At 43.8% G+C, this 144,179-nt stretch overlaps 1 long non-coding RNA gene across 1 annotated transcript; it reads right to left on the bottom strand.

Moving 5' to 3' along the window:
- Nucleotides 1–65,826: 65,826 nt before the first annotated feature.
- LOC106504591 (uncharacterized) lies at nt 65,827–142,929 on the bottom strand. Its single transcript, XR_002346566.2, has 4 exons — nt 142,552–142,929; nt 141,968–142,018; nt 77,239–77,318; nt 65,827–69,010 (listed from the first exon to the last, which is right to left on the bottom strand). It is a non-coding gene; the product is annotated as an uncharacterized LOC106504591 (long non-coding RNA).
- Between the last annotated feature and the right edge of the window lie 1,250 nt (nt 142,930–144,179).

Genomic DNA, 144,179 nt, shown 5'->3' with positions numbered 1-144,179 from the left:
GCATCAGCCCCCAGCTTATTCTAAGAAAGATGGCAGGGAGCAGCGCTGTCCAAGAGAAATAATGTGAACCATGTAGGAATTTTAGCTTTTCTAGTACACAACTGAAAGAGTAAGAAGAAACCGGTGAAACTGATGTAATAATATTTTCTTACATATTGTTTAATTTTATCTTTATCTTAGTATATCTAAAACATTATTTCACCATAAGACCAATATAAAAGTTAATATTATTATATGTTACATTTCTTTGATACCAAGTCTTCAATATGTGGTAGGTATTTTATACTTCGAGCACCTGGCACTTTGGACGGGCCATATTTCAGGGGATGGAGAGAAGAGCCACCTGCAGCTGGCGGCCACCGTCCTGGATGGAGGCGTCTGTGCTCAGAGGAGGAACAGAAGGAGCAATGTCTTGTTACTGGGGAACTGGGGTCCCCAGGACAAGGGGAGGACCCAGGCCTTGAAGCTACTCCGTGGGTGGGGGCTGGGGTCCACTCTCAGATGTGACGCGAGAGACAGAAGTGATAGGAATGGAGTCGGCACAGGTAGTCATAGAAGTCCCAGTAAGGGCCCATAGACAGAGAGGGAAACCTAGGGGACACTGGGAGACCAGAGTAAGTTAATAAAAATTGCTCAAAAAAGCCAATCAGCACAAGGCAGGCTTGCTTGACTAGTGGAGGCACGAGAACAGCCTCAGGTCATTGGGTGGGGGATGGGATAGGCCTGCATTCAAGTTCAGTCCAAGGTCAGGAGTGCGAGGACCGCCCTTCTGCTCATTTGAATACACACCTTACCAGATACGAAGGAGGAGCTACTGCTCCCAGAGAGGAAGAGGTGGGCTTTTCCAACCCCCACTCCCCTCGGATGATAAAACTGTAGCCCACTAGATCCTCCGGGCAGAGCCTCCTTGCCTGCCTGCTTGCATCTCTCACAAGCGTCCTATCTTAATACATCTATTTCTTGCCTATCACGTTTGTATTCCTTCTGCGCGTGCGGCATGAAGAACCTGGACTTCAGTGAGTCCAGACATCGGGTGAGTGATTCTAATTTAAAACTGTGGGTTCAAGTCCCCATCTGGGTTCTGGCTGGGTTCAGACCATTAGTGCTGTCAGTTTCAGAAGGATGGAGGTGGGGGGAGCCCATGGGGAGAGACCAGATGCTAAGCACAGTGACCCCAGGGGACCAACCAGTGGCCCTGAAGCATGGAATTGTTGACTTAAGAAAATGCCCGACCTGGGATGGAAATCCTGTGAAATCAGATTGTTATGATCATTATACAACTACAGATGTGATCAATTCATTTGAGTAATAAAAATAGAAATAAAAATAAAATGCCCAGCCTCAAAAGTTGAGAGTTAAGTTTGATTTGGAGTGAATTTAGGACTTAGGCCCAGGAGACAGCATCTCAGGGAGCCCTGAGGAACCGCTCTGAGGAAGTGAGGGGGGAGCTGGGACATAGGAGTTTTGACCACAAAGGGATGGTATTAGGAACAGAAGATTTACAGAGTACCGGATTTACAGAAAACCAGCTTCTAAGGGAAAATGCAAGGGTCTGGGCTTATGGCATCACTCCTTTGATACACCCCAGCCTGGGCCGGTTCTCTTTGTTTCTTTCCCGAGTTCCCTCAGGGCTCACTGGCCCACCCTTGGGAGTGACTATGCTCACAGACGACGGCGACACCCTTTGTTTTGTCCACTTAACTACTTTTGCTTTGTCCCAAGAGGAAAGGGGCACTATCAGGATAGACACGATACAGGTGAAGGGGAGGGGTGTGCAGCCAGGCACGCGTGTCACAGACGGTCGCTGCTGGTCTCCTGAAGGTGCCTGCTCATCACAGACATTGGTCATCTTTGCAGGATTTTAGTGTTTTCCTAGATCTGAGGAGATGCAAGAATTGGGCTCATAAAATCTTCTCCTGAAAATATCTGACTCTCTGAAGACCTGTTCTGCCCATTTTCCCACGCACAGAGCGCCTCTCTCCTGGTCTCCACCCTGAGCTCCACGCAGGGGCTGCTGCGGGTCAGCAGCTGCCATGGCTCATGCATGATTCAATCCGTGTAGAGGCGGATGGTAAGCGCCAACCTCCAGTTCACAGAATCCATCCCATGAGGCATGTCTTGAAGGTCCACGGGGAAAGAGAGGCTGAGAAGGATACTGAAGAGCAGCTTCTGACCCCTGCATTCTGTAGCAAAGGAGCATGACCAGGGTGGGCTGGTGTCTAAAGCACCTCCTCCCCCCCATATTGCAGTGGGCAGAAAGCCCAGAGCAAGCCCTTTCCAGTGGCTGTTATGGAGCTTCTCATGGACCTTGGGGTGAAGGGACTCTGAGCCAGAGTTGATTCAATTTAGACAAATTGAGAAGTGTGACATTTTGTCCACCTCCAAAGTTTGGAGTAATTTATACCTGTTGTATAGGTCCTAAAGTCCTGCCCCACATCGTTGCTTTTCATCCAAACAAACAGATGAACAAAACAGACAGCTGAATGTTGACACAGATCCAGGAATGAGAGCCTCACCCCCATCTGACACGGACATCTAGTCCTGCCCTGCCTCCCCTCAGGAAATTCTCACCTAGGATTTGTCCAGGCACCAGAAGCATCAAGGACACTTCCCACTCAGAGGTTTTCCTTCGGCTGGCTCCGTATTCTTCCTGCTGTTTTTATCTCATACACACAAGATGTGGTGTGTGGAACCAGCCACAGAGCAAGTGGTCCTCAAAGGCTCAGAGAAACAGCCATGGTCCCAAATTCCCTCACCTCCACCTACCACCTAGTGTTGTAGCCACCACTGATGCAGGGGAAACACTTTAGGCAAAACCATTCCCCTGTTGTAGGCAGAGATCTGGTCCAAAAGCCCTGTAGGGAATTCTCCACTGGGAGAGTGAAGAACCTCCACACAACGATGAAATTCCTTGACCTTGACCCCTTTAGCTTAGGGCTTAGGTTGAGATTGTCAGTGCTGGCCTCATGGTAGAATTGATTGGGTAAATTTTAAAACATACTGGTCCTTATTTCCACTCCCAGACTTGCTGGTTTCATTGGCCTTTGGGTGATTTTAATGAATGACCAAGGCTGAAAACCCTGACCTAAAGCAAAAGTGGGGGGGGGTCCCCTCTCCCCTTTTCCTTCCTGTTTCTTTTCCCTATAGACAGGAAGCAACCTCTTCCGAATGGGTGGAGCTCCAGATCATGGTTCATTAGGGCCCCAAAGGCCTGTGAATGAGAGCAGGGCTGCTCAAAATGAACGGCCCATGTAGGTCTCCTGTTCCTTAACATGCAAGAGGCCTGAGGTAGCTCAAGATTCTGCACTTGTGACAATGTCCTAGCAATGCAGATATCATTGGGCCACACTTTTGAGTAACAAGTGCATCCCAAGGAATAAAGAATTTGTCACCTCGTCTCTCTTTAAGTCCAAGCTCCTCTACTTCACATCATGACCCAGTTGTTCCTTTGGCCTTGAATGTATCCAAGTGCTTCTCCCCCAGGGGTTAGAGAAGGTTGGTAAGTTCCATAGCTTGACTGAAGATCTCAGTGGGTCTCAGCTGGAATTCACATCCACAGAACACTGCATCTGCCATCCACCTACCAGCTCCTTCCATCATCTCTTTTCCCATCTCCCCAAAGACACCTGAGTCACAACTTAGGTCTTCTCTGGTTTCAGCCAAAACAGCTCCACCCATAAAACAGCTCCACCCCGTTCAATCTCACTTTGAGGTCTGCCTTTCTAACCCATGAACTTTCCTGAAGTCCCTCCTAAGAGAAATGCTGGTCAATGATACAGTCTCTACCTTGTTGCATTTAAAGCAAAGGAGCTCTTATGGAAAGAAGGGGAAATGTGTGGGAGTGCTGTCTCCTATAACCCCAGTGGCTCTAAATTGGCTCTGCAGAGCCCCCTAGAGGGGAAGCTTAATACTTACACTGGATGGTGCCACAGGCTCTGGTCTAAATATCCTCTATTGTGGCCAATTATAACTCCCATGAATTCTAGATACTTTACCTTCATGAGCCCCTTCCTTCACATGCACAAAAAAATACAAATAATAACATTTGCTTTATAGCACAGGGAACTGTATCTAGTCACTTGTGATGGAACATGATGCAGGATAATGTGAGAAAAAGAATATATATATGATGGTGTCACTTTGCTGTACAGTAGAAATTGATAGAATACTGTAAATCAACTATAATGGAAAAATAAAAATCTTTATCAAATAAAATAGAAATAATAATATAAAAGTATACTTTATGACTGCATTGGTATAAACATAAATATATTAATACTATGTATTAAATACTTACTTCCACCATAAAAGTTCACTCTTTTTTTCCTCTGGTATTGCAAGAAATTAAAACATTATCCTGGGCCCCTAAAATTTAATGCTGTGGCCCCCAGGCAGGTGCCTATAATGTCTAATGGTAAAGTTGGATCTGCTGCAGACCTTCTCATCCATTTAATACTCCTAACAACCCATTTTACAGGTGAGGAGGCAGAGAGCTGACCTGTCACTCAGTAAGTGACAGAGCCTGATTCAAACCCAGATCACCTGGCTCCGTGCCCTAGTCATAAGCACCATGCCACATCACCTCGCTCCTTCAAATGAATGGAAACAGCTCTCTTATCCTCACATCCTCTTCTCCAACAAACTTTCCCAGTTCTTTCAGACCCAGGAGAGCATGGTGTAGGGGACACCAAGCAGAAATATGGACTAAACCTGAGGGGTTTTTGGTATTTTTGCCCCAAATCGGCTCTTTTAATTTTCTTGAATCACTAACTCCCAATGAGTTTTGGTTGTTCTATCTGCCAAACTGGCACAACGATGCCTGCCATAGTAATAATATTCACAGGGTCATAGCAAGATCATAGGTATTGAGGAACGCTGGCAAATATTCCTAGCCATTATCACTGTTTATAAATGTTTGTTGAATTGAATGTCAAGCTAGCTGATTAGCAAGACATACTAATAACAATAATATCCTACCAGGAACTGCCATTTATTAAGTTACAGAACAACTCATGGGCCCAACATTCTCTCTGTAAAGCCTCACAACTGGCAAATCAGGTGTATACATCACATTCATTCCCCAGTGTCACAGATTAGGGAATGGAGATCCAGAGAGGTTAAGGTTGCTTCATAGACATATGGTCAACAGCAGGACCAAAATTTAAACTCAAGCCAGATCTCTGCTCTAAGCCCCACACTGCATTTGGACAGTATTTTGATTTCATAAAGCCAACATCAGAATATTACTAATATCTAACTTTCATGGAGGTACTGCAAGACACGGCTCTATATGGTTTCCATGAAAGGAACTCACACCAACACTATGAGCAAACTCCTATCATTATGCTCAAATGATAGAGGAAAGGGAAACAGACATGGAAGAAACTCACTGTCTTAGGTCAGAGTCCCCAGGAAGAGACACTGCAAGGGAGGATTCAAGTGCAAGTGATTTAAGAAGAATTGCCTTTCGAGAACCAGAACAGGGCAGGAGGGGAAGACAAGCAAAAGGCAAGAAATTCAGGAAGATTAGAGATCCAGCCCTTTGCAGTCATCTGTTCCTCAGTCATTGGCTTAGGGTCATTCAAGAGATCTCCTGGGAAGGGATTCAAGGATATGAGGAAGGAGCACCAATGTTGTCCCTGCACTTGGCCAAGAAACATCTCTGAGTATGGAGCTGGGATTTGAACCCAGCCAGCCTAGCTCCAGCCTCCATTATCTTAACTTCTAGTAAATTTCCCTTTAAAGAACAAAAGGAGGAGTTCTCGGCTCAGTGAGTTATGGATCTGGCATAGTCACTGTTTGGCTCAAGTCACTATTATGGTGCAGGTTTGATCCACGGCCCAGAAATTTTTTTTTTTTTTTTTTTTTTGTCTTTTTGCCTTTTCTGTGACCGCTCCTGCGGCATATGGAGGTTCCAAGGCTAGGGGTTGAATTGGAGCTGTAGCCACCAGCCTACGCCAGAGCCACAGCAACGCGGGATCCAAGCCGCGTCTGCAACCTATACCACAGCTCACGGCAACGCCAGATCCTTAACCCACTGAGCAAGGCCAGGGATCGAACCCGCAACCTCATGGTTCCTAGTCGGGTTCGTTAACCACTACGCCACCAAGGGAACTCCCATGGCCCAGAAATTTTTATATGTTGCAGGCACAGCCAAAAAAAAAAAAAAGGGATAAAGAGGGATAGCAAACTATTATATATAGAATGAATAAAAGACAAAGTCCTACTGTATGTATATTCAATATCCTGTAATAAACCATAATGGAGAAGAATATGAAAAAGTATGTATCCATACATACAACTGAATAACTTTGCTGTACACCAGAAATTAACACAACACAGGAAATCAACCATACTTCAATAAAATAAAACAAGAAAAAAAAAGAATAAAAGGAAATGAAAAAGAAGCAACACCAACAACTCAGGACCATGGGCTTATCCAGCCCCAGTGCCGCACCTGCTTGGCCTGTTATTCTGAGCTCATTAAATTTTTTTTAAAAACCTGAATTAATTGAATCCCACAAAACTAAAGAGCTATGAAGGGGAAAAAAAAAAAGACTTCTAATTTATTTATGCAGATTATATGTTTCGGCATCTGCCAGCCCAGAGCCAGCAGACGTAAGCGTTTATTCAAATGGGCCCACATTTTAGAGTTGTTACAATACCTGCAACTTACAAGATGAGCATAATTATCCTATTTTTACAAACTCTAATATGATCTCAACTGGTGTCAGTAAGTTTTGATTGAATTTACTGCTGATTAGAGTTGATCGTCTCTTTGAACAACAAGAAATTACATCTCATTCAGTTCGTTAGCAAGACTAGTGTTCAGCTTACGAGCCATAGCACCAGCGGTAATTATCAAGGATAATTGATTTCTAATGTGGACATATTAATTATGTAGCTATTGGAAAATTAAAATATTTTACTCTGCCAATTATTATTATGAAAAATAAACAAGCTGTAGATCATAGACAAGAAAGTTTCGTTTACTCTGCCAAATTACCTCCCCTCTTCGCAGAAAGACTGTACATCCCAGGAATGTGGTTATGGCACAGACATACCACAGAGAGTGGCCCTAATGGGCTGGCTTGGAAATGCAAACCCCAAGGGAAGCTGAAGATGACCCTCTGCAGAGTAAGAAGATGGACATGGGAAGAGAAAATGAATGTCTCCTTCTCATCAGAAAACAAACAAAAAAATGTGCCTGGTAATGGCAAAGGAGAGCTCATTCAATCAGCTACTCAGTCAACAAACAATTATTGAGCATCTACTATGTACACTAGGGTTAAAGTACTGATGCCTGGATGCTCTCATGAGCCTACTGCTTAATGGGAAAGTTAAGCATGACCCATGAAAATACCTAAATACCTACATAAATCTAAGACCTATGAAAGAAAAACACAGGCTGCTATAAGAGGGACTGACAGTGGGCGCTAGTTTAGATTGGAGGTGGGGAAAGAACCCTTGAGAGAAGTGGCATCTACCCTGATATCTGATGAGTTGGAAAGGTGAAGAGCTGAGAAATATGAGTGATTGTTGAAAAATCTGGGTGCATTGGAGAAAACAAAAGATGGTTTGTGTGGAGGTTTCTCAGAAAACGAAAAGTAGACGTACCGAATGACCCAGCAATTCTACTCCTGGTTATATATCTGAAAAAAAAAAAAACACTAATTCAAAAGGATACATGCACCCCAATGTTCATGGCAGAATTATTTACAATAGCCAAGACATAGAAGCAACCTAAATGTCCATCAACAGATAAATGAATAAAGAAAATGTGATACATATACACAGTAGAATATTACTCAGCCATGATAAAGAATGAAATTTTGCCATTGCAGCAACACGAGTGGACTTGGAGGGCATTATGCTAAGTAAAATAAGTCAGACAAATACTGTATATCACTTATATGTGGAATCTAATAAATACCACAAACTAGTGAAAATAACAAAAAAGAAACAGGAGTTCCCTTGTGGCCTAGTGATCCAGGATGTGGCGTTATCACTGCTGTGGTACAGGTTCACTCCTTGGCCTGGGAACTTATGCATGTCACAGACACAGCCAAAAAAAGAAAAAAATCAACCCCCCCCCAAAAAGAAGCATATTCACAGATATAAAAAACAAACTAACCAATGGTTGCCAGTGGGGGGAGAAAGGGGAGAGGAGAAGTATAGGAGCAGGGGATTAAGAGATACAAACTGTTAGATATAAAATTAGCTATGAGGATATATTGTACTATAAATGAAGTACAACCTTTAAAAATTGTGAATCACTATATTGTACACCTATAACTTATATAATATTGTAGAGCAACTGTATTTCAATTTTAAAAAGATGGTCTGAAATGAAAGGTGCACCATGGTGATGTTATGAGGTAGTGTGGGCTAGACTCTGTAGAGCAGGGCCATCCAGTAGAACTTTCTGGAATGATGGCAAGCTTCTATATTTGTACTGTCCAATACAGATGTGGCTTTTCAGCACCTACAATGAGGCCAGGGGTACTGAGGAATTCAGCTTACAATTTTAAGCTTAATTACATCAAATAGGGACATGTGGCCAGAGGCCACCATATTGCAAAAAGATCAGGAGCCTTATAGGCTCTGATAAGGACTGCAGATTGTGTTCAAAGAGCCATGAGAACTACTGAAGACTTTGTAAGCTCAGGAGTGCTGCAGTTCCACATGTTTTTGACAGTTACTCAGTCCTTAGAGCCAGGAGACTCATTCACAAAGCCACTCAATCTGGGAAAATAGAAGTGGGATTTGTCAGATGCCTGTATGAACCAAGGGTATCATGTTATACTGTGTGCTTATTGATTCAACCTGTTCTTCCAATTCTCTTCACTATAAGGAAATAAAATGGTTTAATGCTAACTATAGTGATCCCAATTACAGTGATTCTAACAAACTACATACAGCAAGATATTTCATGGTGTTCTTAACCTTGACCTAGAGTTGCATTCTTGAGCTGACAATGGCAATGACCTGTGAAAATGAGAGGGGATGCTTGACTTTCCACATGGGTGTAGCCCCCCCTCCAAGCCAAAATTGAACTTAAAGTCAGTAGGATTGAAAATGCCCTCTAGGAGAGTGGTTCAGATGACTAGAATTGAGTCCTCCTGGATTCAAATCTAGCCAGTATCAATGAGATCCAAGGAGCAGGCAACTGAGCCCAGGAGACAGGGCTACCCACTTGGGCCACAATTTCACCACTGCCGTGAGGAGGAACAGGCCAGGTTACGCCAAGGCCCCTGCTTCTTTGGTGACTCACTCCTCCTAGCCCTACTCCAGTTCATAGCCAACAGGCTATCACACTTCCACAACATTTCTTAGGTGTCAGACACTGTTCTAAGCAATGGAGATGATAATGGTACGGACATTGTGACAGTGTGAGAACAAATGAACCTTATTCTCAAATGTACGTACAGGTACTTATATGGGAAGAGAAAGTGTTTAGTGCTAATATATGCATTTTCCACTTCCTTTACTCTCTATACATTTATATTTAGTTTTCATGATACACATATTATTATCCTCATTTTTATCTCCATTTACCTCCACTATCCCCAGTAATAATATTGACATTGTGAAAATCAATAAACATTATACACACACAGTGTTTAGTCCTTACATGTAGAAAAGCTATGTATAGATATAAAGATATAGACAGGGACATCACAACGTCCATATTATTCTCATCTCCATTTTCAGATAAGTGACAGATTGGGCACGAGGGGTTAAATAACGTACCCAAGACTGTGCAGCTGAAAAGAAGCCCCAGGGTCTGCGCTCACCTCCTCCTAAGGCCTCCACAATAGGTGCAAAGCAGGTGCATGAACCCAGCCCACCGGCCTCAGTAATTGGTCTGAGGGTAGATCGTTCACCCAGGCTGGCCCAATAATTGGATGATGGTCCATGGCCACCAACGGGTCCAGACTCTGTGGATATGGTCCAGGTGTGGTCCTAACGGAAGATTTCCTGAGAGTTTTTGTCTCTCCAGAGGCCAGAATGAGAAAAAAGAAAAGCAAGGAATTGTGGATGCATTGAAGCCAGTCTGGTATAGAAAACAAGGGGAAGAGCGAGGCCCAAAATCAGAGAGAGGGAAGAGCGAGAGGAAGAATAAGTGAATCTTGGGGGAGCTCAGATCCGTCTGTGCCTATATCTGCCCTTCTTTCCCAAGGCTTGGATTTCAGCTCTTCCGTTGACTCTGAGAGCAACTTGGAAATCTCTGGCTGGGCTGGTTCTAGTTGGGTTCCCATCCCTTGTTACCAAAGTTGCCCATACCAACAGGCTGCTGGCTAGTAGAGATCAGCACAGATTTCCTGCCACCACCCCGCCCACTCAGAGCGAGGTGCCAAGTGCCAAAAGTAACCGTAAATAAGTCTAAGTGTTTGTGTCCCCTGAGGGACTTTGAATACAATGGTTAAGTTCCAAGGAATCATTCATTCAACAGCTTCGGAACATCTGGGTATTATCTGAACTCAGTGAATCTCTGCCTTCTGTTACTTAATTGGAGCAGTTGCCCTCAGCAGCCACCAGCAGAAAGTGGGGACCATGGCTCAGTATGCTTTTTCCTGGCTGCCCATCAGTCTGCATTCTCCGTGGTGCTCATTGTCCTTTGAATCTTTGTCCATGAGGCGTCTACTCAATTTTAATCATCGATAATAGTATTTCTATCATCGAGAGGACATAAGTCATCTGGAATAGCATAGAGCGACCTTGGCCAGGTAGGTAGGTAGGGGAAAAAGTGCTGTGAATTTTACGTTGATTTCCTGCATTTGGCTCAAGTGCTTTTTTTCTCTGACGTTGTCTTCTTTCTAGGTTATATATAATGTTATTACAATTCCGTCACTCAACACATTTTTCCTGCATGTCTACTCTATGTTAGCCAATGGGCTGGGTTGTCTGGAGTGTGAAGATGAAAGAGGCAGCATCATAGCCTTCAAGGAGATTCCTCTAACAGTGGATTCAAGTACAGCATAAGACACTGTTGATGGCTTCCTCAGCATCTAGTCCTTCTTTCTTCTTCACAGACACCTGCTATTGCTCAGCTACCTGTCTTGGGCTACCTACAGGCCCTGGGACAAGCTGACCCCATTCCTGGCTTGAGGACTGGGCACAAGGCTCCTGAGAACCCCCTTCACCTTGCCAAGAACTGGTTACTGCAGGAACCCAGGACTGACCTGATCAGCCCATGGCCTTCCCATCTAGCAAGACTGACTCAGAAGCAAAGAGCTGAGCTCAAAGAGGTCACTGAGATCAAGAAGGAAATTTTGCTGTCTCTTTCTGGCCCTGGGATATAATGAAACCATTACAACTGTCACATGTCCACCTTGGAGATGGTGCCAGCTCCCAGAGGAAGGACAAGTCAAAATGAATTACAGAGAAACTGAGCAAAAGCATCCTGATCAAGCCAAGCCTGAAGTCCAACCAATCTCTGCCTTCCCAGCAGCAAGAGTCTATATTCTATTTCTTCATTACTTAAGGAAGTTTGAGTTGATTTCATTCTAATGGATAGAGACAGAGGAACGGACACTCAGCTAGCAATGTAAATAGATCCAGAGAGCGTTAAAGGAACTCTGAGGAGGGGTACCTGCGTATCCCAGTGGGGACGGGGTTGCATAGACAGGTCAGGGAGGGCCCTCTGGGGAAAAGACACCCAAGTGGAGCCTTAAAGGATAAATCGGAGACAAACAAATGAGGGAAGGGGTTAGGGCAAGAGAGCCTTTCTGCCATAGAGGGAACCATCAGACAGAAACAGAAGGAAAATGGCACAGGATCAACATGCCCAAGTCACAGATTACAACGTGGAAAGTAGACAGTGAGGCTGGAGCCATATCACGAAAGATTTGGAGGCCATGAAAAGGACCATGAACTTGACCTGCAGATGACGGGAGGCAGGCTTGGCATCGTCAGATTCACATTGTAGACAGGTCCCTCTGATACCCTGGCAGAAGACAGCCCGGGAGGTCTGAGACAGCTTCTCCACTGCATCTTTGCAAAAGCAGCCAGTGGCTCTATGTAAATTAATGAATGTGGCTGGGTTCCAGTAAAATGATTTTTATAAACATAGGCTCTGTCTGACTTCAGATTTCCAGCACCTTGGAATTTCATAAAAAGCACACATCCAAGAGGATGAGTCTCCTGCTCATAATCTTCCTGTGAACTCCCATCACACTTAGAACAGATCTCAACTTTCCCAAAGCCTCCCAGGCTCCGAGCAGCCCGCCTCCCTTACTGACTTTGCCTCCGGCCGGTCCTGCCCTTATGAAGGTCTTTCCAACTACACTGGCCTTCGGCTGACTCTTGGTTGCTCCTAGTTTATTCCCACCTGAGGTCCCCAGCACTAGCTTCTCCCTCTGCGTGGAACGCTCTTCCCCCAGCAATGCGCATGGCTCCCTCCTTTCTATGATCCATGTCTCTGTTCAAATGTCACTCCCCAGAGACAGTTTTTCTGACTACTTTTTTTTTTTTGGCCATATGTGTGGCACATGGAATGTCCCAGGATAAGGGTCGAATCGGAGCTGTAGCCACCGGCCTACACCACATCACAGCAATGCCAGATCTGAGCCACATCTGTGACCTACACTAAGCTCATGGCAATGCTGGATCCTTAACCCACTGAGTGAGGTCAGGGATCAAACCTTTGTCCTCACGGATACCAATCATGTTTGTTGCCGCTGAGCCACAACAGCGAGTCCTGACCACTCTTGCTAAATTAGCCCCCTCTCCTCCCCCAGCAAGCTCTGTCCCCTGAACTTGATAAATTCTTCTCTTCACAGCCGTTATTACTTCCTGACTTTACAGGGTATGTTTGTTTGTTTACTGATTTCTTATCTCTTTTTCTCCCTGGAAGGTAGCTCCATTAGAGCAGGTAATTTTGTCTTGCTCATGGTTACAGCCCCAGTCTAGAATATTGCCTGGTATATGATAGACAAAGAGTATCTATCAAATAGCTGAATGATTCCATTTCTGCCTTAGATCACCAGAGCAACCCACAGGGCGGGGACCTTTTCGGGAGAGATTGAAAGCCTATTTGAGATTGTGCCCATCATTTCCTATGCAGAGACCTTCATGTTTCTCACTGAGTGCCTTCAGCTCTTCTCACGGCCTCTTTGCATCCTATGACACCTCCCCTAGCCTCATCCTAGGAAAATCCAGAATGCTCTTATATCAGGATTTGCAATAGCCAGCAAAGTCAAGTGTCCAAAATTAACAAACAGGCCTCTAGTTTCCCTAAAGTCGAAGGAAGTTCAAGATGTTAGTGTGACATAGGGACAGAGGCAAGAAGGATGCAGGTCAGGAGGGGGAAGAGTCCAGTGGAGGCTGGTCTGATGAGGTTTAAGGATCCCAACGACATCACCGAGTGTTCAAGAGCAATGGAATCTATCCTCGACATCGTCTAGCCCTTGTGCTGCGTTAGCTGTGGGTCCTGGACCAGTAGCATCCCATCACCTGGGAGCTTTTTAGCAGCCCACCATCTGGGGTCTCAGGTTCCCGACCTCCTGAATCAGACCCTGCGTGAGAGCAAAGCCCCAGGCAATTTGTGGGCACATCCTAAAGTCTCACTCTAGCCCATCCGCCTGACAGTTCAATTTCTGAGGTTTTTTGTTTTGTCCACCAAGCTTCATCTTGGTCAGAATTATTACAGGATGTCATTTGTTTCCCACATTTAAAAAGACAAGGGGTGTCACCAAAAAAAAAAAAAAAAAAAAGATCAGATCTCTAACTATCGTTGAAAAATCCAAAATCTGGTAGCCCTGGTGTGTGTCCCCCACACAGCACCAACTGGGGACAGATGAGCAGTGGCTCCTCATTACCTGGGGCAGGTAAGCTCCAACTCATCAAGGCCTACAACTCACCAAGCCCTCACCCAGCCTGCTGTAATCATCAATGAGACTTGTCTGCTCACCTCTCATGTAGTCCAATGATCTCATTTTACGGAGAAGGAAAAGACGCTCAGAGGGTTAAGCATCTTGGCTAAAGAGTCACAGCCAGAAGGATGCTTATTCACTTTTCATTATCCTGCCTGAGAAATGGGTAACTTTACTGTTACCTTGAAGATGAGCAAGCTGAAGCATGTCAAAGAAGTTCACTGGCTGTCTTAAGCAAAGAAATAAATAACAAAAATACCTCCCCTCTCCAAGACTGGCAGGAGAGGGAGTCTCCCCAGTGCAGGAGGCTACTGAAGGTAGCCCTGCGCCCCGTACCTCCCAGAGAGGGCAAATGCTGACCTTGGACATTTGCTCAGGACTGCTTCACCTCTCCCTCGGGGAAGGAAAGTCTTGGGAACCAGAGAAACCTCTTCAGCAAATGGCATTATCCCGAAGAGGAAGGTAAGGCTGTGACACAGCGACCTTGTCAACATGGGACAATCACTGATCGCCTCAAGTTCACATGAGCACCAGAGACAAAAACCAAAGATGGAAGTTTGAATTCTGAGTCCAGATTAGGCCGCTGAACCCTATAACCGTGGGTGATTTTTTTACACTTCTGGATTTATCAAGCCCCCAATGCTCCCATTTCTCACTCTCCAAATGAAGGCCAAGGGTCACAAAAATAAGTCATTGAATAGTAACAAAAGTAAACCATTCAGAGTAATAAAACGAGTTATTCTGCAGGGTATAGCGATTCAGAGTTTACACTGAAACGTCACATACCTTATCTCCTCTGAACATCACAGTAGCTTGGCGACTCTCTGACTTCATAGATGAGAAAAGAGCCCATCCGAGCCCACAGAGTCAATAAGTGCTGTGACATTCAAACTCCCATCCACAGGCTTTTGAAAACTGTGTGGAAACAAAGTAACTGAAAGGAGACCATGTAGACATGAAATGGTGCAGAAGCCTATGGTTCCCACCACCCCCTGATGTACTTTTGTCTGTAGAAAAACTTCAGCCCAAGAATAAGTTTAATCGGAGAAATGAGAAAATGTAGGAGCAAAGGAAAACCATCAAACAAGACCAAATAGTAATAATATAATAATAATTTGCTTAAAGCCAGGGACTTTTAGTTCCTCCTCAAGGGCTGCAGATAATATTCTGAGCCATGTCCTGTGAGCTATCGATACTGAAACCCCCACCAGGTAGAAGTTACCTCCATGATGCTCTGTAGACATAAGCTACCACAATTCCAAGAACTGGCCTCAAGGAACTGGGAATAAACCAGCCCTGGAACCAATAATGAGCTCTATTGAAGACAATCAGGATGATACTGATCAGACCACCTCATGATCAATTCCAAGACGACTGTCAGAGCTGACTGTGCTGCTTCTGCATGTAGCCCCCTCCCTCCCACTAAAAAACTCTTGCCCTTTGTCAGTGGGGCAGTTGGCCTTTGGACAGGAGTCCACCTTCCCCGTTGGTAGGTTACTGGCACCCGAAATAAAGCAAACTTTCCTATCCACCAAGCTTGCCTCTTTATTGGCTTTAGAGGGGCAAGCAGCCAGATCCCACTTTCGATAACAGATCACCTGAGGAAAATCATCAAACAGACCATGTGCAATGACCCCACTGAAGAGAGACAGAGCAGCAATTAAGAGTGCACATTTAGGAGTTCCGGTCCTGGCTCAGCAGAAACAAATATGACTAGTAACCATGAGGATGCAGGTTCGATCCCTGGCCTTGCTCAGTGGGTTAAGGACCCAGCATTACCATGAGCTGTTAGTGTAGGTCACAGATGTAGCTCAGATCTGGTGTCGCTGTGGCTGTGACCTAGGTCCGTGGCTACAATTCTTATTTGACCCCTAGCCAGAGAACCTCCATATGCTGTGGGTGCGCCCCCCTCCAAAAAAAAGGCAAAAAAAAAAAAAAAAGAATTCACACTTAGAGTGAAAAAACCAGAGTTCAAGCCCCAACTCTGCCACTTACTGCTGTGTAAATTTTTGGATGTTACTTAACCTATCTGGGCTTAGGTTCTTCATGGATTAAATAAGGTTAATAATAGCACTAGCCTTTTTCTGAATCAAACAAAATAATGTGTGTAGAAATGCTTAGCCTGCTGCCTAGCACACAGAGTAAATATTCAATAAATGAAAGCAATTATTATACATCAGCCCAGCAAGAAAAATATCTCAAGACAGCACCTAGAAAGACCTTAGAGGCTTGTAAACCAAAAATGTAGGTAAAGAGAAGAAATGGAGAGAGAGAAATCTTACCCTTCTAATCTTGCAAAAAGAAACTCCAAGGGGAAGCAGAAATTGTGATGTCTAAACAGCTTCGAGATTTCAATATAAATTAATCAAGGGAATTATTCTTCCTTTCAGAGGATTTAGACTAAGGCGCAATGGCCTGAAGCTACAGAAGAGGAAATGTGGGTTAGGTACTTCAAGACTAGAATGTTCTCAGCAGGGAAAGTAATTAGGAAATGAAATAGGCACCCTGGGGTTGGGATGGAGGAATCTTCCTTGGCAGTAATCAAGGAGAAATGAGGGGAAAAGGACAAAGCAGGCAAGAACGGCACAATATCCATCCATGGGGGGCAGGAGGTGTTTCTACACGTTTTAAGGGGTCTATCAAGTAGTCAATCAACAGGCATTCATGATGGCCTATTTCTTGGTGCCCCATGAGGTCTTAAGAGAGATGCCAAATAAAGGCAGGAACGGGAGTTCCCGTCGTGGCTCAGTGGTTAACGAACCCCACTAGCATCCATGAGGACTTGGGTTTGATTCCTAGCCATGCTCAGTGGGTTAAGGATCCAGCATGGCCGTGAGCTGTGGTGTAGGTCACAGACGTGGCTCAGATCCTGCATTGCTGTGTCTGTACTGTAGGCCAGTGGCTACAGATCTGATTCGACCCCTAGCCTGGGAACTTCCATATGCCGCAGGGGCAGTCCTAAAAAGACAAAAAGCCAAAAAAAAAAAAAAAAAAAGGAAAAGAAAGAAAGAGAAAGAAAAGAAGAAAGAAAGGCAGGAAAGATGCTGACCTCAGGGTCCTTGCTGTCTCCTAGAGAGAGCAGAGCTCCCAGACAAGAGGGAGGATGGGTGTGGGGGAGGGACTGCGACTTCTTTCCCCCTTGGGTAACCCTCAATTGTTTTCCGTATATTTAGTTTCTCTGACAAAAATGTTAATGGCTTTACACCATCATGAAATAAAAGTCATGAGTTAGGTTTAGCAATTGATTTGTTGATTTTATGCAGACAGTCAAAAAGTGCCTGTGGGTCCTGGTGATGTTACCTCCCGAGATGTTGCAGTGGGACACTGTTTTGGTGGCAGCAGGGTGGCGAAGTAGCATAATGTAGGGGAACAGAATACGCCACCCTCCATTATGTCACTTTGGCATATTGATTATTTTGAATTAAAGTTATTTGAGAAACAGCCCATGCAAGAAGAACATTCTGACTCTTCTTTGTTCACCTGAAAGCAGGACAGAAAGCACCCATGTGAAAGGTACCCTCCCTGTCCCAAGAGAGATGAAGAAATTGGGAATCACCAAAAATAGGAAGTTTTGATCCAAGACGGAGGAGCAAACCTTGTTATTTCTTCACTAATTTACTATCCCAAAGCCAAACCCCTTTTTCTCATCAATGCCTCACAAATATACTGTGTCTTTCTCCAAAAGGTACAAAAGCTTCCTGCTTTGGTCTCTTCTTTGAGTTTGCTGTTTTTATAGAGCTCCTGTATGAATGAAATTAAATTGGTCTTTCTCCTGTTACTCTGTCCTAAGTCAACTTTATGATGGGGCCAGCCAAAGAACCTCGAAGGGAATCAGGCACCATTCCTCTTCCTTTACAATCGTGAGCCTCTAATGTATAAGAGAAACATAGGAAAAGTCATACGACCAAGTTGAGATTGATGCCTCATTCTACTATAAAGAAATTCGCCTGAGAGGACCATCACGGCAGGCAACATGGGCAAAGATTTCTCCTTAGGATGAGGTGAGATTGAAGTTAGCCTTTAACCTGAATCACGATGCACATAAGACACGGAAGAGCCATCATCAGCTATCTGTTGCATAAGTGCTGCTTGGTAACAAAAATCCACCGCAAAACTCAGCAGCTTAAAACAATAGTTGTGCATGGATTCTTACAACCCTGTGGAGCAGCCGGGAGGTTTTGTTCACCTGGACAGGGCTCAGCTGACTTTTCCTAGGCTTGCCCACGGCCTGGGGTCATCTGGCATGTAAGGTGGGGCCTGGAGGGTCAAAGATGGCCTCAGTGGCCATGGGTCCCGTGTGCTTCACACAATTTCAGCCCCTTCCACAGGCTTCTCGGCCTGTCCTTGTGACCAGAGGCAGCAAGGCCTCCAAAGGCTTGGGCTCAGAACTCAGAACTCCTCCTGACACCCTTCCCTATCAACACACACACAGCCCTCTGCTGTTGCAGGAAGAAGATTCTGGTAAAGCACACTCCTGGCTCTGCTTTGTCTGGCTCCATCCAGATAATGAAGGGTCCCCGGATGGTTTTGATTGACATGACAGAGACCTGAGCTAAAAGAGGGAAGGGGAAGGCACAAAAGAGTAAGCGTCTGCCGTGCCCCCATTTAGAGTTTTAGGGAGAATTTGGAGAGAAGCAGCCGTTGAGAGTGGACTATGCCAGCAAAATCTGGCAAAAGATGGAAATCGTAGGATTCACAATGTTTTCTTGGGAATAAGACTGAGACCCTCTTTGGAATTCTTGGAGAGGCTTTGGTAGAGGTTTAATTGCTTTGCACTTCGGGTTTGGGATGGGCACTGCTTTGGGTGCAACTCTGGGCCGCCTGGCAGAGCATTGGTGGGGGCAGGATGGTGGGGTCCCCTGGGAGCAGGCTCACCATCAGCCTCCTGCTCCAGCCTCATAAACATCTCACATACACTTTGGTTCAAGTCTGACTGTGTGGCACTTAACCAAGGGGATAAATCAACCCCAGCTCCAAATGAAGGCTGGAAATGAAATGGCCTTTTCTAGAAAGAGATGGCCAATTCACCCAACCGCACATAAATTTTGCCTGCATTTGAAATTGGAAAAATCTTGCAGACCCTTCTTCCTGATTAAGAATGTCATAAATCCGAGGGATCAGAGGGGTAACCAGATTCGCTGGCCTCTGAAGTCTAACGCATTCCAGAACAGCATCCGCCCCACTCGTAAAAGTCCCCTAGTATTTTGTTCCAAGACCTCAGAAAGCTTTTGCAGAAAATCACAACTTCCTAACTGAAGAGTATGTCCACATTATTATTGAAAACACGTCCTTATTTTGAGACTTTATTTCCTATGTCTTTGTTGTCTGTATGCAAGCGTTAATAGAGACCCATGGATTATTCATTTGTTTTCTAATCACACGAAGAAAATGCAATGCCAGGAGTCTGTTGGTCACATCAGTGTTTGAAGGACAAGTTCACAAATTAGCAATTGTCCTTATCTTGGCACTAGCCCCCTGACGATCTCTGTGCAGGGTGGGAACGGGATGGACCGAGGACATGGGGTGGTCTCAGAGGAATGTCCTTTTAGCATGGAAGCCTGAATCAAACAGAAAGCAGAGCCTGGGAGTTCCCACTGTGGTTCAGAGGGTTAAGAACCCGGCTGGTATCTAGTTGAGGTTCAGTGGGTTAAGGATCCGGCATTGCCATGAGCTGTGGTCACAGATGCTGCTCAGATCTGGCATTGCTGTGGCTGTGGTATAGGCTGGCAGCTGCATCTCTAATTCAGCCCCTCTCCTGGGAACTTCCATAGGTTGTAGGTGTGGCCCAAGAAAGAAAGAAGGAAAGAAAGAGAGAGAAAAAAAGAGAAAGAGAGAAAGAAGAAAGAAAAGTAAGAAAGAAAGAAAGAAGGAAAGAAAGAAAGAAAGAAAGAAAGAAAGAAAGAAAGAAAGAAAAAGAGAAAGAAAGAAAGAAAGAGAGAGAGAGAAGGAGGGAGGAAGGAAGGAAGGGAAGAAAGCAGAGCCTGTTACAGGCAATCAGAGTCAGAGACTTGGGGACTGTCCTTACAGGTCAGATCATGTCACCCCTGTACTTATGATCCTCCCAGGGTGGTCCCTCTCCTTAGGAACAACTTCTGCTTCCACAGACCGAAAAGGCTGCCCAAACTCAGTCCCCTCCCAGCATTGCCTCCATCCTGCCACCTGCTCACTGCCCCTTCACGTACTTGTGAATCTTAAAACCATCAGAGAGGCCAGGTGAATCAAAACAGTCCCAGAAACTGCTCATGGGTCTCTGCCTTCCACAAAACCTTCCCTGCTTCTGTGGGTTTGCAAGTTTGGTTTCCACGGCTCTCAAGGCTCTCTCTGCTGCTCCAGATAGTGGAGGAAACCCCTTAGCTCAGAAGTCATCCCCCTAGAAGCCTTGCTGGCCTTCCAAGGCAGCCATAGTTCCCTCCAGCCCACGTCCTCTGAGCCCTGCACTCCTTCTGTCCATAGCACTCACTTCTTTGTCCTGTAAAGCAGGAAAGTTTGCAGACGTCCACCAGGGAGCACTGATATAAAGATAATTGACACAGTGTGAATAGATAGAACTATTTATGTCAGCCCCGCATACACTCTATTGAGCAGTCATCAAGTGTACAGCCACTGACCTGGCCTCGCCTGCTGATAACCTGCACCTCTTTAGAGGGGAGGCCAGGTACATCCCTTCACTTAATCATCATCAATACAATTTGCTGACTATCATCTATTTTCCATCATATCAGTTATCAGTTGTTCTTATGATAAATCACTTCAAAACGTAGTAGACGAGGAGTTCCCACTGTGGCTCAGTGGTAACAAACCCGACTAGTATCCATGAAGATTCGGGTTTGACCCCTGGCCTTGCTCAGTGGGTTAAGGATCCGGCGTTGCCCTGAGCTGTGTTGTAGGTCACAGCTACATGACTCAGATCCCACGTTGCTGTGGCTGTGGTGTAGGCTGGCAGCTGCAGCTTTGATTCCACCCCTAGCCTGGGAACATCCAAAGCCATGGGTGCAACCCTAAGAAAAAAAAATTTTTTTAATAGAATTTAGAGGCTTCAAACTTCCACAAACATTCATTTGCTCAGCACTCTGTAATTTGGGCAGGTCTGGGTGGAACACTTTGTGTGTGTTCCCTGTGCGAGAGCATGTCACGTCTATATCTAATGCCTCTGCTCGGATAACCAGAAAGGCTGGGGTCTGGTGGGTCTCTCTTGCCTCATGGTGCCCCATCCCCCCCAGCCTCTCTCTCTGCAGGCGGTACCTCTAGCAGGATGGACAGGACCTGGTGTCTCAGGGTTCCAAGGGCGGGAAGGCAAAAGCCACAAGGCCTCTGAAATCCAAGACTCTTAAGACGTGCGGCATGTCACTTCCTCTGATCCTATTGGTCAGAACAAGTCATGTGGTCAGCCTGTACGCAAGCAGGAAAGAAAAAGACTCCACCTCTTGATGGGAGGTGCAAAGGGCTGGCACAAGAGAAGCAGGCTTTACTGGGTGCCTCATATAAAGTCCGGGGATCCCAGGGCGTGGCGGGTGCTGGGAGAGCCTTAGTGAATAAGAAATAGTTCCTGTCCTCAAAAAGCTCACATAGGGGAGATAATAGATGGTAACTAAATGCTAAAGGAGGGGCCCAAACAACTGTAGGTTGGGCCTCTTTTCACCCTTACTTATCAAACACGATATTTGTTTTTTTGGTTTTGTTTTTTTTGTTTTTGTTTTTGTTTTTGTCTTTTTGCCATTTCTTGGGCCACTCCCGCGGCATATGGAGGTTCCCAGGCTAGGGGTCGAAACGGAGCCATAGCCACCGGCCTACACCAGAGCCACAGCAACGCGGGATCCGAGCCGCGTCTGCAACCTACACCACAGCTCAGGGCAACGCCGGATCGTTAACCCACTGAGCCAGGGCAGGGATCGAACCCGCAACCTCATGGTTCCTAGTCGGATTCGTTAACCACTGCGCCACGACGGGAACTCCCTCAAACACGACATTTGTCAGGAAAAAAAAAAAAATGGCTGTGCTTCTCCCAGCTAATGAAGGGGTGATGGGATGGGGGGGGACATATTTACTTTGTCTTCCCAAAATATGTACAGACTCCTCAGAACCTTTAAGACATCCCTTCTCCATTTAGATTTCCCTCTCCATGGGTTTGTCATCTTCCCCTCACCCAAAAAGTCTGCACTCACCTTCCTATTGTCAGGCCCCAGGTAAACACACCCCAGGAGAAACTGTGGATGCTATCACATGGGGCCGTCTTTGAGAATTTACTTTTTTTTTTTTTTTTTTTGCTTTTTAGGGCTGCACCCACGGTATATGGAAGTTCCCGGGCTAGGGGTTGAATTGGAGCTACAGCTGCTGACCTACACCACAGCCACAGCAACACAGGATCCAAGCTGCCTCTGCAACCTACACCACAGCGCACGCCAATGCTGGATCCTTAACCCACAGAGTGAGGCCGGGGATCGATCCCCGCCAGGGATCCTAGTCGTGTTCGTTACCGCTGAGCCACAATGGGAACTCTGAGAATTTATATTTTCGCCAGCACATCTCACCACCACCCTTCCAGACTCAGAGCGAGTTGATATATTCTACACTTTACGACAAAAGCCTTTACAATTAATGTCTCCCACCAACAAGCAAGTTTTCAGCTTTTGAGAATCTGATCAAGGCTACATATCCTCACTCTAGATAAATGCATAGAAGCATATCCTTGGCTTTTGCTTACAGTATCAGGGTGGCCACAGAACTCTCACATCCAGGTAAGGGCCCATTTTGGTTTTTAATCTGCTTTGCCATCGCTCTGCACAACGCCTGACACAAAAACAAATGAATGGTGAATGAATGAATCCATCCGTGTGTTAGGACCACCCTTACATCTTTTTCAGGTTTCTCTGGTGAGAGCAGAATGAGGTCCATTTCTTGCTGAAAGGTACATTGTCATCTCAATGGTTAATTAAGAACAAGGCGGAGAGGATTCCAGAAGTATTCACAGTCAAATCCCTCAAGCCTGCGGGCGAGAGTCAGAGAGTCTGAGCATTTAGAAGCGGCTTTCTCTTTACAGTAACTCAGCAATCCTTGTCTCAGGCCGGATCACCGCCTAAGCCTGTGTCAAAGATGGGAGCTTAGCTGCTGATCACGTGGTCGCAGGTCCTCTGCCCCCTGTTTCCAGCTCTGCAGATTTCCACCGAGTAGGTGGTGGAGGAGGAGAGTCTAAGAGTGGCCAGAAGGAAGGCAAAACTGTCAATCACTTTCCGATTCTTTCCCCTTGCAGGGGAAGCCCGGAGAGGCTCTGAGCCCTTTTGTAAATAAGTGGATGAATAGTTCTGGCCAAGGCTGGATCCAGAGCTGTTTTCCTCATGGGGCCAAGACTGATTATTTAACGGTATCTTTTCTCTTCCCTTCATCTCCCCAGGGAACAGAGAATGCTTTGTGGACTTGCTTTCTTTAGTTTTCAGAAAATCCAGGGGGACAGACTGGGGGCAGGGTGCTGAATCCCCTTGGGCCAGGGAGACCGTGTCCAGGGAGATGGAGAGGCTGCCAAAGTCACAGGATGCTCAGATTCGAACGCTAAAAGCCGGGCTCCTACTGTAATCCAGCGCTGTCCAAACTGCCTGGCCAGACGCCAACGGTTCTGAAAGGGGCTTGGGGCACCCACTGGGTGCTTGGTGGAGGGAGTGTTAGTCACCCATATTCTATCCGGCTACCCCAAACATGGGCATCCCCAAATAAAGGCTAATTAGTGTCCCACACCCAACCTCTATCTAATAAAATCTGTACAACCTATGTTTAATAAAAGCCCATAATAATCATCTATAACCTGGAATATAAGATGTATTATGCATAACTGTTATATATAATATAAGCTAGAATAACTCGTAAAAATAGTAAGCTACATCAAAGACCTAAACTCTATCTTTTAATAAAAATGTGCTATTTAATTATAATTTAAGGCCAGATTTCTGCCACTCCCCTCTTTACAACCAGATTAATGGTCCTCGTCTTCTTTTTTCTTTTTGTTTGTTTGTTTGTTTGCTTGGTGGTTGTTTTTTAGGGCCACACCCATGGCATATGGAGACTCCCAGGCTAGGGGTCAAATGGGAGCTACAGCTACCAGCTTACAGAAATGCCGAATTCCCAACCCACCGAGCAAGGCCAGGGATCGAACCCACATCCTCATGGATGCTAGACAGATTCATTACCTGCTGAGCCACCACGGGAACTCCCTAATCTTTTATATTGACATGCTGAAGCCACCACTGCCTCGGCCAAGCAGAGGCTGAGGAGGAGGGACTCAGAGCTGCTTATGTATTAGGCATCTGTGTGCAACTTCATCTTGAAGAAAGGCTTCAAGTACCGCCTTTTTAAAGAAAAAAATAAAAATAAAAAGTCACTGCTCTTGACTGTCAAAAGAAGACCAAATTTGGCTACAAAGAGTATTCAACCGGAATGATAAAATTCTTAAGCCACAGCACCCCCGAGAAGGAGAACTGTCAAGGATTCAGAGCCTGCCCAGCAGGGACATGTGGGCAGCCTTTGCTTAGTTCAAGTCACCTTTTGGGCATCAGCAGTATTTCGAAAATTTGCTGATTCAAAGATAAAGCCTCCTCACTTAAGGGTGCAGCCTATATCAAGATCTTGGGTTTTTTCTTTCAGATTGAATCTCACAGCATAAATGACCCTGGCGAAGGTCAAAGTCACTACATCTCAGAGTCCACATTTGTGAAATGAAGACAGTAATATCTACCAAAATAAATGCCTCAGGAAAGCCCTGTGGTACCACTTTGCATGCAGGAGGCTCACGCGTTTCAAAATTTCTGTTAAGAAAGTGAAATTAGTTTTGTTCTATCCTCTATTCCTCTGACCTAACCGGAAACGACAATCTCAGTGTGCTCCTAATGTTTGCAGAAGGAATGAATACACTCTAAGATTACATAGAAATGATTTAAACACCGTACAATCTTATGGCATGTCTGCCTTATGATGTGGCGGCAGAGCACCGGTCATCGAGAACTGGTTATATGATCAGGAGGCAAAATGTCACCAGGATGACAGAAGATGCCAATTAAGCAAAGTAATTTATCGTGGAAACATGTTGAAAGATTCTAGAACGGTGTGCAAAGGGACCCCTCTATTATTTAGATCTACATTTTTACTGGTAAATTTATGTCAATAAAATGACATAAATTCATTCTCATTAGGCGTAATGAGTTCATCCAACTCAACTAATAATATGCAACATCTGTCAGAGTGACCTTCTAACAGACTCTTTTCAGTGATGTCACAGTGCTTGTTGATTTATGCTTTTTCAAGGGCACCAAGGTCAAGGTCAGCTGGCTGGTCAGTCCACAGTTACTGTGAGACCCACCTCTCGCTTGCTATGGTGGGTGGAGCCCTATTGCTAAAGCTGCATCACCCAAAGTGCATGCGAAACAAGTCTGGTGCTTTGGGATGTTGGGAGAAATGAAGGAAGGGAGAGGGGAGGAGGAGGAGGGAGGGCAGGAACGAGGGAGGGAAGAGGGATTCGAAGAATGAATTCTCAGGATTCTTTATGTTTGGCTGACGCAGGATTAAATCTTTATTGCAAAACTTCTCAGAGCCTTTAAAATGTACCGATGCCTTATGACTTTCCAAGCGGAAGACTGGGTAGTCAGTGTTTAGAATTCTGTTCTCGTGACTATTGGAAAGAATGATGCTCATGAATATCGCTCAGGAGAAAAACCAGATCAATACCCCAGCCCTGCTCCCTTTTCACTGAGTGTGACTCAAGTCAATGTTCTTTGCTCGGGTTCCATCAAAGCCTTCCGCTGTGCCCACAGCAAATACCTTAGGTACTATGAGAAGAACGCTCACAGCGTGCTTTTACTGCTTAGAGTCCTTCAAACCAGAATGGAGGGTCCCTTCAGGACACTGCAGGGAGCTGGGACCAGCACTCACTTCCCAGGTGGAGCCCCCAAGTGGAGAAAGACCTGAAATGAGACTGTACACAGGAGTCCCATCTTTAGGCGGAGCCAAGGCTAAACTAAGGGGTCTTATTGGAACATAGCTTTCAAGTTCAAGGAGCAGAAACAGCAGAAAAAGCTTCCAAGTTCATCTATTCACTAAGGATGAGCAAGAGACAGGACAAAAGGAATGGGTCTAAGGCATTGCTGAGAATGGCCCTAGGGACCTGGGGGGTGAAGGGGTCAGCCTGTTTTGAAAGCCATGGTCCTGAGCAGGCTCTAAACAAGGCAGGCAGTGTGGATGAGGGGGAGGCCAGGCTCACAGGAGAGCGGCTTCTGGAGTTTCTCTTGCTCTCACAGTCCTGGAATCAACAAGTCCACAGTAAGCCTTTTGCCCCCGTGAGCCCACAGACCCCTAATCACCATGGTGTCTGCCTTAACTTCCAGTAGGACTCCTGATAAGCACTTCAAGGCACTGGAGGCTAGTGATCTGCCTCCTTCCTGCCAGACCCTTCCCCCAACCATGATTTTGCTTTGATGCCCCACTTGCCAGAGGAGTCTTGTATCAAAACAAGAAAGAACATGCAGAAATGCAGAACAAGAATATTCTGACCCTCCCAACTACGCCAACATCCCAGCTGCCTAGAGGTTCCTGGTTGGGTGGGGGTGGGGGATGGGCAAGAGATGGTCCCAACAGAAAAATGAGGGGTTTCCGCTGCTTCTTCTGAATCTTTTCTTTTTTTTTTTTTTTCCATTTTGGCCTCCCTGCAGCATATGGAGTTCCTAGGCCAGGGATGAGATCTGAGCTGCAGTTGTGACCTAAGCCACAGCTACAGCAACACCAGATCCTTAACCCAGTGTGCAGGGCGGAGGATGGCACCTGCTGTGTCCCAGTGCTTCCAAGAGGCCCCTGATTCCATTGTGTCACAGTGGGAACTCCCTTCTTCTGAATCTTAATTTCTACTTTTTGCACTGGATGGTGGTATGCGAACCTCAGACATGCCTGTGTTTCCATTTCTTCTAAAAATATTGCATTATGATAATATTAATGTACTATTTTAATATTAATTTTATAATTAACAAAATTATAATTTCTAGTATTTACATTACTAATTCAATAGTTGACATACTGGAGAATAGTTTATATATAAAGATATAATACATATTTATAATTTTAAGAATAATAAGACTAAAACTCAGTATCCATTTTGCAGGTTAACAAGAGAATAATGCCAGAGGCTGTGAAGTTCCTGAAAGAGTCTAGTATGTTGCTTCACCCTCCTGACTGTAAGAAACTCTATCCTTGGAGTTACCGTCATTGCTCAGTGGAAACAAGCCTGACTAGTATCCATGAGGATTCAGGTTTGATCCCTGGTCTTGCTCAGTGGGTTAAGGATCCTGAACTGCTGTGGCTGTGGTATAGGTCGGCAGCTGCAGCTCTGATTCAACCCTTAGTCCAGGAATTTCCAAAGCCACAGATGCAGCCCTAAAAAAAAAAGAAAGAAAGAAAAAAGAAATTCTATCCTAAATTTTATGTTAATCCTTCTCTTGCTTTTCTTTATAATTTTGCTATGGTAAATCCCAACAATATAATGCTTAGTTTTGCCTGGTTTTGAACTTTAGATCAAAGAAATTATATTGTGTATATTCTTTTGTAATGTGTTCTTTCACTCAACTTTGAGAACCACAATGCAAAATAAAACCCTCATTTCTTAAATTTCATGGCTCTATGGTATTCCATGGTTTGAATGCATCCTACCTGGTTTCTTAACTCTATTGTAAATTTGATTATCTCTAGCATTTTGCTATGATGAACTAAAAGCATTCTTACAGATGAGCCCTACTGTGCAAAAATTTGCCTAAGGCAAAGTTTCTCAAAAAAAGAAAAAGTAATAAAATTTTTTTGACTTGAGTATCTGCTAAAAACTTTTGACAAGCGAAATATTATGTCAAATATTTTTAAGGAAGTATCTGCAGTTTTTCAACAGAGGCTTAAATATTTGCAAAGGCTATTTTATCTGTCATGCTGCAAATATGGTACAAACTCTGTGATAAATGCACATTCAAATATAAAGCAAGGAGTGGTTGGCACATTCTCCCACCATTTCCTATCCTCAGAAGAGGTGTTACCTCCCATAGGAATAGGGCAGAGAGAGGAGCCAAGGAAGGAAGGAAGCTGGGGAAGGAAAGAGCAGGCACATAGGATGGGCCGTGGACGTCTGAGTCTGTAGTTATCACCCAGCCTGGGCTCCCTCATTCCAACACAACAGGCTTCAACTAACAGATTCTCAGAATTGCTGTCACTTTTCTGGACATTTTAGAAATTTTCAAGACAGAAATACCCCATTGATACGAAAGTTGGAAATGGAAGGAACAGCTCAGCAAAGTCATTCAATTCTTTGAATGCTTCCTAACTTGTGTGCAAAAAGGCACTTAGTAATCGAACATCTTCAAGAATTATTTTTAATGACCCCTCAACTGACCACTTGACTAGACCCTTTTGCGATTTGGTTGAAAGTAAAGAATTGTAAACTGTTCGATTTATAAAAACTTTTCAGGCATGTGAGTTATCCATTTTTTTCAGTTTCTGGGAAAGAGAATAAAGAGGCTTTACCAATTGTATTCCAGAAAGATTTATCAAATTCATCATACTTGAAATTTTTTCCCTTAGAGTCCCCTCGCTTAACCTAATGGAGGTTATATAACCTGGAAAGGACTAGGAAAAGGAAATACTACTGTTAATACAATATATTTAACATCATATTTTTAATAAAATTATTTTCATTCCAACTTGTGCTTTTAAAACATTTTCATCTAAAAGTCAGAAATAAGAACAGAACCTATTTAATTTGTGGATAAAATCCAGTATATAACTGAACCAGCAAAACTAATCTTTAATTTTAGCCCATCATCTAACCCAGACTTAGTGTCAGAAAAAAAAAAAAAAATCTGACATCATAGCTTAAATTTTTAAAATCTGGTACTATGAAGCCCTAACAGACTTTTAACTTTTGCATTATAATTCTACCACAGATAATACACAGTAGGGAGTTCCCGTTGTGGCTCAGCAGGGTAGGATCCCAACTTCATGTCCCCAAAAATGCAGGTTTGATCCCTGGCCTCAATCAGTGGGTTAAGGATCTTGTGTTGCTGTGGCTGCGGTGTAGGCCTGCAGCTGCAGCTCTGATTTGACCCCTAGCCTGGAAACTTCTATATGCCATGGGTGCAGCCATAAAAAAAAAAGAAAGAAAGAAAAAAGGAAAAAAAAGATAATACATAGGTAGATAAGTGGATGAATGGATGAACATGTGATAGAGATAGTCTTTCTCGAAGTTTGTTACCTGGAGAGTTCCCACGGTGGCTCAGCAGTAATGAACCCGACGAGTATCTATGAGGACGCAGGTTCTATCCCTGGCCTTGCTCAGTGGGTCAAGGATCCGAAGTTGCCATGAGCTGCGCTGTAGATCACAGGCATGGCTCGGATCTAGCATTGCTGTGGCTGTGGTGTATGCTGGCAGCTGCAGCTCCGATTCAACACCTAGCCTGGGAACTTCCATATGCTGGAGCTCTAAAAAGCAAAAAAGAAAAAGAGAAAAAAAAAGTTGTTAACTGGATGAAATAAGGCACTGCCACCTTTAAAATTCACAAGAGTAATGCATTTTAGATAGTAGTTGGAGATTTCAAGAGGTCAGGAAAATTGTCATCACTCCCACTGGATTCAAAATATCCTGATGTGAACCAAAATATTCCATTTCTAACACAATACTCTGCTCTCAACAGAAAAATTTATAAGACCACAAAAATCACAAAGCCCTACCACAGGTTAATGTTATCTTGATTGAAGGAGGCTTCAGAAGGGCAACAAGATCGTGCATTGCCTTTTTGGTTCTCCCCAAGGATCTGCACATCCCAGAGTGATGCATCAGAGGAACTGAAGGTCAGTGAGAGATTTTCTTTTTTAACAATAGACTAAGGATGATTGTGCAAAGGGAGTTAGAAAAGGAGAGCCAACAAGATGTTTTTATCCAACAGGTGTTCCCAGACAGAACAATTTTAGAAAAGAATACCTACAGAGATTGCAGGTCTAAAAATTAATTCACTTAAAACCCCCTATGCTTGCAGACCCCCTGAAAAATCGCTACGAAGCCCCAGGAAACACTTGCTCTAAAGTGTGAAGACCAGTGCCAAAGAGTAAAGACTCAGGCGTAGAACTGGGGTCACAGGACGTGTGTATCTTCAACTTTATTAGACAATCGCAAATTGTTTTCCAAAGTGATCAGCCCAACGTGCAGTCCCACCTGCCGCCTGCAAGGGTTCCCATCTCGCCACATTCTTGCTGGCAATTGGTATTGCCAAGGCTTTTTTCTTGCCCATCGAATAGTTGTAAAATTTTATTTCCTCTTTTAATTGGCATTTCTTTCAGGACTGAGATGATCTTTTCTTGTGTTTATTGACCATTTATGTTTCCCCTTTTGTGAAATTCCTATCTGTGTCTCTAGTCCATTTATCCACTGAATTCATTTGGCTTTTTTCTTATTGATTCTCAAGAAATTTTCTTTGAACATACTGTATATTATAGTACTCCGTCAATTATATACATTCAAAATAGGTTCATTGGTTTCGGGATTACCTTTTTACTCTGTTTATAATGTAGTTTGATGAAAAAAAGTCAATTTGGGGGAGGAGGAGATTTTTAGGGCCACACCTACGGCATATGGAAGTTGCCAGGCTAGGGGTTGAATCAGAGTTATAGGTGCCAGGCTATGCCAGAGCCAGAGCAACACTAGATCCTAGCCATGTCTGCAACCTACACCACAGCTCAGGGCAACAGCAGGTCCCCAGCTAACTGAGAGAGGCCAAGGATTGAACTGGCATCCTCATGGATCCTAGTCGGATTCCTTTCCACTGTGCCACTACAGGAATTCCAAAAGTCAGTTTTAATGTAGTTGAATTTATCAGTATTTCCCTTTATGGCTTGTGCTTTTTGTGTATCTTAGGAAACTCCTGCTCTCTCAAGATCATAAAGACACTCTCCTAGATGTTCTTCTAAAATTTAAAAATTTTGCCATTAAGTACTCAATCCATCTGGAATTGCTTTATGCATCTGAGCCCTAGTGGTGATCCATTTTCCTTTTTTACCATCAAGATAAAAATTGCCTTTGCACCATTTATAGAATTTCCTATCCTTTCCCCCACTGACCTGCAGAGCCAGCTTGGTCATCTACCAGCTTTCCATGTATGTGTGGATCCAGTGCTGGACTCCCCGTTTGTCCCATTGACCTGCCTAACGATCCCCATGTCAACGTCACAATACCTGAATTACTACCGCTTTATTGCAAGGTCACCCTACCCACAAGGGCAAGTCCCCACCCAGAGGACACCTCTTCATCAAGAATGTCTTCATTGACTTTGGCACTTTGCCCTTCGTGCCAGCCATGAAGGCACACACACTACTTCAGTCTCAGGGATAACCTGCCAGGGGAAGGGCAGTCAGCCTCCACCCTCCAGCGGGAGGTGCCTTCAGAGACGACATCATCTTCAAGCCTGAGGCCATTCGCTCCAGAGACGTGCCCAGCGGATGACTGAGTGCAGGGGTGGGTGAGCAAGCTCTCACTGAGCGCATCCGGCCAGAGTGGGACTTCTCTATGGACAGTCATTCACTCCAGCTGCCCTTTGGACTAGTGGAGACGTCTCACGCTGAACCCAATAATGAGGCTCTCCATCCCTGATTCTCCTTTGCTCCTCCTATCTTTTCACAGGTCTAGATCAACATAGCCATCTGAAGGCTTTACCTGCCCCCTCCTACTCCCTCTTCCCTCTCTATCTTATGGGCATTCCACTCCCTAAACCTCTAACTCCATCTTCTTTTTTTTTTTAAGGCTGCACCTGCAACATATGGAAGTTCCCAGACTAGGGGTCTAATCAGAGCTGTAGCTGCTGACCATAGCCACAGCCACAGCAACGCCAGATCCAAGCCACCTCCGTGACCTACACCACAGCTCACGGCAATGCCCGATCCTTAACACACTGAGCGAGGCCAGGGATGGAGACAGGCACTCCTCTAACTCCATCTCGGAGGCTGCTTCCCAGAAAACCCAACCGTTGTACGCTCACGAAAACCTGAGAATGTTCCTACCGATCATGCTCCACAAGACAATTTGTTGAGGTACAATCTGGGATTGAACTGAATCTATTAGTCCGTGAATCTATGAATCTATTAACCAGTTTGGGGAGAATTAACATCTTTACAAAATGTAAACTTTCTATACATAAACATGTTATATCTGTTTATTTCAGTCTTCTAATATCTTTTAATAATGTTGTAAACTTGTTACCAAAAATAATAGTAACAGTAATGTGTAGGTCATTGCGAAAAATTTACAACTTGGACGTTTCATTTTTGGTTGGGATGATATCTGGATGCCTAAAATTTCATTTTCTGACCTTTTGAACTTTTTTTTTTTTCCTGGTCTAAAGAAATGCCATAACGGAGTTATGGCTCAGTGGTTAATGAACCCGACTATTATCCGTGAGGATGCGGTTTGACCCCGGGCCTTGCTCAGTGAGTTAAGGATCCAGCATTGCCATGAACTGTGGTGTAGGTCACAGATGCGGCTCAGATCCTGCATTGCTGTGGCTGTGGCGTAGGCAGGCAGTCGTATCTCCAATTCAACTCCTAGCCTGGGAACCTCCATATGCTGTAGGTTCGGCCCTGAAGAAAGCAAAAAAGGAAAAAGAAAAAAGGCCATAACTTTTTGTATCTTAGATCCACAAGCCTTGATAAACATTCTTACTAATTCTTTTGATTTCTTGGTATATTCACTTAGGTTTTCTTTGTACAGTATTTTCTGCTAATTATGGCAGCTTCCTTTCTTCCTTTCCAAATCTTGAAACTCATTTATCATTCTTATCTGAGTATAGGAGCTATGGCTTCTAGAAAAGATTGAAGAGAAAAAGTTAAAGGGTCATCCTTGTCTTGCTCTTGAACTTAAAAGAGAACACTTTAAATTTTCTACCTTTGAGGAGGGTGCTGGCTGTAGGTGTTTTTTTTTTGTTTGTTTGTTTTTTTGCTGATTCTTTAATTAATTTTAGGAAAATTTCCTCCTATTGCTAATTTCCTAGGAGGTTTTTTTTTTTTTTTTTTTTTTAAATAATGAGCAATGCATTGCACCCAATTGGACACTGCCCCATATATTTCACTACAGACACTGCAGTACAACCAGCTTTGCACAATGTAACTGAACAGAACTTGTATCTGATGCATCATGGTGTTTGATCGCTGAGTTTTCAAAACAATTTCCACTATTGTATTTCTCTTATTTTTCTATTTTTTCTCCATTCCACCACTTGAATTAATGGATTCCCCCTCTTCATCCCACAAACACCTCCAATTTTTTCTCCTTTACTAGCTTGAAATGTAGTGTTTCTAATATTTTATTGGTTCTCTCGGAACCTTTAAAGTCCATATGTAGCTTATCAAAGTGCAGAGAGATTTAATATCTTTATCTTCCTCCTGAACACTATTATTTTGAATGCTTTTAACTGCAAATATCCCTCCTGACTTACACAAAATAAACATGCAGAATTTTATTTCTACTTCAGTTTCTACCTGCATAAATTAGATATTGTCAATATTACCTCTTAGCGTCAATGTTTGTTTAGTTACCCACGAGTTTACCATTATCTTTATTTACATTTCCATCTTGCATTTTAGATATTCTGGGATTACTTTTCATCTCTCTGAAGTGCATTTTTTAGAAATTCCTTTAGTGAAAGCCTAGTGGAAATTAATCAGTCTAGGTTTTGTTCAAATTGCTTTTATTGCAAAGTTATTTTTTAAAAAATTCTATGCCTGCATAGAATTATGATCTGAGAATTATTTTCTCTTAACACTTTGAAGAAACTTTTTCCAGCCTTCTAGCTTCCTTTGTCCCTTTTTTTTTTTTCTGGTTTTAATGGGTATACTTGACCCACAGTACTGCATAAGTTTAAGGTGTATGCCATAATGACTTGACTTACATATATTGTGAAATGATTACCACAATAAGTTTAGCTTGGTTACCATTCAGAAATCAGTTTTCAGTCTAATTTTAGTTTCCTTGTACATTTGTATCTTTCATCTCTCACTGGTTTTAAGCATTTCTCCTGGTCTTTCCTGCTCTTCACTTTCACTCTGTTTCTATGTGTAGCTTGCATTTCGGATTTCTTGCTTGGGATTTATTTGGTCTTATGAATGCAAAAAATGGTATATTTTATTGATAGTAGAAATTCTTGGACTTTTTAAAATACGACTTTTCCTTCTTCTCTGTGATCTCTTTCTGGAGCTTCCATTAGACCTTCCATGTTTTTTTGTTCTCATTCATACTTCCCTTCTCTTGTCTCTCCGAGATGTTTTCTGTGTAATTTCTTCATATCTATCTCCCAGCTCACTTATTCTCTCTTTTGCTATGTCTAATCTACATTAATCCTTCCACTGAGTGCTAAACTAGTAGTAATTTTTTCTTTTAATACCAATTTTTACTTTTTTCTAGATGTTAAACATGTTTTATTCCAATTGTGATGGGTCAGTTATGGCAATCTCCTGTACTTTTATCATATTTTCAATACTTTCAGATTTTTAACATTTGAATGTTTCTTTTGTATCCTATATCTGAAAATTCCAAGTCAGGAACCTGACACCACTTTTTTTTCTACCTGCTGACTTGTTTGTGATAGCTTCTTTTGCTTGTGTTTTTTTTGTTTGTTTGTTTTTGTTTTTGTTTTTGTTTTTTCCTTTTTGCTTCTTAGGGCTGCACCTATGGTATATGGAGGTTCCCGGGCTAGGGGTCCAATCAGGGCTACAGCTGCCAGCCATAGCCACTGCCACATGGGATCTGAGCTGCTCACGGCAACACTGGATCCTTAACCCACTGAGTGAGGCCAGGGATCAAACCCAAATCCTCATGGATCCTAGTCGGATTCATTACTGCTGAGCCACAGTGGGAATTCCTGCATTCCTAGATATTAATCCAACAGATGTAAAAAAAATGATGTCCATGCAAAAGCAGCCTGTGGATGTTTATAGCATCTTTATTCATAATTGCCCAAAACTAGAAGCAATCAGCATACTCGCAATAAGGAAATGGATAAGGAAACTGTAGTACATCTATACCATGGAATAGTATTCAGCAATTTTTAAATGAGCAATAATACCATGAAAAGACAAGACATGGGTCAATCTTAAATATATACTCCTAGATGAAAGAAATGAATTGTACAAATGCTACATACTGTACGCTTCTAGTTACATGACACACTAGAAAAGGGAAAACTGTGGAAACAGTAAAAAATCAGTGGTTGTTAAGCTTTCAGAGGAGAGAAGGGAGATTTAAATAGGTGAAGCATAGGAGTTTTTTTTTCAGGGATGTAAAACCATCACGTATGATGTAGAACAATACTGTGAATATGTCATACTATGCATTTGTCAAAACCCATTGCACAAAGAATACTTTTTTTTTTTTTAAAGCCGTACCCTCAGCATATGGAGCTTCCCAGGCTAGGGGTCCAATTGGAGCTGTAGCTGCCAGCCTACACCACAGCCCACGGCAATGCCAGATCCTTAACCCACCAAACAAGGCCAGGGATCGAACCTGCGTCCTCATGGATGCTAGTCAGATTGGTTAACTGCTGAGCCACAATGAGAACTCCCAAGAATACTTCTTAATGCATGCAAATAAACACCTATTTGAGTGGTCAGAGGAATCCCGAGATGGAATGTAGAATGTGACAAAACCATCTCACTGTATTACAAATATGTGAAACCACCTCACTGAAGGGGTGAGGGGGAAATGGTGTTTACCTAAGCAAATGTGGAAATGAGGAGTCTGTAAAACTAAAGGCAAAATAAATTACACAGGTACAACCAACACTACACTCTAGTTGATAAAGGATGAAAAACCTCCTCCGAGTGTCTGAGTTAACAATTCTGATACTGCTATGCGTATATATTGGAGCTGAACAATTAAGGAAATAGATGGCAAACAGTGGTTTTCTCCCTGTTGGAGTGGAAGATGACAGCCAAGCCAGGGGAAAGGCTGGAATAGTTCCTAGGATAATCAGTGAAAGTGGAGACATTGCCATGAACTCATGTTTGGCTGAATATAGATACAGATGGCAACGTATAGAAATATTTATAGATATGTGCCCAAGCATGAATTAACATACACACACATATTCCCTTGTTTTGTCATCTGGGAAGGCCTAAAAGTAATAAGACTCCAATAGCAATGAACATACCTAGCCCCCAGAACTTGGTTTCTAATGCCATTCTTCAATAAAAGGAACCAGAGTTTCTTGGAGAAATGACTGATTCTAGCAGGGAATATACAACATGAGCCTGGATCATCTTACAGTGCTAGAAAGTAAGTACTAACATACACACAGTGGGGGTGTGCCAAAGAGAAATAGGAGCTAAATGAAAAAGCTCTAGATGGCCAAGGCCAGAAACAAATGAGCAATAATGAAATCAGCATTGGATTATAACCCAAGGTATAAAATAAATACGTTCCACATCGATACAAATAAATGATTGAATAAATAAGTGTGAGAGAGGAGTTCCCGTCATGGCTCAGTGGTTAATGAACACAACTAGCATCCATGAGGACGCAGGTTTGATCCCTGGCCTTGCTCAGTGAGTTAAGGATCTGGTATTGCGGTGAGCTGTGGTGTAGGTTGCAGACACAGCTGGGATCATGATTGCTGTGGCTGTGGCGTAGGCTAGCAGCTGCAGCTCCGATTCAGCCACTTGCCTGGGAACCTCCATATGCGGCCCTAAAGAAAAAAAAAGACCAAAAAAAAGTGTGAGTAGAGACAAACTTTCATGTAGAAAAATTGTGCATAGTATATGCAGATACTCTCCCTTAAGGAGATGGAGCATAATTTCCCACTCTCTAAATGTGAACTGTTCAAAGAGTTCCCATCGTGGCTCAGTGGTGAATGAACCCGACTAGCATCCATGAGGATGCAGGTTAGATACCCACCTCACTCAGTCGGTTAAGGATCTGGCATTGCCTTGAACTGTGGTGTAGGCTGGCAGCTGCTCCGATTCAAACCCTAGCCTGGGAACATCCATATGCCATGGGTGCAGCCCTAAAAAGGCAAAAAGATAAAAAAAAAAAATGTGAACTTCACATGATGAATTTCAAATAATACAGTGGCGTGGTGCAGGGGCTGGCAAGAGACAGAGTGAAGGAAGTAACTTTACAGTGGAAAAAAATCTCCCAAACTCTACCTCTTTCTAGGTAACCAAAATCAACGGCAACAATGATAAGGCATGTTGTTGGTATCTATTCTTGATGTGATATGATAAAATGGCATTTTACTTTTATCGTCTTTCTTTCAAAACCCTTTCTTTCTATTAATGAGAAAAGCAACAATTACCAATTGAAGGGCATTCTCTAAAATGTGCCAGTAGTCTTAAAAAAAAATCAAAATCATCAAAAAGAAGGAAAGTCTGAGAAATTTACAGCCAAGACAACCCCAGAAAATACAACATCTAAATATAATGTGTATCCTGGATGGAATCCAGAAACAGAAAAAAAGACACTGAGTAAAAATTAAGAAAGTCTGAATAACTTATGAACTTTATTAATATCCTATTGGTATTTGTTAATTAATGGTAACAAATATACTCTATTAAGATGATATTCATAAAAGAAACTGGATATACAGTTATATGAAAACTGCGCTGGCTTTGTGTTTTTTTTTTGGTAAATCTAAAACTGTTCTAAAATGTAATGTTTATAAATAAAATACTTCAAGATACTTTATTCTTCCTTCCAATCCTTCTGTATTTCTATAAATTTGTCCTTCGGTCCTTCCCTGCTCACAGAATGCAGTGACTTAATGTGGGATCTCAGTTCCCAGAGCAAGGCCAGGGATTGAACCCCAGGCCACAGCAGTGAAAGTGCCAAGGTCCAACCACTAGGCCACCGGGAAACTCTTCTATTCTTTATTGAGAGGTTTCTTTCCATATGTGATTTGTCCCTTGATTGGCATATTATTCAAGGTTCTCCGGAGAAATAGAACCAATAGAAAGGAGATAAATCAAGAGAGCATTAGAGAGATCTAGAGATCCACATGCATTTTTTTATTATATAGAATCGGTCCACACAATTATGGAGGCTGAGAAGCCCTGAGACCTGCAGTTGGCCAGTTTGAGGTGCAAGAGTGCCGACGGTATGGTTCCCATCTGAGTTTAAAGGGCTGTGAGGAGTCCCCGACATGGTTTAGGGGTTAAAGAACCTTACTGGTTACCATGAGGACGTGGGTTCCATCCCTGGCCTTGCTCAGTGGGTTAAGGATCCAGGGTTGCCATGAGCTGTGGTGTAGTTCGCAGACGCGGCTCGAATCCAGTATTGCTGTGGCTGTGGTGTAGGCTGACAGCTGTAGCTCCGATTGGACCCCTAGCCTGGGACCCTCCATATGCTGCAGGTGTGGACCTAAAAAAAGACAAAAAAAAAATAAATAAATAAAGACAAAAAATAAATATATAAAGGCCTGCAAACCAAGAAAGCTGATGCCACAGGTCCATATCCAAAGCTCCAGACCCAGGAAAGCCAAGGTCCCAGCTCAAAGCAGTCAGAGGGGTGGGGTCCTCTCTTCCTCACCTTCTTTGTTCCACTTGGGTCTTCTGATTGCCTGAGACCCACCCACATCAGAGAGGGCCCTTGAGTCGCCCTTGTGACTCAGCCAAAACGAACCTGACTAGTATCCATGAGGATGCAAGTTCAATTCCTGGCCTTGCTCAGTGGGTTAAGGATCCCACGCTGCCATGAGCTGTGGTATAGGTCACAGAAGAGGCTCAAGACCTGGTGTGGCTGTGGCTGTGGCTGTGGCGTAAGCTGGCAGCTGCAGCTCCAACTTGACCCCTAGCCGGGGAATTTCCATATGCTGCAGGTGTGGCCCTAAAAAGCAAAAAAGAAAAAAGAGAGAGGCCCTTCTCCTTTACACAGTTTATGATTCAAATATCAATCACAGACACACCCAAGGTCATGTCTGGCTGCCCCGCTGGGGACCCAGTCATGTTGACACCTCAGATGAACCATCACAGCTAGAGTCAACAGACCAGGCAACAGACTTGCACCCCTGGCAACTGGGATGCCAGCCTCTGTGCCACATTCTGCACAGGGAATTCAGCTGCAGGTCTGTTCGGCTCTTAGCCTCCCTCCTAGGGGAATGCCGTTGGGGGCACAGTTCCTCTGCAACCCCGAGGGGCCTCAACAGCCCCTGGCTGGGCCCATTGTGCAGACTGGATGTGATCTTGCGTGGGAACACACCGTGTGAGCCGATCAGTCTACAGAGATGAAGGGCTGTCATTATTCTGCTTATTTTTCTGGGGATTAGCAGCATTCACATTATCTTGATGTTTTCTCGACAGAAACGAAGCGATACCATATCTGAAAAGCTAAGCTCCTATGAATTCATAAAGAAAATAGCTGGCATTGCCTGCCTCAAAGAGAAGACTGGCTGCTCAAATTTCTGCTTCGCTTTTGGCACACAAGCCACTTTCTAATGCATTATCTCATGTAATCGTTACCAAAATCCTGTACAATGCAGGGTGTTATTATTCTGCTTTTTGTGGATGTAGAGAACGCCCGAGAGAGGTTAAGTGACTGGCCCAAGATAACACTGTTGGGAAGTAACTGATTTATATTTTAACACCAGGCTTCAAATTCTAAATCTGTATTCTTTTCACTGCATCACAATCCCTCTCCTGAGAGGGAACAGTGAACTCAACCCTTGGCGGCATAATTGCCTGTAAAGAGAGACCAGAAAACTTTGCCAACAGCTGAATAACAGGTTTCTGGTTTATCTACATTTAGGAGACTATATCCAAGTGAGGTGTGATCATATCTAAGGGATCTAGTTTCGTGTTACGCATTCATTCATGCCTTCCACCTCCAGCTGGCCAGCCAGCCAACAAATCAAAGGTCTACTGGGTGCAAACCACCCTTACAGGTGGTGAGATCCCAGCTGATGATCTCAGCCTCACCATCGTCATCATCAACATTCTCATCCTGGTGCCAAAACCCAGTCTCCGTCCACCGCTGCTGCATGGAAACTACGAGACAGAGTTTTGGGTGAAGGAGGAAAAAAAAAAAAATAGCTTTATTGCTCTGCCAGGCAAAAGGGCCACAGCAGGCTAATGCCTTAAGAGTCTGCCCCCTTTGGAAGGGATTAGGAGGTGGTTTTAGAGTTTGGAGAGTGGAAAATAGGGCTGCAGAGAAGGATCAGGGTAGAGGCAAGCTTGCATTTCTTTCATAATTGGTGTTTAGTGGCCCCAGGATGGGTTCTGGTGGTCCTTCTTCTCCCTGGAATAAAGAATGGCTCATCAGGTAGTTCTTCCATGTGCTGGGGGTTTGAGTTTGGCAGAAGGGCTCCAAGATACAATTATGTATATTCCTTGCGACCCTGCCCCAAGGCTGCACCATTGTCTCTTGACGGCTCCTCCCTGGTCTCTGCATCCCCTCCCTGCCCTGATGAGCAGCTGCCCTTTGGAGCTCAGGGAAGGTCATGGAGGCTGAGGCTCATTCCCTAAAAGCAAGAAATGGAGGACACAGAAATGTCTGGGTGCCTGGGAGCCCCGCAGGGCAATCCCAATTACTTTGATCATGTGCACGTCACAGGTGGCTAGGAAGAAGTCCGAGATTACAGAACTTGATGCCAGTGTTGTGTTGGCCATGACTTTAACACACACTCACCAAGGCAAATGCTGGAAGACAGAGTAAAGGAGACACAGTCAGCTGGGCAAAATGAAGATATGCACAATTAACCCACAATGTACACAGGGGAAAATGCACTTTGTGGGTGTGGATTGGGAAGAAAGAGTCGTGCTATCTGAATTAATAGCATCGTAAAGAACGCTTGTTCCTGAGTAGGCAGATTGATGAAAGCTTTTCTGATAAGAAAGCAGGGCTGTCTTTTGTTTCTTGTGATGTCTGGGAGAAATTTTCAGCAGGAAGTTCAGCATTCTGGACCCAACCATGAGAATTTGACTTGCTCCACTGGCACAGAGTAGGTCTTAAAAAAGTGTTGATTTCTTCTGTTTCCCCAGATTCAGAAGGGTATGTGTGGAATATTTTCCGGAGGAGCTGCTTTAATTTGGAAAGTAATCTAAATTCCCCAGAAGGGAGAATCACAAAAATAGAAACTCCCCTCTGATCTTTGCTCTACCTAAACAACGCCTCTCATTTCTCTCTAAGGTACAGATCAAATGTGGCTTCTGTCAAGGAGGCACCTTCCCACTCCAACAAGCATCTATCAGGGTCCACGCCTCTGCTTTGTAACCTCCCGGAACACACACCTGGGGAGCTAGACGCCTCTCACTGTAGCCTCTGCAGCTGCTCTTCTGTTGTTACTGCAGATGAAACATGCTGCTTCTGGCTCAGATGAATCCATTCATTTTGAAACTGATCGGATCTACACTCAACCACGTGGCTACAATAATTTTCCTCTCTCACTTATCTTTATATATGCACTTTCTGCTTGGTCATTCCCAACAGTAAACTCATCATCATTTCACCTGGCTTTCAAATAACCTCTGTCAATGGCACTTCCTTCTTTCTACCCCCCACCCCATCTCTGTCTCATCTGTGCTGTGTCCTTCATAGAATCTTTCTCAGCCAACAAAAACCAGCCCTTCCTCTCAAGAGGCAGATCACAGCCAGGGACTGACTCGCATGAGGCACCAAAAAGCTGGCCCACTGCCTTGAGGTGGGGGTGACTTGGTGATGCAAACCATTTTCCAAAGCATCACTCTTGAGCTCAGACTGAAGCCAATAGTCAGCCGAGACTACCACATTCCTGCTTAGCTTTTCTCTGCTCTGTCTTGCTTCACTTTCTCTGAAAAGTATCACTTATATGGGAGTACTCAACTTTGCGAGTGTATTCTGCTTCTAAAGAACACTCTGCTTCTCGGAAACCAAGCCTAAGACAGTTGGTACTAGAAGTGAGTGGTCTTAGGAAGCTCCAAGGATGGAGTCTCAAATTGGACCACTTTTTGGATGAATGGCAATGAGGACCCATCACTGGTATTACATGGAGTATAGACCATTCCTGGTTTGTTTGCTTGTTTGTTTTCTGTTTTTTGGTTTTTTTTTTTTTTTTGTTTTGGGGGTTTTTTTTTTTGTTTGTTTTGTTTTTTGTCTTTTTAGGGCCACACCTGGGGCATATGGAAGTTCCCAGGCTGAGCATCTAATCAGAGCTGCAGCTGCCAATCTACATCACAGCCACAGCAAGGCAGGATTCAAGCCAATCTGTGACCTACACCACAGCTCACAGCAACACCGGATCCCCAACCCAATGAGCAAGGCCAGGGATCGAACTCACAACCTCACGGTTCCTAGTTGGATTCGTTAACCACTGAGCCACGATAGGAATGCCAAGGAATGTATGTATATTTGTGGGACTGGGTCACTTTGCTGTACAGTAGAAATTGACAGAACACTGTAAACCAACTATAATGGAAAAAATAAAAATCATTAAAAAATAAACAAAAATAAGAGCAGAAAACATACCAACTAAACATGTTCCTTGGCATGGCTCAGAGGAACACTTATTTACCAAGATGACAAAAAAAATGCTCTGGTGAGAGATTCAAAGCAGTGGAAAACAGATGTAGCTTTCCTCTGTAGGTCAGGACTGATGCTGGCAGATGCTGCTTCAGAGCTGGGCTCCCTAATAGCAATGAGGATGACAGGAGCCTGAAATAGAAGAGGCCTGGTGGCAGCAAGTAACAATCAGAAACAAATTGAACCCGTTTACAGTAATGGATACCACGATTGCAACAGCAATCACAGGTATGACCAACAGGATTCTTGGAAATGGCTCATAAAACATAGCAATCTTGGAGTTCCCTGGTGGCCCAGCGGTTAAGGATCTGGCATTGTCACTGCTGTGGCTTAGGTCACTGCTGTGGCGTGGGTTCCATTCCTAGCTCGGTAACTTCTGCATTCCATGGGTACAGCCAAAAATAAAAAATAAAAAAGTATGACACCTTGAGGGACAATACAATATGGGTAGAGGGCCACCAAGTCTACTGCTTAAAATCCATAATCAAAACAGTTCTGAGAATGAATGATGAGAAGGATAAGGTCAGCTGCCCCAGTGGAAAGCCATGACTGTCCAGTTTACAGGCCAAAAGGGTTCTCAGGTCCAGAGCTCATTAACTGCAGGAAAGAACAGATCTCCATGAAAAACAAAAAACAAAACAAGGAGTTCCCTTTGCGGAGCAGTGGTTAACGAATCCAACTAGGAACCATGAGGTTGCGGGTTCGATCCCTGGTTTTGCTCAGTGTGTTAAGGATCCAGCGTTGCCCTGAGCTATGGTGTAGGTCACAGACATGGCTCAGATCCCGCGTTGCTGTGGCTCTGGCATAGTCCAGCAGCTACAGCTCCGATTAGACCCCCAGCCTGGGAACCTCCATATGCCACGGGAGCAGCCCTAGAGAAGACAAAAAAACACACACGCACACATACAAAAAAACACCAGCAACCACACAGTGTACAAAGCTGTGCTTCCTCAGTCCTTCCCCCTCCAAAAGCAAATAACAGCAACCAGAGAATTATAGCCATCTACTCAGATAATTGTGTACTGGTCACAAGCAAATAACCAGGTCCTTCAAAGACTGTAGAATACAGGGTGTGAAAAGACACGAACACTCGGGAACCAAAACCCAAATTGTCACTGTCGTCCCTGTTGGAATTGGGTTCTCTGGGGGGTCTTTAATAAATGAATTCTTGGCTCAGGTCCATCTCAAAGTGGATCCATTGGCTCTGCAGATTCACCTATTGCTGTTTCTCTGATTCATGAAGGTATCATCAAAATTGCCATACTTAGCAATTTGACAGAACTCTCAGATTAACCTTAGAAGAAGAGCTATAGTAAGAAAGGCCAAGAGAACGCCCATAAAGTTGCTCCTCCCCCCAAGACAGTACATCAAAACCAACAGCTTATCCTAGAACATGTATGATCCATATTAGTGTCTTCATCCTTAATAGACTGTCATATCCCATTTACTTCCCTGGTGCAAAAAACCAGATGGAGCATGATAGATATTCATGGAAAAATCACAAACTTAACCAAGTATAGTCTTGTTTGTAGCTGCTGTGCCAGATGTGGCGTCTTGACTAGAGGAGATTAATACCGTTTAAGATGTATTGGGCGTGCTACTGTGTTCTTTTCCATCCTCCTATGAGAGGAAGATGAGAAGTAGGCTTGTATTCTTGAGGGACAAATAACAGTTCACATTGACTGCTGCAGGGCTGTGTTAATTTTCCCATTCTCTGTCATTACGTAGTCCAAAAGCAGCTTGGCCATCTGGACATCTTAAAGATGGTAATGAGCACAGAACCGCGGAATCCATTAGTCCTACTATATTGCAAACTATCCAGAGGCTCTTGGCCTGATAGAGGGATGGAACAACCTTTTGAGGACAGCGGAGAGGCCGGATTGACGATGGCCCCTTTGAATAAGGGTGACATCCTTGATGGTGCGGCATACACGTTAAACCAAGGGCCATTACATGGTGATATGTGTCCAACAGGCAGACTGCATGAGTGACAGAACGAAGGACGGAAGTCGGATCAGCCACTTAGGAAGTGTGTGTTTCCTTTGCCTGTAACTTCAGACTCCACGGGTTCAAGGTCCCGGCTCCCAGAGAAGGGGATGCTTTCAGCAAGGGACCCGGACCGGTGCTACTTGGTCATTTGAGGATCCTCAGGGAATTAGACCAGCGGTCACAGAAAACAGCCACTATACCAGTCGGGGCAGTAAACGCTACTCCTCAAGAGGACAAAAAACTTCTGCAACTTAATGAAACTAGGAAAAAATAAATTTGGCATGGACCTGATCCTCCAGGGCAGCTCTTGGTAGTTCCATGTCCTATAAATAAGAGTCCTGTGGGACTGAAATCCTACATCCTTCTTGGGGACAGAGCTCAGTCGATGATGGATTAACATGGGGGTAAAAAAGACGCCCCCCCCCCCCCGGCCCGGGTCCCAAGGTGTACTGTACGTTATTTGTGCTTCCTCATAGGATCAAACTAAGGCTCCTCTCAGCTGAGACCACATTCAGGTTTGTCTTCTTTTCCTTCCTTATCCCACTTCCCTCATTTCCTTTTGGCATGAGCACTTCCAGGATAAATCACTTGAGCAAGCATAACTATTTCGGGCTCAGCCTCTGGGGAATCGTGCCTAAGACGCGAGGATTTCTGACAGGTTGGTTCACGGATGGATTAAAAATCTCTAGGAAGAAAATGCATAGCACGCAGTACGCACTTCGATGATATATGTCAAATAAAAGTTTAAGCCTTTACGCACTGAGCTGTCATGCTTGGTTTACTTGCTGTTATTTATTTATTTGTGATATATTTGATTCACCTACCGGACCTTTATCCAGTGTCTCCTGGGTTCGAGGCTGTATGCCAAATGTTGCAGATAAAGAAAAGCAAACGTCGGTAGCCCCTTCATAAAGGTACTCTCAGCCTCATCAAGCAGGCACATCAATAAACCAGCACATCTGAATACAGTGTAATATGTGCCATGAGACAGAGAGGGCCCAGATCTTCCATTGTTTTAACCTTAAAGAGAAGCAGAGACACTGGCTCACAGTAGGCACTCAATAAGTAAGGGAATATTAAATGAATAATTGGAAGTAACCTCTCCGAGTCTTGGGCAATGTTAAGACCTGGTTAGATCTTACACAACCTCAGCTGCATCTCAACAACTCAGAAAGATCAGTCCTCATGGAAATAAAGGCCAGCCCGTTCCTCTAGGATGGGTTATGTCTTGTTTACCGTGGACAATTCAGTTCTGACTTCACCTTCCCTGGAGCATCCTCTGACCGGGCTCCACCCTGAGATTAGACGTTGTTCCTTCTCTAACCCTCTGTGCCTGCATTTTCCATTGTACTTAGCATTTTGTTTGGCCAATTGTTTGGCTATGGTTTTCTAGACAATCAATTGGTTTTTCAATTGTTTTCATTGTTTTTTTTTGTTTAACAATGTAATTGCTTTTTAATATCTAAAGGACAATCCATGTGTGAAAAAAATATTTATCATGGCTTGGATTTTTATCAATAGTCATTTTTTTTTTCATCCTTAATTTGAAATCTATTCTTTTAGCCTTTAAATTCAATTCTCGAGTCCAATATATTTGCTTATAAATTTAGTAATTAGATGTGAAAATTAAAGACACTTGCCTTTGTTCGTTTTTTTTTTTTTTTCTCTTTGTCTTTTTTTTAGGGCCACACCCAAGACATATGGAAATTCTCAGGCTAGGGGTTGAATCAGAGCTGCAGCTGCCAGCCTACACCACAGCCACAGCAACTCAGGATCCAAGCTGTGTCTGCAACTACCCCACAGCTCAGGGCAACGCCAGTGAGCAAGACCAGAGGTCAAACCTATATCCTCATGGATACTAGTCAGGTTTGTTACTGCCGAGCCACAATGGGAACTCCCCACTCTCCTTTGTTCTATTCTCTGATTTCTACTAATTTAACTCATAAATTTTACAGGTTAATTTCCCCTAGGCATGTGAACATTAAAATTTGTCAAATTTTCTCAAACATATCAAATGAAAGTTACAAAAACTTATAAACTTGACAAATAAAAATCTCCCATGCTATCTAAAATTTCATTAATTACATTTCCTTATGCATGTCCAACTATGATCATATGTTGAATATATTTTATTTGCTCAAGCACTTCAAACAGCCAACAAGACAGGCTTATAAATCTACCAACAAAAACTCACTGAGCGAGGTCAGGGATTGAACCTGCCTCCTCATGGATCCTAGTCAGGTTCATTACCGCCAAGCCACAATGGGAACCCCCAAACCTCCTAACGTTTTAAATGAAACCTCAAGTCTAGATTCTCCAGAATGTCAGGTTCTCTTGTTTCAAACATTCCACAAAGTATCTCTTAACAGCACAATGAATACAAAACTTCCTACTACACGTATCTAGTCACAAGGTACACAAAGGTTTAAATATCAAATTTATTTCTTCATCATCTACATACTTATGTTTTTATCTTCCCAGGGTTACAAAGTCACTCATCCAAGCTACAATAATAGAATTACCATCTCAGACCACCTATGGTAACTGAAATTACAGATGAATGTTTGCCAGGGATCTGAGACCACAGAATTGCAAATGCAAAGGATTGGTCAAACACTTGGGACTGCACAGCCTGAACCAAATCAGGAGGAAAGAATCAGACAAACAAAATAAGAAACATTCTGCAAAACAACAGATTGTGCTCTTCGAAAATTTCAGTGTTGTTTCAAACAAAATAGAGAAAGACAAGAAAGAAGACCAAATATGGCTCAGCAGGTTAAGGACCCAGCACTGTCACTGCTGTGGCTTGGGTCCCTGCTGTGGCTCGGGTTTGATCTCTGACCAGGGAACTTCTGCATGCAGCAGGCTTTCCAAATAGACACAATAACTAAAGGCAATGCTTGATCCTGGGTTGAAGCCGGGACTAGAGAGGAAAACAGTGCCATCAGGCAGCACTGGGACAATTTGAATGCAGAGTATATATTGGATGATAGTTTATACTAAATTTAAGTCTCTTGAGTTTGATGATCCCATTGTGAGTATATAAGAGAATCGCCTCCCTTTTTAAGAGAATCATGCATCAAAGTATTTGGAGATGAGGTGTCAGAGCCTCATAACTGGCTCAACAAAATAATAATATTAAGAGTAAGAAGAATGGAAAGAAGAATAAGAACATGTGCATATTTACGTATGCGGAGAGAGGGCACGCAAAAACATGGCAAAAATGCTCAGAAACAGGGGCAGCCGAGGTGAAGAGGAAGTGGAGAGTGTTCTTGCAAATGTCTGCAGTTGCCTTTACAAAACTGAAAGGTTTCTTTGAAAATTAAAAATCAAAAGATTAAAAGTAAGATTTGGGATGAGCTCCTGTGAGTTTGGGTGTGTCTTTGAAGAGAATTCAACTTGGGCAGGAGATGATCAAAGCAACAGCAAGCCATGGGCAAATTTAAACAAAAAGCTAATCTACTGAAAGGAGGCTGGATTCTTTGGAGCTGAAGGAAGGCTGGGGAACAGCTTCTGTGGCTGTGCTTCTAGAAGAACATCTAAAATCATATTTCCTCCCCAGGAAAATAACATTGTCACTATTGTTCCATGGCACTGCAGGCACTGGACCCTGATAATGTCCTGGGCAAAGTGACCACCTGTCCTCCAAAGCTCAAAACTCCTGTCCTAAGTCTTTCACTGGCCACCAGGATGGAGTCTCCATGTCTCTGCTCTTTGTAGGAATTGCTCACCATTCAGCGTCGAAGGCATTTGCTTTTGATTACCTGAGTCTAAGGCATAAACCAAAACTGGGAAAGAAGCTAGGAAGTCTGAGTCTGATCTCCAGCTCCTGCCAAGGCATGCAGGCTCTGCTGCTGTCATCAGATGTCCTCGTGACAGGCTTCCCCAGTCAGAGGAATTGAGTTCATACGATGGTTAGAGAAAAGGAAGAGGATCCATGTCCACAGCACACAGTGCACCCCTCTGCCTGGCGTATCAAGGGTCCCCAAGGCCAAGTCATCCAGCTGGGCTCTATCTCCTCAATCTCAGTCTGGACCCATTCCTTTCTTAAAGTGACCTCTCTCAAATCTTATCAGTCATTCAAGGAGACAGAAGTCTGCCTGCCTCATCCCTACCTCTTTCAACTAAATACTTTGCTGCCTAATTACTTTATTGACTTCGATGAAACTCCTTCCCTCTCCCCCTCTCCCCTCCCCCATCAGGATTGCAACTAACATCTCCTAGTTATGAACTGTAGTAGGACCGTCTCCAGCCTCTTTCTGGCTTTCTTTTGACCTCAATCATCATTTTGTGACAATCTACTGTCACAATCCAGCACAAGGCCTAGGAAACAGTAGGCACCTGAGACACAAGGATGGGTAAATAACGGCACGAAGGAATGATAAAGAGCAAGGGGATGAGAGTTCCCGCTGTGGTACAGCATGTTAAGGATCTGACATCGCTGCAGCTGTGGCGTAGATTGCAGCTGCAGTGCAAATGTGATCCCTGCTCTTGGAATATCCACATGCTATGGGTGTGGCAATAAAAAAAAAAAAAGAACAAGTGGATGAATAAACTGATGGACACTATAGAAAATCACCTCTCTGGCTAACAATGATATAGGAAACACACAGATTCTGACATAAATACAATCTCAATCCATTTCTTGGAAAATCGCCTTTGTATTCAAACATGAAGGTTGATTCCACAACACTCCTGAGTCCCTGGCAGAGTTGGATCTCTGACCTCTGCCATCACAGGTGGCAAGGTCACCTGGACCGCTCCCTCCCACAGCAGCACTAACTTCTCTCCCTCCCGTGACCAACCCCCACCTTAGAAGGAATAACAGGGGGTTCCCATCATGGCTCAGTGGTTAACGGACCCAACTAATATCCATGAAGATGCGGGTTCAATCCCTGGCCTCGCTCAGTGGGTTAAGGATCCGGCATTGCCGTGAGCTCTGACGTAGGTCGCAGATGTGGCTCGGATCTGGCGTTGCTATGGCTTAGGCCGGTGGCTACAGCTCCAATTCGACCCCTAGCCTGGGAACCTCCATGTGCCACAGGTGCAGCCCTAAAAATGACAAAAAGACAAAAAAAAAAAAAAAAAGGGATAACAGGTGACTCATTTAACCCATAGTTCTCAGCCACCAGCCGGCCCCTGCCTCATTCTTGATTCCTGACTTTTTTTTAAGATGGGGAAGATGCAAAGGGTTAATGTTATCTTGCTATCACTTATGTGTTCAGAATCTGCACAGAGCAGCTAGTCCCTGAGCAAGATCTCCCACCCCGCCCACATTTTTCTCTCTTTCTCTTGGCCTTTCCTCTTCGGCCAGGGACCTTAAAACCTAAAGGCTGAAAAGCTCATTATCACTGGATAGAAATGTAAGTAAACAAGGCATTACGGTAATGAATTCTATGGCAAAAGGCAGGAGCAGAGGGAAGGAATTTTTTTTTGCAAAGGATTGGGCTGGAACTGGGCCATTTTTCAGCTACAATAACAATAAGAAGGCTTTTGTTGTTCTCCAGACATGTAAATCAAAAAGGATACTTCAAGACAAAAATGGAAAGGGGGAAACAGGCTTTGCCACTGACCCTTCAGCCTGCATTCCAAAACTAGCTTTAAGGCTAAGACGCTCTAATCCCTCAACCAAACAGAGGGAGCTAAAAAGATTGGATTTGAAAAGACCACAGGAAATGAGACTGGCAGTCTCTCTCCACACAGAGCTAGTCAAAAGACTTGGAGAAGTTAAAAAACGAGATGAAAAGAAGAGCTGAAAAATTATCCGCGGAATATGTATGAAACACGAGGCTGAAATCAGCTGAAATGCCTCCCTAATTTCTCCCAGCTCTGTGGATGCTTTAAGTGCCAGATCCAGGCGTTCCAGGGGCTGCCGCTGATGTGAACGGAAGAGGGGTGTTTCTGCTTGTGAATTTCAAGTGTAAATTGTATTAGCGTCAGCGACAGCGACGCTGCTTGCGATTTGATTTGCCGGAGCCGACTGTTTCTGATGTTTTACTAACAATTTGGGTAAATATGCCGAAACCAATATGTTCAGCCAGGTGCTGGGCAAATTTAGCCCAGCGTGGAACGAGGCCTGCACAAATCTGTATCCCCAGATGGAAGAAACGGAGTTACAAATTAGTGCAATTGAAACAGAAGAGGTTTGACCAAGGCGAAGCTTCAAGAGATCAAAGGGAGAATAGATGGGAAACTGGATACAGTCGCATGCCAGTTCTTTAGAAGGCAAAGGGTACTTAATTATTTTAGTCCAGTTTTTTTTTTCCCCAAAGAATTGGGTTAACGATTTCACTCTTCCAGTTTGGCCCTAAACTCCCCCAAATTATAAGACAGCTCTGTGTCACAGTGATATGCTAAATACATGGGAAATTTCCTGCATTATTATTAATCTGGGACCAGGCACAAAATTCCAAGCATATTCAAAATCAGAACCTTTTTATATAAAAAAAATATTTACCCATGAGTGTCATCAAAGAGATGTGTTTATTTATGTGAGGCACCATCATTTCTTAATATTCCCATCCATTTATTATTTTCCCCAAACAATACATTGTTTTAAAATCTCAATTAACCAACATAATAGCTCTTTAGTTATTATCATATTATTTTATTTCTCTATAGCCAGGTAAAATCACAATGATTTGCTCATTTACCTCCCAGGTTGGGGGATCTTGCCCAGAAATAGAATAATCACATTTTTAAGTAATTGAAATTTTTTAAATAAAAAATTTTATTTTCATTTTTTAAATGATTTTTATTTTTTCTGTTACAGTTGGTTTACAGTGTTCTGTCAATTTCTCCTGTTAAATAAAAAAAAATTGTAAAAACAGAGTTCCAATTGTGGCTCAGGGGGTTAAAAACCCAACACAGTGTCTGTGAGGATGCAGGTTCGAACCTTGGCCTTGCTCCGTGGGTTAAGGATCAGGTGTTGCCACAAGCTGCAACACAGGTAGCAGATGTGGCTCGGCTCAGGTATTGCTGTGGCTGTGGTGCAGACCTCCACTGCAGCTTCAATTCCACCCCTAGCCTGGGAACTTCCATATGCTGCAGGTGCAACTATCAAAAGAGAAAAAAAAAAAAAAAAAAAAAGAATTAGAATTATGCTCCCTGTCAGTGGTGGGGTGTTGATTATAATTTGTGTATAAAGGTTAAAAAGAGACAAGAATGTGAGGATGGTAGTTTACCATTATTTGCAATGTCCCTAATATTTATTTGTAACCAAACTTCATGGCACTAAACTCCCTTGAAGTAGGTTCTAGAAGGTAGAGGAGGGGCAGGGGGCAGGAGACAGGAGACGGGAACTACATGACATGTGAACTAGCTAAAAGCACAGACATGGACTCAGGAAGGAGGCTGGGGCTTGCACAAGAGTGAGAGCCAGAGAGAAAGACAGAAACTGTATGCTGGCTGCAGACTCAGGAATACTAGGATTGGTGGGGAAGTTCAGGAGGCTTGCCTGTAGGAAACTCAAAGTTCTGTGAGAAGAAACTGGCTCCGGGGAAGTAATAGTCAGGTCACCGACTACACTGTGTAAGGGAAGTTTCTCCCTCGTGCTCGAGATTCTGCGACACCAGCTGGCGTGTCCTACACTTCAGCTCAATTCTAGTGCTATTTACCCAGAGATAGTGTCAGATTCCACGGGGTAAGGGCTCAGTCCCTCAAGAATGTCCCTCTCCCCTCACTTCAGGTGCCAACTGAGAAAGTCCAGGCTGTCACCTGTGCTTCTGATCAACTGGCTCTAAGTCAGAGGTTCCCATGACCCCTCCTAAGCTTCCATTAATGTGCTGGAGTGGCTCACAGAACTCAGGAAACCCATTTATTCACTAGATTACAAGTTTATTACAAAGGATATTAAAAGCTATGAATCAGCAGCCAGATGAAGAGATACATAAGGTGAGGTTCCAAACAAAGAAGCATCAGTCCTCATGGAATTTGGATCCTGGCACATGCAAGGGTTCTGGCTCATCAACCCAAAAGCTCTCCAAACCCCATCTTTTGGGGTTTTTATGAAAGCTTCATGACATAGACATGATTTATCAAATCGTTGGCCATTGGATTAGACTGAATGTTCCAATCCTCTAATCACTTGGTTGGTTCCACTAGCAACCAACTCCCCCATCCCCAGCCTTAGACACTTTCCAAAGGCCACCTCATTAACGTAACAAAAGACACCTTTTATCACTCTCCTTGCACTAGGATAACAAACATGAAAAGACATAGTGAGGCTATAACTTGGGGATGGAGTTGAGAAGGTGTGCGGTGAGCACGACTGCAGGACATTTGGAACAGAAAGGAAATCAGAGTGCGTACTATGCTTTAGCTTTAGCAACTGGGTGAATGGATGGTGGTTCCCCTTTGCTGAGCCTGCGTGGGCCGAAAGGGGACGGGAGGGGAGGGGTTGGTACACGCAGGGGTTCGGAAAGTGGAAACGGCAGGATGATCTAAGTTAACATGAGGATCAGAGAAGGAAAAGTCTTTAAAGGAAGCACCTAAACGCCATATACCTTCTTGTGTGATTGCTTTGCTCACAGCCTTTCTACCCAACCCTCTTCATCCTTCGAGATCCAGCTCAGGCATCCAATCCACGGTGAAACTTCCCTGACAGCTGACTCTGGTCCAAGAGCAACTCTGTACCTGGCAGGATGCAGCGGGTATAAAGGCAGAAGGCCATTGGTCTACCCTCAAGCTTCCTGTCAAGGGAAGGAAAACAGCCATGGAACAAACAAATACCATTCCTGCTGGGACAGAAGTGTGGACAGAAGTTTACAGTGTGTACTAGCCTGCCCTAAAGCACAGACTGAGCAGCTTAAACAATAGGAATTTATTTCTCACAGTTCTGGAGGCTGGAAGACTGATATCAAGGTGTTGATGGCCTAAGTATCTGGTGAAAGCTCTACTCTCGGGTTGCAGATGGTCACCTTCTCACTGTTCCTCACACGGCCTTTCCTCTGCGCTTGTGGATGCAAAGAAAAGAAGCAAGCTCTCAGAGGCCTCTTCTTTTTATTCTTTCTTTCTTTCTTTTTTTTTGGGGGGGGGGGGATATTGGAACTTCCATGGCACATGGAAGTTCCCAGGCCAGGGACTGAACCTGTACCACAGCAGTGACCCAAGCCACTGCAGTGACAACACCAGATCCTTAACCCACTGCACCACAAGGGAACTCCTGATGCCTCCTTTAATGGCACCAATCCCATCATTAGGACCCACCATCATGACCATATCCAAATCTAATTAGCTCCCAAAGGCCCCATCTCCAAATAGCATCACACGAGGGGGTTAGGTCTTCAATATGTGAATTTAGGGGAGACAGAAGTCAGTCTGTAGCACAGTGGAAGCACAGGCAAAATTAGGAAAATCTTCAAAAAAGACAAGTGCTCCATTTTCTTGCAAGATAAGAGTATGTTCCCCAGAGGGGAAAAAAAGGAGAGAGGGATCTCCAGACGGAGGTAAATGTCCAAGAGAAAGCTCAGAGGCATGATTCCACTGTGGCACCTTGGAGAATTACCTTTAGATGAGATCTAGACTGGGTGGGAGGTGGGGAAAGGGAGGTTTGACAATGTGGCAGAGATGAGAAATGAACTTGGAGAGGTCTGCACAGGCTGGATCAGGAATGGAAGCTGTGGTTCACCATCAGTTGCTACTTCTTTTCTGCTAACAGAACCCTGATTCAGGTAGCATACACAGAGCTCTTCATCTCAGGGCAGGCAGTCCCTTTCTCAGCCTAGAGGGCAAATCATGACTGGTCTAAACTCATTGGGTAATAGTTCCTTTCTCCAAAGACTGGTCAAGGAAAAGACATGCAATCCAGTCTAGCCAATAAAATATAAAGAGAAGTCTTTTGCCCCTCTTCTTCTTTCTGCTTTGAACATTGATGTGATGTCTGGAGCTGCAGCAGGCATCATGTGACCATGAGGGGTCATGCATGAGTGTTAAAAGCCAAACTGCTAAGGATGGCAGTGCAAAAAGATAGAAAGACACTGGATCCTTGATGACAATACTGAGCCTTTGAACAAATATCAGTCATCATCTGTTTGTAGACTTGATCTGGAGAAAAGTAAGCCTCTATTTGTTTGCTAAGGACTTATTTCTCATGTATTTGTTAAAATTTATGTTGCTGTGGACAAAAAAAAAATGTACTAAGTGATGCACATGTCACACTAAAGTTTTCAGATTTTATCCTGAGGACAAAAATGTTTTGAATGGGATTAGTGGGCGAGGATCAATGTTGTGTTAGAGAATTTCGCAGGACACCAGTCCCTGGAAACTTTATGACGGATAGGATAAATGAGTGAGATGAAAGAGGAGTCCAACTGGTAGGGTGTTAAGATAGTGATGAAGTGTGATGAAAGCCCGAAAGAGACGATGAGAGGAATGGTAAGAAGTGAAGTCAGGAGTTCCCGTCGTGACGCAGTGGTTAACGAATCCGACTAGGAACCATGAGGTTGCCGGTTCGGTCCCTGCCCTTGCTCAGTGGGTTAAGGATCCGGCGTTGCCGTGAGCTGTGGTGTAGGTTGCAGACACGGCTCGGATCCCGCGTTGCTGTGGCTCTGGCGTAGGCCGGTGGCTACGGCTCCGATTCAACCCCTGGCCTGGGAACCTCCATATGCCTTGGGAACGGCCCAAGAAATAGCAACAACAACAACAACAAAAGACAAAAGACAAAAAAAATAAATAAAAAATTAAAAATTTAAAAAAAAAAGAAGTGAAGTCAGAAGTTAGATGTTAAAGAGACAGAACCAATAGAACTGGATCACCAATCAGATGGGAGGGATGAGGGAAAGGGAAGAGCAGGCAGCACTTAGACCTCTAGTGTGAATGGATGGAGGGTCCTGGTGATAGTCCCCGAGGGGCATAGGACAAAGGGCAGATCAGGGGGAGGAGGAGAAAGTAATTCATGTCTTTTCAGGTAAATTGACTTTAGAGAGTAACCAGAATTAATGAAGCTCCACTGTATCTAAAATTTGCCTCAATCATGGAATAATCAGCCTTTGTTGATTTGTCTGAATCCACAAGCAAACCATGAGATCCTTGAGGACAGAAAAGGAAAATTATAATAAAAGCAAACATTCTCGTGTTATGTAACATAGGCCAGGAGCTGTTATAAGCCCTCTGTTAAGGTAAGGAAACTGAGGAATAAAGGGATAAGTAACGATCCCCAAATTAGAATGTTTCTGCTGAGGTACTGGGTTCAAGCCCAGTCAGTTAAATGCCAGAATCTGTGAATTTAACCACAATACTCTACCACCTCACAGAGACAGTTTCCATTTTGCCAACTCCTACCAGAGTACCCAAAACAAATCAATACGTCAGTGATGAATATGCGACTGTGTCCCATGAAATTTCAGAGACACTTTGCTTTTTTTGTTTTGTTGTTTTTTTGACTTTTGGTCTTTTCAGGGCCACACCTGCAGCATATGGAGGCTCCCAGGCTAGGGTCGAATCAGAGCTGTAGCCACTGGCCTACACCACAGCCACAGCAACACAGGACCCAAGCCCTGTCTGTGACCTACACCACGGCTCACGGCAAAGCCGGATCCTTAACCCACTGGGCGAGGCCAGGGATTGAACCCACCACTTCATGGTTCCTAGTCAGATTCGTTTCTGCTGCACCATGACGGGAACTCCCAGAGACACTTTCTTAATTTAAAAAATATTAATAAAAATATATTTGTTAAGAGATATTCACAGAAACCTATACCAAATATGGGGTAGGCCGTCTTGTGGCCCCCACAAAGATGTCCATGCTTGAATCCCCAGAAATTGAATCCCTGGAATAGATTACCGTACATGGCAAGAAGTAATTAAAATTGCTAATCAGCTGTCTTGAAAGTAAAGAGATGGTCCTAGATTATGTTCCACGGGTCCTTCGATGTGGAGTCAAAGTCTCGGTGCTGTAACAGGAGAAAGACTTGCTGGCCATCATGGGCTTGAAAAGGAAAAGAGAGGCCAAGGAACAAAGACTGTGAGAAATCACTAGAAGCTGGAAAGGATTTTTCCCTAGAGTATCCAAAAGAAACAAGCCTTGTCAGTGCCTTGACTGTAGCGCAGTAACACCCGTTTTTGCTTTGTTTGTTTGTTTTTATGGCCACACCCACAGCATATGGAATTTCCCAGGCCAGGTTTCAAATTGGAGCTGTAGCTGCAGGCCTACACCGGAGTCACAGCAACACTGGATCCAAGTTGCACCTGTGACTTACACAACAGCTTGTGGCAATGCCTGGTCCATAACCCACTGCATGAGACCAAGGATTGAACCCACGCCCTCACAGAAATAATGTCTGGTTCTTTACCCACTGAGCCACCATAGATAAAGAACTCAACTCCCAATGAGACCCGTTTTGAACTTCAAACCTCTGTAGCTACAAGATAATAAATCTATGTTGTTCTAAGCCACGGAACTTGTTGTAGTTTTGGTCACAGCAGCCATAGGAAGTTAATTTAAATGTTGGTGTCTGGAAGTGGAGTGCCACCGAAGCAGAAAAAAAAAAATTTTTTTAATGTGAGTGTACTTTTAGAATTGGGAAGGCAGAGGATGAAAAATTTGATGAGTATGACAGAAAAAGCCTAAACTGCCTTGAAAATAGTCAGCAGAAATGCTGAAGTTAATGACTGTGTTAGTGGGGGCTCAGACGGAAGAGAGGGTCACAACAGAGAAAACAAAATCTTATTCGAGAATGTCAAAGTCATCACGAACAGACAGATGGTGGGCAGAAATATGATGTTTAAGGCACTGTCCGGGGGGGACAGAAGAAAATGAGGAATCAATTATTGGAAACCAAAGGAAAGAGGGTGCTTTGGGGTTTTTTTGGTGTTTTGTTTTGTTTTGTTTTGCTTTTCAGGGTGGCATGTGGAGGTTCCCAGGCTCGAGGTTGAATCAGAGCTGCAACTGCCCGCCACAGCCACAGCCACAGCCACAGCCACAGCAACGCAGGATCCTAGCCACGTCTGCAACCTACACCACAGCTCAGGCAGTGCTGGATCCTTAACCCACTAAGAGAGGCCAGGGATGGAACCCACATCCTCATGGTTCCTAGGAGGACTTGTTTCTGCTGCGCCACGACGGGACCTCCCAAGATGATCCTTTTTCTACAGTGACAGAAAGGGTAGCTAAACTGTGTCCTGAAGTTATATATAAAGAAAAACTTGCAAACAAAGGACTTGGGTATTTAGTTGAGGAGATTTCAACTGAAGTGTTGAGGTAAGGTCTGGTCTCTTCTTGTTTCTATAGTACCAGGAATGATAAAGGAAAGAGATAGGTTGAAGAGCAGTTAAGCACAAAGGAACCAGAACTTGGAGTTCCCATCATGGCTCATCAGAAGCGAATCCGACTAGTATCCATGAGGACACAGGTTCGATCCCTGGCCCCACTCAGTGGGTTAAGGATCCGGCATTATCATGAGTTGTGGTATAGGCCACAGATGCAGCTTGGATCTGGCATCACTGCAGCTGTGGCATAGGCCAGTGGCTACAGCTCCGATTTCACCCCTAGCCTGGTAACCTTCATATGCTGTGGGTAAGGCCCTAAAAAGACAAAAAAAAAAAAAAAAAAAAAAAAAAAAAGGGAACCAGAACTTGGGGAAATTTTAGCTAATTCAGATTGCAAAAGACCTATTGGATAAATCTTTTTTTTTGTCTTTTTAGGGCTGCACTCACAGCATATGGACGTTTCCAGGCTAGGGGTCGAATTAGAGCTGCAGCTGCTGGCCACAGCCACAGCCACAGCAACTCGGGATCCAAGTGGCGTCTTCAACCTACACCACAGCTCATGGCAATGGCTGGATCCTTAACCCACTCAGCGAGGCCAGGGATCAAACCCTCATCCTCATGGATACTAATCAGGTTTGTTACCACTGAGCCACAGAGAGAACTCTGAATAAAGCATTTTTTTAAAGTCCTAAAAAGTGGAGGAATACATTATGTTCATGGATTGAAAAATGTAATGATTAATTCTCTACAAGTTAATCGTTGTGATTTTCATCAATATTCCGGGAGGATTGCTATAAAAATTGACAAGCTGCTTTAAACATTTTAAATGGAAACATAGGGTCACGAAACGTCAAGGCAGTCTTGAAGGAGAACAAAGCTGGAGGATTTATGGTGTCAGATATGAAGATATATGAAGAGGCGACAGTAATTAGACAGCATAGTATTGACATTAGATAGACAAATAGGCCAATGGAATGGGATAGAGGGCCCAGGAATGCAGCGCACATAATAGGCACTTAAAATGGGAATGGCAAGGCAGAGGAAAAGATGGCCTTTGAATAAATGGTATTTGGGTCTGTTAGAGAGCCTCATGAATCTGAACCCTTCTATCACAAAATACCTGCAAATCGATTCCAGAGAGACTGCAGATCTACATATGAACAGGAGAACAATAAAGCTTTTAAAAGAAAACACAGGAGAATATTTTCATCAACTCAGGACTGACAAAGGTTTATTAAGCGGGACACACAAGAATCACAAAGGTTGATACATCGGACTGTATGTACCTTAAAAATGTTTGTTCGTCCAAAGACAACCATTAAAAAAGTGAAAAGACAAGACACAGAGCAGAAAAGCTAACCAACCTAAGGGTCGTTTCGGAATATGTCTTATGAATAAATAAGAAAAAAGACTGGCCACCTAAGCTTTTTAATGGGTAAATGACTGGAGCAAGCACTTTAGAAAAGGCCAGTAAACACATGAAAAGGTACTCAGCTTCTCAAATCATTAGGGAGATAGAAATTGAATGACTGTAAAAGACTGAAAATAGGGAGTTCCCATTGTGGCGCAGTGGTTAACGAATCTGACTAGGAACCGTGAGGTTGCAGGTTCCATCCCTGGCCTCGCTCAATGGGTTAAGGATCCGGTGTTGCCGTGAGCTGTGGTGTAGGTCGCAGATCCCTAGCCTGGGAACCTCCATATGCTGCGGGAGTGGCCCTAGAAAAGGTAAAAAGCCAAAAAAAAAAGACCGAAAATATACCAAATGCTGAAAATGTAGAGTAATGGGAACTTTCAAAAACTATCGTTTGCAGTGTACATTGGGTTGATACATTTTGGTGGATTATATGGTTAACTGAATTACGGATTTGAATTCTTCATTTCGGAATAAGAAATGAAGAATTTCTTATATATCCACACACTAACCAAGACCTCGTGAAGGGTGGAGTGGCTTTCCCCCCTCCCTGGTTTCGACCATGCGACTTGTATTATCCACTGGGATGCTAGAGGACATTCCTGTGAGCAGAAACTTGAAAATGTGCTTTTGCAGTTAGGCATATCATTTTGGTTCCAGCCTTGAGAAGAAGCTTGGTTGAACCTTAAGATGAATGTGCCTCGAGGGACCTCTGATCCAAGAAGGATGGGACATACAAGGAGCAGATCTGAACCCAGTGTCCAGCTTGGAACCAAGTCCAGCTGAGTCCACCTTAGATTAGCAGCACCTCAGCACTATTGAAATAACAGATGATTGATATACATATGCTCTACCTAGTAAAGCTCAACATATGTCTCCTCCATGACTCAGCAACCCCACTGCCGCATGCATTTCCTAAATAGATACCTCATGGAGATACAGGCATATATGCACCAAATGTATAGGAGTTGCTCATTGGAACATCTTTCATAATAGCCAAACACTAGAAATAACTCCAATATCCCTCCATTCAGAATGATAGGTAAATGGTAACATGCATACACAATGAACACTGCGTAGCAAAGAAGATGAACAAACTACCACATATTTACCAACACAGAGAAATCTGAACAAACATTATCTTAAACAACAACCAAAAAAATCGGTCTCAAATAATTCATACGGTATCATTCTCTTTATATAAAATTTAAACTAATTTGTGGAGTTAGAAGTCAAAATAGGGGTTCTTTGGGAAGTAGGAAGCTCAAGAGTACAGAGGGGTGTCAGGCAGGGCCTAGCTCTTGATCTTCATAGTGGTTTAGGTGGGTTCATTGTGGGAAAATTCAAGAAAGTACACCCTTGCTAGACGTACAGTTCTATAAACATATGTTATATTACAATAAAATAAAAATTTTCTTATGAACTCCTTTATAGTTTGTTAAAAAAAAAAAAAAAAAAAAAAAAACTGGGAAATCAGTAGACTCAGACCCTAGCCCTTCATCTTCCATGAACAGGATGGCCTGCAAAGTGAAGTGAGCAAGATCAGCCTTTAGGGTGGAGGAAGCAAATATTCGGGCAGTTACTGACTTGTTTATCTTTTTAAAATAAGAAAAGCTTTACTGGTATTTGATATACAGATTGGCTCTCCCATCTTCCTTTGACTCTTAGGTTAGAGGGTCACATAATGTCCACAGAGAACCCTCGAGGACAAGTTCCAAGATGAACAAGAGACAGCAGCATCTTCCTCGCACATGCATCCATAGTCAGCATAATCGCATGCACCTGGATAAGAGGACTTGGGCCTTTTATTGTCCACTTTGAACCAAACGATCATCACAAAATGGAGAAAGGTCTGAAAATATTCCTGCAAAGACGCTGCAATTTGAGAGCACAATACAGGCGAAAAACAAGATATTGGCAGAGGTGATGCTTCTCCTAAGAGTTAACCCCATCACAAGACAGAAATAATGAAGACAGTCAAAACCCTCAAAAAATTTGAAAAGGGTTGAACTTTTAAAAAAATTCATACTAATAAGTAACTTCCCCTGAGTATATAATGTGCCCCAAGAGACTCGAATGCATGCCTTAGACATGGTATAAAACATCACAGCGAAGGCAAGAACAACTATTATTTACTTCAACATGACCTTGCTTTTCTATTACATACCTTTTCATAATGTGTACACGTACAGTATGTTAATGTAATAATTCATGTATTTCAAATAGACACGTTCAATATACAAATTTAAACGTACGTATATATGGGGAGTACATGCTCAATTTTTTAATTGATGCGTGCACAACAGAATGTTCTAGAAACCACTGCAAACTGCAAGACTATGAGCTAGTTGCTGATGCTTTCTGGGATTAAATTAGAGTGCCTATTAAATAGGGAACACCGAAGGCAAAGAAGCGCTGTACATCTTAGACCATTTCATCTTCTAATGTTCCATGAGTCTATCATTTTATGTCTGAAAAGTAATTTTCCAAAATATATTTTAAAAACCCACTAAGTTCCCATTGTGGCTCAGTGGGTTAAGTACCCAATGCTGTCTCTGTGAGGTTGTGGGTTCGATCCCTGGCCTCGCTCAGTGGGTTAAGGGTCCAGCGTTGCCACAAGGTGAGGTGTAGGTCAAAGATGCTACCGGGATCCAGTGTTGCCGTAGTGTAGACCTCAGCTGCAGCTCCGATTTTAACCCCTAGCCCAGGAGCGTCCATCTGCCACACATGCGGCTGTTAAAAACAAACCAAAAAAAACCCCACACAAATTGAAAATTAGGAGAATTAACAGAGTCCCACCAAAACAAGCCATGCCCTAGGGGAGCAGTTTTGCATACATAATTCACTCAATCACAGGAGACCCATGAGGAAGATACTGTTTCCATTTTCCAGATGAGGAAACGGGGTCAGATATGAAACAAATGTTAGATAAGGAAACAGAGTCTGAAAGGTCACATTGTGGGGAGCTGGGAATTTAAAACCAAGATCTGGTTCATCGCAAACCTCTTCCCACCCCATCACATTACCATTCTGAAGCAGAATACAAAATTTATGTTTGAGTTTTTACATGACTTTCATGTTTATGTATGTGAAATACTCTGTTTTATTTTCCTTTGCGGTGCCAGGGTCTTGCTAATTATCGGTTAACTTCTACCTCCCCAGCATCTAGTATATGGCCAGGCACGGAGTGGCATTCCATAAATATTTTGTGTGTGGGGTGGGGGGAGACTGAATGAGTGAATGAATGAATGAATAACATGGTAGAACATACCCCATGCTAACTAAAAAGCTACTTTTTTTTGTGAACAAAGAAACTCTCCTACTCTGAATTTTGATTTTGCCATAACAAAATAAATCCAATATGAGCCTTCCTTCAGATCTATATTGCACTGAATACAGAACAAAAACATGCATTTAAATCACTTACATCTAACTTTTTATGATGCCATTGGGAATGGCTTTCTTTTTGCATTTGCAGTTAAAGGGTAGAACAGATGGTGGAAGTTTAGTTTCAAGTGATGGGCCCATTAAAATAACTTATGCTGTTGAGTGATTGTTCACTCTCATGGCTCCATTCATTATATCTGAGTTTGCAAGCTCTAAAATACGTGGGAAGGAAATAGGACTTGAGGAAATGTTTGCAATATCAAGAGATTTGCTGGATTAGGATTGCAGACCCACAAACTCTATCCTTGAAATAAGAGCTTGCTGGAGGCTCCACTAGACAGGACCTTTGCTGCATGGAGCATACTCCTTGGGAAGAATTTTCCCAAGAGACCTGAGATTAGGAAAGGTGATTCAGGGAACAAGTGTCCAGCTCCCCAAACTACATTTCCCCCTTTTTTTCTGTCCTCTATAAGATGGGTTTGACTAAAGAATTTCAGTATCAAAGCAAACGTAGAGACAACTTGTAAGAGGAAAAGCCACAGACATCCAGAGTCTGGAAAAGAACAAGGCTGAGAACCTACTGCAAGAACTCCTTGGCCTCTTAACACAGACTAACGGCAAGAAAGTTCACAGCAGGAGCCAGGGCACCTCAAGCCCTTTCTACCTGCTGAACTACCTTCCGTTCACCTCAGATGGAGTAAAATATGCAGCCTCAGCCAGAAGTCAGGACATCTGGGTTCATAGTAACGGCTGTCAAGTGCCAAGTGCCACAGTCTATGCCAGGGAATTCAGATGCAGCCACTCATCCAATCTTCTCAACAGCTCAGTGACATAGTTAATATCTTCTTCACTTTGCAGTTGACAAAACTGACTATGCCCAAGTCACCAAGCCCAAATGGCAGCTCTAGGAGCCAAACCCGAGTCCATGTGTTCCAAAGTCTTTCTTCAACCCACTCTGTCACACTCTCAGCCCGCTCACACCCCACACTAGAATTTCTCTTGGAGAAAAGAATGGGTCATGGCTGGAGAATGTTGAAGATCAGGTCCAGCTATAACATCCCATGACCACCCCCCATGACATTACAAAAGGGAGCAGCTTTTGTAATGTTTTATCATAGACTATTTAATACTCATCCTATAAACAAACAGGAACTGAGTGCTGGGTGCAGGCTTGATTCTGAATATTGAGGACCTAGTTACAGATGAGACGTGACCGCTGTCCATATCAGCAGAAAGCAGAGAGTATACTCAAGTTGGGTAAGTTAAGGAGAGGATAATAAAGGGAATATTTGCAAAGAGATGGGCAGGGACAGGCAAGTCAACAAGGAATAGTGCGGGCCCTCACTCTGACAGGTGCCTCTATCCCTACAGCTATGCCTTCTAAGGTCCTGGTACCCCTCCTCCCCTTTTCCTTGCACGGTGAGAGGTAAACTGCTCCTCACTGTTGCTAGGTCCCAGATCCTCGTGAGTCAACCATCTAGTTTCATCAAGCAAGAAGCGTTTATCCCTATGGCTCGAAACGAGTCTATTTTTGATGAAGGATGTGCCAGGTTTCTTACCATCAATGCCAAATTATTTCTTAATTAACTCACAGGCACTGTCAATAGGAAAGTCCAGTGTTGATTATAAATGAGAATGAAGATAGAAGAACTGCTTTCTCCGGGATTTTACAATTATCTTGTAGCCATACATAATCAAGGGAATCTTGAGGACGGCTGGTGCCATGTCTAACCTGCTGTTAGTCCTGCCCAGTGTGTTTTCTGTCTTGGACATTATCATTTTCATCTCTAGAATTTTGATTGGGTCTTTTAAAAATCTCTTCTATGGCTCTCCTTACTACATTCAGTCTTTTCTCTGGCATCTTTAAACAAGGAATTTACAGATGTCATAACTTTTTATTTTTGTCCTTGCCTACAAAATGCAGAAGTTCTCCAGCCAGGGATCAAACCTGTGTCACAGCAGCAACCAGAGCCACAGCAGTGACAATGCCAGATCCTTAACTCACTGCCCCACCAAGGAACTCCCAGATGTCATAACTTTTAATGTTTTATATACTAACCCCAACATCTGTGCTATTTCTGGATCAGTTGCTATTGATGGACATCTCTCCTAATGAGGGGTCATATTTTGTTGCTTCTTTACAAACCCGATAGTTTGGATTGCATCACAGATAGGATTAATTTTTCCCCACTATTGAGTCAAAATGGGTATTCACAAATGCCTTGTGAACTATGAGATTTTCTGCTTGGGCTGTTGGGAACGGGAATAATTCCATTTCTGTATAAGTTCTGGACACTGCTCTCTCTCATCATTTGGGCAGTTCTTTCCCTGGTCTTGAAGAGTGTCCTCCCAGGTATGCATTGGTCTCTACACAACTGGGTGCTCAAGAGACCCCCTGTAACTCTCCAGTACTCTACCCTGAGTACCTGAAATTCCTGGGCTTCCTGGGACCCCCTCTGCCTCTTCAGCTCCTAAGGTGTCCTGGGCTCTGCCTGGCTGCCCCTTCCCTCGGCTGTAGCTGAAACTCGGGCCTGGACGAGTTGACCCCAAAACTGGGCTACAGCTGGGACTTGAACCTTCCTGTCTCTGCTCCTCTGTTGACTTCTCTGTTCCTTGGACTCTATATTATCCTATCTCTTGCTTTACTCCTCTTTTTGCTAAAATACATCTTCCAATAGCCTCATCAGAATGGGTGTGGGGGAGGTAAAAATTCTTAATCCTTTCTCATCTCGCAATGGCTTTAGTTTACCCTGGGGCTTGACTGAAAGCAGCCTTAATAGAGAATTACATGTGGAAGATAATTTTCTTTCAGAATCTCGAGGACATTGCTCTGTCTTCTGGCATCTTGTGACGCTATGCTATTTTCTGATGAGGTTCTGAACTTAATTGATTTGTATTGACTTGTTTTTCATCTAAAAACTTGAATCCTTCTTGTTCTCACTGGTAGTCTAAAATTTCTTGATGAAGCGCCCTCTTTTCAATCACTGTGATGATGATGCTGGGGCAGGGAGGGGTCCTCAATCTAGCGTAACATCTTTCTATCTGAGAAATATCTCTGTACTATTTCTTTGATAATTTCCTCCAATTTTTCTTCTCCTCACTCCCTGGATTCCCATTAGCTGGATATTAGGGTCCTTAGATTGGTTTTCTAATTTTTCTTCTCTCTTCAGTTCTAACATTCACTTCTTTGATTTAAGCTCTAGTTTTTGAAAGATTTCTTTTTTACATTTCTGCTGCTCTTTCTATTTAATTTTTCATTCTAATTACTATGTTTTTTAAATTGAAGACTTATTTTTTCCTATTGCTCCTTATGTCCCTCTGTTCTTTTACATGGATTCATTATCTTGCTTTATTTCCCTGAATATATCAGTAATAGAATTTCTAAGTGTTCTTTTGTTATCTTGTTGTCTTTCTTCTAGGCTTCCTCTTAATTTTTTGTTTCTTTGTTTTTGCATTTTAGGGCTGAACCTGCAGCATATGGAAGTTCTCAGGCTAAGGGCTGAATTGGAGCTGCAGATACTGGCCTACACCATAGCCACAGCAATGCAGGATCCAAGCTGAGTTTGCAAACTACACCACAGCTCATGGCCACACCAGATCCTTAACCCACTGAGCGAGGCCAGGGATTGAACCTGCATCTTCATGGATACTAGTTGGGTTTGTAACCCACTGAGCCACAAAGGGAATTCCCCCTTTTGCTCTTACTTTACCTCTGTCTTTCATGTCAGCATCTTTCTCAGATTTTTCAAGTATCGAGTGATACTTCATATTTGAGAAGGAGGCACTAGGTCATGCATGGGAACCTTGTGCTGGTGAGCCCACTCAAGTGGATTAGAGGAAAAGTGGGTTTTCCACTGGGGAGGCTCTACAAAGTCAGGGTGTCAATATCTGTAGCCATCTTCCCTTGAGCAATTCCATTTCTCCAAAGAAAAATCTGGTGATGCATGTGTTGGTGGCCATGGGAGGAGACTGACATACTCTTGGCTGGTGAAGATCTGGAAGCAGGTCAGGGAGCAGGAACGGGGGGAAGGTTGCAGTGCTGCACCATTCAGTCTGTAGACTTTCACTAAAGGCTTCTTATTTCAACCTGGTGCCTCCCTCCTTCACTCCACCCCACTCCGCCCCGACTGGCATCCTCAAGGGCCAGCACTGAGCCTCCAGTCCCATGGAGAAGGGAGGAGGGGCTGTTTCCTGGCAGCAAGAGATAGGGGGTGAGGGTGGGGGTCCTGAGACCGTACCATCCTGTGTCAGACTTTCAATCAATTCCTTTGATTTTAGTCTTGTGCACCTATGGCATTCAGCGGTTCATGGTGTTTCCAAAGGCCCAGGTTTTCTTGGATTCTGTGGGGTAAACACAAGCTGGCTTTGCACCCTCATCCCTCTCTGTGGGCACCTGGGCACTGCCTCCTCCACCTTGTGTCATTTGCCCCTCTCCACATACTCTAACAGCATGTTGCCAGTTCTCATACACTGTTTTCTCCCTTCCCACTTCTCCCTTCTTCTCTTTTATTCCTTTCTCTTCAGTTTAGTGGAGTTCCAGAGGGGAGTTGAGGTAGATGTAAGAATTCAATGGTGCATATTCTAAACAAATCACATGCATCCTCTGGTTTAATTCTTGCAACAATTCATCACACCTGTGGTAATTCATCTCACAGACAGAGAAACTGAGGCTCAAAAATGCCAAGGCATTTATTTGCCTTAGGTCACATGGCCAGTAGGTGGCAGAGCCAAGATTTACAACCATTTCTGATTCCAAAAACCAGGACCTTAGCCACACATGATACTGTTCTGATTTGTAGGGCGGATGCATGGACATTAAAATTTATCAGTTCTATTATTCATTGGCATCTGAGTCGCCCAAACTCTCTTACCAACCGTATTGGGGCCCCCAAAGCCTTGTGGTCCATGTGCATATGATCCCAGGGTATCTGACCTTGACCTCCAGTGCCCTGCATTTCCGGAACACAAGACAACTGGACACACTGCAGAGATCTTTCCGCATTTGCACTGCATTCTTTCATTAAGTACTTAACCTTAGGCTACACCATGTGCTGGGCACTGGGTGAAGTTGCTCCAGTGAAACAAAGAGGGGCTGGCCTTTGGAGTGTTCACCTGTAGTGGGGGAGGAAGAACCTGCTTTAGCTGGGTTTCAGGGAAAGCCTCCCTGAAAAGGTGATGTCTGAGCTGGCACCTACACACTTCATTCATTCTTCCAGCCCACACTGATTGAGCATCTATCATAAAAAGGACAATCCAGACTCATATGGGAAATCCTAAGTGTCTGGTACTATCCTACAAATGCTTGATGTATATGAGCTTGTTTAATCCTCATAAACCTGGTATTTCCCCCATTTTACAGAGGGTAAGGGGGGCACAGGGATTTGAATAGCTTTGTTGAATTGACACATCTGGTGCATTTTAACACTAAGATTCTGCACAGGCTCTTGGGTGCCAGATCCAGTGCTCTTGAATGCCATGCAAGCAGGTGAGCAGAAGGCGGGGGTAAATGAACCAGATTAACTCCCTTCCCTCATGGAGTTTATATTCCAGTGAGAGAATGAGATGACTTCAGTTACCAGGTACATACCCTAATGCCATACATTGTCAGCGTACGACATGGGCTTCTTAAGGGTTGGGGGGGCTGTTAAATGTGAAGAAGTAGTCCAGGGCATACAATCCCCAGCATCGTTATCCCACAGACACAGCTGGACCGGACCCACAGCCGCAGGTGTTGAGCTGTCACCCCGAGTATGCCAGGTGCTTACTGAGCCTCTAAAAGGAAGAAAATGGGACCTTTGGATTTATCTCATTTTACCAATCCAGCAAAGAAAGGATGGAGAGGGAGGGACAGGTGTTTCAGGCAAAGGTACCACTTCTGTGGGGGGACCAGGGAGGTCAGGACAATGGAGGTCAAGGTTGGACACCCTGGGATTGTATGTCCATGGACCCCGAGGCTTTGGGGATCCCACCGATGTTGGCTGATAAAGCACTGGGGACCCTGTGGCCACTGATGAATAGAACTTGCATGGCTGGATGAACACTTTGAACAAAGGTCAGTGGCTAGACTGTGCTGGATGAGCAGGAGAGCAGAGGAGAAGGGGTTGGCATTGAAGGCATGAGTCACACGATGTAGGGCTGGTCAAGCCAAGGAAAGAGGCTTGGTTTTCAAGCCACTGAAAATCACTTCCGTTTTAAGAGTTCCTTCTGGCTGCTGTTAGGAGATTGTGTATGAAAAAGGCATGAGGGGAAGCAGAGAGACCAATTAGGATATATGTTGGGAGCTTGGACTGGTGGTTTGGGGGAGGAAGAGAGATGCATCCAGAGTTGGAACATATTTAGGAGATGAAATGGACAGCACTTGCTAATGGACTGGATAAGGAAGTTGAGAGCAAAGAAGGAATGAAGGGTGGTGCCTGTTGAGGAATTGTGGTACCACGTGCTGAGCCAGTAAAGATGGGTTGAGTGACAGCATGGTGGTGGAGTAGATTGGGGGGAGGGCTTCAGTTGATACGGGTCCACTGCAGAACGGAGATTCGGAAATACTAATCCATCCTCTGCTGTAGATGGGCGCAGAATACCAGTCCAGCCTTCCACTTACTTCGTGCAGAGTGAGACCTGCAAAACCGAGGTCTCCGTGAACTCTAATAGACTGGAAATCAGGAAGTTTAAATGAATATGCACCCCAGTCTCTGCCAGGTCACAGAGCAATCACCCATCCCAAAGTAGGGCCATTTTCCTCACATGCCTCATGCCATTTCGAGGGTACCTTACATTGCAGTTTAGATTCTGCCATTTTATCCAGCTGGATTTCTTTTCAATTCAACCCAATTTTAACCCCAATGTTCAAGTTATTTTTTTTCCTATTATGCCCATAAATGGAAGCAAATCATAGTATCTTGTATAAATGCAGCTGTTTTTCTCTCCTTTCTCATGTTAGATGAAAATGTTCTTTTTTTTTTTTTTTTTTATTCACAACACCACCCCGTCCCTGTACCCTGCTGAGTTCCTTACCATCAGCTGTTTCTTTTCCTCATCTCCCGTGTTCTTTCCTGTCTCTTCAGGGAGCCCCTGCCGAGATGTTTTCTTATATAATCAAATTATAGGTCAAATTCATCAAAGGGAGGGAACACAGGTACATTTCTGATGAACGTTTCAACTAATCCAGTAAGTAACACATTCTTTGTTTAAGTGGGAGCATTGGTAAATAAGGATACTCTTTGATAATGAAGAATGAAGGAAGGAATAGAGCTTAAAAATATGCCAGAGCTCCCGATCCAACTGAAAAGCTTGCAAATGTATGTTATCATCACTGCAAATTTTATGGCTAACCTTGGGTATTACATATAATATGAAATAGTGTATACATTTTATAGTTTATTAGTTGATTTCAATAACTACCTCCAGGTGCCTAAGAAGAGGCACGCACTGCTCCCAGGACAGGAGATGCAGAGATGATGGAAGCTGGTCCCTCCATGGAGAACAAAGCATGTAAACGGATAGCTTTGATGGAGGGAATAGACGTGCTATAGCAGGGACAAGAGCAGAGAGACTGCTCCTGTAAAATGCACAACTGGAGGAATGCTTTTCAAACATCTATTTAGAGTCAGACATTGTGAATCATGCTTTACACATATAATCCCATTTGACCTGCATGGCCATCATGCAAAATAAAATTATGACCCTCATTCTGGAGAAGAGAAAACGGGAACAGCACAATTAAGTAATTGGCTGAAAGTCATCAAGATACAGAGTAGCAGGGAGAATGAGAGGAAGCGCTCTCTGGCACCACCAGGGCATTTTTTCCCACGGGATGTGGATGGTGTCGATTAGGAGGATAGAGGAAGGTACCAAGGTCGGCTTGGGGTAGAGGTAGGAAAGAATGGGTCTTTGAGAAAAGCTGCCCCAAAGCGATAACACGTGAACGAGGCCTTAAATGTTAAGCAGGCAAGAAGGAAGGGGAATGGGTGCTCTTAGCAGAGGCACAGCAGAGTCATGGAATAGCCAGGCTCGAGTGGCTCAGGATAGCTGGAGGGTCAAGGTCAGGGAGAGAGGGATGGGGAGAGATGAGGCCAGGACCAGATCCCAGAAGGCCTTGAAAGTGTTCTAAACAGGGTCTTGCTCTGACCATTCACTTAGCTTCCATTTGTCTGCAGCGTGAATTGCAAATGTTTCTCCCAATTTGTCCTGTGCTTCTTAGGTTACATAGTGTTTGCCTTTGCCTTCTTTTTTTTTCAGTAGAAATGGCACAAAGTTGGATACACCATTGCCAAAACTATAAAACTGTGGGTTATCAATGATTGGAGCCCATGACCTTGCTAGAAAAAAACCCTGCAATTGCTATTAAAAATACACACCAAATAACAAAAAGAAAAGGTACCAATGATAGGTTACAGATTTCTTTTACCTTAAAAAATAAAAAGTTGCTTTAATAAATGTTTCGTTCTGAAATATGAATTTATAAGTTTGCTAGAGATTGCATGTGCTTTTCTCTTTTACTAAAGAAAATTCATTCGGATTTTTTTTTAAAGCTTAGAAAAAGATGCTCTTATCTCAAACAAGTGTGCCTATGATTTTTGCCATAATACTTGAACCATGTGACTTTAGAAAGCTGCCACCAGAGGATTACATTTCAGGAGCCAATTTTTTGAGAGGTGAACAAACTCCTGTGGGAGTTGATTTGAAAAATGAAAAGTCAAAAGTGACAACTTTGTGACACCATTTAAGAACGACAGATGGTTTAGATAAACCCAACACTTACAGTAAGCCCGTGACTTAGAAATATATTTAATCATTGGAAAATCTATCCATGAAGGGCATTCCTGGGTGCTTTTAAGTTCGGGGAGGTTCTGACAAGAGATTTTCTGGCATCATAGCATGTCACATGGCAAGCAAGTATGCAAGAAGTATTTGCTGATTGCCCATGCATGGTACAGTTCCTAAGAACACAGCATTTTCTCTGAGAGAGCAGAGAAAATAACTACTCCCTGTCCTCAGTGTAAGGCTTGTTCGTGGGTGATCGTAGCATCTTTCATTCCCCACAAACACTGATGGGGAATGAAACCCTGAATCACTTAAACTGATTATCTGACATAAGAAGCCACAGCCAGCTCTTCCAATGACTTCGCCACCAGAGGTGGTCCCTGGGTCCCCTGGGTCCAGGGCTTCACTGCAGCTGGAGGGCAGTTAGATACACTGCTTTTTTGGGGGGACAAGGGGGTGCTTTTTAGGGCCACACATCCAGCATATGGAAGTCCCGGGTTAGGGTCAAATCAGAGCTGCTGCAGCTGCCTGCCTACACCACAGCCACAGCAACGCCAGATATGAGCCACATCTTCGACCTACACCACAGTTCACGGCAATGCAGGATCCTTAAGCCACTGAGCCAGGCCAGGGATTGAACCCGCATCCTCATGGATACTAGTCAGGTTCATTACTGCTGAGTTGCATATGCTGTTTAATCATCACACCCAGCTTTGCTCCCGGATTCCAGGCATCCCGTACTGAGATCAGGAGACCTCGTGCCAGACTGGTAAGAATACAAAAGCCATCACACTCTCTCCACAGCTCCCATCTCTGAAGTTGCAGCAGTTACAATGTTAAACTTGATCATAGCAAAGTATGCATGGAGGGAGGTTAATTCTAAGAGAGGTAGGTGCAAGTTATTCATTTATTTTCCACTTTAATTTCAAAGATATAAAGGAGCTGCCGGAACTATTTCAGGCTGTGGCTACAAATTTCTGTATAGACTCACTTTTCATACAAATTTAGGACAGTAATTAGGAGACTTGGACTATTACTCTGAATGTGGACTCCATTGAAATTGTTTGTCTTGATAATCTTTATCTAAGCTGTTTATATATACTTGAATTACACAGAATCTTTTCAAAGAAAAATATCCAAAATAACTTATTTTTTTCTTTTTTGGCTTTTTGTCTTTTTAGGGCCGCACCTGCGGCACGTGGAGGTTCCCAGCCTAGGGGTCTAATCGGAGCTGTAGCCGCCGGCCTACGCCAGAACCACAGCAGCGCCAGATCCGAGCCGAGTCTGCGACCTACACCACAGCTCACAGCAACACTGGATCCTCAACCCACCGAGCAAGGCCAGGGATCAAACCCGAAACCTCATGGTTCCTAGTCGGATACGTTAACCACTGTGCCACGACGGGAACTCCCCTAGAAACTTCTGAAGTAGTTTCTTCTCCAAGCTTTTGGCTGTTAGGCTTGTCTCTTTTCTAGTTATGGCTAATTTTAATGCAGTGACATTTTATCAATGATGCTAGTAACCTTCATATGATAGTAGTGATTATGATGATGGAGACGGCAGTTCATATTTAGTGTTTTCCACGTCCCTATGTTTATGTTTTACTTTTTTTTTTTTTTCAGAGTCGCACCCACGGCATATGGAGGTTCCCAGGCTAGGGGTCGAATCGGAGCTACAGCTGCCAGCCTACACCACAGCCACAGCAACACACCAGATCCGAGCCACGTCTGTGACGTACACCACAGCTCACAGCAACGCTGGATCCTTAACCCACTGAGCGAGGCCAGGGATCGAACCCGCAACCTCATGGTTCCTAGTTGGATTCATTTCTGCTGCACCACGACGGGAACTCCTACATGGTTTTTTCATTCCTTCCTCACTCAAAGCCTTTGAGTAATAACTATGGTTTTTATGGCTGATAGGACAGAAAGAGGAACAAAGGGGTTAAATTAATGACACATGGTCAGTAAGCTGGGGTTGGAATGTGAATCAAGATTTTACTCTATTGAGTCCAAGTTTATAAATACTGCCTTCTAGGGAAGTTAAAGCTAAAGTTAAGGGACAAAAATTGCAGCAGTTTCAAGTCATGTATTCCCTGGGGACCAACTGAAAACATCAAAAGCCATCCTCTGCCACAACCTTCCATTTATTTGAACATATGGGTTGAGCACTGGCTATGAGCCAGGGACTCTTCAAGCTTCAGAGGTCCAGCTGTGAACAAGACACTCAAGATCCCACTTCTCCGGGGGAGACAGAAAACAAGTACATGACAGTATGTACACAAACAGGGTAATTCAGGGGACAGGATGACTTAGACGGAGCTGTCCCAGAAGTCATCTCTGAAGAAGTAACTTTTGAGCTGGGAGCTTTGCAGTATGAAAATGAGCCAGACGGAGCTCCCGTTATGGCACAGTAGCTTAAGAATCCGACTGCAGGGGCTTGGGTTGTTGTGCAGGAGTAGGTTCGATCCCCAGCCAGGCAGAGGGGGTTAAAGGATCCAGTGTGGCTGCAGCTGCAACTCAGATTCAATCCCTGGCCCCTGGGAACTTCAATATACTGTGAGTGCAGCCATAAGGGGGAAAAAAAGAAAAAGAAAGAAAGGAAATGAACCAGCCATGAGAAGAGCTAGGAAAATAATTATCTAGGAACAAGGACCCATGAGGGCGAATCCCTGTACTGAAAGAGATTCAAAGGAAAGGTCAAAACAGCAGCAGGGAGGGAGATTCAAATCTAATGTAAAACAGTTAGACCACCACTGAGCCATCTCAACCCTCCCATTATACAGAAGCAAAAATGGAGACTCCAAAAATTAAAGTTAACCTGGATTGGGCCCCATGCGTAAAGACGGCCTTCCCGAATGCTGTCCAGCTAGCACTTCCTGTACAGTGATGCCATCATGTCAAGATTCCCAAGCACCATAGAAACAATCCTAAATGATCCTTTTTTTAAGAACTTTGTCATTCAAGAATCCTAAAATTCTGGTCAAAATGAGAATGGTGGCTAGGATGAATGCCAAACCCTTCCTTCAATTTTGTCAAAATCAAAATTTCAAGGGGGGAGTTCCCGTCATGGCGCAGTGGTTAACGAATCCGACTAGGAACCATGAGGTTGCGGGTTCGGTCCCTGCCCTTGCTCAGTGGGTTAACGATCCGGCGTTGCCGTGAGCTGTGGTGTAGGTTGCAGATGCGGCTCGGATCCCACGTTGCTGTGGCTCTGGCGTAGGCCAGTGGCTACAGCTCCGATTAGACCCCTAGCCTGGGAACCTCCATATGCCGCAGGAGCGGCCCAAGAAATAGCAAAAAAAGACCAAAAAAAAAAAAAATTTCAAGGGGGATCTTAGGGATAGCATCATGCTGGAAAATTGTCTGCATTACCTGACTATATAAGGCACCTTATGAATATATGTCTGTGAAATATATATATTTATAAATTGTATATAAATACATAATTTAATATATAACTACTAAGATATAAATGTAATATGCAAACATTAAACATATAAATATAACATAGGTATTTCTATAAAAGTCAGCATATACATATAATAGATGATATATAAAGATATAAATAATTGTATAATATATATTATAAAATATCTTGTCAACTGAAAACATGAATGACCTAAAAGTTGGGAATTACGTTTTATTTGGTGGCCTTACTGAGGACTGTGGTCTGGGATGGCAGCCTCTCAGGTGGATCTGAGGGATTCTTCCAAAGAGGTAAGTGAGGTGCCAGGAGATTTAGGGGGTTTTGCAACAAAGACCAGGTAGTCAGAGAACTTCAAAAAATTACTGTTAATTAAAGAAAACCAGGTATCTCAAGGTAATGAATTTAGCACTTTCTTTTTTTTTTTTTTTTTTTTTTCTTTTCTAGGGCCGCACCTATGGCACATGGAGGCTCCCAGGCTAGGGGTCGAATCGGAGCTGTAGCTGCTGGCCTACACCACAGCCACAGCAACGCAGGATCCGAGCCACATCTGCGACCTACACCACAGCTCTCAGCAACGCCAAATCCTTAACCCACTGAGCGAAGCCAGAGATCAAACCCGCAGCCTCGTGGTTCCTAGTCGGATTCATTAACCACTGAGCCACAATGGGAACTCCAAATTTAGCACTTTCTGTATGGAAAGATGCAAGACTCTGTGCTTATTGAAATTAGTCCTTTGATACACGTTTTAACTATTGTGAATGAAAAATATTTTATATTCCATATATAAGTGATGTCATCTGTTATTTGTCTTTGTCTTTCTGACTTACCTCACTTAGTATGGGAATTTCTGGTTGCCTCCATGTTGCTGCAAATGGTATTATTTTGTTCTTTTTTATGGCTGAGTAGCATTCCATTGTGTATATGTACATCTTCCTAATCAGAGTTGCGGTTGGGAGATGCACACTATTCCATTTAGAATGGATAAGCAGTGAGGTCCTACTCTACGGCACAGGGAACTATATCCAGTCTCTTGGGATAGACCACGACGGAATACATTATGGAAAAAAAAATGTGTGACTGGGTCACTATGCTGTACAGCAGAAATTGACTCAACACTGTAAATCAACTATAACCTTATACAAAATACAAAATAAATTTTTAAAAAAGAAAGAAAAATCTTGCCTGCCTTACAGTAAACAAAGGATGTTGCCACCATCAAGCCACTACAGCCCGCCCATAGTGAGTCCTGAGGGATCTCAGGATGAAGACAAATGGGCTGCTGGCTCAAGCCCTCAGCCATTCGCAGCCACTCTCAACAGTGCACCTGCTGAGGGGACTCAGGATGGGAAAGAACAGGATTCTGGCCCTAGGTAGCTCAGGTGCCTGTCAAAGGAATGATTTCAGTGGGCCCAGACTTTTGCATCTTCCCACACAAAGAAAAGTGCTAAATTCATTAACTCGAGATATCTGGTTTTCTTTAATTAAAGCTCATCTTTTGATGTTCCCACTACCTAGTTTTTGTTGCAAAAGACTCTATGTGGCCTGGCTCCTCCCTTTGGAAGAGTCCCTCAGAACTATCTAAGAAGCTGCCTTCCAGGCTTGAACTCCTCAGCAAAGCCACCAAAGAAAACATAATTCTCAAATTTTAGACTGCATTTTTTTTTCAGTTATCACCATCTAGGACTGGTGTCTTGTTTTTCTCCCTCCTGAATTCCCCTTGGGGTGCACCAAAGGAGCGACTACATGGGCTGATGGGATTATGACCAGAACTTCTTTGTTTTACTAGAACGGCAGGTGACATTCTTTGTCCACAATATACATGTAAACATAGACATATGACACCCATAACTATATATGATAAATATTTTTTCTTTTTACATATGTACACACACACACACGTCTGTGAAAGCCTGCTGGTATGCCTAAGCAAAGTCTGGATGGATCTGCTGTTGGCCCACGAACAGAAAGAACACAATCAATCCCCTGATTACTGACCACAAGCCACCTGAGAGACTGTGGCATGTGCTTGCTATTCCCGTTGGGTCAGTTTTCCATCCATACATATTCATGCCTCAGATACTCATGGAGCCATGTGCTTCACTCCCAGACTCTCTTTTCCAGATTCTCTCATCTCCCTCTGTCCTCTCTTCTCTAGGAAACTCATTCCTCAGAGCCCCAGCTTCATGGCGCCCGAATCCAGTATGGTCAAGGCAAAGATCCACCATCCAGAGAGGGTCAAGGTGATGCCTTCCCAGGGTCTTCCCGAGCCTTCCAGGAAGAACATCTTCAAGACAAGCAAACCTTCTGGGTGCTACTATGGTGCCCTCTTATTGAACACTTTGGATGCATTCTTCTGCTAAAGGACACACTCTCCTTCCCACTGAGGATAAGAATTGGAAAGAAGGAAGGAAGAGGACCAAGAGCCCCAGCCTGCCTCATAGGCAGTCTTACCCTCTAGATTGGCAAAGGGAAGGTGTTCCCCAAGGCCGTGGTGCTCCAGTTCATCAATCGCTGCAGGTTTGACTCCCTTTCAGAATTCTCCCCCTGCTGATGTGTCTAACATAAGCTCGATCCTGCTTAGGATTCCATCACCATGACTCTAACAGTGCATCACCTGGACCCTAAAAGGAGGGGAAGGTTGGGGACGTTCTTACCAGGATCCCAGAGAGTTCATCTTAAGCACTTCTCAGAAATCGGTATTCCCTTTGTGTGGGATCCGCCTCTTTCTCCAAGCCTAATTGACAGAAAAGAGATACAAGTGGCTGTCAAAAAAGCAGATTGTTGAGACTCTGTCTTTTAAACCACATCCTGCAGTTGGAAAATAAAGCTTCTTATTTTTAGAATGCCAGCAGAATTGTTCCCGGCTCTGCCCCCGCAGTTTCAATAGTGGCCTTGGGCTCTAAAACCCTACCCTTGAAAAGAAAACGTTTACATTGTAAATGCACTGGCAGTAGGAAGACTATTCTATCCTGGAATATCCAACGGGGTGAAAAGTTCAGAAAGGGCTTTTTCCTTTCTTCTGAAAGGCCTAATCCACGGGGCTTTCACAGTCACAAAATCACACTCTTAGCAGTCATTGTGCACGGGTTCTAGCTGTGAACTTGCATAAAATCTGAAATTTCACACAACCAATTCTGTTCTGGGGATTTTACCACTGATTATCAGGAAACGGAGCTTCTAGAAGGGTTTGAAGGAAATCGGACCATGCAGCCCCTTCGGCGAACAGACTTGCTAACAAAATGCCTTTAACATATCCTTTCTTCACAAACACAGGCCGCTCCATACCTCGTCAGGCTGCGTCAGGCTGGCCCTTGAGTACGGCAAAGGCGCACAGGTTCTGACATGAAGGCTTTGGGAAACCACGCCGCATTTATTTTCAAAACCTTACATCAGTCAGCCCTCTCAGGTACTCTAACATTCTCCAATTGTTCTAGAGTCAGGCTGGAAAAGGGAAGGCTCAGACTGGCTCCATGGCTGCCTCCCGGTGCTTGGAGGGAGTGGCAGGTGGCAGGATTAGGTCCATTTTGACTAGTGGGCAAAATGATAGTCAGCAGATGAAAAAAAAAAAAAAAAACATTCAGGAGGAAGCTTTCAATTTCTATTTTCCTAATCGTTCAGGCCATCCAAAGCTAGAGTGAGTGGGATTCAAATGCCGTGATGAGCCTGTTATTGAAAACGCCCAAGGAGCTTCATCACAGATGATACGGTGGGGACTCCTTCACTGACTGAAAAGCCCTGAGACTGGCTCTCTGTGGCCATGGCCCAGCCTCATGGAGTGGCCCTGGCAGGGCTCACAGGAGCAGACTGGGAAATGCGGTTACCTGAATCGGTCAGGACAGGAGCATTCACCTTTCTGGGGCCTCTGACTCTTTAGGAAGGTCTCCCTAGGTGCCAGGAGGACTCTCTTAATGCATTTAACCTGCACAACAACCCTAAAAGAGTAGGGACTCATCATTCCTGCTTTATAGATGATGGAGCTGGGGCACAGGGGTTAAGTAATTGGCCCAAGGTCACAGAGCAAGGGACAGAGGAAGGAACCCTGGCTGGCACTCTTGAGAGTTAAGTCTTCAGCCTCTCAACAGTTCTGCCTCAGAATCACCTCTGCAGGCTCGCTGAGACCCTGTTGGGTGACCACCACTCTCTGCAGTCCTGGCTTCCTTTCCTAGGGCTTGTTTTCTATGACGGATCAGCACTCTTCTGATGTCAATCTTATAATCACAAAATCCCTCCCCTCCCTACTCAGACTACAAAAACGCCCAGGGTTATCCTTTGGGGTTGATACTATGCCCTTCCTCATTTTATTTTTCTAATACATCTTCCCTCATCTACACCCAGCATCTACTACCAATGTACTCAAAGCTGAAGGAGTGAAAAGTTTAGAGTCAGTGAACAAGTTCATTGTCACAGAAGAATTGCATGGGTATTACCAAATCAGAAAGAATGAGGACAAGGCAAAAAAAAAATATATATATATATAAAATCTATATATACATATATACACACACATACATATGCATTCATATGTATATATATTGTTTCTGTGTCTCAATTTTTTGTTTTATAGGTAATTCTTGGTTGAATAGTGAAAACAAAGGGAATAACATTATAAAAGCTAACACTTGAGTTCCCACTGTGGTGCAGTGGGTTAAGAATCCAACTGCAGTGGCTCAAGTCACAACTGAGCCGTGGGCTCCATCCCCAGCCTGGCACGTAGGATCCATCATTGCCACAGCTGCTGTGTAGCTCACAGCTGCAGCTCAGATTCAATTCCTGGCCCAGGAACTTCCATATGCCTCGGATACAGCCATAAAAAATTAAAAAAATAAAAAAGATAACACTTGTATAGTGTTATATACTGGGCACTATCCTGAGTGTTATACACCAGACACTATCCTAAGTTGTTCTTGCATTTACTGATATAATCCTCACAAAAGCCCTATGAGGTTAGGCAGTATTATCCACAGTTTATAAAGATGAGAAAACCTAGGCACAAAGAACTGAAATCCCTTTCAGTTTCAGTACCTGAACCAGTAACCCAACTAGCATTGGCAGTGAGAGAAAAGGGTGGCGTAAAATGAAAATCATTTTGGGCAAGGTGCAGAAAACAAGATTAATTTAAGATTAAGCAACAGCATTGGAAATGGGTGATAATGCAAAGAACACAACCGAAGGCAGCTTCCAGGCTTCTGGATCACACATGTTCTTGTCATAAACCATGAAGAGTCCAGCTCTGTCTTTGTTCAGGCTGTTCCCTTTGTTGGGAATGCACGTCCATGCTCTTCCATGACTTCTCAATCTACTAAATCTAATCTTCTTAACCTCTGTCTCCACCCTGCCATCTGCATTCCCACGGGCACTTGTTAGTTGCATACACTTTTTTTTTTTGCCCTCACCTCTCTTGCTCCACACTTTGAACTTCTTAGAGACCAACAGACAATGTGGTTAAAAAGGAGTCCCCCCCAGCTTTAGTCAGTTTTGTGACTCTTGCTATATAGTCATGTCTGTGTTACTTTTCATTTAATTTTTTAGTGGTTAATTTTAGGAGAATTTTAGATCTACAGAAAATTTGCCAAGATAGTACAGAGGGTTCACATATGTCCTACACCCAGTCTTCCCTATTGTTAGTATCTTATGTACATGCAATATGATTGTCATAATTACTGAACCAATATTGAAATATTATTATCGACTCAACTCCATCAATTTATTCAGATTTCTTTAATTTTGTAAGAAAGTTCATTTTTCTGTTCCAGGACCCCATCCAGCATATCACATTACTCTTTGCCATCCTGTCTCCTTGGGTTCCCGATGGCTGTGTGTATTTGAGATGCTCCTTGTTTTTGATGAATGACCTTGACAACGGCGATGAGTACAGTGGCTCCTCAGTATTTACAGGGGACTAATTCCACAACCCCTGGAAGCAACCCAAATCTGCGGATGTTCAAGTCCCTCATCTAAAATGGAATAGCTCCCATCAGCTCTCTGTATCCATGGGTTCCACATCCAGAGTCAACCAGCCAAGAATCAATCTATAGCCAGTTGATTACAAGGATGCAGAACCTGGCAATACCTCAGGTGGAACCAACGATGCGGGTAAAGTATTTGTAGGATGCCCCTGGATTGGGGTTTGTCTAATGTTTTTCTGATGATTTGAAGGGGACTGTGGCTTTGGAGGAGGAAGATCAAAGGCGCGTCTCATTCATTACGTTATATCAAGGGCACGTGCTATGAACGTGACGTTGTTGACTTTGATCACGGGGCTGGCGCAGTGCGTAACAGGATCCTCCACTGCAAAGTTACTCTTTATTTCTTCCTTTCCATCCCAGGCCCCTTGGAAGGAAGTCACCATGTACACTTAAAAATGAAGGGGAAGATATGTTCCACCTGTTTAAGGACTATCTATATAAATTATTTGGAATTCTTTGGCAGAATTCTCTTCTCCTCATTTATTTATATCAGTGTGAGTAGTACATGGATCCTACTCTGTTCTTTGAATTATAACCCAAAACCATTTTATCGGTTTTGCTGCTCACACTGTTCCCGCTTTGGACATTAGGGGTTCTTTCAGTGGACTACTGCATTCCTTTGATATATCCTATCTTTAAAGATTTTCTTATTTTTCTGAGCACTTTTTACTTTCAGACATTCCAGGCAAATGTTGTGTATTTCTGCCCCAGTCCTAGAATCAGTCATTCTCCAGTGAGCCTTGGGTCCTTTCTTGGAGAATGATATTTGAAAATATGATCTGGGTTCTAGATATGCTTGTTCTTATTGGAATATTGTTGCTTCTAGGCTCTCTCAGCTGACAGAGCAAGGAAATATATGTGTGTATACAAGCCTGAGATATACAGTATCTGAAAATATTTTTATATATAGCCATCTGTATTGACAGTAAGCTAAACATGAGGTCATACTCATGTCTCCAGTTCTAATTTAGGATTAAATTAGGTAGGAGCCATTCTAATCTTTTCCCAAGGCTTCTCTGTATCCTGCCACTTCAACAGTGAGAACCCCAGCTCCCATCATCCACCATCCATTTACCTCGTTATTCAATTCCAAGATACGTTATCAGTATCAGAATTGTTCGCCTTTGTCCTTGTGGGAGAGAAACACTATCAACTAGAGCACAGCACTTACACCTGGTTTCTTATGCCTTTAGTCTTACAGACTTGGCTTTTTTCCCGTTACTAAGATCAGCACCCCCCCCCCACTCCCCCAGCACATGCTTCAGTGAGACTGTTTCACACATAGTCAGTACGGGTGGATTGTTTTGTTCCAATTCACATTCCATTCGAGTTGGCCCCAACCTCCTAAATGACTATTTTATTTTTTTTTTTTTTTTTTTTATATCTTTTTTTTTTTTTTTTTTTTTTTTTTTTTTTTTTTTTGTCTTTTGTCTTTTTTTGTCTTTTGTTGTTGTTGTTGTTGTTGTTGCTATTTCTTGGGCCGCTCCCGCGGCATATGGAGGTTCCCAGGCTAGGGGTTGAATCGGAGCTGTAGCCACCGGCCTACACCAGAGCCACAGCAACGCAGGATCCGAGCCGCGTCTGCAACCTACACCACAGCTCACGGCAACGCCGGATCGTTAACCCACTGAGCAAGGGCAGGGATCGAACCCGCGACCTCATGGTTCCTAGTCGGATTCGTTAACCACTGCGCCACGACGGGAACTCCCCCTAAATGACTATTTTAAAGTGCTTTATGTTAATGTTCACTCTTCAGCGTTGAAGATGCTAATGTTCATTCTTTTTGTTTTGGCTTTTTTGCCTTTTCTAGGGCTGCTCCCGCGGCATGTGGAGGTTCCCAGGATAGGGGTCAAATCGGAGCTGCAGCTGCCGGCCTACACCACAGCCACAGCAATGCCCGATCCTCAACCCACTGAGCAAGGCCAGGGATCGAACCCGCAACCTCATGGTTCCTAGTCGGATACGTTAACCACTGTGCCACGACGGGAACTCCAATGTTCATTCTTTAATATTTTATGGGTTTTGGCAAATGCACTATGTCGTGCACCCACACTGTTAGAGTAATTTCACTGCCCTAAAAAAATAAGCGCCTCACCTATGCAACCCTCCCATCTCCTTAATCTTTTAGAAGCCACTGGATATTTGGTGTGTTCATTGGTTTTGTTTTGTTCACATACTCTATTACTTTATCTTTTCCAGAGTATAATATAAAATGAATCAGAGTACGTAGACTTCTCGAGCTGGTCTCTTTCCTATAGGAATGTGTACTTAAGTTTCATCCGTGGGGAGTTCCCTTGTGGAGCAACAGGTTAAGAATCTGCCATTGTTACTGTGGCGGCATGAATTGCTGCTGTGGCTTGGCTTTGATCCCTGGCTCTGGAACTCTGTATGCTGTGGGTGTGGTCAAAGTAAATAAATAAATAAATAATTCATCTATGTGAGTTCCCTGATAGCCCAGCGTGTTAGGGATCCAGTGTTGTCACTACTATGGCTTGAGCCACTGCTGTGGTGCAGGTTCAACCCCTGGCCCAGGAACTTCTGCATGCTGTAGGCATGGCTACAAACTTAATTAATTCATTAAAAATTCATCCACATATTCCCGTGGTTTGACAGTACATTTGAATGATAGTCCCTTCTATGGATGTACCAAGATAATCCATGCACCTATCTTAAGGAATATCAGTTTGCTTTTGGTTTTTGGCAGTTATGAATAATGCTGCTATAAACATTTATATACAAGTTTTTGTGTAGATATCAGTTTTCAAGACAATTGGGTAAACACCTTAGAACATGACTGCTGATCATACGGCAAAACAATTTGTCCGTGTAAGAAATTTCCACGGTCTTCCAAAGTGGCTGCACCATTTTGCATTCCAACTATCAATAAGAGTTTCTGCTGCTCAGACGCTAACCAGCCGTTGGCATCGTCTGTCTTTCGGATTTTAGCCCTTCCCTTTGGTGTGCAGCCATATCTCATTGTAGTTTCAACTGCATTTCTCTTAAATGAAAAACTGGGTTAGTTTTCTATCGCTGCTGTAACAAGTTACCACAAACTCAGTGAATTTACATATCCACATATTTGTTACATTTTTGCAGTGTTAATTAGAAGTTCACTCCAGGTCTCACTGGGCTAAAATCAAGGGGTCAGCCGCTCGAGGGAAGAATCTGTTCCCTAAACTTCTAGCTTGTAGAGGATGCTTCTATTCCTTGGCTCACAGCCAACTCTTTCTTACAAGGATGAAGGATGGGAGTGATGATATCTAACTTCTTCACATGTTTGAGCTGAAACTTGGAGGCCCTACTTCATGTCTTTTATTTGCAAAATGTGTTTCTTTGTTTTAACGCAGTCTATTAAACATTTTTTGCGATCCACCGAACTCTCCCTGGGCCTACATTTTGCTATGGCTCTTGCTGTGTGAAGGTTCTAAGCAGCAGACTTTGACGAGCTCTGCCAAGGAACAACCACAGAGCACGCGGGCTCCACCTACATCGCGTACTTCTTGTTTCCTAGCCTGGAGCTTTTCTGACACGGCCCTTGACTCCTCTGGGGAACCCATGCAACTGTGAGCTGTCATGTGTACCCTAGAAGTACAAGAGAGCATGTTTGATGATGGGGAAAGAGAGCTGATGGATAAATGTTTTCCCCATTACATCCCAGGAAGACAAGAATTTCCAAAAGCTCTCAGAAGATCCTGGTGGGACAGGACACCAGTCGCCTGCAACAGAAATTCTGGAGTTCCTATCGTGGCTCAGCGATAACAAGCTCGACTAGCATCCATGAGGATGAGGGTTCCATCGCTGGCCTTGCCCAGTGGGTTAAGGATCCAGCATTGCTGTGAGCTGTGGTGTAGGTCACAGACGTGGCTCAGATCCCGTAGTCTGGCAGCTGCAGCTCTGATTGACCCCTAGCCTGGAAACTTCCATATGCCACAGGTGTGGCCCTAAAAAAGCAAAAATGGAGGGAAACAGCCATTTGCCATTAAACAGATAACTGTCCTTTCATAACTCGCCAAGCCGTCTCCGCCTGTCTCACACATACTCCTCCTAGCCTGCTCTCCCCATCCTTCTTCGGCATTTCAATAACACGTTGTCAGTTTTATAAAATTCCCTGCTCTCACTCATCTCCATCTCCACTTTGAGAAATTAATAAGAAAAAAGAAGTAAAGGATAGGAGAAAACAACGCCATCGCATACTGTTGCTTGTGCTCTTGTGGTTAAAAAAAAAAAAAAAAAAAAAAAAAAGGCGATTATCAAAAGTAAAGAAAGCACCACTCATAGTGATTTGTGGACTGGCTGTTGGTCTGCAAACTGCTCTTGCTGTCTATACTTAACAGATTGCTCCAGACGGCACATCAACTACAGTCCCTCCATGCAGTATTTTGTCTAAGTCACTTTTTTAATTAAAAAAATTTTTTTTTCGTTTACAACTGACTTGTGCTTTTTTTTTTTTTTTTTTTACTATTTTTGACTCGATGAAGAAAGCAAAGCCTTGATTTATATTCATGAGTTAGCTCCTCATCTTGTGGACTGGCTCTCTGAGTAACAGTGAATTAGAGAGGCGTAAAAGTACCAGCTGAACATTTCTTAGTGCATATGATGTCCTAAGCAATGTTCTAGCTGCTTTACTCATATTAACTCATTTAATTCTCAAAAAAACTTCTGTATGAGGTAGGGAATATTATTTTCATTTTACGGGTAAAGAAACCAAGGCACGGTGGCCTGTGATAATACGCTCAACGTTACTCAGCTGATACGTGGTAGTAAACTCCAAGGTGGCCTCCAGGGTGGCCGCAATGAGCCTGGCCCCTTGGCACCCACACTTCGTGTAGCCAGCGCCCGTACTGTATCAGCATTAGCATGTACGAGCAAAGACTAGAGCAGAAGTGACAGTGTGTGACTTGCACAGTGTTACAGACGGAATGTGTGTGTGAAATATGCTGAAATCCCATCCTCCACTATGATTGATGGCATTGGGAGGCGGGGCCTTTGCAGGTGGAACCCTCATGCATGGGACGCGTGCTCTCATAGAAGACAGTCCAGAGGGCTTCTTGCCCTCTTTCCACAATGTGAAGATGCGATTAGAAAATGGGCCTATGCAACTCAGCAGTGACCAGCCATGCTGGCACCTTGATCTTGGATTTCCACCTTCCAGAACTAGGAGATCCAAGTTTCTGTTGTTTAAAAGTCACTCCGTTTGTGCTATTGTGTTAGAGCAGCCCAAGCTGACCAAAATACAAGGCTAGGTCATAAAAGATACGGTTGCTTCTGCCTTACTCTCTTAGACCAATTGCTCTGGGAGAGCCAGCTTCCAGGTCATGAGGCCCCTCAAGCAGCTGCATGGAGAAGCCCACACAACAAGGAACTGATGCCTCCCACCAACAGCCAGCACCGACCTTCCAGCCATGCGAGTGAGCGATTGTACCAGAGGACCCTTCAACCCCCGTCGAGCCTTCAGAGGACTGCGGCCCTGGCATCTCCACCATGACCTCATGAGACACTCCCCTCCCCAAGTGAGAACCGCTTAGCTTAGCTGCCCTCCAAATCCTGGCCCATGCACATGATCTAAGATCATACGTTTTCATGGGTGCTTGAAGTCTCTGAGTTTTGGACGAGTCTGCTCTAGAGCCACAGATAACTACAGTGATAGAACAGCCTGGCTCCAAAGCCTGTTTTCTTCATTGTTCTGCAAAAGAATTGAAGACGAACGAGGAAACAACTTCCTCCTCCTGTCACCATAATGTTATTTAAAGCCAAGTTTCTGTGCCACCTGCCATTACCTCCGCTAACACTGTGGTACAGTTCCCAACTTGAGAAATACAGGGGTAGACAAGAGAACATGGGGTTCGAGAAAGATATATCGGGATGAAAATCCTGGCTTAGTCCAGGTTTTACTTTGAGCATGTCCCCAAAAAGGCCATCATCACTGGAGAGACAAATACTAACTTTTTCTTTTTCTTTTTTTTGGAGGGGGTGTGGTTAGGGCCACACCCACAATCGTGGCATGTGGAGGTTCCCAGGCTAGGGGTTGAATCAGAGCTGTAGCTGCTGGCCTACACCACAGCCACAGCAATGCCAGATCCAAGCCTCATCTGCAACCTACATCACAGCTCACAGCCAACGCCAGATCCTTGACCCACTGAGCGAGGCCAGGGATCAAACCCGAAACTTCATGGTTCCTAGTCAGATTTGTTAACCACTGCACCACGACAGGAACTCCCCAATAAAACTTTATTTATAAAACTGGGCAGAGGCCGGATTTGGCCTGAGGACCATAATTTTCTGCTCCTGTTCAGGATTATCTTGGGCGCCAGTTACCACGTGTTATTTCTCCTCCTCTGTATCTGGATGTACTCTTCCCTCTCTCCGTGTTACTCCTTCCTTTCTCCTGAACTGCTTCTCTCCCGCCAATCACATGCTTTCCTCCACTCAAGCATGACCTCCCTGGGGGACGATGCTATTCATGACTTTAGACCCTTACAGATCCTCCTGCCATGTGCTTCCCCAGTGCCTGTCCTCTATCTGACCCTCATCTCCCTGCACTGTAATTCCGTGTCTCTGACTCCCTTCCCTGACAAACTGGGAGCTCTGTGACGGTGGGGATTGGGTTGGCCTCAGGCCCCATTTGATTCCTGGCCCAATTCCTGACACGTAGTGGGTGCTGTATAAGCTGGGGGGAAGGAATTATTGATCTTACAGAGAGCATCTAAGACACTCTTGGACCACGTCACACTTGTCTGCCTCGTTCACAACTTTGCTGAAAGTGACCTTGTTCCCAAGAAATGGCTCCTAAGCCTGTATATGTTGTTAAACTCACAGGCAGTCTTGCCTCTATGTCATAGCGCAAGACGCTCCAAAGGAGGAAGTGCCTGTGAAATTTGTGTTTCAGGCACTTTCATTCTCTTGCCACCCTTTCCCCACAACGGTGACCTTTACATTCAGCCTGAGTAGAAGTGGGGTTGTCAGAACATCAGGTTACATTATGCGATGCAGCTCTTTGTGCCTCTTAAAGACAGAAGTTCCAACATGGGCTGCACGGCGGGGAAGCTGCCCCGATGATGTTCTCGAAACCACGGCTGCCAGGATGGAATCCGGAAGCGGGTCAGCAGTCAAGAAGCCACATGCTTCTTGGAAATCCGTTTCCCTGAACACGGGTCCTCATTTCTGCTTCCCGAAAATAAGTAACCCCTGGCTCTTGCGTGGCCTTGCTTCTTCAGGGGGACAGGAGCGGGGCTCGGGCTTGCGGGAGCAGGGTGGAATGGTGCTGCAGGGCTTATTTTTCTCTTCTTGTTCTGAGGGGCTGTGTACTGGGATCTTCAGAGAATTGTGGAGTCCTCGGTTGTCCCACCTAAACGGAGGCTCAGAGGCTCTGAAGCTGGCAGGCAGCTGCTCCTCCTGGACACAGTCCATCCCTCCACCTTTTTGGTAACTGTTCGATTATCTGCCCCCACCTCCGTGGATAAGCAGCTCAAAGGCTGGGCTAAGCCGCTCCTGGAGACCCTTCCAGCTCCGGGTCCTGCAGCCCACTTCTTCAGGGTAGTTTCAGAGGCAGAGCTGCGAGGACCAGCAGTGGAGAGGGAGGCAGGAAGGGGAGGGGATTGAGCCCTAAAGGATGAGTCAAGGGCTTCTCCACGGGCTGTTGTGTGGCCATCAAACAAAGACCTCGTGCTCTGCTCTCAGCCCCAAAGAATTTGCCCAGCCCCAAAGAATTTTTTCTCAAGTCTGAGAAAAAAAGATGAGAAGCTAGCACTCCAGACACACAGAGTTCGTAAGTGCATAGAACAAGCACAGCGCCTGGCTCGCTCCTTGGGAGACTTCAGTGCAGCACTAATCAAATCAATTTTCCTGGACTTTTACCCCAACAGAGTCCAACTGAAATAATAATGGCCCCTGTGCAATATCAGTTTTTAAAGCCCACTTGCCTGCAGACAGGCCAAGTCACCTAATGATAATGAAATACATTACTAGGCACTGACTATTTTATTATTATTATTATTATTATTTTCTTTTAGGGCTGCACCCAGGGCATATGGAGGTTCCCAGGCTAGGGGTTGAATCAGAGCTATAGCTTCCGGCTCATGCCACAGCCACAGCAACGCAGAATCTGAGTCACATCTGCAACCTACACCACAGCTCATGGCAATGCCAGATCCTTAACCCACTGAGCAGGGCCAGGGATCAAACCTGCAACCTCATGGTTTCTAGTCGAATTTGTTTCCGCTGCGCCAGGAGCTCCCAACTCTTCTGATTTTTGCAATCTTCTAAAGAGTATCATTTTCTGGAGTTCCTGTTGTGGCTCAGCAGGTTAAGAACCTAACTAGTATCCATGAGGATGTGTGTTCAATCCCTGGCCTCACTCAGTGGGTTAAGGATCTAGCGTTGCAGAAGCTGCCACATAGGTCACAGATGCAGATCCTAAGTGGCCGTGACTGTGGTGTAGGCCGGCAGCTGCAGCTGATTCGACCCCTAGCCTGGGAACCTCTCTATGGTTCGGGTGGGGCCCTAAAAAGACCAAAAAGAAGGAAAGAAAGACAATTATTTTCCGTCGGGATGAGCTCTACCTGAGTGTTAAACTCATCTCCGCCACTCTGGTCAAATGTGCTTTAGTTTCCTTCCCCGTAAAATGGAACCAAAAATACTATTCGCTTCATAGGGTTACCAGAGAATGAAATGAGTTAATAAATGTAATAGTACCTGGCACATAAGTGTTCAGTAAATACGGGTCATTATCTTTAGCTTACATTAAGTGATTTTTAAGATCTTCATTCGAGAAATATCCTGTGTAGTGGCATCTAATTTTTTTTTTTTCTCCTGCCAGACACTTATTTCTTCTCCTTCTGCAACAGCCTCCCATTTTTCTCTACAAATAATTCCTTTTCCACTGCAGCGTCTGCCTGTCAAGGACATTTGCGTCCCCTAGCTATAGAGTATATATGTGGCCCAAAGCAGGTCAATCCTAATTTCTCCTGCATCCTATACTCTTCAAAGCCTGGCTCATCTGCTTTCCCTCTGATTCTACAGCTCTTCTGTGTTCTTCCAATAATATCTTTTTTTGCACAAAGCAGGGGCAGGGAGGAGGGAATTTGGGAGGTAATTTAGCAGACAGTTAACAAGTTAATCAGTTTCTGTTGTTGCAACCAAAGATCTTTAACACATATACCGTTGGAAATGGGCATTTTAACTTATTCTTTCTAAATAACAAAACTGGCTCACACACACACTGACTCTGTGTCTAGACCTTTATTACGTGGTTACACTGAACACGTCTTTGCAACAGTAGGTGTCATTAGCCCCATTTCACACATTTAGAAAGTGAAAACCTAGATTTTCATGCCAGCTCACCCAGTCGGTGGCTGTGCATCCTCAAGCAAGGCTTTGAACTTCTCTGAGTCTCCGCATCCTGATGTGCGAAGTGGGGTTGGTTGCACTGCCCACCCCTTGGGTAGTTTTGAGAGTCAAACAAGATAATGGAGATAGAAAGCATTTTATGGGAGTTTGGGGTTAGGAGATGCAAACTATTATATTTATAATGGATAAGCAATGAGGTCCTACTGTACAGCACAAGAAACTATACCCACTCTCTTGAGACATATCATGATGGAAGATAATATAAGAAATGCAGTGTGTGTGTGTGTGTGTGTGTGTGTGTGTGTGTGTGTGTGGTATATGTGTGTCTGTGTGTGTGTGTGTATGACTGGGTCACTTTGCTGTACAGCAGAAATTGACACAAGCATTGTCAACAAACAATACACTATATATAAAAAAAAAATTTTTTACGCACTTTGTAAACTGGGAGTTCCCGTCGTGGCGCAGTGAAAACGAATCCGACTAGGAACCATGAGGTTTCAGATCCCTGGCCTCACTCAGTGGGTTAAGGATCCGGCGTTGCCGTGAACTGTGGTGTAGGTCGCAGACGCAGCTCAGATCCTGCGTTGCTGTGGCTGTGGCATAAGCTGGAAGCTACAGCTCTGATTCAACCCCTAGCCTGGGAACCTTCATATGCCATGGGTGAGGCCCTAAAAAAAAAAACAAAAAAAGCACTTTGTAAACTGGTTAAGTGTCATATAAATACAAAATTGCATTATGATTCTCCTTGGCCAAAGGATGTATTTTTAACTCCTCTTCCTGGTGCCTAATTTAAGCCGTTTGTTCTTTCTGCATAAAAATAATGATTTTTAAAAGGCAGATTTTCACATGCCAGTCCCAACTAATACACAGTCCAGGATAATGGCTTTCTCCTCCTTGGAAGCAATGCTGCACTTTGTGGATTTCCTCGCGGCTTCATTCCCTTGCCAGATCGATCATGGCCGAAGCTTGTATCCTCCGCTCTTCTGATCAAACTTAGAGCTCTTTTCTCTCCTTTCACTCTTATTTCCCTCCTGTCTTTCCCAATCTCGCAGCTCCCCAAGGACCAATAAATGCCAGCAGTGACTACACACAGGCTTATGAGGGTATTTTAGGAAATTAGAGATTAGATCCAACTTTCTCTATTAGACTGAGATTCAGATGAAGATTTTCCAGTCTACTGAGGATTATATAGAGAGTAAGTGCGACTAGTGAAAATTAGGAATATAATTTCTAAATGCCAGTATTTTTAATAGGCAAATAATGCAGGAGATCAGGCTGCAGTGTATTAGCAAAGAATAAAGAAAAATGAGAGGAAGATAAACATTATTCCACTCGCGGAAGACAAGACGAATAGTCCTATTGACCCACACTGCCATCTTGTGGTCGGTTTTCAAATAGGGCTGAGTTTCCCGGTGGTGACTGCATTCGCTGGTCTACCCTAATCACTTAAAGTGTGCATTAGAGCCTGCAAATGATTTCCCGATAACCCAGGAGAGCACAGATGATCACTCCTGGTGGGACTCATTAGGCATGGTTGACCAGTTATCCCGCTCAGCTCTCGGTAATAGTGGCTGTCTGTGGTTCTTCTCTGGGTCTGTATCCCTCTAGCCTTCTCACCAAATCCGTTTTATCTGTTAACTCCTAAGGCCGGACTTGGCTTTCTCACTGTATGAGGTTACCTAACCCAGAGAACCAGTGGTCAGCCATGGACTATGGTCCTTCTTTCCAAAAAATGACGGTCCTCTGGGGTCACACACACTGTCTCATACAAATACTCACTCACACACACACACACACACCCACGGTCACACATTTCTGCCAACAGTTTCAGGGGTTCACAAAGCTCTTGACTATGTTTAGATCGTCTTCTCTACAATATTTCCCTCGGTGACAGTATGGAATCCCACACTTTGAATTATCACATCCACGAAGATGCATCTGATTCCCATGTCCTTTATGATATGCAGTTAGTCCTTCATTTCTTTGTTCTTTTTTCTTTTTTTTTTTCCCCTCCGCTTTTTAGGGCCCCACTCATGGCATCTGGAAGTTCCCAGGTTAGCGGTGGAATTGGGGCTGCAGCTGCTGGCCTACACCACAGCCACGGCCACTCGGGATCCAAGCCACATCTTCAACCTACACACCACAGTTCATGGGAATCCTTAACCCACTGAGCAAGGCCAGGGATCCAACCCACATCCTTATGGATACTAGTCATATTTGTTACCACTGAGCCACAGTGGGAACTCCAGCCCTTCATTTCTAAGCGTCCACACTATTCCCACCCCCCGCTTTCCTATAGTTGCCTTGAAACAAGCCCAAGCCGACCCCCTCTCATACAATGCCTCTGGGCACATTCAAATTGGGCCCACCTCTCGAAGCCCAGTTCTTATCTCTGGAAAGCCAACTCCTACTAAGAGGGACTTAAACTTCCCTCTTTGTGATCTCTTACACCAATTTTTTATTTTTTTATTTTTATTTTTTTTAGGGCTGCACCCACGGCATATGGAGGTTCCCAGGCTAGGGGTCAAATCGGAGCTTCAGCTGCCGGCCTACACCACAGTCACAGCAATGCGGGATCCAAGCCGCGTCTGCGACTTACACCACAATTCACGGCAACACTGGATTCTTAACCCGCTGAACTAGGCCAGGGATCAAACCCACATCCTCATGGATACCCGTCGGGCTCATTTCTGCTGCGCCACAACAGGAACTCCTCTTACACCAGTTTTTTCTTCTTTACCAAAAATATGGTAGGCTTCCCACAGTTTATAACTAACTGAGTAGACGGTAAGTTATTGAGGAAAGAAAGGAGTTCCGTTTATCTTTGCAGCTTCTGCACACAGGGACCTGAAAGCTTCTGTACGTGGGTCCTTAGGAGGAGTCACTGAGGTCATGCATGTAATGCATTTGGTACATTTCCTGGTCAGAATACGTTTCTCGAATAAAAGGATCCTCAGATGAGAAAAAGAAGCTGAGGTCACTTTCTCGAAAGAAAGCATCTTCCTATAATTTTGGAAACAAGTAGTGGGTCTTTTCTTTTAATAAAAGTGATGAAGAAGGTCCCTAAAAGTTAGGAACTGAGCTAGGTACCAGAGATAGAAAGATTAATCAACACACTGCTCTAATAGCTCCGATCTTTGAAACTTCTCAATCAATACTGAGATGCCTCCCCTAGGAGGCATTATTGCATTAATCATATTTATGAAAGTAATTTTTTAAGTTTTTTTTTTTTTCTCTCTGTAGGGCTGCATGTGCAGCATATGGAAATTCCCAGGCTAGGAGTCGAATCAGAGCTATAGCTGCCGGCCTACACCACAACCAGAGCAACTTGGGATCTGAGCGGTGTCTGTGATCTACACCCCAGTTCACCAGATACTTACCCCACTGAGCGAGGCCAGGGATCGAACCTGCATCCTTGTGATCCTAGTCAGGTTCATTACCGCTGAGCCACAACAGGAAAGCCAAAGCACTATTTGATTTAAGACTCTGTACCTGACAATTGGCGAGGGTCATCAGCTGTGGCTGGTTTCAGTGCCACGGCAATAATGGTTTTAACAGCACCAGCACGTTGTCCATGGTACAGGAGAAAGAGCACTCGAGCTGGAGGTAAAGAATCTAACTCAAAAGAATATCTTTTTTCCTCCAAACCACATTCCCTAGAGAAGAAGAATAAACCCAGACCTCTGCCATTTATTGAGGTGCCACACCTGTTGCTATAAATTCTTGATATCCTCTGGTATAATTTTTTGTGCAAAAAAAAATTATTTAGAAGTTCATATTGCTAATTAAAAATCCGTTTACCTTACAGCTCAAAAAATTGTATCTTCCTGAGTTCTGCCATATTACTTGCCACATCATTTCCCAGGATTTTGATCCACTCCATGGGCTGAATGGTGAAGCTTCCTGTTTCCCCAAATTCTTGCCACATTTGTCAGTCTTGACCTCTGACAATCTGATTTTTATCCACCTGATAGATGCAATGCGGTATCTCACTGCTGTTTAAATTGGGCATCTGTATGGATTTCAAGTGAGGTTGAACTCTTTTGCATATTTGTAAGCCACTTGAATTTCCCATTCTCACTCCCCTACTCTTGACCACTGTGTTGATATTTGTGCCTTTTTCTTACTGATTTGCAGGAGCGCTTTGCATATGCTAGGTACTAATTCCATTCAAAAAGTCTCTCTTTTTTTTTTTATTACCTTACAGTTAATGTCTCACTTTTAAGTCTCAAAGAATCTTAAAGTTCCCTCTCATGTGTGGTGTGAGGTGGAGATCCTACTTAACTTTTCTCTATGATATTAATCCAGTTCGCACTATCAACTTTTTTGGTTACACCCATGGCACATGGAAGTCCCTGGGTCAGGGATAGAACCAGTGCAAAGCAGCAAGCTGAGACACAACAGTGGCAACATCAGATCCTTAAACCACTGCGCCACCAGGGAACTCCTCAATTTTTTACAAACCTATCCTTCGAGTTTGCTGGTGGCTTGGCAGGTTAAGGATCCAGCATTGTCACTGCAACAGTTCAGGGTGCTGCTGTGGCTCAGGTTTCATCCCTTGCCCAGGAACTTCCACATGCTGTGGGCATGGCCAAAAAAAAAAAAAAAAAAAAAAGAACCTATTCTTTCTCAATTGCTTTGTCTTGCCATCTCTTTCATAATTTCCTAGGTATATATGTATCTTCTAAATGTTCCATTTCACTTGCATCGTTGGAACTGATTATTCTAGTAGCAGTACTGTTTTGTTACCATGTTTTGGCAATATGTCTTCATATCCGCTAAGCAATTCCCCCTTATTTGCTATTCTTTTAGAAAACTGGTGTGGCTATTCATAGGCTTTTAATAGTAGCTGAAAATTTGAGAGTCTGTCAAATTTATCAGAAAATAATGCTGGAACTTTTAAATTGCATTTAACTTATACATTAATTTTAGGAGTTTTGACTGCCATACAATTTTAAGGCATCCCACTCCTGAACATAATGGTATAATCGTGTTTTCAGATATTAGTTTAGGTTTTTTAAAAAGCTCTACATTACCTTCTGTAGGGCTGTTGTGCATTCTTTGTTCAGTAAACCCTTAGAGATGCTACAGATGTATTGCTATTGGGAGTGTTGTGTTATTTGCACAATATTTTCTAGTTTTTAATCCCTGATAGAGAGGAACATGAAAACTTGGATAGTCTTTGCTAACCTTACTGATGTCTCTCTCATTAGTTCTACCAGTTGGTGACTCTGAGTTACATGGGTTGTCATATCATCTGTACAGGAGGAGAGGCAAAGTCCAGTCTCTAGTTGCCTCCTAGTGAGAAGGAGAAGAGGGGACCACACCTCAGGACACTGAGCCCCCGTTATTACACGTTGTTCTCATTCTCTCCCATTTGGCTCCCACTGGCCTTCCCAGGGTTGCCTCGACCGGGGACCACACTTGGGTGAATTAAGCCACAGAATTGTGTTGACTTGCAGTTCTGGAGGCTGGAAGTCCACAATCAAGGTATTGGCAGGTTGATTCTGTCTGAGACCTAAGAGAAACACTTGTTCCATGCCTCTCCCCTAGCTTCTGGCAGCCTGCTGTCAATCTCTGACATTCCTTGGCTTGGAGAAGCCTCACCCCCTTCTCGGCCTTCGCCTGCACAGGTGTTCTCCCCTCTTTAGAAGGACACCAGTCATATTGAATGAGGGGCCCACTCTGCTCCATCCTTTATCACCTCGTCTTAATTAATTGCATCTATACCGACCGTATTTCCAAATAAGGTCCCATCCTGAGGTACTGAGGATTAGGACTTCAGCATGTGAATTTGAAGGGACACACTTCAACCTTCAAGAACTTTCCTTGAGAGGGTCCCACTGGATGCCGGGGGTTAAGAATACAACTGCAATGGCTCAAGACACTGCACCCTGCAGAGGTAGAGGTTCCATTCCCAGCCCAGTGCAGTGGGTTTAAAAGGATCCAGCATTGCTGCAGTTGTGGTGTAGGCCGCAGCTGAGGCTCAGATTCAGTCTCTGGGCCGGGAACTGCCATATGCAGTGGGCTGTGGCCATTTAAAAAACAAAAACAAAAAACTTCCTAGACTCTTGCCCTGAGTGTTACAATTTTATAATCTAATCATCTCCTCCTAGACATGCAGGGGGAATGAAGAGGAGGCTTGCCCTCACCTGCCGTTTGCTTCCTGCCCCAAATGCTCGTCAGTGATGGTCTCTGCGGTCTCCAGCCAGGGCTGAGCTGAGCTACTGTTTTCCCGGTGCCCACCGGCAGAAAACAGAGAAGAGAGAAACCAACACAAAAGAGCATCCTCCATCTCCAGGGCCTCATCTCTCCAGCAGTTTCCCTCTATGGTGTGGTCCAGCCACTGTGTTCTCTCTGCAAGTGGATCGTAGTTTTTATTCCCATTCTGAGTCACCCCTTTTTTTTATTGCTTCGTCCATTTCGAAGGATGCTTTTCATGGAGACACAGTCTATGTTAATTTGCCATCTACTCAGAATCATCCTTGGCCCGGAGTCGTTCTCTAGGTACCTTAATACACAGCCCAGCCCATCTGTTAGTTCACCAGCTATGTCTGATTTAGGAAATTTAAAAAACAAAAAACAAAACAAAACAAAAAAACCAACAAAAAAGGAGCTTTTGCAATTCTTACAATGGAGGCACACGGATAGGTAATTAAGGCTAAAAGCAAAGTTTTAAAATATACCTTAAAGATTTTTGCTCAAAAAAGACTAAGCTGCTATAGAAAATTTAGGACAGTGATAAATGATGGTTTTCCAGGCCTGGCTATTGTTGCAAACAAAAGCATACTTGTTAAAAGGCCAGACATACATTCGTTTTTCTTTTTCGCAGTTACTCAGTTGATACTTTGTTGTGGTTCCTGCTTGGGTTCTAAGGAGCAGCCGGCACAGCAGCTGCGGAGGAAGGGGCCCTGGGGTGGGAGGCAAGGCGCTCAGAACCTTGACTTTTTCACTAACTGTGTCACCTTGAGCGCATCTTGAAACTTCAGGCTTCCTTTCTGTCCAGCACAGGGTCGAACTGCCCAAGTTCTCACCAAACCTGACGTGACACAGTGTTCGCTTGTTATGGGGTGAAGATGAGTGTGCCTTGTGTTTTTCTTTGGTTTCTCTGAGATCAGAAAGGGGCTACATCACCAAGAAATGATGCTCTGATTTTCTCCCACACTTACGAAGCTCACAGAGAGATGAGATTACCCATGTGAAATGATCTGAAATCAAGCTGACTTTATAATCTGATGGTAACATGAGATTGACGAGCAGACATTCTCACCCTGACGTCTGTATTTCTACTTGGAGAAAGAATGGACACACTCGGAAAACATCCAAAAGGATGCGAGAGGCAGCAAGTGCTCTTTTGATGCAAGGCACTGACTTCAAACATGAAAGGGGTACAGACTCACAGCCGTAGAGAACAAACTAGCGGTTCAGGGAGAAAAATGGGGGAGGGGATTAGGAGGTCCAAGCTCTTAGGTACAAAATAAGCTATAAGGATATATTGCACAAAACAGGGACTATAGCCAATATTTTATAAAAACCATAAACGTAATATAACCTTCAGAAAGGGTGAATCACTATATTGCAATAGTATATTATAATTATATAATATTGTACACAATATATTATGCACAATAATATGTACAATATTATATTATAATTACATAATTATATAATATTGTACATCAACTATAATTCAAAAAAGAATGAAGGGGGTATGAAGGGCTTTCCCAAAAATGTTTCTCTCTTTGGCCTGAGAGTTCTGAGAAGCACCATTTTCTCTTCTCACAGAAAAAAAAAAAAAGCCTCAGAAAAGGGACATCAAGGATGCTTGTCCCCCTGAGAGATATAAACCAGCCCCCTCCAAGAGGAAAGGATGCATATTATGCTATTAAAAGTCCATTCCTTTTAGGAATCATGCTTGCTTAGTCGTTGTGGTTGTTGTCCTTGTGGTTGTTGTTATTGTTAATGGACTTTCTTTCTCTCTTTTTTTTCTGGTCTTATTAGGCCCCATAACTGCAGCTTACAGAGGTTCCCAGGAGCTACAGCTGCCAGTCTACACCACAGCCATAGCAACGTGGAATCTGAGCCATGTCTGAGACCTACACCACAGCTCACAACAACAGCAGATCCTTAACTTGTTGAGCGAGGCCAGGGATCGAACCCACGTCCTGATGGATACTACTAGTTGGGGTCCTTAGCTGTGAGCCATGAAAGGGACTCCATGGACTTTATTTCTTTGAGAAGTTTTAGGTTTAGAGGCAAATTGAACAAAAAAAAGAGAGTTGCCATATACTCGCAGTCCCCACACAGCCTCCCAAACTCTCCGTATCCCTCACCGAGCGGCACATCTATAACAATCCATGAACCTTCATGGACACGGCATTATCACCCCAAGTCTATAGTTCACATCAGGGTTCACTCTTGGTGTTACACATTCTGTGGGTTTGGACACACGAATAATGACATGCATCCATCACTGTAGTATCATACACAATAGTTTCACTGCCCTCTCCTCATTCATCCTTCCCGCCCCTCTAATCTTTTTTTTTTTTTTTTTTTTTTTTTTTTTGTCTTTGTCTTTTTAGCGCCTCACCTGAGGCATATGGAGGTTCCCAAGCTAGGGCTCGAATCAGAGCTATAGCCGCCGGCCTACACCACAGCCACAGCAACTTGGGATCTGAGCGGTGTCTGTGACCTACACCACAGCTCACAGCAAGGCTGGATCCTTAACTCACTGAGCCAGGGATCAAACCTGCATCCTCAAAGATCCTAGTTGGTTTGAGGAACTACTGAGCCACCGACAGGAACTCTCCTCCCTCTCCTCTAATGCTTGCATTTTCAAAACCTCAATAAATGGTTTCACTTTCCAATAATTTTAAATTTTCCGAGAAGTTGCAAAGATATTACACAGAGTTCCTAAACACCCTTCAGTCAGTTTCACCCACTGGTAACATCTTACATTTTCATACTATATTTGTCAAAATTAAGACACTGACATTGGTGCGTTGCTGTTAACTGAACTGTAGACTTTGACTTTATTTGATTTCATCCTTTTTTTTTTTTTTTTCATGTCAATATCCTTTATTGTTCCCAAATCCAACCCAAGAGCCACACTGTATTTAGCTGTCACATCTTCCCAGTGTCCTCTGGTCTGTGACCCTTTCTCGGTCTTTCCTTGGTGGTCACGACCTTGAGAGTGTTGAGCAAGACTGGTCAGATATTCTACTGAGTGTCCTATAACCTACGTTTGCCTGGTGTTTTTCTCATGATGAGCCTGAGGTTATGGGGGTTTTGTACAGATAGGAATTACTCTTCTCATCACATCAAATCAGGCAGGGTAAGACATTCGCATGACATCCTGTCATATGACCGAGTGAGGTTCACTTTCATTATTGGGTTAAGGAAGTTTTTGTCAGGTTTCTCCACTGTGAAGTTGCTGTTACTCTCTTGCCCTATGCTATTCTTTGCAAAGAGTCCCTGAGTATAGCCCACTCTCAGTGGTGGACGGGGACTGTGCAGCAATTCCACTCTAACTTCTGCAGTGGGGGACTGTCCACATACATTACTTAGAATTCTCCTTTATGGCTAGCTCTTTTGATGTATAGGTCCCATTTTGTTTTGTTTTGTTTGTTTTAGCCATAAACCAATAGTATGGAACAGCTGGGCCCACATCAGCTTGGGAGAGCCTATTGCTAAAATGTTCAGGAATTTTGCAAGCTGGTTGCCACGTGCTGGCAGCCTGTAATCAACATGGTGGGAGGATTTACACAAAAGATATTGGCAAACACTGTAAATCAAGACCCCACCCCACTCCAAGAGCTGGTTGTTAAACACGTACCCGCACACCTCTGTATGGTCCATGAGAAAAATAAATATAGGCGTTCCCTTGTGAGTTAGCAGGTTAAGGACCTCCCATTGTCACAGAAGTAGATGGGGTCACTGCTGTGGCTAGGGCTCGATCCCATGGGTGTGGCCCCCCCAAAAGAGTAGAAATAAATATAAAATGGCAAAGGATGATAGTGATTCGGTCTTATCATGGGCCTTTTATTTCTTTGCTGATTGAAATGGAAAATGGAGACGATGTCCTCTCTGAGAATCCTCAGTCTCAGCATCAGAGCCTGCACCGTCGTGTATGAAAAGGTTTGACTGCATAAGTCTAGGCAACCCATCTGCTGTTTACTCCTATCACTGAGTGAAATATAGCACTCTTCAGACTCCCAGCTGAGAGGTTTTTAATACCTATATTTCTTTATATTATCCTGGAGGCAAAACATGTGCTTTCTGGTTGCGGCAATCCTTACTATTTACTTTCAGCAATAACTGCATCCATTTCTTACATCCCAATCTTCCTCCTTCAGGGGTGATGCAGTGAAAGCCTCACTGACACGCGCACAGGGAGGTGCTCAAACCACAGGGGCAAGGGGAACTTAAGAAATCTGGGCGTGTATATGCGTATTGCCCCCTACACTCCAGAGGGAGGGAGAGAAACCTCTTTTCCTTAAAGTATATGAATTCCTTTTGGCAAAAGAAAGGGAAGATCCTGGGATTTTTTTTTACCCCTTGGAATTTAAATAAATGTCTCCAGGGGATAGAGGAAATAAATTGGAATTTATAACCACGGGTTTTGAGATGTAAACACATGGAGATAAGCCTCCTGAGGTCTCTGGGCTTTTCAATCACCCTTTTACTTCCCAGGCTAGGTTTCAATCCGAGTCCTACAATTGTTTGTGCAAAAAACCCTAACCAGTCAAAACATAAAAACATTTCTCTACTTTCCCACACCACTGTCTGGAAGGAAGAGACAGGGCAGATTCTGAATTTTTACTAAATAAGAACTAGAAGGAGAACAAAACTCCTTGACTGTCCTCAGCCTCTGGAGTCTTGCACTTTCCTTTGTTAAGGAAACAAAACGCCAATGTTACAGTTCACTAAAGAGGCAGCTCCAACTGAGGGGAACTTAACTCTGAGCACATCAAGTTTGGTCTCATGAAAAAGGACGGCATCTGGTCTCATGAAAAGACTTAACGAACAAATTCTGCTTCTCCAGGAGAACGGCAAGCAAACTCATCAGGCTGAGTTGGTGGCAGGCCTCCCAGGGGCCACCCAGGTGAGCCAGAAGCCCTCTGAGGACAGCAATTCTCAAATACAGCCTAATGCCAACTATATCTCTCCACCACCCGGACCCACACAGACCCCCTGCTTTGGAATCTCTGAGACTGTGGTGCCTAGGAAGCCATATTTTTATAGTGTTCCAGGTCATCCCAAAATGCAACCAGCCTGGGGCATCCACTGCTCCAAAATTCCTCCCCAAACAACAGGGTTCTGAAAGTGGTGTACAGCTCCACCTACAGCTGATACTTGGTTTTGCAGGAATTCAATATACACCAGTTACCTACCAGAAGTCTCTTTTCTCTTGGATGGAAACATGGAAACCTGAACCATTTACTTACTATACGACTTTGGGCAAGTTGTTTCACCATTTCTGAGCCTCGGTTTCCTCTTCTGTCATATCATATCAACATCACAGTGTCGTGAAAATTATTCTAAAAAGTAATCTGTTTAGCATAGTTCTGGGACTCTGGCTGACTTTTTCCTCCTTGGAACCTTGGGGCCTGGGAAGACTAAGCACTCAATAGGAACGGGCCAAATGAATGAACAGAAGAGGAGACAAAATGCTGTGGGAAAGTGAGTCCCATCCATCTCGTTTGCTGTTGTAGCCCCATATCCAGGACTCTTCCCTGCAAACTATGGGAAATGAGTAAATATTTGTTGAATGAATTATAGGTCTGTAATCAAAATGGGTCTCCAATTATGTAATGGAAAGCACTGAAAATGAGATTCAATATAAGAAATTTCATTTTAGAGGCCTTTCAGAGATAACCTAGCTCATTAATCTGGATATATCCAATCTTGATACCCCTCTCTTTGGAAATTAATGTAAATAAAATGTGTGTATATAATTTCTTCCTTGTAATACATAATGCTGATGGTAAAAGTTATCTTAAAAAAGTCAGCTTACATTTCTTTCCCTCCTTTAGCTTAAAAAAAAATCTTTGTGATACAGCCCAGATATTCAAAAACGTTTCTTTTTACCATTTAATGACATCATTCTCTGCATCTCGTGAAGTTCATGATCTTGCCTAAAAGATTTTTTAGATTCACTGTTTTTCTTTCTGTCTTTTCATTTGTTGATAATACACACATATCCTTCAGATCCTTCCAGTAGATTTTTTTAAATATCTGAAACATTAGCATCTTATGAAGGATGATATGACCTATCACCAACATTGCTGTTCATCAATTGAATTGAATTACTGCTCATGGCTTTTAAAATATACTAGGTCTTGGAGTTCCCGTCATGGCTCAGTGGTTAACGAATCCAACTAGGAACCATGAGGTTGCGGTTCTATCCCTGGCCTTGCTCAGTGGGTTAAGGATCCGGCATTGCCCTAAGCTGTGGTGTGGGTCGCAGACGCGGCTCGGATCCCACGAGTTGCTGTGGCTCTGGCGTAGGCTGGAAGCTACAGCTCCAATTAGACCTCCTAGCCTGGGAACCTCCATATGCCGTGGGAGCGGCCCAAGAAATGTCAATAAATAAATAAATAAACAAATAAATAAATAAAATATACTAGGTCTAGGAGTTCCTGTTGTGGCCTAGTGGGTTAAGAACCCAACACAGTCTCCATGAGGATGTGGGTTCAATCCCTGGCCTCCATCAGTGGGTTAAGGATCTGATGTTGTTGCAAGTTGTGGCATAGGTTGCAGTGTTGCTATGGCTTTGGTGTAGGTCTCCAATGTGACCCCCAGCCTCAGAACTTCCAGATGCCGCAGGTGCAGCAGAAAGGAAGGAAGCAAGGAGCAAAGAAACGGAAGCTATCTGCCCTCTCTCCATTATGCCTCCCTAGCTAATCAAAGAGGGTATACTGTCGGCCTATAGTATCTCTCAGACGATACTCAAGTTCACAGTCACCCCAGATCCCACATTAAAACACTCACCTAGGCTTTCTTCAGGTGCCCAGAATAAACCCTTCTTGATGTTTAGTGAGGGCTGCTAGTTTGTCTGCTGGACGCATCTTGTAAAACTGAAACTCTGTTCCCATTAAATGAAAACTCCCCATTGCTCCTCCCTCTAGCCCCCAGCAACCACCCTTGTGTTTTCTATCTCTATGATTTTGACTGTTCTGAGTAAATCATATAAATAGAATCATGCAGTACTTTTCTTTTGGGGACTGACTTAATTGACTTAGCATAAGATCCTCAACTTGCCTCCATATCACAGCATCTGTCAGAATAGCCTTCCTAAGGCTCAACAATACTCCATTACATGTATTTACCATGTTTTGTTTATCCATTCCGTCATCAACAGACATGAGGTTTGCTCCCACATGTTGGCTATGCTAATAGCGCTGTTATAAATTCAGGTGTGCAAAAGATTTATTCCTTGTGAACACGGACTGTTCCAAGTATTATGATCTTATGTAATTTTCCAAGTTACCATGTGACATGGGGTGGCAGACTGCTAATCATCCCCTAATATCCACTCCCCCTACTTCTCTAGGAGCAGAACCCTTTTCCCAGGCCAGGGATCAGTCCTGAGCTACAGTCGCGACCTATGCAGCAGCTACAGCAACGCTGGATCTTTAACCCACTATGCCAGGCCAGGGATCGAACCTACATCCCATCAATCCAGAGATGCCACCAATCCTGTTGCACCGCAGCAGGAACTCCGCCCTCTCTAGTTTTAAATGAGCACATGGACAACCAAAGAAAAGATGCTGGAGTTTCCATGGGGCTCAGCAGACTAAGAACCTGACTAGTATCCATGAGGATGTGCGTTCAATCCCTGGCCTTGCTCAGTGGGTTAAGGATCCAGCACTGCTGTGAGCGGTGGTATAGGTTGCAGACATGGCTCAGATCTGGCATTACTACAGCTGTGGTGTAGGCTAGCAGCTGTAGCTCCAGTTCAATCCCTAGCCTGGGAACCTCCATATGCAGGGATACAGCCCTAAAAAGAAAAAAAAAAAGATGCTACACCTCTCTACCCTTGCAGCTAGGTGGGGCTACACAACTAAGTTCTCTCCAATAGGTGTTTTCAGAAGTGATGGTGCAACTTCCAGGCAGGCTGCTAAAAGCCAGGGGCGTACCCTTATCTTTCTCTTTTCCCTTCCTACAGGCTGGAACGTAGATGTGGTGGTGACCTCCTTACTCTGGACCTTGTGAACCAGGGTACCCCTCACACACAAGGATAGGGAGCAACATTTCTGTAAAAAACGATAAACTATATCTCTAGCAGACGTAAAATGACTTGGGACTGAAAACACTGGGGAATGAAATCATACCAAGATGGGATTGAGGACAAGAGAAAAACAGTCCTCGGGTGAGGGTCTTCGGGCCAGAAGACGGACATGAAATTCACAATCCTAAATTCTCCGAATTGCCCACATATGCTTGGGGCAAGAGGTGGTGGCTCCAAACATGAAGAATAAAGGACTGGACCCGTGCCACAGCAGGGACCTGAGTTGCTGCAGTGACAATGCCAGGTCCTTAACCCACTGAGCCACCAGGAAACTCCCTCAAAGACATTTTTAAAAAGAATCTTTTGGGGATAAACAATAAGGTCCTACTGTATAGCATGGAGAATTATATTTGATGTGCTATAATAAAGCATAAAGGAAAAATATTTTTAAAGAGTATATATATATAAATATATACAAAACTGAATCACTTTTCTGTACAGCAGAAATTAACACGATGCTGTAAATCAACTATACTTTTTTTTTTTTTTTTTTTTTTTTGCTTTTCAGGGCTGGCTGAACTCACAGCAAATGGAAGTTCCCAGGTTAAGGCTGAATAGGAGCTGCAGCTGCCAGCCTACACCACAGCCACAGCAACACCAGATCCAATCCACAGCTCACAGCGATGCCAGATCCTTAACCCAATGAGCAAGGCCAGGGATTGAACCCTCATCCTCATGAACTCTAGCTGGGTTTGTAACTCTAGCTGTTGAGCCACAATAGGAATTTCCACAACTGTACTTCATTTAAAAAAATAAAATAAAAATAAATAAAAAGAATCATATTGTAAGGTGAAGGCTAAGTCCAAGTTTTGTTATGAAAACTCGGATTTTCCTATATTATATTTAGTTTACTCAGAGCAGATCTCTCTCTCTCTTTCACACACACACACACACACACACACACACACACACACACAGAGGTAGATATGCGCACAGATAAATATGTCTCAATTGCCTTGATAGCCTGTGCTATTTGCTTCCAGGATTCATTTATCACAATGGAGGAGGGAGAAAAAAGCCAGGGGACAAGACAGGTAATTTGCATGACTGAATTTTTAAATAAAATGTCCCTAGACCAATCCCATTTTCAACTTAAGTTGTTTTTCCATTGCATGAGTGGTTTAGAAACTACAAAACTCGAGAGGGAAGACGATGGAGCAAACTGAAACACTGGCTTCGAACCTCAAATGACCATGCGTTTAGTGGGAGTGTATCACTGTACTTCCTTAATCCGGCCATCTGGCAAGGGGTTGTCCATGTGATTAATGAGAGGCCATCGTACAACATTGCCAGAAGGGAAACAATTCCACTCACCCATACAGCTAAACCATAATTACTATGCAAATGATTTCGGTAATGTAATAGAATGGAATATCTGGTCATTACAGGGCAGACAATTCACAATGCTAATTGGGGTTAGTCTCTTTTCAGAGAGTAAATAATATTAACAGCAAAATAAATCCAAACTAATATTAGGTTTGATTTTGCTTATAATCAAGGGGAATGGTCTGCTTCTGAAATGACATTTCTGTTAAAAAAGATAAACTCTATTTGCTGCCGCCTCTAGCAGGAGTAAAATGACTCGGGACTGAAAATACTGGGGAATGAAATCATACCAAGATGGGATTGAGGACAAGAGAAAAATGGTCCTCGGTTGAGGGCCTTCAGGCCAGAAGATGGACATGAGATAGACAATCCTAAATTTTCCCAGCTGCCCACACACACTTGGGGCAAGAGGTGGTGGCTCCGCATGTGAAGAATAAAGGAGGAGAAGGAGGAAGCAAACTGCTGGTAAGTCATCCTCTCAAGTCTTTTCTTTCCTCCCCAGTTTCTCTCGACCCAAGTTTTTGTCTTAGATTATCACCTACTTGTTCTCCTGGAATCCTTTTCAAATCTACCTCCTTGCTTCGTCCTCTGCCCCATTCATAGGTACTGTGACCTGGAGGTTGGCACTTGCCATCCGCCTCTACACGGATGGAATCATGAGCCACTGCAGCTGCCAACACCCCCTGAAAGGAGCTCGGGCGGGGGGGGGGGATGGGCAGAACAGGTCTTCAGGTTGTTAGATATTGTCAGGAGAAGATGTTATGGGCCCAATTCTTGCAAATCCTTGTATCTAGAAAAGCCCTCGAATCCTTCATGGTGACGTCTGCTCACGAGACCAGCAGCGACCTTCTGTAAAAATGTGGCTCGGCTTCATGTCCCTCCCCCTTCACCAAAATCTCACACTTGCTGACCTTCGTCCTACCTCTTTGGAGCAGTATTTCAGATCTATCTGAAGTGCTGCCTCCCAGATTATAGTCCTCATTTTGCCCCAAATAAAACTTAACTCTCAACATTTAGGTTGTGCATTATTTATTTAGTTATTTATTTGGTCTTTTAGGGCCTCACCTGCAGCCTATGGAGGTTCCCAGGCTAGGGATCCAATCGGAGCTACAGCTGCCAGCCGACACCACAGCCACAGCCATGTGGGATCCAAGCTGCACCTGCGACCTACACCATAGCTCACAGCAACGCCGGATCCTTAACTCACTGAGCAAGGCTAGGGATTGAACCTGCGTCCTCATGGACGCTAGTCAGATTCGTTACCGCTGGGCCACGATGGGAAATCTGAGGTCGTGCATATTTTTAAATTATCCTTGCCCTTTTCATGCTAAAGCAAAGCAGAATCCCCTTCATCCCACAGCTAAAGCCCCACACTTCCTGCCTTGGCGCAGAAGTACCCACAGGCTCCTTCCATCAAAACCTTTCTCTCACCATTCTGCACAGCCACTGGGAGGGCCCATGGCCTGAGTTTGGATAAATTCCTTTTCCCAAGACTCCTAAAAATGGAGCTCATCAGCCCTGCTGTTTACACTGCACGGCAGACAGGATTTCTGCTTGCGGCCTCTCCCTTCCTGTTTTTAGGCCAGATTCTCTGGCTTCCCTCTCATTCTCTGATCCACACAACATCCCTCGGACCAATTCCCCCTTTATAGGATCTTAGCGAACAAAGAGCCCTAATGGATATACTTCTCCTAAGAAATATGAGTCAGATCTTCACGGCATCCAGTGGAAGGGGGTGGGGGGGAAGAAGGTAATGACTATCTGGTAAATGAGGGCTGTTTCCTAAGATTTCTTGTGGTCAATTTCTTTTCTTTTGTTTTTTTTTTGTTTTTTTTTTTTTTTGTGGTCAATTTCAAATCTGAACTATCCTGTGAGTCGGTGACCACGGCAGCAGCAGTGGAGGTAGCGGTTGAGACCCCAGCTCCAAACCCAGATCATGTGGGTTTGCACCTCGCTTCCTCCACTTTGGAGCTGTACAACCTCGGGCAAATTGCTTACAATAAAATGCAGAGAGCAGGAGCACAGTCCTCCCAGGATGGCTAGGAGAATGGATGAGTTATACGCATGGCAGGCAGAGAGCAGAGCCGACACCAGCAAGCATCGTAAGCAGGTAAAGTGGGATTATTGAGACTCCTGAAAAATGGCTTATGTGGGCAGGCAAATAAGATCTTAAAGATAATGATCAACTCACTGACTTGACACCCACAGACAAGGAGTCCGAGAGCATCTAAAGGGGTTCCCTTGGGGCTACAGACACCCCCATGATATTGGAGTTTGGGCTTTTTTGTCCCAGAATTTCTCCTTTAGAACAAATCTGACTAGCATCCATGAGGACAGAGGTCCCATCCCTGGCCTTGCTCAGTGAGTTAAAGATCCGGCATTGCCGTGAGCTGTGGTGTAGATCGTGGATGCGGCTTGGACCCGGGTTGCTGTGGCTTTGGTGTCGGCTGGCAGCTGTAACTCCGACTGGATCCCTAGCCTGGGAACCTCCACATGCCGCTAGTGCGGCCCTAAAAAGACAAAAAGAAAAAGAAATTTATTTAGGGCCTGCCATGCATAGATAGGTTTGGTTCCCTTTGTTCCAGTTAGAAAAGGATTCAGTTACTAAATACCTAAAGATGGTAACTATGAGTTATATAGGCTATGCCAGACCATCCCTCCCAGCGGTGACTCACGCCCTGCCAACCAATTGAATTGCAGAGCAATTATGAATTTTTGCTCTCACAGACCCACTGGCTTAGGAAGCAAGTCCTGTGGAACAAGCAAGTCCTGGCCTGATGGCAAAGTCCCCAATTCAGGACCTCCAGTCTCTTCTCGGTCCCTGATGGCCTCTCGGGTGGCTTCCAAGGAACCCTGAGTCCCAGGAGATGTTCCTGCCTCTCTCCCTCATCCCATGTCTCCTAAAAGACCTTGATCAGTACCTGCTTCTGCTGCCCTCCCTCCAGGTCCCCCCCAGAGTTGCAGTGGCATCACCCCAGCCCTGTCCAGGGTGCTCTGTCAGGCTCTCCAAAGACAGCCAGAGTCTGGTGTGTGTTCACTTGAACCCATCCCCAGGAGCTGGATCCAGTGGGGTATTTGAGGGTTCACTGAGGTCTTACTAAATTCCACACAGAATTTGAAGACAGGGGGACCCTCTGTACTTAGTGAGAAACTGAGCTCCCAGCTGCCAATAAGAGCAGGAAATCAAAAAGCCTAGGGAGCATCACACTAAGTGAAGTCAGACAGTCAAAGACAAACATCATATGATATCACCTATACATGGAATGTCTTTTGTTTTTTTGTTGTTTTTTGTTGTTGTTGTTGTTTTGTTTGTTTGTGCTTTTTAGTGCCACACGTGCAGCATATGGAAGTTCCCGGGCTAGGGGTCCAATCAGAGCCATAGCTGCCAGCAACGCCAGATCTAAACTGTGTCTGCGACCTACACTGCAGCTCATGGCAACGCCAGATCCCCAACCCACTGAGCGAGGCCAATGATCGAAGCCACGTTCTCATAGATACTATTCGGGCTCGTTACCTCTGAGCCACAACAAAAATGTCCTATACATGGAATCTAAAAAAAAAAAAAACAGAGGGAGAATATAAATGAACTTATTTGCAGCACAGACTCACAGACTTTGAAAAACTTATGGTTACTAAAGGGGACAGGTGGGGGCATGGGAGGGGTGGACTGGGGGTTTGGGATTGGCATAGGCACACTGAGCTATATGGAATGACTGGCCAATGCAGACCTGCTATAGAGCACAGAGAATTCTACCCAGTGTTCTGCCATGATCTATGTGGGAAAAGAATCCAAGAGAGAATGGCTACGTGTACAAGAATGGGACACTTTGTTGTAGAGCAGAAATTATCACAGCCTTGTAGATCAACTATACTTCAATAAAACTTTAAAAAAAGAGAGAAGACGCAGCAGCCTAAGGATCATAGTCCCAGACGGCATCCTCCACTTGCTTTGCTTTCAGAACTGCCTGCTGCCTGGAGATGCCTTGCTTGAGCCGAGGTGGTGGTGGATAGAATCAAGGCACAGGCATATTTCAAGGCAAGTCTGAATCAGAGAGACAGTGGTGGGTGAAGTGAAGCTGGCCTTGCCCAGTGATGTTCTGATCCCAAAAGGTGGTTCTGTCACCAAGTCCTACGGCAGCACAGCCACCTGTAATCTTTAGGTGGGCTGCTGGCTCACGAGTGATACGACCCCTAAAAAGACTGAGCCCAGCCAGCCAGGCTCTTAGATGAAAGCCCATTTAGCTCCCTCCAGCCTGAGGGCCAGGTTGGCTCTGATGCCAGTCGGTGCGGTGGGCTCTGACTGCAGGTCACGTGGGACCAGAGGATGGTGACAGCCCTCAGCCAAAGCCAGGGCTGCTCAGAAACAGGGCTAGTCTGAGGCTCTCCCGTGACAAGCTTCTGAGAGGGAAATCTCTGCAGGTGCACAGGAGCGGTCTCTGAAATTGAGACAGACAAGCACAGAGGAGGCCCATTCACAAGGGACTTCTGGATTAGAGACCCTCCTCCTCCAGCACAAGGTGCTAAAGAGACTTGGCAGCACTTACTAGGCTGCATCCAGTGGGTTTCCTTGGTGACTGCTTGGCATGTCTTCCTCCACCGTCTTGGCACGGAGCACCTCACACCATATTAGCAGAAGGCACCAGGAAGCTGATATCCTGAGTCTGAGCACTGCCAGATGTCAGGATCAATCACCTATCTCCTCACACCACTTACCAAGCAGGGTCATTTCAGTAAAATGAAATCACCACCCCTGGCCACACGCTGATAGGGATGGGGCAGAGGTCAATTTAGGTTTGATCTCAAGGAAATGTAGATATTGTAGGCTGTCAACCTGGCCTCCCTTCTTCTGAAAACAGGGACAGTGTCTCCAAATCACCACCGTAACTCCAGCACGTGGGGCACTACCTCCCATCCAGGTAGAAACTGGGTAAACATTTTTCAGGAAGAGCTCCCCAAAAATATACAAAGTAAAACCTAAAAATTCTCTCAACCCTCAAGGGCTGTTTGTATTTCTTTTATAGGAGTTCTTTACTTTCCTTTATTACAGTAGTATTTTTAAATTTTAACTTGTCTCCTTCTGCCCTCCAAGTACCTAGAAGTTCATGGAGGAAAATACTGCCTCTTACTCACTCTTAAGCTACTTCATACTGGTAAAACTTGGGATTTGAGCTGAACCTTAAAGAACTGGTAGGTTTCAATAAGTGGAGGGGATGCAGGAAGCTATTTGGGGCCAGTACAATGCCTGGAACTTAGGAGAAAAGTTATGTTTGTTGAATGAATAAAAGATTCACCATCTATGATAGGAAAATGGTGGAAAGAGACAAATTCAAGATAAATAAAAAGCTTCCTGAAAGATGGAAGAGGAAGAGAAAGAGAAGATGAGAAAAAATAAGTCCATCTCAGTGATCATTTTTTTCGGCAGTGTTGCTAAATTTAAGCGGGTACAAATTAGCGGTTTTCATTTCTTAGCTTTTTATACTTTCTCCTTCCTTAACTACTGAATTTGTCACATATATGCAATGCTGAAGTACCTGAATTAATGCTTTATTTCAAATTTTAAAAGCATATTTTCTTAAAGAAGATTGGTCTTTTTTTGTGTCTGTGTGGTTTTTTTAGGGCTGCACCCGCAGCATATGGATGTTTCCAGGCTAGGGGTCGAATCAAAGCTACAGCTGCCAGCCTACACCACAGACACAGCAACTCAGGATCTGAGCTGCGCCTGTGACTACACCAAAGCTCACAGCAATGCCAGATACTTAACCCACTGGACAAGGCCAGGGATCAAACCCGCATCCTCATGGATCCTCGTCATGTTCGTTAATTGCTGAGCCATGAAGGGAACTCCCTGGTCTAATTTTTTATTTCTCCTATTTTCCCTGTTTTGTTTTGAGGCAAGATCAGCCTTATAAAACGAATGTACAAGCTTTGCCTTTCCCAATCACTGGAACAGCTCGAATAAGCTAGTGAACAGACTTCCTTCATAATCTGATTAACTGAATCTTTAAAATTGTCTAATCCCGAGTTCCTGCCATGGCACAGTGGAAATGAATCCGACTAGGAACCATGAGGTTGTGGGTTCGACCCCTGCCCTCACTTAGTGAGTTAAAGATCCGGTGTTGCCGTGAGCTGTGGTGTGGGTCGCAGATGCAGCTTGGATCCTGTGTTGTTGTGGCTCTGGTGTAGGCCGGTGGCTACAGCTCTGACTAGACCCCTAGCCTGGGAACTTCCATATGCCTCAGGTGCGGCCCTAAAAAGACAAAAGACCAAAAAAAAAAAAAAAAAAAATTGTCTACTCCAGGTAAGTGATGGAGTGTGTGTGTGTGTGTGTGTGTGTGTGTGTGTGTGTGTGTGTGTGTATTTAACACTGATTAAATTTCTTCAAAGTTAGGAGGCCTTTTCAGATTTTCTATGTCTTCTTCAGGCATTTGTGGTACTTTTCATTTTTCCATCAGCTTAATGAACTATTTCCAAGTATATTAGCATAAAATTGTTCACAGTATTCTCTTGAAATATTTGTAACCTCTTTTGTATCAGTAGCTGTGATTCCTTTTTCTTGCCTAATAATAATCATTTACCTTTGATGTTAATATCAATCACCATTGCTGAAAATTTATTGTTAATCTTTTCAAAGAACTCGTGTTAATACTGCTGATTGCCTTTTTTTTTTTTTTTTTTTTTTTTTTGCTTCCGATTTATTTCTGCTCTTGTCTTTAGTTCCATCTTTTTCTCTTGCTTTGGGTTTACTTTGTCATTCTTTTTCTAACTTCTTAGACTTTAACAGTTTTTTGGGTAATTGCAATCTTTTGTCTAATAATGTATTAACTTTATAAATTTAGAGTATTACAATCACTAAACCCTGTTCTCTTTATTCGTAGAGTTTTCATTGTTATTTAGGTCTAAGTCTTTTGTAATTTTTATTATGATTTCATCCTAAGATACATTTTGTTCATTGCACTGCGGGGCTTTTTTTAAATTTTTTAAAACTATGGGGGAGTTCCCATTGTGGCTCAGCAGGTTACAAACTTGACTGGTATCCATGAGGATGTGGGCTCCATCCCTGGCCTCACTCAGTGGGCTAAGGACACTGCATTGCTGTGACTGTGGTATAAGCCAGCAGCCGCAGCTCTGATTCAGCTCCTAGCCTGGGAACTTCCATATGCCACAGGTGCAGCCCTAAAATGAAAAGAGCAAATAAATAAAATTAAAGTTTTAAAAAAATTTTTTAATTAAAAAATAAAACTATGGGGAATTGTTTGTAGTATTGATTGCTGGTTTGATTGCATTTCAGTTGGATAACATGGTCTGTAGTTTGTTTCTAGATTTTTTTAAATCTTTTTTTGCCTGTGCCTACGGCATATGGCCAGAGATTGAACCCACGCCACAGTAGCAACCTGAGCCACAGCAGTGACAATGCTGGACCCTTAACCCTGAGCCACCAAGGAACTCCTGTTTTCAGATATTTAGTGAGACTTTTTGTGGCTCTGTATATATTTATTCTCTGATTGATGGGAACAAGGTGATTCTATTATGCCCACTTTGTTGCATTCAAATTTTCTAAATCCTTAAGAAAATACTATGTGCCTTATTTAGCAGATTCTGAAAAAGATACAGTTAAGCTTTCTTACCATTATTAGAAATACATGCATTTCTCCCTAAAATTCTTTCCAAACTTGTTTAAATGTTTTGAAAACAATGCTGTTAGCTACAGATGAATTCAGAACCGTTCTAGTTTCCAGGTGGATTGTTTCTGTTTCTGTGTCATCTTCTTTATCTCTAACACTGATTTTACTGCCATGAAAAAGTTAACACGAACTACTAACATGGAGCTGAACTAATATAAATAATACATAATTAACAGTAATAATTATGGGATAATTAATAATTCATGAGTAACAGTACAATAACGATGCTATAGCAGCTTTTATTTGCTCTTGGCTTATACAGAAAAAGGAGGAGTTCCCATTGTGGCTTAGTGGGTTAAGAACCCTACTAGTATCTATGAGGTTTCATCCCTGGCCTTGCTCAGTGGATTAAGGGTCTGGCACTGCTGTGAGCTGTGGTGTAGGTGGCAGACATGGCTCCCATCCTGAGTAGTTACTGTGGCTGTGGCATAGGCTGGCAGCTGCAGCTCTGATTAGACCCCTAGCCTGGGAACTTCCATATGCTGCAGGTGCGGCTCTAAAAAGCAAAAAAAAGAAAAAGGAAAGAAAGGGGCGTATGGGGAGTCAAGGTCTGGACTCAACCCCAACCAAGCCAGCTGGCAGCCCCTGAGCTCAGCATCCCTCTGCTTAGGCCAGCCCCTCTGGGGCTCTGGGGAGAGGGGGTAAACCCATGCCCAATAATTTCAGCCTTGTCTCTCCTTGCCTCTGATCTGAACAGGGACAAGGTGGGGTGGGGGGGTGGGGGAGAGGCCCCACAGGCTGGGTGACTAAGAGTCTGCTGATAAACACTTCCTCGTTGGCTGCAGACCAACCCACGTGACCCAGAGCTGAGGTTCCCTCTTCTGACGGGAGTCTGCCTGCCTGGTGAATGGCATCTTCCATCCACCCCAGCTCAGCCCTATCAAGCTCTCTTACCAGGACAAGAGCCCATCTTAGTGTCCAGGACACACTTCAGCCCCATCTCTACGGTGAAGAAGCTGAGACCAGAGTAAAACCACGTGGCCCATATGGGTATATGTTTCTTCTGTAAAGAGAAGGAGGTAGATTGCTTTTTTTTACTCCAGCATTGCTGAGTAGGTTGGATCTGATTCCTGGCCTGGGAACTCCGCATGTCTCCAAGGGACCAAAAAAAAAAAAAAAAAAAAAAAGAAGAAGAAATTAAATAAACAAATCCCCAGAACTGGGGACAAGATGGTAGTGTGAAGGGAAATTGCAGGACAGGCTCCAGTGGGAGCAGCCTGGGGGAGTAGAAACGCTTCCTTAAACAAACACTCAGACTAATGATGATTTGTTTTCCCAGGAAGTTCCGTTTTTCCTTTCTTTCTTTTTTTTTTTTTTTTTTTTTTTGTGAACTTCCACAACTCTAAAAAATGAAACATGACAATTCTCAAAACAAAGCAAGCTACTTGTAAGGATAAAACATTGCAAACATACAGTACACCTTTGAATTTTATTTTAGTCTTCTAAGAATCTAACAAGGTGACTGTCTAGCTGATAAAAAAAAAAAACTAAGAACATACATATTATACAGACCTTCTATTTCCTAGGAAATCCAAGCTGGACCAATGCTTTCACTCTAAAGCCTTATATAATTTGGGAGAATCACCAAACTCACCCAAATTCAGATACGCAAAGCTCAACATCGGAAACCACCAGGGCAGCCCTTGTGCTGTTTCACTAGGTGGCAGCATGTAATAACAAATTATAATATTACAAGGTACTAAATGAGAAAGCTGCGAAAAAGCTACTTTAATCATAAGTGTCAGCCTCGCCAAGATTCAAAAACAACAGAAAGAACTTCAGTGCTTTTCAGTTTAACTTTTAAAGGGCAGTGGATCTGTTAGAGGGATTACTGTACACAACACAGTCACATTCCGTTTAAGCAAAAATGCTTGAGACTAAAGTATGATGGATAGAAGGATTGGATTTTCTTTTTTGTCTTTTTAGGGCCACACCCGCAGCATATGGAGGTTCCCAGGCTAGGGGTCCAATGAGAGCTGCAGCCACCAGCCTATGCTAGAGCCACAGCAACGCAGGATCCGAGCCAAGTCGGCAACCTACACCACAGCTCACGGCAACGCTGGATCCTTAACCCACTGAGCAAGGCCATGGATCAAACCTGCAACCTCATGGTACCTGGTCGGATTCGTTAACCACTGAGCCACGACGGGAACTCCGACAGGAACTCCGGATTGGATCTTCTGAGACATCTTTTCTTCATTAACATGTAACCAAAGGAAATAAAAACTCACCTCTAAGCAAAGAGAGCTGTCCATAGATACGCACAGCTAGTTATAATAAGTTTATCTCAAAGCCAGATCTCGAATTTTACTTGGCAATTTATGAGTGAGTGAAGAAAATCGAAATTTTAACTCTAAGGAAACAGAGCAGCACAACTGAGAAATTCAAGGCCAATAGTAACAAACTGGCATGCTACAGATTCAGGGCATGAATGTGTTTTTCTTGGCCTGAGTGTTTGTGTTTGTGTGTGTGTGTGTATAGAAGAGCCCATATTAAAATTCAAGCTATTTCATACAAAAATCCAAATTCCCGGCTTCTCTGGAGCCTACAGATCTACCAACACTGAGCTATATTTTCACATTCAACAGGAGGCTGGAATCAAGTGACAGCTGCCCCTTTTAAGCAAACAAGAGACCTCCAGAACCCCTCAATTTGCTCTGACCCTAGTGTCTATTTCCTAGCTCTGTTGGTTCTCCATTGCTGTGAAACAATGATTACAATCTTACAAACTTCAAACAGCACCCCATGCTAGCGCACAGCTCTGCAGTCAGCAGCCCAGACACCCAGCACCACTGCATATTCTGCTCAGGATCTTACAAAGCTGATGTCCACGTGTCAGCCAGGCTGTTTTCCCACCCTCTTCCCAGCCATGTGCTTATGGGAGAATTAAGTCCTGTGTGGTGGTAGATCCCCTTTGCTTATTGGTTCTGAGCAGGGATACACTCAATTCCTATTGGCTGCCTTCAGCCCTTACCACACGGCCCCCTCCATGTTCAAAGCCAGCAGTGGAGCAGGAGTCATGCACCAAATCCCACTGCTGCCCCAGATCTCTTTCCAGGAGGAGCCCAGTCTCCTGTAAGGACTCACCTGATTAGGGCAGGCCCACTCACACTGCTCTCCTGTTGTTGAAGCCAAGTGGGCTGCATGATAGAAACTACTCATGGGGGTGATGTCCCATCACCATATCACAGTCCCAGGGCTCATACAGCCCTGTGCACAACACAAGGTAGAAATCTTCAAATCCAGTCTGCCACGCTAGGCCAAGTCAGTTTATCGTTCATTATCAAATTGCACTGTTACCTTTTTCAGGAGAATTGAAATTGAACCATATGACACATTTCTATCAAAGACTGAGAAAATGAAAAATGAAAATGGCAAGGCTGGAGTTCCCCTCATGGCTTAGTGGTTAACAAATCCGACTAGGAATCATGAGGTTGTGGGTTCGATCCCTGGCCTCACTCAGTGGGTTAAGGATCCAGCATTGCCATGAGCTGTGGTGTAGGTTGCAGACGCGGCTTGGATCTGGCATTGCTGTGGCTCTGGCGTAGGCCGGCAGCAACAGCTCCGATTCGACCCCTAGCCTGGGAACCTCTACATGCCGTGGGAGTGGCCCTAAAAAGACAAAAGACAAAAAATAAAATAAAATAAAATAAAAAAGAAAATGGCAAGGCTGTATAATTTGAGGACGACAAAAAAAAAAAAAAAATGTTCCTACATATCTTATGTTAACAAAACAAAGTGGACTTTTTTAAGACTTTGGCCCCATGACTCATTTATGTGACCCATCTGGGAGTTTCAGTTTATGCCCCTGCTTTAAACCTACCCCAACATCTGTCTCCACTGAAAACAAATGAAGTGCCTCCCACAATCACACCCACGTCTACTTCTACCTTTGCTCTTGGACTTGGGTAGCTTCATCTTTGAAGGTTCTCTGTACCAATGCTTCTCAAACTATTGGTGATGAAGAAATGCCCTTCCCCAACCCATCATGGACTGATTGTTTTTTTCTTTTCTTTTTAGGACCAAACCTGCAGCATATGGAAGTTCCCAGGCCAGGGGTTGAATTGGAGCTACAGCTGCCAACCACAGCCATCGCCCCAGCAATGTGAGATCTGAGCCGTGTCTGCGACCCACACCACAGCTCACGGCAACGCCAGATCCCCAACCTACTAAGCGAGGCCAGGGATCAAACCGGCATCCTCATGGATCCTAGTCAGGTTTGTTAACTGTTGAGCCACAAAGGGAATTCCACAGACTTTTTTTTTTTAATACCATAGAAATAAAATGAGTTCACCGATCACACTCTCAGATGTTGGAGCAATGGCACAATGTAAAATTACTACAGAAAACTCCAAAGTCTTAGTTTGTATGAGCTATTTATAGATAGACTGGATAGTCTTGTTAGAGACTGTTAACATATTGTTCATGGACAGCTACCACTCCACTAACCACAGAACTCATAATGGCCACTCATCAAGCATGATTTCAGCGCAAATGAATTATACCATCAAATCACATATATCCCTACAGTTATAACAGCTAACTTTTCTTGTAGAATAATTATGTGTCACTGCCGAGGACTCTTCTAGCCATTTAGAGACATTATCTCCTCTAGTCCTCAAAATCTACTTATGAAATAGCATCTACTGTTATTTGATAGGTATGAAAACCAGGCTCAAATAATGTAAATAAGTTGCCTGTATTCACGCAGATAGACCGTGTTCTCACACACAGCATTTTGTGCTCATTCATGTGACTGGCATTCACAAGGCCACAAGGAATGTTGGAAGTTGTGCCTGCTTTGGTGTCAAGGACCAAGGCTCAAACCACAGCTCTTCCATCTCTCAAATACATAACATGGGTCAAACTACTTCACCTCTCTGAGATCAATGAAATCCAGCATGATAATATGCAGCTCACTGGGATATAATTGGGGGAGATGATTACATGATACAATTTGTGCTAGTACTTTATAAATCATAAAATTCTCTTTAAGCATTAATCACACACATCAATTTTTATTGATGTAGTTGCTATACATATTATATGTTACAGGTGTACAACATAGTGTTTCACAATTTTTAAAAAAAATTTTTAAGTTGTAAGTGATTCACAACTAACCTTTTAAAGGTTATACTTCATTTATAGATATTATAAAATATTGGCTATATTATCTGTGTTGTACAATATATCCTTGTGGCTTATTTATTTTTTATGTAGTACTTTGTGCCTCTTAATCCCCTACCCCATTTTCTTTTCCCCCTTTCCCTCTCCCTACTGATAACCACTAGTTTGTTCTCTATATATGTGAGTCTGTTTCTTTTTTGTTACATTCATGAGTTTCTTTTACTTTTCAGATTCCACATATAAGCGATATCCTACAGTATTTGTCTTGTTCTGTCTTACTTATTTCACTTAGAATAACACCCTCCAAGTCCATCCATGTTGCTGCAAATGGCAAAATTTCATTATTTTTTACGGCTGAGTAGTATTCCATTGTATATCTGTGTGTGGGTGTGTGTTTGTGTACTATACAGATAGACAGATATATAGATATATATATAGATAGATAGATAGATAGTCAGATAAATAGAGAGAGAGAGACATGTATGCCACATCTTCTTTATCCATTCTTCTGTTGATGGACATTAGGTTGGTTCCATATCTTGGCTATTGTAAATATGCTGCTAAGAACATTGGGGTGCATGTAGCTTTTCAAATTAGCAGTTTCATTTTCTTCAGATATACACCCAGGAGTGGAATTGCTGAGTCATACGGTATTTCTATTTTTAGTTCTCTGAGAAACCACCCAGTCTTCCATAGTGGCTGCACCAAGTTACATTCCCACTAAGAATGTACGAGGGTTTCTTTTTCTCTGCATCCTTACCAACATTTGTTATTTGTGTACTTTTTGATAATAGCCATTCTGACAGGTGTGTGGTAATATCTCATTGTGGTTTTAATTTGCATTTCTCTGATGATTAGTGGATGAGCATCTTTTCATGTGCCTGTTGGCCATCTGTATGTCTTCTTTTGAAAAATGTCTATTCAGGCCTTTTGCTCATTTTAAAATTTGGTTGTTTGTTTTCTCAATTTTGAATTATATGAGCTATTTATGTATATTGGACATTAACTCCTTATTGATCATATCATTAGCAAATATTTTCTCCCATTCAGTAGGTTGTCTTTTCATTTTGTGGATGGTTTCCTCTGCTGTGCAAAACTTTTAAGTCTAAATATTTTGTTTGCTTATTTTTTGCTTTAATTTATTTTGTTTTAAGAGACGGATCCAGAAAAACATTACTATGAATTACACCAAAGACTGTTCTGCCTATGCTTTCTTTTAAGAATTCTATAGTTTCTAGTCTTACATTTAGGTCTTTAATCCATTTTTAATGTGTTTTTGTGTATGGTGTGAGAAAATGTTCTAATTTCATTATTTGACAGGCAGCTGTCAAATTTTCCAGCACCATTTATTGAAGAAACTGTCTTTTCTCCATTGTATATTCTTGCTTCTCTTGTTATAGAATAATTGACTATAAATATGTGGGTTTATTTCTAGTCTTCTCTATTCTGTTCCATTGATCTATGACATACAACAGTTTTTAGGGTAATATTGGCATCGTCTCTAAACAATGTCCTTCAAAAGACTTCTTTCAAATACGCTATAATGAAGTTCCCATCATGGCGCAGTGGTAAAGGAATCCGACTAGGAACCATGAGGTTGTGGGTTCGATCCCCGGCCTCAATCAGTGGGTTAAGGATCTGGCGTTGCTATGAGCTGTGGTGTAGGTTGCAGACGTGGCTTGGATCTGGCATTGCTGTGGCTCTGGCATAGGCCGGTGGCTGTAGCTCCGATTAGACCCTTAGCCTGGGAACCTCCATATGCCATGGGTGCAGCCCTAGAAAAGGCAAAAAAGACAACCAAAAGAGCATGCCCAAGCTAGCCTGCTGATTTACAGCTAGATCAGCCAGTTTACCCCAGACACAGGGAAAATTTTTTTTTAGGGCTGTACCTCTGGCATATGGAAGTTCCTAGGCTAGCAGGCTAGGGATCAAATCAGAACTGCAGCTGCTGGCCTATGCCACAGCCACAGCAAGGCCAGATCCGAGCCGCATCTGTAACCTACACCACAGCTCACTGCAAAGCTGGATCCTTAACCCACTGAGCAAGGCCAGGGATCAAACTCGTTTCCTCATGGATACTCAGGATACTCATTGGGTTCATAACCCGCTGAGCCCTAAAAGGAACTCTGGAAAGCATTCTTAGTATAGATCGCCCTAAGGATTTCTAATTATTTGTTACACAATGTAATTTGATCATACATAGTTCTACCAGCACTAGAGTTCAATCTCACATCATTGCACTGTGGACTAAGAATGCTCCCTGCCACATCAGTAAACAAATGATGGTTCAGCCATCAAGCCATCTCAGGACGGAAACAAGATGCCCGCCCTCAAGCCCTCAGCCAGTGCAGCCACCCCAAACTCAGGATGAAAAAAGGAAAAACAGAATAGTAGCCCTAGATAACTGACTGCATATCAAAGGTAATTTCCAGGAGCCCATATGTTGCATCTTACCAAACATAGAAGAGTGCTAAATTCACTAACTTGAGATGCCTGGTTTTCTTCCTTTCTTTCCTTCTTTCTTCTTTCTTTCTCTCTCATTCTTTCTTTCTTTGCTTTTTAGGGCCATACACGTGGCACATGGAGGTTCCCAGGCTAGGGATCCAATTGGAGCTACAGCTGCCGGCCTACACCACAGCCACAGCAATGCCAGATCCGAGCTGTGCCTGCAACCTCCAGCACAGTTCATGGCAACACCAGATCTTTAACCCACTGAGCGAGGCCAGGGATTGAACCCACAACTGCATGGTTCCTAGTCGGATTCCTTTCCGCTGTGCCACAACGAGCTCCTGCCTGGTTTTCTTTAATTAATAGTGACCTTCTAATGGTCCAACCCCGTTTTTTGTGTGTTTATTAGTTTTATAAAACTCCTCTACATCCTGGCCTCTCCCAGCGGTCACTCAGAGCTGTCTGAGAGTCCTCCCTTCTGGGCTCGAAGTCCTTAGAAAATCCACAAAATATAACATTACTCACAGCTTTTACGCTGTGATTTTTTTTTTTTTCAATTGACAGCACATGGGCAAAACTCACTGTTAACAGCGCTTGTCTCTCTCCAGTGATTATTTTCTTCTTAATTATCCCAGTTATGTAATCACTCTATAACCACCTTCCATATTCCATATTTTTAGAGGTCATGATCCTAAGGAATGCGGAAAGATCCCTATTCCAAAAGTGTCTAGGAAGGGAGTTAGGATTCTTGAGGTTAGCGCTAAAACTGGAGTAAGAGTAAGAGTGAGGCATTCCTGCCAAGACAGCAAGAGACTTTTAGATCAGAGGAGCTGGTGAAGTCAGAGTCCAAAACAACATGAGCCTAGGGAGTTCCCATCGTGGCTCAGCGGAAATGAATCTGACTGTTATCCAGGGTTTGATCCCTGGCCTCGCTCAGTGGGTTAAGGATCCAACGTTGTTGTGAGCTGTGGTGTAGGTCGCAGACACGGCCTGGATCTGGTGTTGCTGTGGCTGTGGTGGAGGCGGGCAGCTGTAGCTCTGATTCAACCCCTAGCCTGGGAACCTCCATATGTCGCAGGTGCGGCCATAAAAAGCGAAAAGAAAAGAAAAGAAAAGAAAATGAGCCTAAGTCCAGACACAGAGGAAGGAGAGAGACAACAAATTCGAAGAAATAGGATATAGGGAAGCTCACAAAGGAAAGCATTCAGGGCTCTGCAGCTAATTTTAAACAGACTCATAACACAGGAGTTCCCTGGGAGCCTAATAGTTAAGGATCTGGCATTGTCACTGATGTGGTGGGGGTTCAATCCCTGGCCCCGGAACTTCCACACACCACAGGCGTGGCTGAAAATAGGTAAATAAATAAATAATAAAAGAAATCATCTACAAAGACCTCTAAGGAATCTAATAACATAACAAAACTGAGAGAATGAATGAAATGGAGTTAGCAAGGTTTCAGATGTAAGGCCAATATACAATTTTATTTCTATATATTTGCAACAGACACATGGAAACTGAAACTCTGAAAAGAAGACATTTATAACAGCCTCAAAAAAACACAACCTAGGAGTTCCCTCTGGGGCTCAGCAGGTTATGAACCTGACTAGTATCCATGAGGATGCAGGTTCAATCCCTGGACCTGCTAGGTGGGTTGTGGTGAGCTATGGTGTAGGTTGCAGACATGGGTCAAATCCCTGGTTGCTGTGGCCATGGTGTTGTCCGGCAGCTGCAGCTCTGATTTAACCCCTAGGCTGGAACTTTTCCATAAGCTGCAGGTACACCCCCCCCCACACACAAAAAAAAAACCCCAGAAAACTAGTTAATAACAGATTTAATATACATTTAATATATATATTATCTGTACCCTTTAAAGTACAAAATATTAATGAAAGAAATTAAAGGAGAGCTGATGTTTTTTGGCTACACTGATAGCATGTTATGGAAGTTCCTGCACTAGGGATCGAACCTGTACCATGGCAGAGACCAGAGCCACAGCAATGACAACACTGTATCCTTAACCCACTGTGCCACAAGGGAACTCCGAGGAGAGCTAAATCAATGGAGAGCTCAAAGACAATCACTTTAGGGACAGGCAAAGATTTCTTAAGAGACAGGCAAAGATGTCATATTCACAGATTAGAAGACCCAATATTGTTAAGAAGTCAATTCTACCCAATCAGAATTGTGGCAGGCAGTTTTTCAAAGCTTGACGAGCTTATTCTACAATTTATTTGTATATCTAAAAGACTTAGCTCTGCCAAAACCACTTGGAAACAGAAGAACAAAGTTGAAGAACTCACGCTACCTAATTTCAAAGCTTACTCTAAAGTTTCAGTAACCAAGACAGTGTGATCCTGGTGCAGAGGGAGACACATAAACCAATGGAACAGCATGGAGAGTTCAGAAATAGATGCAAACAGGAGTTCCCATTGTGGAGCAGTTGGTTAACGAATCCGACTAGGAACCATGAGGTTGCGGGTTCGATCCCTGCCCTTGCTCAGTGGGTTAACGATCCGGCGTTGCCATGAGCTGTGGTGTAGGTTGCAGACGCGGCTCGGATCCCGCGTTGCTGTGGCTCTGGCGTAGGCCGGCGGCTACAGCTCCGATTCGACCCCTAGCCTGGGAACCTCCATATGCCGCAGGAGCAAAGAAATAGCAAAAAAAGACAAAAAATAAAATAAAATTAAATAGAAATAGACGCAAACATATACAGTCCATTGATTTTTGCTGAAAACACCAAAATAAATCAATAGGAATAGTCTTTTCAATAAGTGGTGCTGGACAACGGAATATCCATATACAAAAAATTAACCACAACTCTTAGCTCACAGCATACATACAAACTAGTTCAAAATAGATGAGATGTAAACATAAAAGCTACAACGATAAAAACTTCCATGAGAAAGCAAAAAAGACAATCTTTACAACTTTGGGGGCAGGCAAAGATTTCCTAAATATAACACAGAAGCAGGCACTGTAAAAGAAAAATTGATAAATTTGACTTTAATAAAATTAAAAAGGTCTTCAAAATGAAGGGGGTTCCCGTGTGGCTCAGCAGGTTAAGAACCTGACACAGTGTCCATGAGGATGAGGGCTTGATCCCAGGCCTCACTCAGGGGGTTAAGGATCAGGCATTGCCGCAAGCTGCAGCATAGACTGCAAACGTGGCTCAGATCTGGTGTTGCTGGGGCTGGGTCATAAGCCTGCAGCTGCAGCTCCAATTCGACCTCCAGCCCAAGAACTTCCATATGCCGCAGGTACAGCTGTAAAAAGAAAAAAAGAAAAAGACACTATTAAGAAAGTGCAAAGACAAGCCACAGACTGGAAGAAAATACTTGCAAATGCTTGAACCCAGAACATATAACTTCTCATAACTGAATTATAAAAAGATAAACATCCACTGAAAAATGTGCAAAGATTTAAACAGACACTTCACAAGAGAAGATATATGAATACCCAAAAAACTCATGAAAAGAAAAACAACATTGTTAGTCATTAGGCTCATACAAAAGCTAAAGACAAAATAGAATAACAATACGTCTACTAGAATGGATACATTTTAAATGGCAAGAAAATAGGAAGCAATATTGCTCCTAGAAAACAGTTTGACAATTTCTTATAAAGTTACACATATACTTACCATCTCACTGCTGAATATATGCCCCCCAATATTAAAATATTGTGATACATTTGCACGATAAAAAGGAACAAACTACTGACACATGTAATAACATAGGTGAGTCTCAAAAATAGGATGTTGAAGAAAAGAAGTCAGACTTAAAAGAGCACTAGTGTATGGCACCATTCATGCAGTCAAAACCCAGATGTGATTCCATATTAGCATAGGCAGCACTAGTCTATACTAAAGGTCTTTAGCTCAGGCTGCTTTCACAAAAACACCACAGACTTGGTGACTTAAACAATGAACCCTCATTTCTCATAGGTTTTAAGGCTAACGAGTCCAAAGTCAAGGCTCTGGCAGATGTCTGGGGAGAGCCCTCCTCCTGGCTTACGGAAGTGCATCTTCTCCTGTACTCTTACAAGGAAGGCACTAATCCCATCATGCGGGCCCCACTCTCAAGACCTAATTATCTCCCAGGGGCCCCACCTGTAAATACCACCCTCCTGGGGTTAGGATTCAACATACCCATTTGGGGAAGGCACAAGCATGCAGTCCATAACACTAAGAGAAACCAGGTCAATGGTTTCCTGGGATTGGGAGTAGGGAACGTTGAGTGCCAAGGGATATGAGGGAACTTTGGGGGTGATGGAATCAAAATCATATCTTTTTCTTTTTTGTCTTTTTAGGGCTGCACCCACGGCACGTGGAGGTTCCCAGGCTAGGAGTCGAATCAGAGCTGTAGCCGCTGGCCTAGCCAGAGCCACAGCAACATGGGTTCCGAGCCGTGTCTTCGACCTATACCACAGCTCACAGCAATGCCAGATCCTTAACCCACTGAGTGAGTACAGGGATCGAACCTGTGTCCTCATGGATGCTAGTCAGGTTCGTTAACTGCTGAGTGATGAAGGGAACTCCCAAAACTATATCTTGAGTGTGCTGTGATGGCATCACTGCATCCAATATATGTATTTCAAATGCATCAAGGTAAATTATACCTTAAAATAAACAAGATAGTGGGCCCAGCAGTGCGGGTAGGGAGATAGGGCAGAGAGGAGGCCTGGTTATGGTAATTGTATCCATGCCAATTCCAACTTGCCTTTAACACACAATCAGTGGGGGATTCTGTCACCATGTCCCATGCTATCTATACTAGAATGTATTGAGGATTCAGTACAGATAGTGAAGGATTTCTCAGTCTCTCCACCCACAAATGCTTCCACTTGTTCTGTATTTTTGTACATCTGCTTTTCTTTCTGTCACCCCCACTCCTGCCCTAGTCCAAACATACCTAGATAGACAGATAGATGATAGATTGATAGATTGATAGATAGATAGATAGATAGATAGATAGATAGATAGATAATCTCACTCATCTGGTTTACATGTAAATGCTGTCAGCCATAAGCCTAGCAGAGCAGACTATGAGACTAAAAAGCCTAACTGCTATAAAATATTAAATGCAGAGAACATCACATATTTATTTCTAAAGAGTTTATTTTCACCAAATAAGCAAGAACCCAGAGGAGGTGGAAAGCATAGGGCCAAGTGCATAAGCAGGTAAACTGGCCTTGGGAAAAACCCTGGAAACTTACTTACTGAGATAGAAAGAAAGCAAGCCTAAAAACAGAGGTGTTTGAGAAGGATGCTGCAGAACCGGCAGCCTTCTGCCTCCGCCCTGAGGGAAACAAAGGGGATGAGGGGATGAGGTTGGGAGCTGGAGGGGAAAGAGCCAAGTCACCATGAGGACCTGGAAATCAGCTCACCCCAGAAAGTCAGGAAGTGAGTCTGCTCGGGACCAGCTACGGTCAGAAGTCATCACTTATTGATGGTTCCAATTAGTCTGATGTCAAAATTCATCTCCTCTGCGAGTCCCAGTTCTGCTCTCTGCCTTTTACATGCAGCCACTTGTGCATTTTTGAAAATGCAGAAGATATATGAGATACAGATGTATATCTTACTCGCATATTTTATATCTCTGGGTTGTGAGAACATCAAGGTGTTACTATCTTTGTATTACTATGTATTTGCTAAGTCTTCTTTTTTCTAGTTTAACATCTCAACCTGCAGCTATTCCTCAAATAGCAGCTGTTTTGCCATCTTGGCTGCCTTCTCTTAGAAACAGATAAATAACAACAAAAAATTCATCATTTGGTTTGTTGTTGTCTTTTTAGGACCGCACTCGTGGCATATGGAATGCCCAGGCTAGGGGTGGAATTGGAGCTCTAGCTGCCAGCCTACACCACAGCCACAGCAATGCAGGATCTGAGCCGCGTCTGCAACCTATGCCACAGCTCACAGCAATGCCAGATCCTTAACCCACTGAGCAAGGCCAGGGATCAAACCCACGTCCTCATGGATACTAGTCAGGTTGTTACCACAGAGCCATGACACAAACTCCAAAATTTGTCATTCTTCACAGTAACTTATGTGATGGTTAATTTTATGTCAGCTCAGTTGGGTCACAGTTCCCAGATAGTTGGTCAAATGGTATTTTAGATGTTTCTGTGAAGGTTCTTTTTTGGATGACGTTAACATTTAAATTGGTGGACTTTGTGTAAAGCAGATTGTCCTCCATAATGTGGGTAGGTCACATCCAATCAGGTGACAGCTTTAATAGGAAAAGATTGAGCTCACCCATGAAAGAAGGACTTCCGCCAAAAGACTGCATTTGGACTCAAGCAGCAACTCTTCCCCTGGATCTCCAGTCTACTGGCCTATCCATCAGAACCTGGACTCCCCAGCCCTCCCCAAATGTACGAGCCAATTCCTTAAAGTGAATTTCTAGATAGACAGATGATAGATCGATACATAGATAGATACATAGATAGATACATAGATACATAGATAGACTTTAAAAAATACACAATCTAAAAGTTGACAGTTAAGTTTTATTTGGGGCAAAATGAGGACGATAGCCCAGGAGGCAGTATTTCAGACAGCTTTGAAAAACCACTCCAGACGTTCCCATCACGGCACAGCGGAAAGGAATCCGACTAGGAACCATGAGGTTGCGGGTTCAATCCCTGGCCTCGCTCAGTGGGATCTGGCATTGCCGTGAGCTGTGGTATAGGCCAGTGGCTACAGCTCTGATTAGACCCCTAGCCTGGGAACCTCCATATGCTGTGGGTGCAGCCCTAAAAAGACAAAAGACAAAAAAAAAGAAAAAAAGAAAAACCACTCCATGAAGGTAGAGGGGAAAGTCAGCAAACGTGATTTTGGTGAAGGGGGAGGTATGTGCAACTGAGCCACCTTTTTACAGAGGGTCACTGCTGGTCTCATGAAGGTCACTGCCAGTCACCAGGAGCAGAGGTCACCATGAAGGATTTTAGTGCTCGTCTAGATACAGGGAGATACAAGAATTGAGCTCATAAAATCTCCCGAAAACATCTTTCTAAAGACCTGTTCTGCCCGTTTTCCCAGAGCACAGAGCGCCTCCCTCCTGGTCCCCACCCTGAGCTCCTTTCAGGGGGTGTTGGCAGCTGCAGTGGCTCATGATTCAATCCTCGTAGAGGCGGATGGCAAGTGCTGATCTATATACTTCATAGAGGGACAGATGTAAGATATAAGATATAAAGGTTAATATAGAGATTGAAATAGAGATTGAGGCAGAGGCACCCTGTTGGTTCTCTTTCTCTGGCGAATCCTGGCTAATACACTTTACAAAAACTGCTTTCCCATAAGCTCTCCGGTAGGTGGATTTTGAAAGTCATTTGTGCTACTCAGCTCATGCAGCCTTTTCAAATGTCTTCCACTTGGAAAGGAACATACAGATTTGTGCTCGCTCCTCCAGCTCACCTCAATTGTAATTTCCAAACTCCCAAGCCCAGAGAGGCCACAGACTTTTCATGGTATCTAGTATAGCAAAGTAGGTCTTCGAAGAGTTGCACAGAGGGATGCTGATACTCAATCCCAATCCTTAGTAGCACTTTCAAAAAATAATTAGTGACTCGAAGTTTGTTTAGTCCCCAACCTTCCCTCTGATCTTCAAATACGTCGCTTGTATTCAAAGAATTCAGGGTTGCTAATTTACCAATCATAAATAGTAGTAATAACGTGGATTTGGAATTCCACATCAAATCCATAGAGAGTGATGAAGATTTTGTTGGAATAAAGGTAACTAATGATGTATTATCAAAAGCAGCAACAGGATGATGCAACTGGCAACTCGCCCACGTGTTACCAAAATCAGACCTCCTTTTACAGATTCCCAATGGAACACTCACACCCTCCTCCTGCTGCTGAGTTCTCGGGGTCTTTTCTTTGACCCAGTTCTTTGAAAGAACATTGCTTCCAAGCAAACAAATCCTACTTTAGGATGGGAAGTGAACGGGAGAACAGAATACATAAGATGTAGTTTCTCTCCTTTCAACTCCAGTTCACATAGGGTATAGTTTAGAGGGCAGAGCTGCACCACAATATAGGTACCAACACAGCTGACCTAGATATTAAATCAATGAAATGTTTTTTGACTGAAATATAGTTGATTTACAATATTATATTAGTCTCAGGTGTATGGCATAGTGACTCAATATTTTTATAGACTATACTCCCTTTAAAGTTCTTCCAAAATAATGGCTACATTTCCCTGTGCTATACAATGTATCTTTGTTGCTCATCTATTTTATACTAGTTTATTTTAGAGTAGTTTGTGCCTTTTAATCCCCCAGTCCTATCTTGTCTCTCCTCCTTCCATCTCCCCACTGATACCCAGTAATTTGGTCTCCAAATCAGTGAATCCATTTCTGTTTGTCTTATTTTTTAGATTCCACACAGACGTGATAACACACACTATTTGTTTTTTCCTGTGTGACTTGTTTCACTGAGCATAATGCTCTCCAGGTCCACAGCAAGACTGCTTTGTGCTTGTTGGAAAACGGCGGCTGCCCTCTGCAAACCTCTCCACCCCAACCACACCCTGTATGCTCTTTCTTTTTCTCTGGTCCCTCTCCATGGGGCTCCCCCAAGACCTTCTCACAATTTCTAGCTAGAGGGATTATGCTTGGCAGGCTGGGAGCCCTTGGAGTGCCACTCTCTGTAGCTACCGCCATCATCCATCCTGATTGGTCAGGACCCATGCCCTATCAAGTGCCAAATATCCTAAATATCATATCTGGTTGGTTGGGAGGGTTTTGAGCATCTTTTTTCATACAAAGGCTTTTAATTGCTCAATCTATTTTTGTTGAGAAAATAAATAATAAAGAAAAGCAGAATTGTTATAGCAATCCACACTTTGTAACTTTTCCAATACATTAACCTGTTCATCAATTATTGAGTCTTGCTATGTTCCAGGCACTCAGTGTGACAGGCATTAAACACACACACGTACACATCATTTCCTTCTCATGACAACCCTATGACTTAAGTGCTTCTATAATCATTTTCCCCCAAATCATATTAATATTAGCTAACATTATTCTGTGCGCTAGGTGACCAGCACTGTGCTAAGCACTTTACCTGGGTTAGCTCATTTTATCTACAACAATATCATAAGATATATGCTTTTTTCATCCCCAATATATAGATGAATCAACTAGGACTGGAAAAGATTGTGTAACGTCCTTAAGACTAATGAGCTGGTGGAACAAAGCAAGAATTCTCATCTAGGTTTTTCAATTCTAACTTTTCCATGGCTTTTCCATTGTTCCCTGTTCCCTTGCATCAGTGGATACTTCCCCCAGTGTTCACAGAAGCACAATTTACAACAGCCAAGATGTGGAAATAACCTAAATGTCTGTAAACAGAGGAATGGATAAAGTAGATGTGGCACATATATACAATGGAATATTACTCAGCCATAAAAAAAGAATGAAATAATACCATTTTCAGCAACGTGGATGGACCTAGAGATTATCACACTAAGTGAGGTAAATCAAAGATAAATATCATAGGATATCACTTATATCCAAAAATAACCTTAAAAATGATACAAATGAACCTATTTACAAAACAGAAACAGATTCACAGATTTAGAAAACAAACTTATGGTTACCAAAGAGGAAAAGTAGGTGGGGGGAGGGATAAATTAGAAGTTTGGGATTAGCGTAGACACACGACCATATATAAAATAGATTTCCACAGAAAGGAAACTCAGGGACATGGAGAACAGACTTACGGTTGCCAGGGGGAGGAGGAGAGAGTGGGATGGATGTGGAGTCTGGGGCTAATAGATGCAAACTTTGCATCTGGAGTGGATAAGCACTGAGATCCTGCTGTTTGGCACAGGAAACTATATTCAGCCACTTGTGATGGACCGTGATGGAAGAAAATGTGAGAAAAAGAATATATATATTCAGAAAAAGATACATATATGACATATACATATGACTGGGTTCCTATGATGACCAGTAGAAACTGACAGAATACTGTAAACCAACTATAGTGGAAAAAACAAAAATCATAAAAAAATAAAACAGATGATCAACAAGGACCTACTGCACAGCACATGGGACTCTACTCAATATTCTGTAATGACCTATATGGAAAAAGAATCTGAAAAAGGATGAATATGTGAATAACTGAATCACTTTGTTGTACACCTGAAACTAACACATTGTAAATCAACATACTCCAATATAAAATAACTATTAAATTAAATTGAAGAAAAAAAAGAAGTGGATATTGGCAGACATCTTGAATAATAAGGCTGTTGTGATTTCTAAATAGCTGAAAGTATCTTGGGCTCTAAGTTTCAGATTTAGAATTGACAGTGTATAAAACACACATTAGAAAAGTGCCACACTCATAACAACCAAGAGAAGAGATCTCTGGATGAATTTCTGCTCCAGTTTCTCACTGGGAACGCTTGTCTTTAAAAGGTGGGCATTTTGCTCTTCCTTAGAGACTCTGTGTTTTTATTTTACCCCGTATTTAAGATGAAAAAACGGAGAGTTCAATTCCTGGGGAATGCGACAGAGTCCGGGGTTACTGAAGACATGCTCCCATCCTGCCCTCACTTTTCCCTTTTCTTGTCTAAGGGAGAATGCGACACCACACGCTTTGGGGGCAAGGACTCTGCCTTTGTCATCATATCCCTGGACATTAACCTAGTGCTTACACATGAGAAAATAATAAATATTGTTTGAACACAGGAATAAGTACAGGTGAGTGGTGGCGCTTTTTGAATGTCTCCAAAAGAGACAACGGTCCGAATGATGAGGACCATGAGTTCGGCTTCCCCAGCAGACTTCTTACTCCCACGAGGTCAAAACTTCACCATATCCAGCATGTGGCATCTGATTCATCATCCTCCCTTTATTCCTTCGTACAGCAAACACGAGCTGAATTTTCATTCATTTATTTAACTGGTATTTGTTGAGCATCTCTTACACATGAGGCAATATGCTAGATTCTGGGAACCCAGTAATAGAGAACTGAAGCACGGTCCCTTCTTCTTCGGGCAGCTTATGTTCAAGTTGGGAGGAAGGAAGTTAAAATAAATGCCTCCACAAAACAACTCCGAAAAACAATGCACAAGAGAATTACCAATTGCATGGAGGCAATAAACAGGGAAAAGAGATGGAGTGACCAGGAGTAGCGATGAGAAGGTGACCTTTGAGGTGACATCTAAATGATGAGACAGAAGCATCCTAACAGAAAGAAGAGCACATGCAAATGCCCAGGCTCCTGGGGAACAGAAAGGAGACCGTGCTGTTGAAATCCCGTGAGAAAGGGGGGAAGGGTGAGAGCAGGAGAAGCCAGGCCTTGCAGGGCTCCATGATACAGTGTGACATTTATTCTCAGACAAGTGCAAGCCCAATGAAGGGAATGAGAAGAATTTTCTGTCCCCTGTGGACTGAAGAGGGAAGAGTAGAGGCAGGGGGTGATAGTGACTTAGACTAAGGAGAAATGGAAAGAAGTTGATGGATTCGAGTTCTCCATGAACTGAGTGCATTAGATAAGGCAAGAGAAAGGACCTGGCTTAAGCAGCTGGGAAGAGTGACACGTTTCAACTGAAAAAAAATTTTTTTGAAAAGACAACTTACAGACAGACGAGGAGAAAATATTTGCAAACAATGTGGCCAATAAGGGCTTATTCTCCAAAATATGCAAACAGCTCATACAACTCAGTAACAAAAAGAAAAAAAAAAAAAAAACAATAAAACAACCCAATCAAAAAATAAGCAGAGGCTTAAATAGACATTTCTTTAAAAAAGACATACAGAGGCCAAAAGGCACGTGAAAAAATACTCAACAGCACAAATTATTAGAGAAACACAAATCAAAACTACAATGAGGTACCATATCACACTGGTCAGAATGGCCATCATAAAAAAAAATCTACAAATAATAAATGCTAGAGAGGATGTGAAGAGAACTCTCTTACACTGTTGGTGGAAATATAAACTGGTACAACCAAATGGAGAACAGTATGGAGGTTCCTCAGGAAACTAACAATTGAGTTGCCATATGATCCAGCAATCCCACTCATGGGCACATGCCCAGACAAAACTATAATTCAGAAAGGTATGTGCACCCCTATATTCATAGCGGCACTATTTACAATAGCCAAGACATGGAAACAATCTAAATGTCCACTGATAGATAAATACATGAAGATGTGGTATTTATATACAATGGAATATTACTCAGCCAATAAAAAGAATGAAATAATGCCATTCGTAGCAACATGGATGGATCTAAAGATAACCATACTAAGCAAAGTAAGTCAGAAAGGGAAAGGTGAATACCAAACGGTATCATCTGTATGTGGAATCTAAAAGACCGCACAAATCAACATGTCTATAGAACAAAAACAGACTCACAGACTTAGAGAACAGACTTGTGGTTCCCAAGGGGGAGGGGAGGCAGGGGAGAGAAGGATTGGGAGTTGAGGATTAGCTGAGGGAAACTACTGTGTGCAGGATTGATAAACAATAAGGTCCTACTGCAGAGCGCAGGGAACTATATTCAGTCTCCTGTGATAAACCCATAATGAAAAAGGATATATATGAATCCCTTTGCTGTACAGCAGAAGTTAACACAATATTCTAAGTCAACTATACTTCCATAAAGAAAAAAATAAAAGTTTTCACTTTGTATACATTATTTTCCACTGCCTATGAAATCCCCAAATGAGACTATCATGTAAGCAGTTGGATAAACAAGCCTCCAGTTCAGAGGAGAGAGAAAGAGAGAGATGAGAGCTGGAAATGTGAAATGTGGGTATATGACCAAGGATGGAGAGTTTCAAAATCAAGCCAAGATAGACGAGGATCTCCTTTCAATGCCAGTCAGAACCAAGCTAATTCTACGGTCTTGAGCAAATAGCTTCTTCATGCCTCCGTCTTCTCTATAAAATAGGAGTGAAAGTACCACTACTTAGGGTTGCTGTGAGGTCTAATAAAAAATCCATACCTGGAGTTCCCGTCGTGGCACAGTGGTTAACAAATCCGACTAGGAACCATGAGGTTACGGGTTCGGTCCCTGCCCTTGCTCAGTGGGTTAACAATCCGGCATTGCCGTGAGCTGTGGTGTAGGTTGCAGACGTGGCTCGGATCCTGCATTGCTGTGGCTCTGGTGTAGGTCGGTGGCTACAACTCCGATTCGACCCCTAGCCCTGGGAATCTCCATATGCCGCGGGAGCGGCCCAAAGAAATAGCAAAAAGACCAAAAAAAAAAAAAAATCCATACCTTAGCCCTGGATAAGCCCTCCATGAGAGCCAGTGTAACTAGGTCATGGTTTTTTTTTTTCACACAATTGCTTTCACAGTCACTGTGGCTGCGAAGGTCTTAAGACAACTGAATGCCTTCTTCAGAATCACTCAGACATGCTTCTCTACCAACATCTTGAGGTCCTGGCCAGTGGTCCCTGCCCTGCATCCTCAGAACTCCCCAGGCAAGGGGAAAGCCCCAGCCTCACCAGCCAGGGCGGGGGTGGGAGGCGGTGTTGATATTCCCTTCTGGCAGACATGCTTCCTCTCCAGGCTTTAGGACCCCTCTACCTTGGCCTAAGGGGAGAGCCTTCCTTTCTTACCCCAGAGTGAAGATCAGAAAAATGCTGGAATGTTCTTACACCCATGACTCCCATCTAAAGCATCCTCCAGCCTTTTCTTTATATAGTTGAGGTTGGTTGACGGAGCTGACAGCCAAAGAATCCACTTGTTCACCTCTCAATAAGAAACATGTCTAAGGTTGCTCTTTATAACACAGGAATTTGTCATATATTTTACCTTTTTTTTTTTTTTTAGGACCGAACCCATGGCATATGGAAGTTCCCAGGTGAGGGGTCAAATCAGAGTTGCAGCTGCCAGACTACACCAGGAGCCACAGCAACACGGGATCCGAGCCATGTCTTCGACCTACACCACAGCTCATGGTAACGCCGGATCCTTAACACACTGAGCAAGGCCAGGGATCGAACCCACGTCCTCATGGATCCTAGTGGGGTTTGTTGCCGCTGAACCATGACAGGAACTCCTCTCATACATTTTAAGTAGCTTGAGTTCCAGCCAAAATTCCTATAGGAAACATCCCATTGCTCACCATATGTATTTTATGTTTAATTTTTTTTCTTAGTTGTCAGACTTATTAGCCCATTATGACCTTCATGCAAATAAATACCAGGCCATGAACTTGAAGTCTAAAAAGAGTTAAGAATGACAGTATATAATATTGCCTCTTCTTTAAATATACCCATGATATTGGGTTACAAATCTGAATAAGACATTATAAACGCTGTACTATAGAGAATCCATAAAAAAGGTCACCTGGCTGATGTCTGAGTTTAAGGGAAGGTGGTAATGAATGGTTCCTTCTCCTCCGAGTTCAGAACCAAGAAAGAAATAGAGTCAGAAGCATGGAGGCAAAATAGCAACCTTGTAATTCCAGAAGATGAGACTGGAGAGTCCAGCTGATCCTGTAGCAAGTGGAGGCGTCTCCCCACCACTACACACAGCAAGATGAAAATCTGTCTTCGGAGCCTACCACGTAGAAGCGGGAGCCACGAACACACGCCGATTGGTGAAAGCAGATCCCCGAGAGACAGCCACATGGCGCATTTGGAAGGGAGGAGGAAGCAACCAGAAAGCATAGACAAATGGATGCCCCAGTTTTCCTACCTCCCAAACCAGAATGGTGGGAGAAGAGATACTAAAAGTGCTCCTTGCATCTTTTTCCTTCCTCCCTCTTTTAAGGACATGGAGGATGGGAGACGAGGAAGAACCAAATGCTATAAACATGCAGCGAGTAGAGAAAGATCGCCTAGAAGTAGGAAAAATAAAAAACGAGGAGGACAGCACCATGAGGTTCACCTCCTCTGACCCTGCCAGGTGTGGGATTTTCAGGGAAAGGTGTGCAGGAAGCATGCCTACTGGAGGGAGAGTAGGAATGAAGGAGAGGGGGAAAGGCAGCTGTTCTCAGGGAGACCTGAGAGGTCCAGATGGACTTGAACATCGAGACCTTCAGTGGGGAAACGGAGGAAGATGGTGGAAAGGCCATCTGGAGCCACGCTGGGGAGAATCTTGGTTACAAGCCAAGGAGTTTATATATTATTGGGTCAGAAGTTGGAAGACAGTCAAAGTGTTTGAACAGGAGAGGAAGAGAATTACAGCAATGCTTTAAGAAAATTAAGTGGGCAGCAGACTTCAGAATATATTATCTGGGGAGAATGTGGAAGCAGGAAGATCAGTTAGAAGCGCCTGTACAGGTTGGAAGTGGAAGTCACATGAACGAGTGTCACCACAGGGGGCTGGGGGCTGGGATGCAAATGACTTGCGTGTGATGCTTTGAGTTTACAAAATTCCTGTCCCATCAGTTACTGCAGTTGTGGGGAGCCAGTCGCTTAACGATGGACACACTGCAAGGCAGTCAGTTTGCATCAGTAAATCTGAACTGAATTAACACCAGGTCTTGGTGACAGGAAGGAAAGCTAGCAGGGAGGCAAAGATGACGCATAGCTTTCAAACCAGAATAAGTCTTTCATCCATCACATGTTTTTTGAGCTCTTCCTATAATGCCTGAAACCGTTCCAGATGCTAGGCGACGACAAAGAATTTGACGGATAAAGACACTGTCCTCTGGAAGTTTGTATACCAGGGATAAGAGATCATCAATAGATAGATAAAGACATATCAATAGATAGATAAAGATATCAATAGATAGATAAAGATATCAATAGATAGATAAAGACATATCAATAGATAGATAAAGATATCAATAAATAGATAAATATCAATAGATAGATAAAGACATATCAATAGATGGATAAATAGATAAAGAAATATCAATAGATAGATAAAGAAATAGAAAATATGATGAGGTAAAGGAAAAAAATCCAGGCAAAAGGATGGAGGGTCAGGAAGCTACTTTTTAAAATAGTGTCATCAGAGAAAACTCTTTCTGGGAGTCACCAGAAGAGAGGGATCTGGAGGTGAGTGGGATGGCCAAAGACGAGACTCAGAAGGGTCTTATGAGCCAAGCTAAGGACCCTAGTCATTGTGTGGAAGCATCATTCATAGAGGAAGAGAAGGGAACATACAAAGACCAGCGAGGAGGTACATAGGAATCTAGGCAAGAGATGGTAACTGCTTGATCTAATGTGATACTGTTAGAGAAGGCAGAAAAATAGCTAGGAGTTCCCGCTGTGGTGCAGTGGGTTAAGGACCTGGCATTGCCTCAGCGATAGCACGGGTCACAGCTGCAACTCAGATTCGATCCCTGGCCCGGGAATTTCCACATGCCAGAGGTGTGACCAAAACAACAACAACAACAAACGAAAACAGCCGAGTTCCCAATATACGATAAAATAAGGCTTATGGGATTCTTTATTGGACTTGATGTGGAGTGGAAGAAGGAGAGGGAAACTAGGATGCTTCGAAGGTTTTTGCACTGAGTGGCTGCTAAAATAGTTGTGCCCTTCTGAGATGGGGAATAGCGGGCAGAGGGATCAACAGCTTTGCTCAGAACCTGTTATCTTTGATACACCTGCTGAACATTCAAGTGGCGATGTGGCCAAGGAAGGATGTGATTTTGGAGCTGGGGGAGATCTTACGGCTAGACATGTAGATGTCAGATGGCTTTAGCGTCACCAAATACAGAGATGCCAGGAAGGAGAAGCTGGTTCTCATACTTATCCAATATTTTCTGAGTACTTACTATGTGTGAAGCACTTCTCTAGGCCCTGGGCATGCAGACACCAAGGATATAGTCCTTCTCTTCAAAGGGCTCACAGGTTGTCAGGAATACAAGCAAAGAAACAACCAGACTGGAGCATGTGATAAGTTCTCAAATTGGAGTTTCCAGAGGAGCTCCAGGAGACTGTGGGGCAGGGGGAGGGGGGGCATTGAGTCCAGGAATTCAAGGATGTCTTCCTTAAGAAGCTGATGTGCAAGAGAAGTTTTGAGAATGGAAGAAGGGTGGTCTGTGAGAAAACGATTTAATATTTTTCTTTTTGTTTTTTACTTTTTAGGGCCGCACCAGTGGCATATGGAAGTTCCCAGGCTGGTGGTCAAATCAGAGCTGCAGCTGCGGCCTATGCCACAGCCACAGCAGTGCAGAATCCAAGCTGCATGTGTGACCCACACCACAGCTCACGGCAACACCAGACAGCCGACCCACTGATTGAGGCCAGGGATCCTCAGGGATGCTCAGGTCCTCAGATGCATTTCCGCAGTGCCACCACGGGAACGCCATGGGAGAAAACACTTTGGGAGTCACTGCAAAAGAGGGTGCCTGTAGGAGGCCAGCAAGAGATGAAACTGGATGGGTAGGCAGGGATAGATCATGATGACTCCTTTAGGCTCCACCAAGGAGTCTACTAGATGGGGAAGAAGGCGAATTCCATTGTAGAAATGCTGACTTTGGGAGTTCCCATTGTGGCTCAGTGGTTAACGAACCTGACTAGCATCCATGAGGATGCAGATTCGATCCCTGGCCTTGCTCAGTGGGTTAAGGATCCGGCATTGCTGTGAGCTGTGGTGTAGGTCTTGGCTTGGATCCCGTGTTGCTGTGGCTGTGGTGTAAGCCAGTGGCTACAGCTCTGATGTGACCCCTGGCCTGGGAACCTCCATGAGCCTGGGTGCAGCCCTAAAAAGACAAAAGGCAAAAAGAAAAAAAAAATTAAAAAAGAAATGCTGAGTGTGCGATACAAACAGGACATGTCCAGAGGATAAGAGAAGATCAGAACTCCCCGGAAAGTCAGGGCCAGGTTCGTATGTTCATTTCTAGCTCTAGCTATAGTATTTCAGTGTCTCCCTCACAGAGATCATCACCGAAGACACAGACATGAAATAAATGTCCAAGAATCAGGAAATGCCGAGAAAAGAGGAGCAGGAAAGGGGCAGAGTTGTAGGCAATGCCCCCGGGGTGAGGACTGGGAGAGGAGCAGAGTCAGGCTGGAAATCAGAGCCAGAGTGGTCAGGGACAGTTCAGAACTGGAAGAGCACACCGTCACCATTGCCAAGGACACGGCAAGACTCACAGAGGAGACGGTGGCTGGCAATGTCAAACGCCGAGCCAGGTTACGGAAGGTGCAATGTGAGAGAATGTCATCCAATATGGTAACCATATGGTTCCTTTTGGGAGAATAATTCAGAAGCCTGTGGGTAAAACTCAGAGCAAGGGGTTAGAGCAACTAGGATGGGAGCGAGAAAGTGAAGGCAGGGAAGGGGGACTTTTAAGCCTCCAATCCCCACCATAGCCTATTTTCCTGCCTGGCATCTTCCATTTGTATGCAACCTTCACTTGACCCTTTCTCCCCCTAACTTTCCATCCTGTCTCTCTTATTCCCACTCTCTACTGTCCCAACATGACGGGCGTCTCCTGCCAACAAAAATCCTCGCATTCAGCCAACCAGCAAGCTATGAACTGAATCATCAAGTAGACTTATCATATAATGAAACAGGTCAAAGATTACCTTGATGAAACCTGTGCTGTCATAGATTCTGCAAAATAACCAGAATCTCTTTAAGGACCCCTTCAACCAGGAAGAATCCACACTAACCTATTAATAGTGGGTACTAACTGGGTCCAGGCCAGTAGAAGGTCTGGGGGGAGGTATTTTTTCATTTCTACCATATATGCCATTGTATTGTCTTATGTTATTGTTGTTTCACAACCACAAAGTGTTGGTTTTCTAATTTTAAATATTTTGGTTAAAACAATAAGACATGCCCCCCATGCTTCTGATCTGCAGAGTGACCATTTGGCCAAGACCGTCCATATTTCTTCCTGTCTTTATGTTCTCCTCCCATCAATCTCTGGCAGCTAGAATTAACGCAATGGAAATGTTGGCAAACTCTCCAGTCAGACATTTGTTCTCTTTAACGTCATGGTCCTATCGAGATCATTGTTCTCTTCTATCAATGGATATCTAGCTTTTAATTAATTGGATCTGTGCATATCCAAAAGCCGCTTATGCAAATTAAAACAAGGACTCCCCTCAAGAAACTGGGAGTGATAACCACGGTCATTATGAAAACAAGTGAAGCTAATCAAAGCCCCCTTGTCATAATTCTGTTTTTAGAGACCAACGGGCTGAAACAAGTGGAATCAGGAAAAGAATAATTGGCCACTTATTCCAATTCCCACCATTTATAACAGTAATAAACGGCACAAATAGCAAACCAATTAAGTACTGCTCCCATTGAGCTCATCAATTACCAACATGATGGCTTTACCTCCCACTACTTGCATCTCTCCTTTCTATCTGAGGCTCATTCAGGGCCCAATCCTTTCCCTGGACCATGACAACAGCCTCCCAAACTCTACTCCTGTTCCTCTAGACAACAGCCTCCACACTGGCCACTGGAATGAGCTCTCTAATAAAGAAAAGCCATCGCCTTGCTTAAAACCCTTTAACAGCCCTTGATGCACCCTGGAACATTTAAGGTCTTTCTCACGGCACCAAGATGGCAGGTTTCTTGGCTTCTACCTGTGGATCTTCTAGACTCAGGCTGGTGGTGTACCAGGACAAAGTTCTTAGGACTGAGTGATTCTTTGGAAGTCAAGGTTTTCAAACTTGCTCTGTGCAAACGCTTTTACCATGAGTAACCCTGCCTCTTGGAATATCTTACTCAGGCACCTAGAAAACAGAGATTGCAGAGATAAGAATGTCCATTGAAGACCAGATGGGAAAAACTTCACAGATATGATGTTGGACCTTCTGACATCAGTAAAAATATCAGCAGGACCCACAGGCACACAGTCAACTAGCAAGCTGTGGTCTTTAGTTAAAGATCCTTAAATATGTAAAAATCCAGGGTTGGCCACATGCATGTCTCTAAGTCCTCCAGCTTTGAGTTCATCCATTCTTTTTGCTTTTAGTTTTTAGTTTTCATCTTTTTAGGGCCACATCCATGGCATATGGAAGTTCCCAGGCTAGGGGTCGAATCGCAGCTGCAGCTACAGCTTAAGCCACAAGCACAGCAACCCAGATCCGACCAAGTCTGTGACCTACACCACAGCTCATGGCCATGCCAGATTCTTAACCCACTCAGAGAGGCTGAGGCCAGGGATTGAACCTGAGTCCTTGCAGATTCTAGCCGGGTTTGTTATGCTGAGCCAGGATGGGAACTGCCATTCATTCTTAAAAGTACAAGTTGAAGCACACAGGGAACTTATTTAAGGACAAGAGGCAGCTCAAGTACCTCTGGGAGGGCCAGAGTCACGTTTGGAGCTGTCTGGTCAGGAACAAGGCTACCCAGTCATGCAGGAGCCCCACTCATCTGGCTTGAGGTTACCGGGAAGGTTAATAAAGCTTTGTGTCTTTCCTCACATTACAAGTTCTCCTTCCTCCAAAATAATAGATTCATGTAACCCAACACTTACTCCAATTTTGTTCTTAGCTTTCAGAGCTCAACTCTTTTTTCTTTTTTTTTTTCTGCACTCGCGGGCATGTGGAAATTCCCAGGGTAGGGATGGAACCCACTCTGCAATTGTGATCTGCCCTCAGCTGCAGCAACGCCCAGATCCTTCATCCTCTGCTCCACAAGGGAACTTGCTCAGAGCTCAATTCTGAGCTCCCTTAAGTAATTCCCCAACTAAAAGGTTTGGCACCATCCATTTCCCCGTTGGAACTGTCTTGTTTACGTGAGTTAAACTCAATAAACCAGGGTCGAACACCTTAATAAAACAGTTAAATTAAGTAGATAGCATAACACAGCACCATGGTTGCCACTAGACCAAGATACAGACATAGCTCTGGTCTTTAAATAGTCCCTGGATTATCCAAAAAGGAAATGTCTGCTGCTTCACTTTTGCAAAGACATCATGTCTTCTGAGGTTGTCATCCCTTCAACATCCTCCTGAGACCTCCTGGGCCCCATACTGCAGGCCCTGGGAGAACCCACAGGCACCTTCCCGCAGCATAGGCACGTGCATACAGATGCCAGGTGCACACACGTAGCCCACCCTGTGTCTGTATCCCCAAGGCACCCCACGAGGTTGTCCTTCTAGTCATCAGGGCATCCCCTGAGCACCCTCTTTCCACTTCTTTGCTACCAGATGGTTGGCAGAGTGGACTCTGCGTGTACTCAACCAAAAGGAGCTGCTGTCATTGGGGCGATTCAGCCACTCCCTCCCCACCTCCCAGAAGATGGAGATAATGACTGTGTGACACGAGGGTTTGAAAAAACATACCTTTGCCTCAAGAGGGGACCTTCGGTGATTCAGTTCATGCTCCAGCGCTCCCTGCAGGGACAGGTCCAAGTCAGTCCCTACCACACCCACGTGGGGCTTTCCTCTCCTCCCCTGCCCTGGTCCTCTCACTCCCCTTCTCCTGGAAGCACGTCCCTCAGGGCATTTCTGTCACAGCAATCCCTGCCTCAGGCTCTGCTTCAGTTCCCTGTTAGGAAACCTGACCCAACACAGTTGGGTTTGGCAGATTTTTTTAAGGAAAGGAGACCCCAACATAGAGCAGCAAGGATTCCCATCTGAGGTTTGCTAAAACAAGAAGCATCAGGAGTTCCCGTCCTGGCTCAGCAGTAACAAACCTGACTGGTATCCATGGCGACTCGGGTTCCATCCCTGGCCTTGCTCAGTGGGTTAAGGATCCAGCTTGGCCGTGAGCTGTGGTGTAGTTCACGGTCACAGCTCGAATTCCGCAGGGCTGTGGCTGTGGCTGGAGCTGCAGCACCAATTCCCTAGCCTGGGAACCTCCATATGCCGCGGGTGCAGCTCTAAAAAGACAAACCCAAAACAAAACAAACAATAAAAAGTAGTACCAGTGTGAACAGCTGCAGGGTGGGTGGCCACGTTTTCTATACAGGACACCAGGACAGAATCGTAACTCTTTCCATCGTTTGAGGCTTTTATTCTGTCCTCTCCTAATTGCCTCCAGGGAAGGAAAAGAGCACAGGAAGGAGCCGGCCGATCCTAGTCGAGGAAACTTCCAGACTTTGGTACTTGTATTAAGAAGTTTCTGAAAGCTATGCAAGCAGAGAGAAGGCATGGCGACCAGATTATTTTAGCTGTTACAAATCTGCCCTTCCCCACGCTCATTCCTCTCATTTTCTCTCTCAGCCACATTTATGCACAAAATAAACCGTCCCTCCATTCCTTTAGGGACTGTGCCAAGTCTACAAAGAGGGATGTGTGCGCCCCTGAGGGAAGGTAGAAAGGGATCTGGGCGCAAGGAAATCCCGCGAGAGCCGAGATGTGCAGGAAGGGCGTGGCTGCCCCTCCGAAGGGCTTCGGGGACGTGAATGGGTACTTAGCCTCGTTGCTATGGTGGGCGGGCAGAGTTGGAGGGATATGCAAATTGCCACAGGACCAACGAAAAGAAAGCAACCAACAAGACTTGGTAATGACGAGGTGAAGGTCAGCAGTTTTCTGGTTGAGCTTAGGCATCTGATCTGTGCCTGGAAGGAGGAGAAGCGGATCACCAAGGAGAAATAGTGAAAGAAGGGTATCCCAGCTGAGAGCAAGGCACAGAGATGTGGACGCGGATGGTGGTGGTAGGACCTCGGAAGTGCAGAATGCTGCAGGGCTGTGGCAGGAGATGAGACTGGGAAAATAGTTTGGAATCAGCTTGAGAGGGTCCAGAGGATGCTGGAAGTGGTTCCAGCGGGAAGTGCTTTGTTCATATGGATGATAAAAACCAATCTGCCCACCACATGAGGGAATAGATTAGCGAGAAAGAGACGGAGAGGTGAGAAGGCAGTGAAACCAGCTAGGAAGCTTTTGACATGACCTCTAGTGCTTACTGTGTACTTGTGACATGCCAGGCACTGTTCCAAGCATTTTCCACATTTTCTTTCCCTCACTAGGGCTGAATGGGACGCATACTATAGTGCATCTCAAATGACAGGAGGAAACTGAGGCAGGGGCTGCATAAGTGGTCTAGGGAGTCAAAGCTAGTAAGCACAGAGCAGGGAATTAAACCCAGGAGTCTACAGCTGCAGCAATGCCAGATTCTTTAACCCTCTTCACCGCGGAGGATGGGATTGAACCTGAGACTCCACAGCAACCCCAGCTGCTGCAGTCAGGTTCCTAACCCACTGCATCACAGCAGGAACTCCAAGAAGAACGAATAAAATCAACATACGCAGGGTTAACAGGTGCGACAGAGACAAATACAAATAACTAGATTTCTGGTTTCAGTAAACCAAGGGAAGGGGATTTGAATTAAGAGGACAGAGAATAGCAGCTCCAGGGGTGAAATCCAACCTTTTGTGAAAGGCGGAGTTTGCGGGGATTGGGAGATAGCATGGTAAATCATTCAAAAACATGTGTCTTCACACCCTTTCCAGCATTTGTTATTTGTTCACTTGTTAGTGATGGAACATGATGGAGGATAATGTGAGAAAAAGAATATATATGTATATATGTGTGGCTGAGTCACTTTGCTGAA

The sequence above is a fragment of the Sus scrofa genome, chromosome 8, assembly GCF_054392235.1.
Source record: "Sus scrofa isolate SSC_HxYL_T2T_F1_AM1 chromosome 8, Sscrofa_HxYL_maternal_Yorkshire_Landrace_v2.0, whole genome shotgun sequence".
In the NCBI taxonomy this organism is placed as follows: domain Eukaryota; kingdom Metazoa; phylum Chordata; class Mammalia; order Artiodactyla; family Suidae; genus Sus; species Sus scrofa.
The sequence above is the reverse complement of the archived record's forward strand: the minus strand, read 5'-3'. Positions and strand labels throughout refer to the sequence as shown.